General features: G+C 48.7%; 1 long non-coding RNA gene across 1 annotated transcript; it reads left to right on the plus strand.

Moving 5' to 3' along the window:
• Positions 1-21,457: 21,457 nt before the first annotated feature.
• Positions 21,458-110,561, plus strand: LOC138288420 (uncharacterized). The gene is made up of 3 exons (XR_011202392.1): positions 21,458-21,638; positions 107,472-107,528; positions 110,539-110,561. It is a non-coding gene; the product is annotated as an uncharacterized lncRNA (long non-coding RNA).
• The last annotated feature ends 33,618 nt before the right edge of the window (positions 110,562-144,179 follow it).

Here is a 144,179-nt window from a genome sequence, read left to right on the forward strand (position 1 = left end):
TCCCTCCCCTCCCTCCTCTTTCCTTGTTCTTATAGTTAGTGGGCTTAGGGGGCTTAGTGTTAGGTTAGTATAGGCTGTTAGTTTAGTTAGTGTTAGTGGGTGGGTGGTCCAGATTCTTTATATTTTTACTTATTAAATGTGTGGGTGGGTGGGTGGGGGCCTATGTTGGGGTACTTGTGTGTTTAAATAAAAAAATAAAAAAATAAAAAAAATATATATTTGTTTAGGATAGTATAGTATGTGTTTAGGTTAGTATGTGTTGTCCTCCATGTTTCCCGTCTCATAAGGGGGGAGGGGGGTAGATGTTTAGAACGTTTCTTTGCATGTGATAAGTAAGTGTAGCTTAGGTTAGTTAGGGACAGTTGTGGGTAATGAGTAGTCAGGGTAGATTAGGGTAGGTAAGATTTTTCCCTCAGTTTCCTCTATTGTGATTAGCATCACATAAATATTTGGTTAACCGTTGATAGGTTGTGTTGAATGGTACTTGATCGTGGGTTTGGATTCAGTGTACATACATTTTGTACTATCACATTTGTGTCCTATGCTACAAACAAATCCCAACTGAGCTGTACGAATGGCAGCTAGCCCAGAGCTACCTTGCAAAGTGTCGACCCTTCGTTGCAACCACCAATCACAGTTAATATGGATGACAATGTGTTTCTGTTGATAAGTGTGTTTTGAAAGTCACAAACAGTGCTTCCAGACTTGGTATTGGGGAAACAGTTTTAGGTCTGACTGCAGTGTGATGATCAAGGACACCCTTATAAGATGAGTTCTCATTGGCACTCTTGTGTTCTTGTCTTCATGACTCTCATACGTCAATGGTGACACAGGTCAGCATGATTACCTATTTGTATGTAAACTCAGACACCTTCATTTATGCAGTTTTTGTAGTGTTTGCTTAGATTAGTGTGCCATGTTATTTGTGTTATATTTGCATGATGACAACATTTTGTGGCCACTATTTGATGACTTAGTTATCCCCTGAGGAAGCATTCCTCTGTCCAACACAGCATGATGGTGTATGGTTTCTCACTTCATCCGATTTGTCCCTCAGGATGGGCAGAGTATGATGCAATCATGGGCACTGTGCAGATTTCTCTGACTACATAATATCAGGACAGTTGTATTGACAAGCTACGTAATTTGACAGTAGGCACATTTCAGTTATCTACTGCACAGTTGATATGTCACATTACCCAGAGACAGATTTGTTGTGTAAGTGCTATTTATTGAAAAGTGCTGTAGTGCTATCTGTACATTGTCCATGATTGTGAGTCCATTATAGTGACATCTTGTAGGAGGCTGGACTGGCTTGTAGTGAGTACCAGGGGATACTTACACCTTGTACCAGGCCCAGGTATCCCTTATTAGTGTATAGGATGTCTAGCAGCTTAGGCTGATAGATAATGGTAGCTTAGCAGAGCAGCTCAGGCTGAACTAGGAGACGAGTGAAGCTCCTACAGTACCACTAGTGTCACTTGCACACTATCATAAGAAAACACAATACACAGATATACTAAAAATAAAGGTAATTTATTTTTATGACAATATGCCAAAGTAACTCAGAGTGTACCCTCTGTATGAGGATAACAAATATACACAAGATATATGTACACAATACCAAATATATGCAGTATAGTCTTAGAAAACAGTGCAAACAATGTATAGTTACAATAGGATGCAATGGGGACACATAGGGATAGGGGCAACACAAACCATATACTCCAAAAGTGGAATGCGAACCATGAATGGACCCCAAACCTATGTGACCTTGTGGAGGGTCGCTGGGACTATTAGAAAATAGTAAGGGTTAGAAAAATAGCCCACCCCAAGACCCTGAAAAGTGAGTGCAAAGTGCACTAAAGTTCCCCAAAGGACATAGAAGTCGTGATAGGGGAATTCTGCAGGAAAGACAAAAACCAGCAATGCAACAATGATGGATTTCCAGTCGAGGGTACCTGTGGAACAAGGGGACCAAGTCCAAAAGTCACAAGCAAGTCGGAGATGGGCAGATGCCCAGGAAATGCCAGCTGTGGGTGCAAAGAAGCTGCTACTGGACAGTAGAAGCTGAGGATTCTTCAGGAATGACAAGGGCTAGAGACTTCCCCTTTGGAGGATGGATCCCCCACGCCGTGGAGAGTTGTGCAGAAGTGTTTTCCTGAAGAAAGACTGCCAACAAGCCTTGCTAGCTGCAAATCGTGCAGTTAAGATTTTTGGATGCTGCTGTGGCCCAGGAGGGACCAGGATGTCGCCAATTGCGTCTGGGGACAGAGGGGGCGTCGAGCAAGACACAGAGCTCTCTCAGAAGCAGGCAGCACCCGCAGAAGTGCTGGAACAGGCACTACAAAGAAGAGTGAAATGGTGCTCACCCTAAGTTGCACAAAGGAGTCCCACGCCGCCGGAGGACAACTTAGAAAGTCGTGCAATGCAGGTTAGAGTGCCGTGGAGCCAGGCTTGGCTGTGCACAAAGGATTTCCACCGGAAGTGCACAGAGGCCGGAGTAGCTGCAAAAGACGCTGTTCCCAGCAATGCAGTCTGGCATGGGGAGGCAAGGACTTACCTCCACCAAACTTGGACTGAAGAGTCACTGGACTGTGGGAGTCACTTGGACAGGGTTGCTGGATTCAAGGGACCTCGCTCGTCGTGCTGAGAGGAGACCCAGAGTACCGGTAATGCAGTTTTTTGGTGCCTGCGGTTGCAGGGGGAAGATTCCGTCGACCCACTGGAGATTTCTTCAGAGCTTCTAGTGCAGAGAGGAGGCAGACTACCCCCACAGCATGCACCACCAGGAAAACAGTCGAGAAGGCGGCAGGATCAGCGTTACAGAGTTGCAGTAGTCATCTTAGCTACTTTGTTGCAGTTTTGCAGGCTTCCAGCGCGGTCAGCAGTCGATTCCTTGGCAGAAGGTGAAGAGAGAGATGCAGAGGAACTCTGATGAGCTCTTGCATTCGTTATCCCAGGAATTCCCCAAAGCAGATACCCTAAATAGCCAGAAAAGAGGGTTTGGCTACTTAGGAGAGAGGATAGGCTAGCAACACCTGAAGGAGCCTATCAGAAGGAGTCTCTGACGTCACCTGCTGGCCCTGGCCACTCAGAGCAGTCCAGTGTGCCAGCAGCACCTCTGTTTCCAAGATGGCAGAGGTCTGGAGCACACTGGAGGAGCTCTGGGCACCTCCCAGGGGAGGTGCAGGTCAGGGGAGTGGTCACTCCCCTTCCCTTTGTCCAGTTTCGCGCCAGAGCAGGGCTGAGGGGTCCCTGAACCGGTGTAGACTGGCTTATGCAGAAATGGGCACCATCTGTGCCCATGAAAGAATTTCCAGAGGCTAGGGGAGGCTACTCCTCCCCTGCCTTAACACCTTTTTCCAAAGGGAGAGGGTGTAACACCCTCTCTCTGAGGAAGTCCTTTGTTCTGCCATCCTAGGCCAAGCCTGGCTGGACCCCAGGAGGGCAGAAACCTGTCTGAGGGGTTGGCAGCAGCTGCAGTGAAACCCCTGAAAAGGCAGTTTGGCAGTACCCGGGTCTGAGCTACAGACCCGTGGGATCATGGGATTGTGCCAACAATGCCAGGATGGCATAGAGGGGGCAATTCCATGATCTTAGACATGTTACATGGCCATATTCGGAGTTACCATTGTGAAGCTACACATAGGTATTGACCTATGTGTAGTGCACGCGTGTAATGGTGTCCCCCCACTCACAAAGTCCGGGGAATTTGCCCTGAACAATATGGTAGCACCTTGGCTAGTGCCAGGGTGCCCACACACTAAGGGGCATATTTATACTCCGTTTGCGCCGAATTTGCGTCGTTTTTTTCGACGCAAATTCGACGCAAAACTAACTCCATATTTATACTTTGGCGTTGGACGCATCTAGTGTCAAAGTTCATGGAGTTTGCGTCATTTTTTAGCGTGAACACCTTCCTTGCGTTAATGATATGCAAGGTAGGCGTTCCCGTCTATAAAAATGACTCTGATGCATATGCGTCGTATTTATACTCCCGGGCAAAAATGACGCCCGGGAGTGTGCGGGTCAAAAAAAATGACGTGTACCTGCGTTAGCGCCGTTTTTTAACGCCTGGGTCAGGGCAGGCGTTAAGGGACCTGTGGGCTCGGAATGAGCCCACAGGTGCCCTCCCATGCCCCCAGGGACACCCCCTGCCACCCTTGCCCACCCCAGGAGGACGCCCAAGGATGGAGGGACCCACCCCAGGGACATTAAGGTAAGTTCAGGTAAGTATATATATATTTTTTTTTTGTGGCATAGGGGGGCCTGATTTGTGCCCCCCTACATGCCACTATGCCCAATGACCATGCCCAGGGGACATAAGTCCCCTGGGCATGACCATTGGGCAAGGGGGCATGACTCCTGTCTTTGCTAAGACAGGAGTCATTTCAATGGGGGTTGGGAGTCGGAAAAAATGACGCAAATCGGGTTGAGGCGAAAAATTTGCCTCAGCCTGACTTGCCCCATTTTTTGATGCCCAATCTCCATATTCCCCTACGCCGGCGCTGCCTGGTGTACGTCGTTTTTTTTCACGCACACCAGGCAGCGCCGGCGGCTAACGCCGGCTAACGTCATTGAATAAATACGGCGCCCGCATGGCGCTTCAGAATGACGTTAGCCGGCGCTAATTTGTTTGACGCAAAACTGCGTTAGCGCCGTTTTCCGCCAAAAAGTATAAATACGGGCCTAAGTAACTTTCCACCTACCCTTTACTAAGTAAAGGTTAGACATATAGGTGACTTATAAGTTACTTAAGTGCAGTGAAAATGGCTGTGAAATAATGTGTGCATTATTTCACTCAGGCTGCGGTGGCAGGCCTGTGTAGTATTTGTCAGAGCTCCCTATGGGTGGAAAAAGAGATGCTGCAGCCCCTAGGGATCTCCTGGAACCCCAATACCCTGGGTACCTCAGTACCATATACTAGGGAATTATAAGGGTGTTCCAGTATGCCAATGTGAATTGGTGAAATTGGTCACTAGCCTGTTAGTGACAATTTGGAAAGAAATGAGAGAGCATAACCACTAAGGTTCTGGATAGCAGAGCCTCAGTGAGACAGTTAGTCATAACACAGGTAACACAGTCAGGCACACTTATGAGCACTGGGGCCCTGGCTGCCAGGGTCCCAGTGACACATACAACTAAAACAACATATATACAGTGAAAAATGGGGGTAACATGCCAGGCAAGATGGTACTTTCCTACACATCTTACATTGTGATCCAACACAAGGGGTTACCAAAATGCTTTTGACATGCTGGGGTTGCTGTTTCAGACAGTGCAGAGGGACAGAATTTGCCAATGAGTAGGAGAGAGACAATCACTGGGCTGGGTGACAAGATATACAGTGGATTGCAGAACAGTGCTTGAGTACAGTTGTTGCAAGACTGGCAAGTTACAAAGCGCAGGACTTTTGTAAATGTTGGCCATGTGGCAGGGACTAGTACTTCTGGGTAATTTTCCTTGTGAATGTGATCTGTTCCATGTCTTCTTCTTCTGATGTGTGTGTTGCCTCCTCTGTCCTTGTTGTTGTTGTTTGTGAAGGGGCAACACACACCTCAGTGTTAGAAGACGTGGAGTCAGACATCCAGGTCGCTGCTACCTGTGACGGTCTTAAGGGCAGTACTGCAGCAAGGAGGGCCTGCTGATTCTTAAGAATAGCAGCCACATCATGATGGTAGGCAGCCAGGTCGGCCCTGAGGGGTTCAATGTTGCATTCGTGCACGTGTTGACAGGATTGCTGTTGTAGGTGTTGGGTCAACTGTATCACAGCTGTGCTGATTTCCTTCTGGGTTTTCTGCAGTTCCTGCAAGTTAGATGTTAGGGCTTGTATAGCTGCTGCCTGATCTGCAGATGACATCATGCACGAACGCATCCCCTCAAGGCTGACTGCCATATTTTGCATCCCCACCCGCACCTCCTTGGCCAGCTCCCGCTGTACTCCAACTACAGTTCTCTCAAAGCTGGTGCCAGTGTCGTCTGAGTCCTCAGCTGTATTGGTGCTGGCAGGTCTTAACAATTGGGGTGGTGGGTGGATCCTCTGCGATGGCTACTTGTTCTGTGCTCCTCCTTGTGACTGAAGGTGGGGTCTGGAGGGTTTCAAGGACCTTTTGGATAGTCTCCTGGGGAATGTTTATCGGCTCGTCATCCATGTCATCGGGGAAATCTGGGACAGGCATATCCGCAGGAGATCCATCTTCCTCTGCAATGCAACAGGGTACAATTAGTGTGTCTGTGTTGTGGCAATTTCGATGTGACGTGCCTGCCTTTTGATGAATTCATTTTGTGATCTTGTTTTTTGTTAATTGCTCCAGTCCTTCAGGTGGGCATCATTCTTCCAAGCCTATGGCCCACCTGCATGTCACATGTATGTTATTGAGTTATTAGACTTGTCAGCATCATCGCCTCTAGGTATTGGTTTAGGCCAAATAGAGAATTGCCACCTTCTTGTCGTACTCAAGCCTCCGTCTACATCCATTCTCATGGTGAGACCTTTCACTGGCTGTGGGTGTTCTGTTGGCCCTGGCAGCACACTTAACAATCTGGACCTGCCTTAATCTCTGATCTGCCACATCCACTTATATGTATTTGACATGTGGCATATCCTATGCATGGCAATGTTATGATCTGATATGGATGTTGACATTGGTAATGTGTCCTGCTGATGATGGGGAAAGTGTGTTACATTGGATTGCCCTGATTTCCTCCTCTGACTGTGCAGGTGTATTTCAGTGACCAGTTACATGTGTCCCCCCTCAATGCTGTTTTCTGAGCAGTATGACATTTGGGATGTTGCATTGTTACCCAGGCACAGGATGGACCCTGACATATGCAGCATGGGTGTGTCCTTAGTGCTGTGTAGCTCCTATTGTTGTTTACATTGGCTGATGTCTGCGACAACTATGGGCATTGACATTTGAGAGTACTGGGGCCTTGTCTTGTTTCTGGGGATTGTTGAAGTTGTCATCCTCACCCCCTAATTTAGGTGTGTATGATCCATGGGGAGGTTACTGCCATTGGCTACTTGAGCTGCACACAGAGCGGGGGTGGTAGTGGCAACTGTTGTCGCAGTTACATTCCAGTTGTCGGTATGGCTGGAGGTTGTTGAGAGGGCCCTAGTTAATGTATAGGGGTATGGTGCTGACGTGTGCCGGGATGTTAGTTTGACATTGTGGCCTTCCCTCCTGGCGTGGCTTTCCCTTTGCTCCATCGTTGGCATGACAGCATGCCCCCATGGGATTATTGTTGGTGTTGTGTAATGGTGTGCCCCAGGTCTTCTCAGAACGGCCCCTGCCCCCCTGCCGTGCCCCTTTACCCATGCCACTCCATGTATAAGATGACTTGCATGCATTTTGTGGTCAGTATACCCCCCGGTTGTAGATGACATTATTGCATTTTAATTCCCCATGCGACTTACCCTGCATGTGTGTTGTCTCCTGGTATTCTGCGCTGTCCTGTCCTTGAATCCCTGTGACGATCTCCTCAGAGATGACGGCTGCGACCATCTCCTCCATGTGGTCCTGGGCCTCCTGGTGTGCTGGACTCCCCCCTCCAGTCTGCAGTGCTGTCTTCCTGTTCCTGCCCATCTTTTCCTTGGTCCTGCGCTTGCAGTCATGCCAGCGTTTCTTGCACTCGATGGCAGTTCTGCGTACTTCAGCCACACTGTTAATCTTGTCAACAATTTGTTGCCATATAGCCTCTCTCCTACTGATTGGCAACTTTGAGGTGACAAACAGTTGGTGCTGGTGTTCCGTCACCTCTTTAACCAGAATTTCCTGTTCCTCTGCACTAAAGCAACACTTTATTTTCTTCTTAAAAGTGTCCTGGTTCTTGTGTGGGTCCTCCTGGCTGGTTCCTGGTCTGCTGTCATCTTCCTGGGGTCTGTAGTGGCATCTGGGATCCATTTAGGCTCTCCTCTGGTGAAATGGCAGTGTTCGTGTTTTTTTTTTTACGCTATTACGTCAAAAAACGGAGCATATCCAGTCTGCAGGGTCGTAAATCGATCCACAGTCATTTCCTCCACGTTAATGTCGCTTTGCTTTACGACTTGACGCTGTGGTGTGCGTCAAATATAATGACTCCCACCTGTGGTTTGCGCCGCCGTGCGTCAAAGTATAAATATGACGCCCGCACGGCGCACCAAAATGGCGTTAGTATTTTTGACGCAAAACTGCGCTGGCGCAGTTTTGCGTCAAAAAGTATAAATATGGCCCTTAGTCTTTCTGTGCGTAATTACGCATCATAGGAATCAAGAGGCAGTCACTTTTAAAAATGCATTAAAAATGGCACATTTGAATTACCAGTCTCTTCTTTTGCAGGGTGGTTGTAGTGGTCGCTGGGCACCTCATGCCACCTGGAGAGCCTCGGGCAGCTCCCAGTTCCGGCGGGAGCAGCGTTGAAAAGGTTGTTGGCACAGGGCCACCTGGATGGGCCACTTGGAAAAGGAGCTGGTTTGCAGATTTAAAGTTGGTGCCTGGGGGTCCCCTTGGGATGTTGAGGCTGCAAAGGGTTGGGGACCAGGGGCACACAGCAGATCCCATGATGCAAGGCCCATGGCAGCCAGGTGCAGGGCGTTTTGAAGGTCTTGGATGCTTTGCGCAATGGAGTCCACTGGAGCTCGAGGTGAGTCTCTTTGAGGGTGGCTTACAGGACAACAAGGGCACTCTGGTCAGAGGTCCAGGATGTTCCTGAAGTCCCTTGAGTGGGGCTTCCTCCTGATCCTTTTTCAGCTCTTGGGGAACTAGTTTTCGTCTGGTCCGATGTCAGCTGACAGTACCCAGGGTATTGCTGTTTCTCAGCCACTAGGGAAGGCAGTGGCACCTAACTTGGCACAGATGTGGGGCACTTCTGGGTGGTCGTCAGTGTATCATCAGGTCTGGCTGTGACTTCTGGTCGCGGAGATATTGGTGACTCATTGAAGTGACCCTCGATGGTTTGCTGGTCCTTTGCAGGTTTCTTACTTTTCTTGAGCTGTGCCTCCACTCAGGAGGGAGATTTAGGGTTGTCCTTGAAGCTTGGAGGTCCCCTGGGTTTTTTGGGGTCGGTCCAGTGTCCAGCTCCTCCGCAGCAGCGGTTTTCAGGGCCTGGGTGCAGCAGGCAGGGTTTGGTGCCTTTTCTTGTGCAGCCGGTCCTCGGTTCTCTTGCTGTGGTCTTCTTTTGGTGCTGGTCTTCCTTTCTTCTTGGAATCCTTTTCCAATCCATTCAAATCCAATTTCCTTGTCTAGGGGAGCCCACTAAATACTGAATTTAGTGGGCTTTTTAGGGGGAACCTGGTAGTGTCCAGTGGGACACTTACCCTTGGGTGGCCGCACCCACTACAGTGACCACTTCCTGTGAGAAAGGTCACTTCCCTAAACGTCATTGGCTGTTTTCCTCCATTCCAAGATGGAGAAAACTGAGATAGAGAGTCCACTTCGCAGGAAAGCCCTCAGGGGTGGTGCATGCTCAGTGAGGCCACTCCTCCTATCCTTTGTCTGGTTTCCTGCCTTTTCTCCTGCCCAGAGTGGGGTTTGCAAAGGGGGAAGCCTTCTGCTGCTATCAGCAGGCCTGGGGGCTCGAGTTTCAAGGGCTGTAGCCCTTTGAAGGTCACCGCCAGGATGTGCCTATTCCTGAGGGAGGGGGAGTTAGCTCCTCCACCCAGGAAGGGCATTATCTTACAAACCAGAGAGCCATGGCTCTCCCCCAGGTTTGTATATTGGCCATCTGGAGTGGCAGCTGGCTGGAACCAATCAGCAACTCTGCCAGTTAGGGTTAGCTTTTGCAGGGAGCACCTCTAAGGCGACCCCTGGGTACATTTAGGGTTAAATCCAATACTGTTACCAGTTTTGATTTATTATTCTGAGCTGTTTGATACCAAACAACCCAGGGTTCAGAGTGGCCATTATGTAACTGGGGAACTCGTGTTTGACCAGTGCCTAGTACATGTATTTAAAATGGCTGCTCGGTTCACTCACCACGTCCCAGGTTTACCAAGGACACAGTGGGGACATCCTGCTCATGCAATCATGCCCTCACATACAGTATGGTGCACCCTGCCTTGGGACTGTAAGGCCTGCCAGAGGGGTGACTTACCCATGATATATGCAGTGCAGGGTGGACAGGGCGCACAGAGAGTGTGCCATGTCGAATTTGTCTTTTTAGGTTTGCCCCAGTACACTCAGCCTGCAATGGCATTGCTGGGTGCATCTGGGTTCAGGGCCCTTGAGGGTGGCACAATCAGTGTGGCTGCCCTCAGGGGTCTTCTCTTAATATTCCTTGCCTTGGGTACTGGGGTACCCATTTACTAGGGACCTATGGGGGTATTTAAGAGTGTATCCAATTGTGCCAAGCATCACAACAGATTTAGGGAAAGAACTCTGGCCCAGGGAACCTGTTTAGCAGGGGCCCAGGGCACTACCAATTTTTAGAACACATCAACATCAGGCAAAAAGTGGGGGGCTAACCATGCACAAAGATGCCTCCTCTTACACTTGGGCCCTGATTTATACTTTTTGGTGCAAAACTGCACTAATGCAGTTTTGCACCAAAAGGTTTAGCACGGCTTGCACCATTTCTGTGCACCAGCCGGGCACCATATTTATGGAATGGTGCAATCCGGTGCAAAGGGTAGGCTAATCGTAAAAAAAACATAACGTAAGTCTGGTGGGGCTGGCGGTATGGAAGAAGGGGGTTTTTGCACCAAAAAATGACGTTGGGCAGGTTAGAGTAACAAAAATGACTCTAACCAGCCTAGCGTCATTTCCTGACGCAAAACCATCCATACCACATGACTCTTGTTTTAGAAAAAACAGGAGTCATGCCCACTACCCCAGTGGCCAGCACAGGGGATAAGGGTGCCCTGGGCATGTCCATTGCACCCTGTGCCATGTATGGGGGCCCATTTCAGGGCCCCTGTGGCACTTTAAAAAATAAAATTAAGGGGCATATTTATACTCTGTTTGCGCCGAATGTGCGTTAAAAAATTTTGGCACACATTCGGCGCAAACCTTGCCCCATACTTATACTTTGACGCCCGACCCCACGGACGTCAAAATTCTTCTGTGTGCGTCATTTTTTAGATGCGGGAAACTGCCTTGCGTTAATGACATGCAAGGTAGGCGTTCCCACCCAAAAAATGATTTTAAGGCCTGTGGGCCTTATTTATACTCCTGCGTCATTTTGACGCACAGGAGGGGGTGGGCCTTAAAAAACGACACCCAGCCTGAAGTGCGATGTTTTTTAACATCTGGGTGAGGGCAGGCGTTTAGGGACCTGTGGGCTCACTTCCATGGTCTCTGACCATGGAAGCAGTCCAGAGGTCCCCTTCCCTGCCCCCAGGGACACCCCCTTGGGTGGGGGGACCCATCCTAGGTAAGTACAGGTAAGTTGAGGTAAGTATATATATTTTTTTAAGTGGCATAGGGGGAGCCTAATTTGGGCCCCCCTACATGCCACTGTGCCCAATGACCATACCCAGGGGACAGAAGTCCCCTGGGCATGGCCATTGGGCAAGGGGGCATGACTCCTGTCTTGGCTAAGACAGGAGTCATTTCAATGGGGGTTGTGCATCAAAAAATGGCGCAAGTCCGGTTTGAGGCATGATTTTTGCCTCAACCCTGACTTGCACCATCTTTTGACGCACAACCCCCATTTTCCCCCACGCCGGCGCTGCCTGGTTTGAGTAATTTTTTTTTACTCTGACCAGTCCGCAGCGCCAGCTAACGTCATTTCTTAAATAAGGCGCCTGCATGGCGCGTAGGAATGGCGTTAGCCGGTGGTAACGTTTTTGATGCAAACCAGCGCTGGCGCTGGTTTGCGTCAAAAAGTATAAATATGGGCCTAAATACCTACCTGTACTTACCTGGGATGAGGTCTCCCATCCTCCGCAGTCCCTCTGGTGTGGGTAGCAGTGTCCCTGGGGCCTGGGGAGGGCACCTGTGGGCTTATTCTGTTGTGTTTCACCATGAAAATAGGCCCACAAATCCCCTAACGCCTGCCCTGACCCAGGCATTAAAAAATGGGGCAAAGCAAGCTTTGCGCCATTTTTTGACCTATCCTCCCTCCCGTGCACCATTTTTGTACGGGAGTATAAATATGCCGTTAAGGCCAAAGTCATTTTTTGCACAGGAACGCCTACCTTGCATCTCATTAAGGCAATATAGGTTTCCACGTCCAAGAAATGACTTAACTCCATAAATGTGGCACTAGACCAAAGTATAAATATGGAGTTAGTTTTGCACTTAATTTGAGTAAAAAAATGACACCAATTCGGTGCAAACAGTGTATAAATCTGGCCCTGGGTCCAAAAGAAAGGGCACTCCTTTCATTACTTGGGCCCGAAACTATGAAATTCCCTAATAGAGTCACTGAGAAATTGTAACTCATTACTGGCTTTCCCTAAAGGCCTGAAGACCTGGCTTTTCTAAACCTACGCACCCGGACATCTTACCTCTTGCTGTTTGCCAGGAATTCTCTTGGGGTAGCGGTGCGTATTATAAGACTTCTTAATAATGAGGCAGAGATTTGCGTTGTGTTACTCCAGATTTATGAGGCCTCTCAGGGCCATTCAAAGTGGTCTTGCTTGGCTTCATAAATCACATTTGCATCGTGCTTTCACCACGTTGTGTGGTGCAAGCGTGACGCAACCGGGCTCATAAATATGCCCGCAAAGGTGCAGAGGGAGCAGATGTTACTAGAAGCCAGTCGAGCCCGAGTAATTGCGCACTGAGTAATCTGCTCACCACACCCTATAGCTGTCTATTTCTAATAATTTAAAATCTTAGGGCCATATTTATACTTTTTGACGCAAAACTGCGCTAACGCAGTTTTGCGTCAATAAAATTAGCGCCGGCTAACGCCATTCTGAAGCGCCATGCGGGCGCCGTATTTAATCAATGACGTTAGCCGGCGTTAGCCGCCGGCGCTGCCTGGTGTGCGTGGAAAAAAACGACGTACACCAGGCAGCGCCGGCGTAGGGGGATATGGGGCTTGGGCATCAAGAAATGGGGCAAGTCAGGTTGAGGCAAATTTTTCACCTCAACCCGATTTGCGCCATTTTTTTTCACTCCCAACCCCCATAGAAATGACTCCTGTCTTAGCAAAGACAGGAGTCATGCCCCCTTGCCCAATGGCCATGCCCAGGGGACTTATGTCCCCTGGGCATGGTCATTGGGCATAGTGGCATGTAGGGGGGCACAAATCAGGCCCCCCATGCCACAAAAAAAAAAAAAAAAAAAAACACTTACCTGAACTTACCTTAATGTCCCTGGTATGGGTCCCTCCAGCCTTGGGTGTCCTCCTGGGGTGGGCAAGGGTGACAGGGGGGGGGTCCCTGGGGGCATGGGAGGGCACCTCTGGGCTCCTTCAGAGGCCACAGGTCCCTTAACGCCTGTCTTTTGCAGGAGCTAAAAAACGGCGCAAAAGCGGCCGTACGTCATTTTTTTTGACCCGCCCACTCCCGGGCGGGAATTTTGCCCGGGAGTATAAATCCGACGCACATGCCTCGGAGTCGGTTTTTTAGACGTGAACGCCTACCTTGCATCTCATTAAGGCAAAGTAGGTGTCCACGCTAAAAAATGACGCAAACTCCATGGACTTTGGCGCTAGACGCGTCTAACGCCAAAGTATAAATATGGAGTTAGTTTTGCGTCGAAATTGCGTAAAAAAAAAACGACGCAATTCCGGCGCAAACGGAGTATAAATATGCCCCTCAGGGGCATATTTATACTCCGTTTGCGCCGAATTTGCGTCGTTTTTTTCGACGCAAATTCGACGCAAAACTAACTCCATATTTATACTTTGGCGTTAGACGCGTCTAGCGCCAAAGTTCATGGAGTTAGCGTCATTTTTTTGACAGGAGTCATTTTCCCCTACGCCGGCGCTGCCTGGTGTACGTCGTTTTTTTTCACGCACACCAGGCAGCGCCGGTCGGCTAACGCCATTCAATAAATACGGCGCCTGCATGGCGCTTCAGAATGGCGTTAGACGGCGCTAAATCTTTTGACGCAAAACTGCGTTAGCGCAGTTTTGCGTCGAAAAGTATAAATATGGCCCACAATATTTTAAAATGTCATAGGACTGTACTTACTATTAAGTTACAGAATCAGTGTGTGCGTGCACACAGGATTCTATCAGGACCGGAGGCTTTGGACAATGCAGTCTCCTCTTTATTTTACATCTCAGCAGCTACAAAAATAAAAGTAATTTAAACACAGGGCCCATATTTACAAGGCCCATGGTGCAGCACGGCACAGCAAGTGCCTTGCTGTGCTGCCCTGCAGCACCTGGAAAGGGCAGAAATGCACCGTATCTCCAAGATACGGTGCGTTTCTGTCCTTTCCCCTGGCGCTAGTGCACAAATTGCTGCCATGCACCAACGAAGGCACCCTTGCACCATGGTACAAGGGTGCCTTCATTGTGGGGATGATTGTTTTTCTGCAAGAAGGGACACCTTCCTGCATAAAAACAATCCATTGAGGCGATTTCCTCCTTCTATATGTGCTGCAGAATGTAGCGCACAAGGAAAAAGGAAAAAACATGGAGAAATAATGTTAATTCTCCCCATTGCGTCACTCTTACTCAACCACTGGGAGGCGTAGGCTTTTGACCCATTCCCAGGTTTACGAAATTTTTGAAATCTGGAAATGCATTAAAATCCTTGGGTGTTGCGTGGGAACACCCATGAAACACCCATGGAAACGCCTCCCTGGCACAAAGTAAGGCAACACAGAAACTTGTGCTGCGTTGCGTTACTGTATATCCACAAGTCCTGTAAAGCCACACAATGTGGCTTTGTGTGGCCTTGTAGATATGGATGTGCAGCCTGCTCTGTCAGTGCATCACAAAAACTACAATACCCATGAATACATAAAGCTACAAAACGCAGCAAACCAAAGTATGTGAGCCAGTCAGCAGCAAGACGGTGAAATAAAGCATCATTCCCACGTGTAAACTCCCTCTTCTTTGCTACTCAGTGGCTCAGGTAATGATTATAATTACTAACTTTTTACTTATAAACACACTGCAGAAATGCACATTTAAAAATGTTGGTTTTATTTCTCATTGATTTAAAATAATCAATCATTTTGTACGTGTTTTTAACATCGGTGGAAATACGTGAGCACATATTAACGAAGGGACGCACAGATGCGCTCTACATCGTCGTTAAGCTAGAATAACCTGAAAGTTTAATCACTTCTATCACAATTGAATGAGTTTATTAAATCAAAAACTCTTCAAAAATTCGGTCATATTCCTGCTTCTCATTGCCACTCGCTTTTTTTTTTTTTTTTCTTTTTTTTTTTAAGTTTCAAAAACCTTTATTAAGTGCTTTAAGTAGGCGATACATAGGTTTTTAAAGAGTGGTACCTCTTCCCTTAGGAAGGGCAGTCCACTTCAACTTTGTTTCAAATCACATTTTAACAACACAGTCAGTTTACATATGAAATAAGTAGTAAAGGGGGTTTGGTTTCTTGGGGCAGTGTGGGGAGTTCAGTGGGAAGGAGGGGTTAGGGTTTACAGTTCTTCCTCCTTCTCACCCTCCTTGTTGTCCTTGTCTGTGTAGTCTCTCAGCAGGTTGAGTACCATTCGGCGGCACGCTTCCCTGCTCACCACCTCCCCGTTGGTCACCAGTCGGGTCCTGGCATACAGGAGGATGTCCTTTACGCAGCAGAGGATTCTCCAGCATCCTTGGATGGCCTCCACTGAGTGTGTCTTTGGAAACAGCCCATACAGCACAGAGTGGTGAGTGATGTTTGGGTATGGGATGTGGGCTTCCATTTCTTGTTTTAAGGCTCCCCGCAGTCTCTGGGCAAAAGGGCAGGCCCAGAACAGATGGTATGTAGTTTCCTCTGCAGGGCATCCCCTTGGGCATTCTCTGTGTGGGCACAGGCCCCTGCTGTGCATGAATGACCGGACTGGCAGTCCCCCTTTCACGGCCATCCATGCAATGTCTTTGTGTCTGTTGGTTAGGGATGGGGAGGATACATTTTCCCACACCCTTGTTGCTGTAGCAGGTGGCAGGTCGCTCACTGGTTCTGTGGTGTCCCTGGACCTGATTAGTCTGTGGATTGTCCTGGGCTTCCATAGGCTTGGTGTGACACAGTTCAGCCCAAATTCCACCACAAACTTCTCAATCTCCTTGTAGTACCAGGGGAGGTCCCAGTTGAACATTGTTGCATTCTCCCACTTATCCCATCCCAGTCTTCTCCATACTGGGAGCAGGAAGAAGCGGAAGACCCTGTAAGCTGAGTGGTCCTTGTTCTCGTTCGTCAGGGTTATTCGGACGCAGCCACACACAAAGAAGGCTCTGAGGATTGTCGGGATGTCAGGGACTGCCTTCCCTCCCTTGCGATGCTCCTTGTGCATGACTGTCCTTTTCACCCTGTCCATCTTTGAGTGCCAAACAAAGTGGAAAACCATGCTGTTCACAGCCCGTGCTACGTTGGCCAGGAGTGGCCAGGCCTGTGTCACATACTGCAGCACGGGCAGTGCGTCGTTCCTGAGCACCAGAGCCTTTCCTTCAATGCTCAGGTGTCTCAAGCTCCAAAAGCCCAGTTTCTGCTTGACTTTGGCCAGGCGTTCGTTCCAGCTTTTCGCCGCCGCTCCTGGTCCCCCAAACCAGATACCGAGGATCTTTACCAGTCCTGCCTCAACGGGGAAAGGGAGAGGCTCGTTACATAGGTCCCAGCGGCCAAAAAGCTTTGCCTGTGATTTGTCCACGTTGATCTTTGCTCCTGATGCTTTGCCAAAGTCCTTGCATGCCTCCAGCAGGGACTGGACCGATTTCCCATCCGTGCAGAAGAGGGTGACGTCGTCCATGTACAGCGAACACTTGACTTCTTTCTTTGCGTCTCCTGGTGTCGGGATCCCTCTGATGTTCGGGTTCTTCCTGATGTACTCCGCGAGTAGCTCTATAACCAAAACAAACAAAGAGGGCGAGAGCGGGCAGCCTTGTCTTACCCCAGACCTGATAGGAAAGGGGTCTGTTTTCCAACCATTTACCATGACTGAACTGAAAATGTCTGTATACATTATTCTAACATAATTGCAGAAGCGCTCCCCCAGCCCAAAACCCTGCAGTACCCTCTCCATGAACTCATGGGAGACGCGGTCGAAGGCCTTTTCCTGATCGAGACAGACCAGCGCAGCGTGGATATTCCGGTCTGTGATGTATTGGATCGTGTCCCTGATCAGTGCTAGGCTGTCCGCCACTCTGCGTCCTGGAACCCCACAGGTCTGGTCTGGGTGAACTAACTCTCCCATAGCGCTCTTGAGTCTATTCACCATTGTCTTTGCCAGGATCTTGTAGTCCACATTCAGGAGAGAGATGGGACACCAGTTCTTGAGGTCACATCTCTCCCCCTTATGTTTATACAGGAGCGCGATCGTTCCTTCCCTTAATGTGTGGGGCATGACTCCCTCCTGCTCCATCTCCTCATACAGCTCCAGAAGGTCTGGTCCCAATAGGTCCCACAGTGAAGTGTAGAATTCAATTGGTAGACCATCACTGCCTGGTGTCTTTCCTGACTTGAAGGATTTAACTGCAATGTGCAGCTCCTCCAGAGTGAGGGGTGCGTTGAGGACTTCCCTTGCTGGTGTGGAAACCTTTCTCGGGATACCTGCCAAAAACCTTTCTGCCTGATCCCCATCTGACCTCTTCTCTGAGTAGAGGTCCCCATAGAAATCTGTCACAGCCTTCCTAATGTCTTCCTTGGTGTCACACAAAATTCCCTCCCTGTTGCGCAGTTGAACCAGTGGGGTGTGCGCAGAGTGGACTTTCTTAAAGAAGAAGGAGTTGCATTTCTCCCCCTTTTCCAGGTTCTCCACCTTAGAACGGAAGATGATCCTCCTGGATTCCTCATGAAAGTGCTCGCTCAGCTCTTTCTTGACTGCCTCCAGAGGGTTCATGACGTCCCATCCCCGGAGTTGGAGGTCGTGCAGTTCTTGCAGCTGTTGCTGCAGTCTACTGAACTCCCTCTTCCTCCCCCTTGCTGCTTTCCTGCCCACGTTCTTAAAGAAATCCTGAATCCTGCCTTTCACCCATTCCCACCATTCCCCTATGGACTGGAAGGTGTCTTTCATGTCTTGCCACTCACTGTAAGTCCTCCTCAGCTCCTCCTGTACATCCTCTCTCCCCAGCAGAGAGCTATTCAGTTTCCAGGTACCCGGACCTGTCAGGAACTTCCCTGTTAGTTCCCCCTGAAACCTGATAGCCCTGTGGTCAGAGAAATGCACTGTCACCATGGAGTGCTGCCTGATCCTCACTGATCTAGAGGTGAAAACAAAGTCTATCCTGGATCGCACAGATCCATCAGGGCGGCTCCAGGTGAAATTCCTGGCGTCCGCCCCCATGGATCCAATGACGTCCGTCAGGGAGGCCTCACCCACCATCTCCGCTAGGAGTTTCGCACCATCATCCATCCATCCTTCCTTAGCTCTGGTCCCACATCGACCACCACTCTCTAGTATACAGTTGAAATCCCCACCCATCATGATTGTTCTGGAGGTGACCAGCTGTGGTCTGAGGCGCTGGAACAGCTCCCGTCTCTCACCTACATCAGAAGGCGCATACACATTGATCAGTCTAACCGGTTCTCCTGCCCATGAGCCGTCAACGACAAGAGCCCTGCCGCCTTCCAGCTCGGTGACCGAGTCCACTGTGAAGCACCTCCCTCTGACTAAGGTAGCGACTCCTACAGACCTACTGCTGTTCCCCCCAGACCAAAAAGAAGGCCCAAATGCCCACTGCTGTTCTAGGTGGGTGTATGAAGCTGAAAAAGGGATGGAGCATTCCTGAATCATGTACACATCACATTCCTGGCTGGCAAGAAAGTTCAAGGTGCTAGCACATCTGCGCTTGTCTCTGATACTTCTCACATTTATGGAAAACAATGAAATAGCCATCTTAATTAGTGTTTAAGAGTTTAACTTAGGCTCAAATACTAACTATCAAGTCAGAGTAATTAGCTGTTATCACACAGTGACAAGTCTACTTACAGGGCTGGTCAGGCTCCTGGCGGGTCTCCGGCGCGGGGGCTGTTGTCTTGGCCACCGTTGCTTGGTGCTTCTCTGAGGCTGGCTTGCCCACGTGGCTGGTCTCTGGCTCTTCCTCCTCCATGGAGGCCTCTTCCTTCTCAGCTATTGCTGGCGATGGTGGTGGGGACGCTTCCATGACGCTGGCTAGCGCCCTCATCTCCTGCAGCACTCTGGTGACTTGCTCCAGTTGGTCATCTGGACCCTCATTCCCTGGTTGTTCTTCTTCTTCTGACTCCTCTGGATCGGAGTTGGGGTTGTGGTTGCTCAGGTGTTTCTTCCTGGTCTTCTTTGTTACTTGTGGGGGACTGTGCCTCCTTTTCCTGCGCTCCTGTTTTGTCCAGGGTTCTTCTTCCTGGTTCTCAGAGGCGAGTTGGTCGAGCGTTGTCTGTTGGCATACTCTCAGGGATGGCAGGCATTCCTTCTTCTGTGCTCTGTGGCTCCAGGACTGGCGTGGAGCCTTGGTCAGGTTTGACTTGCTCCTGCCTGGGGCCTTTCCTCCTCCCAGTTTCCTTGGTCTTTCTGGGTGCTGGGACTGGAAGGCTGGCCACGGCAGCCTCCTCCTGTGCCTCTCTCCCAGGAGGTTTGGCCGCCTGGGCGTAGGACTTGGCTCTTTGCGGGCAGTCTTTGAAACGGTGGCCCACGGCACCGCAGAGGTTGCAGGGGGCTTCCTCTTTGCATGCCCTGGCTGTGTGTCCTTCTCTTTTGCAGTTCTTGCACACTTGCACTGTGCAATCTTTAGCGGTGTGGCCCGGTTTACTACACTTGTTGCACAGTCTGGGCTGCCCGGGGTAGTAGAGGTAGCCCGAGTCGCGCCCTAGGGAGAAGCTTGAAGGAGGGTGATGGATTCCATCCGGGGCGGCCGGGTCCTCTTTCAGCTTCACCATGACTGTCCATTTACCATCCCATATTCCATCACTGTCCAGGTTGCGGGAGGGTTCTCTCGTCACTGTGCAGTGTCGGCGTAGGAAGGTGGTCAGGTCCTGGATGTTGACATGCGGGTTGTAGACGTGCACGGTCATCCTCTTCACCTCCAACACGAGTTGGCACTCCAGGTGGAAGTCGGCGAAGGGTTTCTCGTCCCGTCTTGACCAGCACATCTGCCAGTATCTCCTGCAGATTGATTCCGACATGAACGTCAGCAGGTAAGTGCCTTTGGGTGCATCTGACATTATGCACCAAATCTCAGCTGCTGTGAACCCCATCTTGGTCACCAGCAACTCTGTGAAAGTCTTTCTGCTCAGCTCTGGTGTGGAGCCATCCGATTCCACCTTCCTCTGCATCTTCACCGTGTTGTGGAACCAGGGGTTCAGCGGTCTGCTCATCCTGTCCTTGCTGTTGCGGCGTGCCTTGGGAAGGGTCCTTCAGGGAGCTGCAGCAGGTAGGTACTCCTCAGGCCTGCTCCTGGTGGCTGGCAGTGGTTCCCTTCAGGCAGGCAGGGAAGCTTGGCAGGCAGGGGTTCCCCTCAGCAGGCAGGCAGGCCTCAGTATCCAGGCAGCTCCAGCAGGCAAGGAAGGGTCTCCAGCAGGCAAGCAGCTCCAGCAGGCAGGTGAGAGTCCACAGCAGGCGGTTCCAGCAGGCAGGCGAAGTCCACAGCAGCCAGGCAGGTTTCAGCAGGCAGGTATCTTCAGCAGGATGCAGCTCCAGTAGTAGCACTTAAAAGTGCCCTTGTGTGCATATAGCACCAGGTAGTTCTTTGGCAGAACAGTGACCTCTAGTGGACACTAAAGGTACTGCAGGCACAGGGTGATCGTGGTGTCTCCCCTGCCACTCGCGGTGCACATGAACTGCAAAAACAGACACCTAAACCAAAGGATTATCTAAACGTCTGAAACTAGTGATGAAACATGAGACTCACCAATGCTAGGGCAACTTGAAACAGTTCGACTTAGTTCAATATTTTGTATGTTATTCGGTGTATAACTAGAGCTCCACCTTTTAGTTTAAACAAATGCCTGTTTTAACCGTGCTCATGAAAAGGGTGTTTGTCCCGGTGGTTTGTGGGTATGGATATATTTGGGTGTCGCGCCACGCCCCCACTGAACCAGTTGTAACGGCTCGTGGGGTTATCTGGAGGGAGGGGCTAATGACGTCCTCAAGCCGCACCCTCCTCCTGGGCTGCCGTACCATCGGCCGTCCCTAGGCGTCGCTAGCCCAGGATGGTGTCTTCAGTGAGCGCCGCCTGGAGCACGTCGTAGGCCCCGCCCCTAGCACTGCGCATACCCAGAAGGCACCGCGATAAACTTCCGTTTTATGACAACGGATAAAACAAACGTTGATTTAATACTGGAACGTGTAACTCTAATTACATATTCAAGAAAGTTTGTAATATTGCATAAAACTCCGACTTTTCAATGTTGCCCTAGTAAAAGTGAGTTTAGAGGTTGGTATTGAAGGCGCTCTGCTGCGCCTCTATAGTTTGAGAGACTCCAGGGGGCTGGGTGGTGTGTGAGAGGGCGGATGGGGTTGGTCCTGCTCTCAGAAGATGCTAGAGTAATCCCGCCCATCAGTGGGAGCTGCACTCGCAGCTCCGAAGTCGTGTTCTGGAGCTCGACCCGCAGGGACTCTGAGTGGGAGGAGATGACCCCAGCGGGTTTCGAATCCAATGATTGCAGATGAACAATGTAAGAAGGTTGTGATCAGCGAGAAGAACAGGCCGGGGATGGGGAGGTGAAGGGGGTGTTGGGAGGAAGAAGGCGGGGGTTGGGCAGGTGAAGGTGGTAGTTGGAAGATGAAGGCGCGGTTGGATGAATGCGGGGGTTGGGAAGATGAAGGTGGGGTGAAGGGGGGGTTGGGAAGATGAAGGCGGGGTTGGGAAGATGAAGGTGGGATTGACCATCACCAGTTGATCGCACTACCAAAAGAACTTACTACAAAAACCAAATAGACAGGGCACAAGGTACATCATATACAGAATTTGGCTTAGGGACGCCCCAAATGTTCATTGGCCTTCCAAATACTATTTCATAGGGGGAAAGGCCTGTTCGAGAGTGTGGCACTGACTTAATAGATAATAATACCAACGGTAATGCATCTGACCAAGTTAAAGATGTGGAAGCCTGTATCTTCGCTAACTTCAGCTTCAAAGTAGCATTATACCTTTCCACCAACCCTGCTGATTGTGGGTGGAAAACCGCATGGAACTTCTGTTTGATCCCTATTCCTTTCAGGACATACTTAGGCCCGTATTTATACTTTTTGACGCTAAACTGCGCTAACGCAGTTTAGCGTCAAAAACATTTCCGCCGGCTAACGCCATTCTGAAGCGCCATGCGGGCGCCGTATTTATTGAATGGCGTTAGCCGGCGCAAGCAGACCGGCGCTGCCTGGTGTGCGTGGAAAAAAACCACGTACACCAGGCAGCGCCGGCGTTGGGAAAAATGGCGCTAGGGCGTCTTAAAAATGGTGCAAGTCAGGTTGATGCAAAAAATCGCCTCCACCCGATTTGCGCCATTTTTAACGACGCCCAGACGCCATTTACATGACTCCTGTCTTAGTAAAGACAGGAGTCATGCCCCCTTGCCCAATGGCCATGCCCAGGGGACTTATGTCCCCTGGGCATGGTCATTGGGCATTGAGGCATGTAGGGGGGCACAAATCAGGCCCCCCTATGCCAAAAAAAAAAAATATATATATACTTACCTGAACTTACCTGAATGTCCCTGGGGTGGGTCCCTCCATCCTTGGGTGTCCTCCTGGGGTGGGCAAGGGTGGCAGGGGGGGTCCCTGGGGGCATGGGAGGGCAGCTGTGGGCTCATTTTGAGCCCACAGGTCCCTTAACGCCTGCCCTGACCCAGGCGCTAAAATCCGGCGCAAATGCAGGGTTTTTTGGCCCTCCCACTCCCGGGCGTGATTTTTGCCCGGGAGTATAAATACGACGCATTTGCGGCGCAGTAAATTTTTTAGACGGGAACGCCTACCTTGCATCTTATTAACGCAAGGAAGGCGTTCACGCAAAAAAATGACGCTCTTTCCTCATACTTTGGCGCTAGACGCATCTAACGCCAAAGTATAAATATGGCGTTAGTTTTGCGCCGAATTTGCGTCGAAAAAAACTACGCTAATTCGGCGCAAACGGAGTATAAATATATCCCTTAATAACTTCCCCAACAAAATGAGGTCCGTTATCATTCCATAAAAGTCTGCAAACACCAAACATAGGGAAAAATTCTTTCAAAAGCACCTTTGCTATGGTAATGGCAGTATTATCCTTTGTGGGGTATGCCTCTATCCATTTACTAAAGGCACATACCACCACCAAGACATACTTTAAATTGTTGCAGCGTTCAAGCTGAATATAATCCATTTGTAGAACTTCGAAAGGTGCAACTGGTGTAGCAAACCCTCCCGCAGGAGTTCGTGTCCCTCTCCAGGACTGTATTGTAAACAGATCAAACAAGACTGTACTACTCTCTTAGCTGTACTGGAAATTTCTGGATGCTCCCAAACTTGCTGTAGGAAAGTACCATCTTGCCTGGCATGTTACCCCCATTTTTCACTGTATTTATGTTGTTTTAGTTGTATGTGTCACTGGGACCCTGGTAACCCAGGGCCCCAGTGCTCATAAGTGTGCCTGAATGTGTTACCTGTGTAGTGACTAACTGTCTCACTGAGGCTCTGCTAATCAGAACCTCAGTGGTTATGCTCTCTCATTTCTTTCCAAATTGTCACTAACAGGCTAGTGACCATTTTTACCAATTTACATTGGCTTACTGGAACACCCTTATAATTCCCTAGTATATGGTACTGAGGTACCCAGGGTATTGGGGTTCCAGGAGATCCCTATGGGCTGCAGCATTTCTTTTGCCACCCATAGGGAGCTCTGACAATTCTTACACAGGCCTGCCACTGCAGCCTGAGTGAAATAACGTCCACGTTATTTCACAGCCATTTTACACTGCACTTAAGTAACTTATAAGTCACCTATATGTCTAACCTTTACCTGGTAAAGGTTAGGTGCAAAGTTACTTAGTGTGAGGGCACCCTGGCACTAGCCAAGGTGCCCCCACATTGTTCAGAGCCAATTCCCTGAACTTTGTGAGTGCGGGGACACCATTACACGCGTGCACTACATATAGGTCACTACCTATATGTAGCTTCACAATGGTAACTCCGAATATGGCCATGTAACATGTCTATGATCATGGAATTACCCCCTCTATGCCATCCTGGCATAGTTGGCACAATCCCATGATCCCAGTGGTCTGTAGCACAGACCCTGGTACTGCCAAACTGCCCTTCCTGGGGTTTCACTGCAGCTGCTGCTGCTGCCAACCCCTCAGACAGGCATCTGCCCTCCTGGGGTCCAGCCAGGCCTGGCCCAGGATGGCAGAACAAAGGACTTCCTCTGAGAGAGGGTGTTACACCCTCTCCCTTTGGAAAATGGTGTGAAGGCAGGGGAGGAGTAGCCTCCCCCAGCCTCTGGAAATGCTTTCTTGGGCACAGATGTGCCCAATTCTGCATAAGCCAGTCTACACCGGTTCAGGGGACCCCTTAGCCCTGCTCTGGCGCGAAACTGGACAAAGGACAGGGGAGTGACCACTCCCCTGACCTGCACCTCCCCTGGGAGGTGTCCAGAGCTCCTCCAGTGTGCTCCAGACCTCTGCCATCTTGGAAACAGAGGTGCTGCTGGCACACTGGACTGCTCTGAGTGGCCAGTGCCACCAGGTGACGTCAGAGACTCCTTGTGATAGGCTCCTCCGTGCACTTCCGGTGGAAATCCTTTGTGCACAGTCCAGCCTGGGTCCACGGCACTCTAACCTGCATTGCACGACCTCCTAAGTTGTTCTCCGGCGACGTGGGACTCCTTTGTGCGACTTCGGGTGAGCACTGTTTCACACATCCTCGTAGTGTCTGTTTCTGGCACTTCTCTGGGTGCTACCTGCTGCTGAGAGGACTCCTTGTCTTGCTCGACGTCCCCTCTCTCTCCTGGTCCAATTTGCGACCTCCTGGTCCCTCCAGGGCCACAGCAGCGTCCAAAAACACTAACCGCACGATTTGCAGCTAGCAAGGCTTGTTGGCGTTCTTTTGGCGGGAAAACACTTCTGCACAACTCTCCACGGCGAGAGGGATCCGTCCACCAAAGGGGAAGTCTCTAGCCCTTTTCGTTCCTGCAGAAACCTCAGCTTCTTCTGTCCAGTAGAAGCTTCTTTGCACCCGCAGCTGGCCTTTCCTGGGCATTTGCCCATCTCCGACTTGCTTGTGACTTTTGGACTTGGTCCCCTTGTTCCACAGGTACCCTAGATTGGAAATCTACAGTTGTTGCATTGTTGGTTTGTGTCTTTCCTGCATTATTCCTCTAACACAACTTCTTTGTCCTTAGGGGAACTTTAGTGCACTTTGCACTCACTTTTCAGGGTCTTGGGGAGGGTTATTTTTCTAACTCTCACTATTTTCTAATAGTCCCAGCGACCCTCTACAAGGTCACATAGGTTTGGGGTCCATTCGTGGTTCGCATTCCACTTTTGGAGTATATGGTTTGTGTTGCCCCTATCCCTATGTTTCCCCATTGCATCCTATTGTAACTATACATTGTTTGCACTGTTTTCTAAGACTATACTGCATATTTTTGCTATTGTGTATATATATCTTGTGTATATTTCCTATCCTCTCACTGAGGGTACACTCTAAGATACTTTGGCATATTGTCATAAAAATAAAGTACCTTTATTTTTAGTATAACTGTGTATTGTGTTTTCTTATGATATTGTGCATATGACACTAGGTGGTACTGTAGTAGCTTCACACGTCTCCTAGTTCAGCCTAAGCTGCTCTGCTAAGCTACCATTATCTATCAGCCTAAGCTGCTAGACACCCTATACACTAATAAGGGATAACTGGGCCTGGTGCAAGGTGCAAGTACCCCTTGGTACTCACTACAAGCCAGTCCAGCCTCCTACATTGGTTGTGCAGCGGTGGGATAAGTGCTTTGAGACTACTTACCACTCTTGTCATTGTACTTTTCATAAGAGAAAAATATACAAAACAAGGTCAGTGTATATACACATAGCCAAAAAGTTTTGCATTTCCTCTTTTCACTCTTTTCTAAGTGCTGAAAAGTACTTCTAAACTTTCAAAAAGTTCTTAAAAGTTTAAAAAGTTTTTTTTTCTGTCTTTCTAAAAAGTTCTGAAAACTTTTTTCTCTTTTTCTATCACTTTAACTCTCTCTAAAAATGTCTGGCACAGGCCAAAATGTTGATCTGTCCAAACTTGCATATGACCACCTTAGCTGGAAAGGAGCAAGGAGTCTCTGCATAGAGAGAGGTTTGAGTGTAGGGAAGAATCCTTCCTTGGAACTGTTAATTAACATGCTTAGAGAACAAGATAAGGCTATAGGTGCCCCATCTGTTGAAAAAGTACCTAATAGTTCCCAATCTGATTCAGGGACTCCCCCAGGAAAAGATTCAGGAAAGAAACTTCCTAGCCTGCCCATTACTAGACAGTCTAGCATAGTTGGTAATGATGATGAGCCACACCATACAAATAGTGTTGTCTCACATCATAGCAAAAGCATTTATTCTCACCATACTGGTAGTAATGTTTCTGTTAGCCAAGCTGTTAGGGTGGCTTCTGTAAGGGACAGGTCTCCTTCTGTTCATTCCCATCATACCTCTGTATCTAGGAATGTCCCTCCCACCAACCCTGATGACAGAATGTTAGAGAGGGAACTCAATAAGTTGAGGGTGGAACAAACCAGACTGAAGCTTAAAAAGCAACAGCTGGATTTGGATAGACAGTCTTTTGAACTAGAGAAGGAAAGACAGAAGTTGGGTTTAGAAACCCATGGTGGCAGCAGCAGTATTCCCCATAGTCATCCTGCAAAAGAGCATGATTCCAGGAATCTGCACAAGATAGTTCCCCCTTATAAGGAGGGGGATGACATTAACAAGTGGTTTGCTGCACTTGAGAGGGCCTGTGTTGTACAGGATGTCCCTCAAAGGCAGTGGGCTGCTATCCTATGGCTATCATTTAGTGGAAAAGGTAGGGATAGGCTCCTTACTGTGAAAGAAAATGATGCTAATAATTTCCAAGTTCTTAAGAATGGATAAAGTTCAGAGAGACCAAAAAGGAGTCTTCACAAGACTGGGTTGATTTCATTGACCATTCAGTGAAGGCCTTGGAGGGGTGGTTACATGGCAGTAAAGTTACTGATTATGACAGCCTGTATAACTTGATCCTGAGAGAGCATATTCTTAATAATTGTGTGTCTGATTTGTTGCACCAGTACTTGGTGGACTCTGATCTGACCTCTCCCCAAGAATTGGGAAAGAAGGCAGACAAATGGGTCAGAACAAGGGTGAACTGAAAAGTTCATACAGGGGGTGACAAAGATGGCAACAAAAAGAAGGATGGTAAGTCTTCTGACAAGGGTGGGGACAAATCTAAAAATGAGTCTTCATCAGGCCCACAAAAACACTCTGGTGGGGGTGGTGGGCCCAAATCCTCTTTTAATCAGAACAAGGAAAATAAACCATGGTGCTATTTATGTAAAATAAAAGGCCATTGGACAACAGATCCCAGTTGTCCAAAGAAAAGCACCAATGCTCCTACCACTACACCCCCTACTGCTACCCCTAGTGTCCCTACTAATAGCAGTGGTGGTGGGAGCAAACCTACTAATAGCCAATCCAAGGGAGTAGCTGGGATCACTATTGGTAACTTAGTTGGGGTTGGCCTTGTTAGGGAGGCCAAAGAGGCTGTGTTAGTCTCTGAGGGGGCTATTGATTTAGCCACCTTAGTTGCTTGTCCCCTTAATATGGATAAGTACAAGCAGCTACCCCTAATAAATGGTGTTGAGGTTCAGGCCTACAGGGACACTGGTGCCAGTGTGACTATGGTCATAGAGAAACTGGTCCACACTGAACAACACCTACTTGGTCACCAGTACCAAGTAACCGATGCTCACAACAACACACTTAGCCACCCCATGGCTGTTGTTAATCTCAACTGGGGGAGGGTTACTGGTCCAAAGAAAGTTGTGGTAGCCACAGATTTACCTGTAGACTGTCTACTAGGAAATGATTTGGAGACATCAGCTTGGTCAGATGTGGAGTTGGAGGCCCATGCAGCAATGCTGGGCATCCCAGGGCATATTTTTGCTTTGACAAGGGCTCAGGCCAAAAAGCAAAAAGGACAGGGAAGCTTCGATCCTGGAACAATGGACCAAGTACTCCCTAAAGCTAGGGCTAGTAGAAGCAAACCACTTCCTACTATCCATCCCTCTACAGTGGATTCTACTTCTGAGGAAGAATTCCCTCCCTGTGCAGAACCTACACCAGAGGAGCTGGAAGCAGACACTGCTGAGCCTTTGGGTGAAGGGGGGCCTGCCAGAGAGGAGCTGAGTGTGGCACAGCAAACCTGTCCCACATTAGAGGGTCTCAGACAGAAAGCTGTCAAACAGGCTAATGGGGATGTCAGTGACTCTCACAGAGTTTACTGGGAGGACAACCTCTTGTACACTGAGCATAGGGATCCTAAACCTGGAGCTGCCAGGAGATTAGTGATTCCTCAGGAGTACAGAAAGTTCCTCCTAACACTGGCACATGACATTCCCCTAGCTGGGCATCTAGGACAAATGAAAACTTGGGACAGTGTTGTTCCCTTATTTCATTGGCCTAGAATGTCTGAGGACACAAAGGAATTCTGTAAGTCCTGTGAAACCTGTCAAGCCAGTGGCAAGACAGGTGGCACCCCAAAGGCACCCCTTATCCCGCTGCCTGTGGTTGGGGTTCCCTTTGAAAGGGTAGGGGTTGACATAGTTGGCCCCCTTGACCCTCCTACTGCTTCAGGCAATAGGTTTATCTTGGTGGTAGTGGACCATGCCACAAGATATCCTGAAGCTATTCCTTTAAGGACCACTACAGCACCTGCAGTGGCAAAGGCCCTCCTGGGAATATTTTCCAGGGTGGGCTTCCCAAAGGAAGTGGTATCAGACAGGGGAAGCAATTTCATGTCTGCATACTTAAAGGCCATGTGGAAGGAGTGTGGTGTAACGTACAAGTTCACAACACCCTATCATCCACAAACAAATGGACTGGTGGAGAGATTTAATAAAACTCTCAAAGGCATGATTATGGGTCTCCCTGAAAAACTCCGCAGGAGATGGGATATCCTTCTACCATGCCTCCTTTTTGCCTACAGGGAGGTACCCCAGAAAGGAGTGGGCTTCAGCCCCTTTGAACTTCTTTTTGGACACCCTGTTAGGGGTCCACTCACACTTGTAAAGGAGGGTTGGGAACAACCTTTAAAAGCTCCTAAGCAGGATATTGTGGATTATGTACTTGGCCTCAGATCAAGAATGGCTGAGTACATGAAAAAGGCCAGTAAAAACCTTCAGGCCAGCCAAGAGCTCCAGAAGCAATGGCATGATCAGAAGGCTGTTTTGGTTCAGTACCAACCAGGGCAGAAAGTGTGGGTCTTGGAGCCTGTGGCCCCAAGAGCACTCCAAGATAAATGGAGTGGACCCCACACAATTGTTGAAAAGAAGGGAGAAGTCACCTATTTAGTTGACTTAGGCACTGCCAGGAGTCCCCTTAGGGTACTCCATGTAAACCGCCTGAAACCCTACTATGACAGGGCTGATCTCACCCTGCTCATGGCAACAGATGAGGGACAGAAAGAAGACAGTGATCCTCTACCTGATCTCTTCTCTTCCACAGAACAAGATGCTCTTGTGGAAGGTGTAGTTTTGGCTGATTGTCTTACTGCTGAGCAGAAAGACAATTGCATAAACCTCCTAGATCAATTCTCTGAACTCTTCTCTACTGTGCCAGGTACCACTTCTTGGTGTGAGCACACTATAGATACTGGAGACAGTTTACCTGTCAAAAGTAAAATCTATAGGCAGCCTGACCATGTCAGGGACTGCATAAAGCAAGAGGTCCAGAAAATGTTAGAGCCAGGAGTGGTTGAGCACTCTGACAGTCCATGGGCTTCTCCTGTGGTACTGGTACCAAAACCCCATTCCAAAGATGGAAAGAAGGAAATGCGGTTTTGTGTAGACTATAGAGGTCTCAACTTGGTAACCAAAACTGATGCTCACCCTATACCCAGGGCAGATGAGCTCATAGATACACTGGCATCTGCCAAGTATCTAAGCACTTTTGATTTGAGTGCAGGGTATTGGCAGATCAAATTGTCAGAAGATGCTAAACCTAAGACTGCATTTTCAACCATTGGAGGACATTACCAGTTTACTGTAATGCCTTTTGGTTTGAAAAATGCACCTGCCACTTTTCAGAGGTTGGTGAACACAGTCCTGCAAGGGCTGGAAGCTTTCAGTGCAGCATATTTGGACGATATAGCTGTCTTTAGCTCCAGCTGGGATGATCACCTGGTCCACCTATGGAAAGTTTTGGAGGCCCTGCAAAAGGCAGGCCTCACTATCAAGGCTTCAAAGTGCCAGATAGGGCAGGGTAAGGTGGTTTATCTGGGACACCTTGTTGGTGGGGAACAGATTGCACCACTACAGGGGAAAATCCAAACAATTATTGATTGGGTTCCCCCTACTACACAGACTCAGGTGAGAGCCTTCCTAGGCCTCACTGGGTATTACAGGAGGTTCATTAAGAACTATTGCTCCATTGCAGCCCCTCTTAATGACCTCACTTCCAAAAAAATGCCTAAAAAGGTATTATGGACAGCAAACTGTCAGAAAGCTTTTGAGGAGCTGAAGCAGGCCATGTGCTCTGCACCTGTCCTGAAAAGCCCTTGTTACTCTAAAAGATTCTATGTCCAAACTGATGCATCTGAATTAGGAGTAGGGGCAGTCCTATCACAACTTAATTCTGAGGGCCAGGATCAACCTGTTGCTTTTATTAGTAGGAGGTTGACCCCTAGAGAAAAGCGTTGGTCTGCCATTGAGAGGGAGGCCATTGCTGTGGTCTGGCCTCTGAAGAAGTTGAGGCCATACCTGTTTGGCACTCACTTCATTGTTCAGACAGACCACAAACCTCTACTTTGGCTAAAACAAATGAAAGGTGAAAATCCTAAATTGTTGAGGTGGTCCATATCCCTACAGGGAATGGACTATACAGTGGAACATAGACCTGGGAGTAGCCACTCCAATGCAGATGGACTCTCCAGATATTTCCACTTAGACAATGAAGACTCATCAGGTCATGGCTAGTCTTATTGTCCTTGGTTTGGGGGGGGGTTGTGTAGGAAAGTACCATCTTGCCTGGCATGTTACCCCCATTTTTCACTGTATATATGTTGTTTTAGTTGTATGTGTAGCTGGGACCCTGGTAACCCAGGGCCCCAGTGCTCATAAGTGTGCCTGAATGTGTTACCTGTGTAGTGACTAACTGTCTCACTGAGGCTCTGCTAATCAGAACCTCAGTGGTTATGCTCTCTCATTTCTTTCCAAATTGTCACTAACAGGCTAGTGACCATTTTTACCAATTTACATTGGCTTACTGGAACACCTTTATAATTCCCTAGTATATGGTACTGAGGTACCCAGGGTATTGGGGTTCCAGGAGATCCCTATGGGCTGCAGCATTTCTTTTGCCACCCATAGGGAGCTCTGACAATTCTTACACAGGCCTGCCACTGCAGCCTGAGTGAAATAACGTCCACGTTATTTCACAGCCATTTTACACTGCACTTAAGTAACTTATAAGTCACCTATATGTCTAACCTTTACCTGGTAAAGGTTAGGTGCAAAGTTACTTAGTGTGAGGGCACCCTGGCACTAGCCAAGGTGCCCCCACATTGTTCAGAGCCAATTCCCTGAACTTTGTGAGTGCGGGGACACCATTACACGCGTGCACTACATATAGGTCACTACCTATATGTAGCTTCACAATGGTAACTCCGAATATGGCCATGTAACATGTCTATGATCATGGAATTACCACCTCTATGCCATCCTGGCATAGTTGGCACAATCCCATGATCCCAGTGGTCTGTAGCACAGACCCTGGTACTGCCAAACTGCCCTTCCTGGGGTTTCACTGCAGCTGCTGCTGCTGCCAACCCCTCAGACAGGCATCTGCCCTCCTGGGGTCCAGCCAGGCCTGGCCCAGGATGGCAGAACAAAGGACTTCCTCTGAGAGAGGGTGTTACACCCTCTCCCTTTGGAAAATGGTGTGAAGGCAGGGGAGGAGTAGCCTCCCCCAGCCTCTGGAAATGCTTTCTTGGGCACAGATGTGCCCAATTCTGCATAAGCCAGTCTACACCGGTTCAGGGGACCCCTTAGCCCTGCTCTGGCGCGAAACTGGACAAAGGAAAGGGGAGTGACCACTCCCCTGACCTGCACCTCCCCTGGGAGGTGTCCAGAGCTCCTCCAGTGTGCTCCAGACCTCTGCCATCTTGGAAACAGAGGTGCTGCTGGCACACTGGACTGCTCTGAGTGGCCAGTGCCACCAGGTGACGTCAGAGACTCCTTGTGATAGGCTCCTTCAGGTGTTGCTAGCCTATCCTCTCTCCTAGGTAGCCAAACCCTCTTTTCTGGCTATTTAGGGTCTCTGTCTCTGGGGAAACTTTAGATAACGAATGCATGAGCTCAGCCGAGTTCCTCTGCATCTCTCTCTACACCTTCTGATAAGGAATCGACTGCTGACCGCGCTGGAAGCCTGCAAAAGTGCAACATAGTAGCAAAGACGACTACTGCAACTCTGTAACGCTGATCCTGCCGCCTTCTCGACTGTTTTCCTGCTTGTGCATGCTGTGGGGGTAGTCTGCCTCCTCTCTGCACCAGAAGCTCCGAAGAAATCTCCCGTGGGTCGGCGGAATCTTCCCCCTGCAACCGCAGGCACCAAAAAGCTGCATTACCGGTCCCTTGGGTCTCCTCTCAGCACGACGAGCGAGGTCCCTTGAATCCAGCGACTCTGTCCAAGTGACCCCCACAGTCCAGTGACTCTTCAGTCCAAGTTTGGTGGAGGAAAGTCCTTGCCTCACCTCGCTGGGCTGCATTGCTGGGAACCGCGACTTTTGCAGCTACTCCGGCCTCCGTGCACTTCCGGCGGAAATCCTTTGTGCACAGTCCAGCCTGGGTCCACGGCACTCTAACCTGCATTGCACGACCTCCTAAGTTGTTCTCCGGCGACGTGGGACTCCTTTGTGCGACTTCGGGTGAGCACCATTTCACGCATCCTTGTAGTGCCTGTTTCTGGCACTTCTCCGGGTGCTACCTGCTGCTGAGAGGGCTCCTTGTCTTGCTCGACGTCCCCTCTCTCTCCTGGTCCAATTTGCGACCTCCTGGTCCCTCCAGGGCCACAGCAGCGTCCAAAAACGCTAACTGCACGATTTGCAGCTATCAAGGCTTGTTGGCGTTCTTTCGGCGGGAAAACACTTCTGCACAACTCTCCACTGCGAGAGGGATCCGTCCACCAAAGGGGAAGTCTCTAGCCCTTTTCGTTCCTGCAGAAACCTCAGCTTCTTCTGTCCAGTAGAAGCTTCTTTGCACCCGCAGCTGGCATTTCCTGTGCATTTGCCCATCTCCGACTTGCTTGTGACTTTTGGACTTGGTCCCCTTGTTCCATAGGTACCCTAGATTGGAAATCCACAGTTGTTGCATTGTTGGTTTGTGTCTTTCCTGCATTATTCCTCTAACACGACTTCTTTGTCCTTAGGGGAACTTTAGTGCACTTTGCACTCACTTTTCAGGGTCTTGGGGAGGGTTATTTTTCTAACTCTCACTATTTTCTAATAGTCCCAGCGACCCTCTACAAGGTCACATAGGTTTGGGGTCCATTCGTGGTTCGCATTCCACTTTTGGAGTATATGGTTTGTGTTGCCCCTATCCCTATGTTTCCCCATTGCATCCTATTGTAACTATACATTGTTTGCACTGTTTTCTAAGACTATACTGCATATTTTTGCTATTGTGTATATATATCTTGTGTATATTTCCTATCCTCTCACTGAGGGTACACTCTAAGATACTTTGGCATATTGTCATAAAAATAAAGTACCTTTATTTTTAGTATAACTGTGTATTGTGTTTTCTTATGATATTGTGCATATGACACTAGGTGGTACTGTAGTAGCTTCACACGTCTCCTAGTTCAGCCTAAGCTGCTCTGCTAAGCTACCATTATCTATCAGCCTAAGCTGCTAGACACCCTATACACTAATAAGGGATAACTGGGCCTGGTGCAAGGTGCAAGTACCCCTTGGTACTCACTACAAGCCAGTCCAGCCTCCTACACTTGCGTAAGCAACTTTGTTATTGTTGAAGCTCCAACATGTGCCAGCCCATGTGCCATCTGAACCATAGGTTGTACAAAAGCTATAGGCAATTTCCATTTATCCATCTGCTTATTCCGGCAACAGCCCTCATCATCCAATTCTCCTTCTTCAGACCATTGCTCACGTTCTTTCACAGAAGCAGATTTCTGTAATCTAATACGTCTTGTCTAGCATTATGTCAACGTTCAGCTTGTGACTTCACTACATACATAAAAGTAGTACTTCGCTGCATCGCAGTCTCACGTGCTATGCGGTCCGCAAGGGCATTACTTTGCCCTATCTTATCGGTCACTCTCTTGTGTGCACTACATTTGACAATAGGTATTTTCTTTGGATATGTCAATGCAGTCAAGAAGTTATGCACTAATTCTCCGTGCATTATCTACATCCCGTGGGATGTGCGAAGGCCTCTCTCCTTCCAAAGCAAACCAAAATCATGAGCCACTCCAAAAGCATAGCGGCTGTCTGTATAAATGTTCACACATAAGTCAGTACTAAGCTCACATGCTCGTGTCAAAGCTATTAGTTCAGCTGCTTGAGCTGACTTCTGTGGTATACGAGCTGTCTCCACTACCGTGTGTATTGTGGTGATTGCATATGCAGCTGAGGTTGTACCGTCTGGCAACTTCAAACAAGACCCATCAACCCACAATTCCCCGTCTACATCTGGAAGGGGCGTATCTTGCAAATCAATACGACCCTTTGTCTGTTCTTCGGTAAGGAATATACAATCATGTGTTTCTTGTGACTGAGGCTGAGTCACCGGATATGGCAACAAAGTGGCTGGATTTAGGTGGTCATTACAACATTGACGGTAAAAGCCGCATACCGCTGTGCAGAAGACCGCCAACACACCGCTGCGGCTGCGGAAAACCGCCACAGCTATTATGACCCACAGCACGGAATCCGCCAATATTCAGACACCCACACAAGTCCGCCACACCAAAGGTCAGTGATAAACTGGCGAAAACAAATCATCCACCGTCAACAGAAATACGCCCACACTATCACGACACACGAATCCACGCGGCGGTCTTTCAACCGCGGTATTCCATTGGCGGTACACACCGCCGTGCTCAAAATACATATACAAAATACTACCACATTGGACAATTCGAAATACACACACCTGATACACATACACACACCACTCCCACCCCCCCAATACAATATAAAACACACACCCACATCACCCACAAACCCCTACGACCAAAAATCACGAACGAAGGCCGGAGAGAGACACCACCATCCACAATACTAGCATCCACAGGCATACAACACCATCACCCACATAACTTCCACGCATCTCACACTACACACCACTACATATCAGCACACTTATCACCCCACACACCACCCCACACATCACCTACACCACCCCATGGCACGGCAAAGACACCCCAGGTTCTCAGAGGAGGAGCTCAGGGTCATGGTGGAGGAAATCGTCCGGGTAAGCCACAGCTATTCGGATCACAGGTGCAGCACATCTCAATTGCAAGGAAGATGGAGCTATGTCGAAGAATAGTGGACAGGGTCAACGCAGTGGGACAGCACCCAAGAAATCGGGAGGACATCAGGAAGAGGTGGAACGACCTACGTGGGAAGGTGCGTTCCGTGGTCTCAAGACACCACCTTGCGGTTCAGCGGACTGGCGGCGGACCCCCACCTCCTCCCCCACAACTAACAACATAGGAGGAGCAGGTCTTGACGATTCTGCATCCTGAAGGCCTCGCAGGAGTAGGTGGAGGAATGGACTCTGGTAAGTCAAATCTTAACTATTACATCCCCCACCCTATCTGCATGCCAGCACATACCCCCACCCTCGCCCTCACCCCCATCACTCTAACTCCTCACAAATGTCCCAAAATGACAAACCACACATCCTAACCCCAAGCCCTGCATGCAACAACAAAGCATGGACACCCATAACTAAAGCATGGCCACTGCACATACCCATACACCCCCCTAAACCATCATCACACAAGGTCCCACACAGGAATGCAAGCACTGGGGTACACGGTCACCCACCCATTGCACACCATGGCACACACAGATGGAATAAATATCCTTTTATACCAATGCAGGACCCCTACCCAATGTCACCGGACAGGAGGGTCCACACATGTCCACACCACCAACAGAAGAGGCCCACAGTGATGACAGCACCTCTGTCCAACTGGATCTAGATGACCAGGCCGGCTCATCGGGGACCTCAGGACAGTCAGTTCCCCTCACCCAGTCTCAGGCCACCACAGAGCTTCCCCTCTCTGGAAACACCAGCACAGCACCCACCCAGTGGGCCCATACCTCCGTCCCCAGGACACGTCAATCAGCAGTGTGTCCACCACTACAGAGAACCCAGGCTAACCCACTGTAGGAAAGTACCATCTTGCCTGGCATGTTACCCCTATATTTCACTGTATATATGTTGTTTTAGTGTATGTGTCACTGGGACCCTGCCAGCCAGGGCCCCAGTGCTCATAAGTGTGCCCTTTATGTGTTACCTGTGTTATGACTAACTGTCTCACTGAGGCTCTGCTATCCAGAACCTCAGTGGTTATGCTCTCTCATTTCTTTCCAAATTGTCACTAACAGGCTAGTGACCAATTTCACCAATTTACATTGGCATACTGGAACACCCTTATAATTCCCTAGTATATGGTACTGAGGTACCCAGGGTATTGGGGTTCCAGGAGACCCCTATGGGCTGCAGCATTTCTTGTGCCACCCATAGGGAGATCTGACAATTCTTACACAGGCCTGCCAGTGCAGCCTGAGTGAAATAACGTCCACGTTATTTCACAGCCATTTACCACTGCACTTAAGTAACTTATAAGTCATCTATATGTCTAACCTTTACCTGGTAAAGGTTGGGTGCTAAGTTACTTAGTGTGTGGGCACCCTGGCACTAGCCAAGGTGCTCCCACATTGTTCAGGGCAAATTCCCCAGACTTTGTGAGTACGGGGACACCATTACACGCGTGCACTATACATATGTCACAACATATGTATAGCGTCACAATGGTAACTCCGAACATGGCCATGCAACATGTCTAAGATCATGGAATTGTCACCCCAATGCCATTCTGGCATTGGGGAGACAATTCCATGATCCCCCGAGTCTCTAGCTCAGACCCGGGTACTGCCAAACTACCTTTCCCGGGTTTCACTGCAGCTGCTGCTGCTGCCACCCCTCAGACAGGTTTCTGCCCTCCTGGGGTCCAGCCAGGCCTGGCCCAGGAAGGCAGAACAAAGGACTTCTTCAGAGAGAGGGTGTTACACCCTCTCCCTTTGGAAAAAGGTGTCAGGGCTGGGGAGGAGTAGCCTCCCCAGCCTCTGGAAATGCTTTGATGGGCACAGATGGTGCCCATCTCTGCATAAGCCAGTCTGCACCGGTTCAGGGATCCCTCAGCCCTGCTCTGGTGCGAAACTGGACAAAGGAAAGATGAGTGACCACTCCCCTGACCTGCACCTCCTCTGGGAGGTGCCCAGAGCTCCTCCAGTGTGCTCCAGACCTCTGCCATTTTGGAAACAGAGGTGCTGCTGGCACACTGGACTGCTCTGAGTGGCCAGTGCCAGCAGGTGACGTCAGAGACTCCTTCTGATAGGCTCCTTCAGGTGTTGCTAGCCTATCCTCTCTCCTAGGTAGCAAGACCTCCTTTTCTGGCTATTTAGGGTCTCTGCTTTGGGGAATTCCTTAGATAACGAATGCAAGAGCTCATCAGAGTTCCTCTGCATCTCTCTCTTCACCTTCTGCCAAGGAATCGACTGCTGACCGCGCTGGAAGCCTGCAAAACTGCAACAAAGTAGCAAAGATGACTACTGCGACCTTGTAATGCTGATCCTGCCACCTTCTCGACTGTTTTACTAGTGGTGCATGCTGTGGGGGTAGTCTGCCTCCTCTCTGCACTAGAAGCTCCGAAGAATTCTCCAGTGGGTCGACGGAATCTTCTCCCTGCAACCGCAGGCACCAAAGAACTGCATCACTGGTCCTCTGAATCTCCTCTCAGCACGACGAGCGAGGTCCCATGAACTCAGCAACTCTGTCCAAGTGACTCCCACAGTCCAGTGACTCTTCAGTCCAAGTTTGGTGGAGGTAAGTCCTTGCCTCCCCACGCCATACTGCATTGCTGGGAACCACGTGTTTTGCAGCTACTCCGGCTCCTGTGCACTCTTCCAGGATTTCCTTTGTGCACAGCCAAGCCTGGGTCCCCGGCACTCTAACCTGCATTGCACGACCTCCTAAGTTGTCCTCCGGCTTCGTGGGACCCTCTTGTGCAACTTCGGGTGAGCTCCGGTTCACTCCACTTTGTAGTGCCGGTTCTGGCACTTCTTCAGATGCTGCTTGCTTCTGAGTGGACTCTTTGTCTTGCTGGATGCCCCCTCTGTCTCCTCACGCAATTGGCGATATCCTGGTCCCTCCTGGGCCACAGCAGCATCCAAAAACCCTAAACGCGACCCTTGCAGCTAGCAAGGCTTGTTTGCGGTCTTTCTGCACGGAAACACCTCTGTACCACTCTTCACGATGTGGGACATCCATCCTCCAAAGGGGACATTTCTAGCCCTTGTCGTTCTTGCAGAATCCACAGCTTCTACCATCCAGTGGCAGCTTCTTTGCACCCACAGCTGGCATTTCCTGGGCATCTGCCCACTCCCGACTTGATCGTGACTTTTGGACTTGGTCCCCTTGTTCCACAGGTACTCTCGTGAGGAAATCCATTGTTGTTGCATTACTGGTGTTGGTCTTCCTTGCAGAATTCCCCTATCACGACTTCTGTGCTCTTTGGGGAACTTAGGTGCACTTTGCACCCACTTTTCAGGGTCTTGGGGTGAGCTATTTTTCTAACCCTCACTGTTTTCTTACAGTCCCAGCGACCCTCTACAAGGTCACATAGGTTTGGGGTCCATGCGTGGTTCGCATACCACTTCTAGAGTATATGGTTTGTGTTGCCCCTATCCCTATGTGCCCCCATTGCATACTATTGTGACTATACATTGTTTGCACTGTTTTTCTATTGCTCTTACTGCATATTTTGGTATTGTGTACATATATCTTGCGTATATTTGCTATCCTCATACTGAGGGTACTCACTGAGATACTTTTGGCATATTGTCATAAAAATAAAGTACCTTTATTTTTAGTATATCTGTGTATTGTGTTTTCTTATGATATTGTGCATATGACACTAGTGGTACTGTAGGAGCTTCACTCGTCTCCTAGTTCAGCCTAAGCTGATCTGCTAAGCTACCTTTTCTATCAGCCTAAGCTGCTAGACACCCCTCTACACTAATAAGGGATACCTGGGCCTGGTGCAAGGTGTAAGTACCCCTTGGTACCCACTACAAGCCAGTCCAGCCTCCTACATTGGTTGTGCAGCGGTGGGATAAGTACTTTGCAACTACTTACCACTTTGTCATATTGTACTTTTCATAAGAGAAAAATATACAAAACAAGTTCAGTGTATGTACACCTAACCAAAAAGTTTTGCTTTTCTTCTCTCACTTCTTTGCTAAGTGCTGAAAAGTACCTCTAAACTTTCAAAAAGTTCTTAAAAAGTTTTAAAAGTTTTTTTTTCTGTCCTTTAAAAAGTTCTAAAAACTTTTTCTCACTTTTTCTGTCCCTTAAACACTTTCTATAATGTCTGGCACAGGTCAAACTGTAGATCTGTCCAAACTTGCTTATGATCACCTTAGCTGGAAAGGAGCAAGGAGTCTCTGCATTGAAAGAGGTTTAGGGGTAGGGAAGAATCCCTCTAGAGAACTGTTACTTAATATGCTCATTGAACAAGATAAGATCTTAGTTGGCACTTCTGTTGAGAAATTAGCTGATGGTTCCCAATCTGACCCTGGGGCACCCCTAGCAAAAGATTTAGAAGGGAACCTTCCCAACCTGCCCATTAGCAGGCCACCTAGCAATGCTGGTACTAATGTGAGTTCTCATCACAGTAGGAGTGTTACTTTTGTTAGCCAGGTTGTTAGAGTGCCATCTGTTAGGGCCAGGTCTCCCTCTGTTAATTCTCACCATACTTCTGTGTCAAGGCATGCCCCACCCACCCACCCTGATGACAGAGTGTTAGAAAGGGAGCTCAATAGATTGAGAGTGGAAGAATCCAGGCTGAAGCTCAAGAAGCAACAGCTGGATTTAGATAGGCAGTCCTTTGATTTAGAAAAAGAAAGACAGAGGTTGGGGTTAGGGTTAGGACCCCATGGTGGCAGCAGCAATATTCCAAATAATCATCCTGTAAAAGAGCATGATTCCAGGAATCTGCACAAGATAGTTCCCCCTTACAAGGAGGGGGATGACATTAACAAGTGGTTTGCTGCACTTGAGAGGGCCTGTGTTGTACAGGAGGTCCCTCAAAGGCAGTGGGCTGCTATCCTATGGCTATCTTTCAGTGGAAAGGGTAGGGATAGGCTCCTTACTGTTAAAGAAAGTGATGCCAATAATTTTACAGTTCTTAAGAATGCACTCCTTGATGGTTATGGCTTAACCACTGAACAGTACAGGATCAAGTTCAGAGAAACCAAAAAGGAGTCTTCACAAGACTGGGTAGACTTTGTTGACCATTCAGTGAAGGCCTTGGAGGGGTGGTTACATGGCAGTAAAGTTTCTGACTATGAAAGCCTGTATAACTTAATCCTGAGAGAGCATATTCTTAATAATTGTGTGTCTGATTTGTTACACCAGTACCTGGTAGACTCTGATCTGACCTCTCCCCAAGAATTGGGAAAGAAGGCAGACAAATGGGTCAGAACAAGGGTAAACAGAAAAGTTCATACAGGGGGTGACAAGGATGGCAAGAAGAAGGATGGTAAGTCTTCTGACAAGGGTGGGGACAAATCTAAAAATGAGTCTTCATCAGGCCCACAAAAACACTCTGGTGGGGGAGGTGGGCCCAAATCCTCTTCAAATCAAAACAAAGAAAATAAACCATGGTGCTATTTATGTAAAATAAAAGGCCATTGGACAACTGATCCCAGTTGCCCAAAGAAAAGCACCAAGCCTCCTACCACTACAACCCTTGCTGCTACACCTAGTGCCCCTAGTAATAGCAGTGGTGGTGGGAGCAAACCTACTAATAGCCAATCCAAGGGAGTAGCTGGGCTCACTTTTGGTAATTTAGTTGGGGTTGGTCTTGTTAGGGAGACCACAGAGGCTGTGTTAGTCTCTGAGGGGGATATTGATTTATCCACCTTGGTTGCTTGTCCCCTTAATATGGATAAGTACAAGCAACTACCCCTAATAAATGGTGTTGAGGTTCAGGCCTACAGGGACACAGGTGCCAGTGTTACAATGGTAATAGAGAAACTGGTCCACCCTGAACAACACCTACTTGGTCACCAGTACCAAGTAACTGATGCTCATAACAACACTCTTAGCCACCCCATGGCTGTTGTGAATCTCAACTGGGTGGGGGTTACTGGTCTAAAGAAAGTTGTGGTTGCCTCAGATTTACCTGTAGACTGCCTACTAGGGAACGATTTAGAGACATCAGCTTGGGCAGAAGTGGAGTTGGAGGCTCATGCAGCAATGCTGGGCATTCCAGGGCATATTTTTGCTTTAACCAGGGCTCAGGCCAAAAAGCAAAAAGGACAGGGTGACTTGGATCCTGGAAGAATGGACCAAGTGTTCCCTAATGCTAGGGTTAGTAAAGGTAAAACACTACCTACTATCCCTCCCTCTACAGTGGATTCAACTTCTGAGGAAGAAGAATTTCCACCCTGTGCAGAACCTACACCAGAGGAGCTGGAAGCAGACACTGCTGAGCTTTTGGGTGAAGGGTGGCTTGCCAAGGAGGAGCTGAGTGTGGCACAGCATACCTGTCCCACACTAGAGGGTCTAAGGCAGCAAGCTGTCAAACAAGCAAATGGGGATGTCAGTGACTCTCACAGAGTTTACTGGGAGGACAACCTTTTGTATACTGAAGCAAGGGATCCAAAACCTGGAGCTGCCAGGAGATTGGTGATTCCTCAGGAATACAGAAAGTTCCTCCTAACTCTAGCCCACCACATTCCCTTAGCTGGACATTTGGGGCAAATGAAAACTTGGGACAGGCTTGTCCCCTTGTTTCATTGGCCTAGAATGTCAGAGGACACAAAGGCATTTTGTAAGTCCTGTGAAACCTGTCAAGCCAGTGGCAAAACAGGTGGCACTCCAAAGGCACCCCTTATTCCACTGCCTGTGGTTGGAGTTCCCTTTGAAAAGGTAGGGGTTGACATAGTTGGCCCCCTTGACCCTCCTACTGCTTCAGGCAATAGGTTTATCTTGGTGGTAGTGGACCATGCCACCAGATATCCTGAAGCAATTCCTCTAAGGACCACTACAGCTCCTGCAGTGGCAAAAGCCCTCCTGGGAATCTTTTCCAGGGTGGGCTTCCCAAAAGAGGTGGTATCAGACAGGGGAAGCAATTTCATGTCTGCTTACTTAAAGGCCATGTGGAAGGAATGTGGTGTGATATACAAGTTCACCACACCCTATCATCCACAAACAAATGGACTGGTTGAGAGGTTTAATAAAACTCTCAAAGGAATGATAATAGGACTCCCTGACAAACTCCGCAGGAGATGGGATGTCCTATTACCTTGCCTCCTTTTTGCTTACAGGGAGGTACCCCAGAAAGGAGTGGGCTTCAGCCCCTTTGAACTCCTATTTGGACACCCTGTAAGAGGTCCTCTAACACTTGTGAAGGAGGGTTGGGAACAACCTTTAAAAGCTCCAAAGCAAGACATAGTGGACTATGTACTTGTCCTAAGATCTAGAATGGCTGAGTACATGAAAAGGGCCAGTAAAAACCTTCAGGCCAGCCAAGAGCTCCAAAAGCAATGGCATGACCAGAAGGCTGTTTTGGTTCAGTACCAACCAGGGCAGAAAGTGTGGGTCTTGGAGCCTGTAGCCCCAAGAGCACTCCAAGACAAATGGAGTGGACCCCACATTATTGTTGAGAAAAAGGGTGAAGTCACCTACTTAGTTGACTTAGGCACTGCCAGGAGTCCCCTTAGGGTGCTCCATGTCAATCACCTGAAACCCTACTATGACAGGGCTGATCTCACCCTGCTCATGGCCACAGATGATGGACAGGAAGAAGAGAGTGACCCTCTCCCTGATCTCTTCTCTTCCACAGAACAAGATGCTCTAGTGGAAGGTGTAGTTTTGGCAGATTGTCTTATTGCTGAGCAGAAAGACCACTGCATAAATCTGCTGGGTTAGTTTTTTGAACTCTTCTCTACTGTGCCAGGCGCCACTTCTTGGTGTGAGCACACTATACAGTAGATACTGGAGACAGCTTGCCTGTCAAAAGTAAGATCTATAGGCAGTCTGACCATGTCAGAGACTGCATAAAGCAAGAAGTGCAGACAATGCTTGAACTGGGAGTGGTTGAACACTCTGAAAGTCCATGGGCCTCCCCTGTGGTACTTGTACCAAAACCTCATTCCAAAGATGGTAAAAGGGAAATGAGATTTTGTGTTGACTACAGAGGTCTCAACCAGGTAACCAAAACTGATGCTCACCCTATACCCAGGGCAGATGAGCTAATAGATACACTGGCATCTGCCAAGTATCTAAGCAACTTTGATTTGACTGCAGGGTATTGGCAGATCAAGTTATCAGAGGATGCAAAAGCAAAAACTGCATTTTCAACCATTGGAGGCCATTACCAATTCACAGTAATGCCTTTTGGATGGGAAAATGCACCTGCTACTTTTCAAAGGTTGGTGAACACAGTCCTGCAAGGGCTGGAAGCTTTTAGTGCAGCATATCTAGATGATATAGCTGTCTTTAGCTCCAGCTGGGATGATCACCTGGTCCACCTATGGAAAGTTTTGGAGGCCCTGCAAAAGGCAGGCCTCACTATCAAGGCTTCAAAGTGCCAGATAGGGCAGGTGAAAGTGGTTTATCTGGGACACCTGGTAGGTGGAGAACAGATTGCACCACTTCAGGGGGAAATCCAAACTATTATAGATTGGGTTCCCCCTACAACTCAGACTCAAGTGTGAGCCTTCTTAGGCCTCACTGGGTACTACAGGAGGTTCATAAAGAACCATGGCTCCATTGCAGCCCCTCTTAATGACCTCACATCTAAGAAAATGCCTAAAAAGGTATTATGGACAGCAAACTGTCAGAAAGCTTTTGAGGAGCTGAAGCAGGCCATGTGCTCTGCGCCTGTCCTGAAAAGCCACTGTTACTCCAAAAAATTCAGGCCCGTATTTATACTTTTTGACGCTAAACTGCGTTCGCGCAGTTTAGCGTCAAAAAGTTTTGCGCCGGCTAACGCCATTCTGAAGCGCCATGCGGGCGCCGTATTTATTGAATGGCGTTAGCCGGCGCAAGCAGACCGGCACTGCCTGGTGTGCGTGGAAAAAACCACGTACTCCAGGCAGCGCCGGCGTTGGGAAAAATGGCGCTAGGGCGTCTTAAAAATGGTGCAAGTCAGGTTGACGCAAAAAATCGCCTCCACCCGATTTGCGCCATTTTTAATGACGCCCAGACGCCATTTACATGACTCCTGTCTTAGTAAAAACAGGAGTCATGCCCCCTTGCCCAATGGCCATGCCCAGGGGACTTATGTCCCCTGGGCATGGTCATTGGGCATTGAGGCATGTAGGGGGGCACAAATCAGGCCCCCCTATGCCAAAAAAAATTATAAAAAAAAAAAAATTATACTTACCTGAACTTACCTGAATGTCCCTGGGGTGGGTCCCTCCAGCCTTGGGTGTCCTCCTGGGGTGGGCAAGGGTGGCAGGGGGGGTCCCTGGGGGCATGGGAGGGCAGCTGTGGGCTCATTTTGAGCCCACAGGACCCTTAACGCCTGCCCTGACCCAGGCGCTAAAATCCGGCGCAAATGCGGGGTTTTTTGGCCCTCCCACTCCCGGGTGTGATTTTTGCCCGGGAGTATAAATACGACGCATTTGCGGCGCAGTCATTTTTTTAGACGGGAACGCCTACCTTGCATGTCATTAACGCAAAGAAGGCGTTCACGCAAAAAAATGACGCTCTTTCCTCATACTTTGGCGCTAGACGCGTGTAACGCCAAAGTATAAATATGGCGTTAGTTTTGCGCCGAATTTGCGTCAAAAAAACGACGCTAATTCGGCGCAAACGGAGTATAAATATGCCCCTCATTGTCCAAACTGATGCATCTGAATTAGGGGTAGGGGCAGTCTTATCACAACTTAATTCTGAGGGCCAGGATCAACCTGTTGCTTCTATCAGCAGGAGGTTGACCCCTAGAGAAAAGCGTTGGTCTGCCATAGAGAGGGAGGCCTTTGCTGTGGTCTGGGCACTGAAGAAGTTGAGGCCATACCTGTCTGGCACTCACTTCATTGTTCAGACAGACCACAAACCTCTACTTTGGCTAAAACAAATGAAAGGTGAAAATCCTAAATTGTTGAGGTGGTCCATATCCCTACAGGGAATGGACTATACAGTGGAACATAGACCTGGGAGTACCCACTCCAATGCAGATGGACTCTCCAGATATTTCCACTTAGACAATGAAGACTCATCAGGTCATGGCTAGTCTTATTGTCCTTCGTTTGGGGGGGGGCGGGTTGTGTAGGAAAGTACCATCTTGCCTGGGATGTTACCCCCATATTTCACTGTATGTATGATTTTTTAGTGTATGTGTCACTGGGACCCTGCCAGCCAGGGCCCCAGTGCTCATAAGTGTGCCCTGTATGTGTTACCTGTGTTATGACTAACTGTCTCACTGAGGCTCTGCTATCCAGAACCTCAGTGGTTATGCTCTCTCATTTCTTTCCAAATTGTCACTAACAGGCTAGTGACCAATTTCACCAATTTACATTGGCATACTGGAACACCCTTATAATTCCCTAGTATATGGTACTGAGGTACCCAGGGTATTGGGGTTCCAGGAGACCTCTATGGGCTGCAGCCTTTCTTGTGCCACCCATAGGGAGATCTGACAATTCTTACACAGGCCTGCCAGTGCAGCCTGAGTGAAATAACGTCCACGTTATTTCACAGCCATTTACCACTGCACTTAAGTAACTTATAAGTCACCTATATGTCTAACCTTTACCTGGTAAAGGTTGGGTGCTAAGTTACTTAGTGTGTGGGCACCCTGGCACTAGCCAAGGTGCTCCCACATTGTTCAGGGCAAATTCCCCAGACTTTGTGAGTGCGGGGACACCATTACACACGTGTACTATACATATGTCACGACATATGTATAGCGTCACAATGGTAACTCCGAACATGGCCATGTAACATGTCTAAGATCATGGAATTGTCGGCATTGGGGAGACAATTCCATGATCCCCTGAGTCTCTAGCTCAGACCCGGGTACTGCCAAACTACCTTTCCCGGGGTTTCACTGCAGCTGCTGCTGCTGCCAACCCCTCAGACAGGTTTCTGCCCTCCTGGGGTCCAGCCAGGCCTGGCCCAGGAAGGCAGAACAAAGGACTTCCTCAGAGAGAGGTGTTACACCCTCTCCCTTTGGGAAAAGGTGTCAGGGCTGGGGAGGAGTAGCCTCCCCCATCCTCTGGAAATGCTTTGATGGGCACAGATGGTGCCCATCTCTGCATAAGCCAGTCTGCACTGGTTCAGGGATCCCTCAGCCCTGCTCTGGTGCGAAACTGGACAAAGGAAAGGGGAGTGACCACTCCCCTGACCTGCACCTCCCCTGGGAGGTGCCCAGAGCTCCTCTACTGTTCTCCAGACCTCTGCCATCTTGGAAACAGAGGTGCTGCTGGCACACTGGACTGCTCTGAGTGGCCAGTGCCAGCAGGTGACGTCAGAGACTCCTTCTGATAGGCTCCTTCAGGTGTTGCTAGCCGATACTCTCTCCTAGGTAGCCAAACCTCCTTTTCTGGCTATTTAGGGTCTCTGCTTTGGGGAATTCCTTAGATAACGAATGCAAGAGCTCTTCAGAGTGTCTCTGCATCTCTCTCTTCACCTTCTGCCAAGGAATTGACTGCTGACCGCGCTGGAAGCCTGCAAAACTGCAACAAATTAGCAAAGACGACTACTGCGACCTTGTAACGCTGATCCTGCCACCTTCTCTACTGTTTTCCTAGTGGTGCATGCTGTGGGGGTAGTCTGCCTCCTCTCTGCACTAGAAGCTCTGAAGAAATCTCCCGTGGGTCGACGGAATCTTCCCCCTGCAACCGCAGGCACCAATGAACTGCATCACCGGTCCTCTGGGTCTCCTCTCAGCACGACGAGCGAGGTCCCTTGAACTCAGCAACTCTGTCCAAGTTACTCCCACAGTCCAGTGACTCTTCAGTCCAAGTTTGGTGGAGGTAAGTCCTTGCCTCCCCACGCTAGACTGCATTGCTGGGAACCGCATGTTTTGCAGCTACTCCGGCTCCTGTGCACTCTTCCAGGATTTCCTTTGTGCACAGCCAAGCCTGGGTCCCAGCACTCTAACCTGCATTGCACGACCTCCTGAGTTGTCCTCCGGCTTCGTGGGACCCTCTTGTGCAACTTCGGGTGAGCTCCGGTTCACTCCAATTTGTAGTGCCTTTTCCGGCACTTCTGCGGGTGCTGATTGCTTCTGAGTGGGCTCGTTGTCTTGCTGGACGCCCCCTCTGTCTCCTCACTCAATTGGCGACATCCTGGTCCCTCCTGGGCCACAGCAGCATCCAAAAACCCTAACTGCGACCCTTGCAGCTAGCAAGGCTTGTTTGCGGTCTTTCTGCACGGAAACACATCTGCACCACTCTTCATGCCGTGGGACATCCATCCTCCAAAGGGGAAGTTTCTAGCCCTTGTCGTTCTTGCAGAATCCACAGCTTCTACCATCCGGTGGCAGCTTCTTTGCACCCACAGCTGGCATTTCCTGGGCATCTGCCCACTCCCGACTTGATCGTGACTTTTGGAATTGGTCCCCTTGTTCCACAGGTACTCTCGTCAGGAAATCCATTGTTGTTGCATTACTGGTGTTGGTCTTCCTTGCAGAATTCTCCTATCACGACTTCTGTGCTCTTTGGGGAACTTAGGTGCACTTTGCACCCACTTTTCAGGGTCTTGGGGTGGGCTTTTTTTCTAACCCTCACTGTTTTCTTACAGTCCCAGCGACCCTCTACAAGGTCACATAGGTTTGGGGTCCATTCGTGGTTCGCATTCCACTTCTAGAGTATATGGTTTGTGTTGCCCCTATCCCTATGTGCCCCCATTGCATACTATTATGACTATACATAGTTTGCACTGTTTTTCTATTGCTATTACTGCATATTTTGGTATTGTGTACATATATCTTGTGTATATTTGCTATCCTCATACTGAGGGTACTCACTGAGATACTTTTGGCATATTGTCATAAAAATAAAGTACCTTTATTTTTAGTATATCTGTGTATTGTGTTTTCTTATGATATTGTGCATATGATACTAGTGGTACTGTAGGAGCTTCACTCGTCTCCTAGTTCAGCCTAAGCTGCTCTGCTAAGCTACCTTTTCTATCAGCCTAAGCTGCTAGACACCCCTCTACACTAATAAGGGATACCTGGGCCTGGTGCAAGGTGTAAGTACCCCTTGGTACCCACTACAAGCCAGTCCAGCCTCCTCCACCCACCACCCCAACAACAACAGGGACCTGGGGGCAGTGGTAGTGGGCACACGGTCGAGGGGACGGAGGCCCAGGAACACAGGGGAACTGGGAGGGCTGCTGTGCGACAGGGGGCGGACAGGCCCAGGGAACCCACTCTCCACGAGGCCCTCTCCAACATCATGGGAGCATACCACCACTCCCAGGAGACGATGACAGCGGTACTGGCCAAGTTTCAGGAGACCCAGCGGCTGCAGGAGTAACAGTATTTGGGCTTCAGGGAGGAACTCAGAACCATCAATTCCACCCTGGGCACCATCGTAGGGGTACTGAAGGAAGTACTCAACACCAGGAGGGACACTGTGACACTACAAGGGGCCCCTGACACTAGCCTGGACGATGAACTGCCCACCACCTCCGCCGGCGCTAGTGGACAGGAGGCACCGCCACAGGACCACCACACCAGCACCCCAACCCCTGCAGAGGGAGAACCACCTTGCAAACAGTCCCTGAGATCCAGGACAAAGACAGAGAACGATGCCAAGACCCCCGCCAAGAAATGAGACCACCCTGATTGTCATCCTACTGTCCCACTTTGTCACCCTGTCCATCCTTAAACTGCCCCAGCTCCACTTCCTATGCCCATTTGGGCAATGCACCTGTGAGACTAATAGACTGGACTCTGCTATGGACATTCCTCCGCCATCACCCCTCACCATTTTGCTACCCCCTCCAATGCTGAGCACTAAAATAAACACCCTTAAAGCACAAAACAATCTGGAGTCAGTCTGTGATCGGAATACTCTATTAGCAATTACTGTGGCAAAAAGCTCTTTCATTTGTAATGTCAACATACCTATGTCACACAGCTCTAGTCCATGAGGAATCAAAGCAGATGTCACACTGTGGGACCCACATCTATGAAATCGTAAGGGAAAGTGACAACTCAGTGACCATACACTGGGTGAAAACGACAGACAGTAGAGAGGTAATAGTGTTTAAGTACATGTAGTAGGCCGGTTAGTATTCTTACCTGTGTTTCACTGGAAATATTGCTGGATCACTGAGTCCCTGTTGTCCATGTCTTCTTCTTCTGCTTCATCGTCTTCACTGTCCACAGTCTCCACAGCTGCAACAACACCGCCACCTGGACCATCCTCCTGCAGAAAAGGCACCTGTCGTCACAAAGCCAAGTTGTGAAGCATACAGCAGGCCACGATGATCTGGCACACCTTCTTTGGTGAGTAGAATAGGGATCCACCTGTCATATGGAGGCACCTGAACCTGGCCTGACTGAAGGTCCGCTCGATCACCCTCCTAGTTCGCCCATGGGCCTCATTGTAGCATTCCTCTACCCTGGTCCTGGGATTCCTCACTGGGGTCAGTAGCCATGACAGTTTGGGGTAACCAGAGTCCCCTGCAAATGGCGAGGGACAACTGTTAGACACACACTAACCTGGAGGGATATCCCCAGACCCAGACAACCATTCCCACTCACTAGCTTCCAGGTTCTCACCTAATAGCCACACACGGTGCCTCTGGAGTAGACCCATCACATAAGGGATGCTGCTATTCCGCAGGATGTAGGCGTTATGCACTGAGCCAGGGAACTTGGCATTCACATGGGAGATGTACTGGTCGGCCAACCATTCCATCTGCACATTCATTGAATAATAACTCTTCCGGTTTCTGTACACCTGTTCACTCCTGTGGGGGGTACCAAAGCCACATGTGTCCCATCAAAGGCACCTATGAGGATGGGGATATGTCCCAGGGCATAGAAATCACCTTTCACTGTAGGCAAATCCTCCACCTGAGGGAAAACGATGTAGCTCTGCATGTGTTTCAGCAGGGCTGACAACACTCTGGACAACACGTTGGAAAACATAGGCTGGGACATCCCTGATGCTATGGCCACTGTTGTTTGAAATGACCCACTTGCAAGGAGATGGAGCACTGACAGCACCTGCACTTGAGGGGGGATTCCTGTGGGATGGCGGATAGCTGACATCAGGTCTGGCTCCAACTGGGTACACAGTTCCTGGATTGTGGCACGGTCAAGCCTGTATGTGATGATCACATGTCTTTCCTCCATTGTTGACAGGTCCACCAACGGTCGGTACACCGCAAGATGCCGCCATCTCCTCACATGTCCCAGCGGACGGTGCCTATGAAGGACAACAGCGAGCACAGAGTCAAAGAACTCAGAGGTACTGTAGGAAAGTACCATCTTGCCTGGCATGTTACCCCCATTTTTCACTGTATATATGTTGTTTTAGTTGTATGTGTCACTGGGACCCTGCCAGCCAGGGCCCCAGTGCTCATAAGTGTGCCCTGTATGTGTTACCTGTGTTATGACTAACTGTCTCACTGAGGCTCTGCTATTCAGAACCTCAGTGGTTATGCTTTCTCATTTCTTTCCAAATTGTCACTAACAGGCTAGTGACCAATTTCCCCAATTCACATTGGCATACTGGAACACCCTTATAATTCCCTAGTATATGGTACTGAGGTATCCAGGGTATTGGGGTTCCAGGAGATCCCTATGGGCTGCAGCATTTCTTTTGCCACCCATAGGAAGCTCTGACAATTCTTACACAGGCCTGCCACTGCAGCCTGAGTGAAATAATGCACACATTATTTCACAGCCATTTTCACTGCACTTAAGTAACTTATAAGTCACCTATATGTCTAACCTTTACCTGGTAAAGGTTAGGTGCTAAGTTACTTAGTGTGTGGGCACCCTGGCACTAGCCACGGTGCTCCCACATTGTTCAGGGCAAATTCCCCGGACTTTGTGAGTGCGGGGACACCATTACAGGCGTGCACTATACATAGGTCAATACCTATGTATAGCTTCACAATGGTAACTCCGAATATGGCCATGTAACATGTCTAAAATCATGGAATTGCCCCCTCTATGCCATCCTGGCATTGTTGGGACAATCCCATGATCCCACGGGTCTCTAGCACAGACCCGGGAACTGCCAAACTGCCTTTTCAGGGGTTTCACTGCAGCTGCTGCTGCTGCCAACCCCTCAGACAGGTTTCTTTCCTCCTGGGGTCCAGCCAGGCTTGGCCCAGGAAGGCAGAACAAAGGACTTCCTCAGAGAGAGGGTGTTACACCCTCTCCCTTTGGAAAAAGGTGTTAAGGCAGGGGAGGAGTAGCCTCCCCCAGCCTCTGGAAATGCTTTCATGGGCACAGATGGTGCCCATTTCTGCATAAGCCAGTCTATGCCAGTTCAGGGACCCCTCAGCCCTGCTCTGGTGCGAAACTGGACAAAGGAAAGGGGAGTGACCACTCCCCTGACCTGCACCTCCCCTGGGAGGTGCCCAGAGCTCCTCCAGTGTGCTCCAGACCTCTGCCATCTTGGAAACAGAGGTGCTGCTGGTATACTGGACTGCTCTGAGTGGTCAGGGCCAGCAGGTGACGTCAGAGCCTCCTTCTGATAGGCTCCTTCAGGTGTTGCTAGCCTATCCTCTCTCCTAAGTAGCCAAACCCTCTTTTCTGGCTATTTAGGGTCTCTGCTTTGGGGAATTCCTTAGATAACGAATGCAAGAGCTCATCAGAGTTCCTCTGCATCTCTCTCTTCACCTTCTGCCAAGGAATCGACTGCTGACCGCACTGGAAGCCTGCAAAACTGCAACAAAGTAGCAAAGACGACTACTGCGACACTGTAACGCTGATCCTGCCGCCTTCTCGACTGTTTTCCTGGTGGTGCATGCTGTGGGGGTAGTCTGCCTCCTCTCTGCACTAGAAGCTCCGAAGAAATCTCCCATGGGTCGACGGAATCGTCCCCCTGCAACCGCAGGCACCAAAGAACTGCATCACTGGTCCCCTGGGTCTCCTCTCAGCACAACGAGCGAGGTCCCTTGAATCCAGCAACTCTGTCCAAGTGACTCCCACAGTCCAGTGACTCTTCAGTCCAAGTTTGGTGGAGGTAAGTCCTTGCCTCCCCACGCCAGACTGCATTGCTGGGAACCGTGTGTTTTGCAGCTACTCCGGCTCCTGTGCACTTTTCCAGGATTTCCTTTGTGCACAGCCAAGCCTGGGTCCACAGCACTCTAACCTGCATTGCACGACCTCCTGAGTTGTCCTCCGGTGGTGTGGGACTCTCTTGTGCAACTTTGGGTGAGCACCGTTTCACGCCACTTTGTAGTGCCTGTTCTGGCACTTCTCCAGGTGCTGCTTGCTTCTGAGAGGGCTCCTTGTTTTGCTGGACGCCCCCTCTGTCTCCTCACGCAATTGGCGACATCCTGGTCCCTCCTGGGCCACAACAGCATCCAAAAACCCTAAACCGCAAGTTTGCAGCTATCAAGGCTTGTTTGCAGTCTTTCGGCAGGAAAACACTTCTGCACAACTCTTCACGACGTGGGACATCCATTCTACAAAGGGGAAGTTTCTAGCCCTTGTCGTTCCTGCAGAATCCTCAGCTTCTACTGCCTAGTAGCAGCTTCTTTGCACCCACAGCTGGCATTTCCTGGGCATCTGCCCACTCTCGACTTGATCGTGACTTTTGGACTTGGTCCCCTTGTTCCACAGCTACTCTAGTCTGGAAATCCATCGTTGTTGCATTGCTGGTGTTGGTCTTTCCTGCAGAATTCCCCTATCACGACTTCTGTGCTCTTTGGGGAACTTTAGTGCACTTATCACTCACTTTTCAGGGTCTTGGGGTAGGCTATTTTTCTAACCCTCGCTGTTTTCTTACAGTCCCAGCGACCCTCTACAAGGTCACATAGGTTTGGGGTCCATTCGTGGTTCGCATTCCACTTTTGGAGTATATGGTTTGTGTTGCCCCTATCCCTATGTGCTCCCATTGCATCCTATTGTAACTATACATTGTTTGCACTGTTTTCTACTACTATACTGCATATTTTTGGTATTGTGTACATATATCTTGTGTATATTTGCTATCCTCATACTGAGGGTACTCACTGAGATACTTTGGCATATTGTCATAAAAATAAAGTACCTTTATTTTTAGTATATCTGTGTATTGTGTTTTCTTATGATATTGTGCAAGTGACACTAGTGGTACTGTAGGAACTTCACTCGTCTCCTAGTTCAGCCTAAGCTGCTCTGCTAAGCTACCATTATCTATCAGCCTAAGCTGCTAGACACCCTATACACTAATAAGGGATACCTGGGCCTGGTGCAAGGTGTAAGTACCCCTTGGTACTCACTACAAGCCAGTCCAGCTTCCTACAGGTACGTACCCCCAGCTTACACAGAACACCAATCATAATCTAAAAAGTGGCCGTATGTGTGTTGAGTCTAGGCCTAGGTATGTGTGACGCAGTTGAAAACGAAGCCATGTGGGCCCCTGAAATGGCGGCAGCCTGACCTGTAAAGTGGGACAATGGGATGTGAGGTAACTGCGCTGGCGTTGTACACCGTCGCGGTAGGCGGTAGAAGACTGCGGCGCAATGCTGCATTGGTTAACATTGGACCCTATGGGTCCCAGGAGCCAATGACGATGTACGCCGACAGTGACGGTACGCACCGCCGCTGATGTGACCGCCATTTTCTATCACTTCAATCACTCAATACCTGATCTTCGACAGGAGAGGCCCTACACTGCAAGTGCTGCTGTGACCTCGGTCTGGAAGAGACAATGGCTCGAGTGTCTGGGGAAAGGGCCCCTGCCTTCACATCGTAGGAGTTGGAGAAACTCGTGGATGGAGTCCTCCCCCAGTACACGCTACTCTACTGTCCTCCAGACAAACAGGTAAGTACACTGGGAGCATGCTGTATGGGGTATGCCTTTGTGGAGAGGGGTGGATGTAGGAAGGAAGGGGTGAGAGTGCGGCGTGCATGAAACCAGGGTGAGTGCATGTGCCACATGCCAAGGGTAGGGATGGGGGCCAATGACTGTGACGGTGCAGTTGGTAATAAGTTTCTCTTCCCCCTGTACAAATCATGTAGGTCAGCGCCCAACAGAAAAAATATATTTGGCGTGCCATTGCCAAGGACGTCCGGACCCTGGGGGTCTACCACAGACGGAGCACCCACTGCCGGAAAAGATGGGAGGACATTCGCCGCTGGAGCAAGAAGACGGCGGAGGCTCAGCTGGGGATGGCCTCCCAATGTGGGAGGGGTGCCTGTTGCACCATGACCCCCCTGATGTTCAGGATCCTGGCGGTGGCGTACCCGGAGTTGGATGGGCGCTTGAGGGCATCACAGCAGCCACAAGGGGGTGAGTACACTCTCATTCCATGTGGCACCCCACCGCACCTCTGTAGAGTGCCAACTACACCTAGTCATGCCCCTGTGTCATCCATGTGTGCAGATGTGGTCCATAGCCTAGTAGGCCATTTCCCAGGAATTGAACAGTGGAGCCCAAGAGCGCGGCGTAGTGCAGGGGGCTTCTGTGTCTGTCGTGTCCGCCAACGGTAGCGGTAATGCATGCACTCAACATGTCTTTCTTCTGTCGTTTCCCCCTTTTTGTGGTCTCCCTGTTCTTGTGTGCATTAGCATCATCAGGCGGAGGAGCAGTGGCACCGGAGCACGAGGAAGCTGCATCCTACATGGCCATGGAGGGCCACACTACGGAATCGGACTTCACCAGTGGGACGGAGGGCGAGGGGAGCTCCACGGCGGGGACAGGAGCTGAGACCAGTGACACGGACTCGTCCTCTGATGGGAGCTCCCTTGTGGTGGCGGCAACATCTGTGCTTCCCCCATCTACAGGTACAGCTGCCACCCCCCTTCCAGCACCGCCCTTGCAGCAGCCCCTCAGCCTTTGCCCCGTGCCTGCTCACCCGGGAGGGTGGGCATCACCTTCGCCCCAGGCACCTCAGGCCCTGCCCCAGTCACCGATGCGGTCCTCAGTGAGGAGGCCATTGACCTCCTGAGGTCCCTCACTGTTGGACATTCTACCATTTTGAATGCCATCCAGGGTGTAGAAAGGCAGTTGCAACAAACAAATGCATTCCTGGAGGGCATTCATTCTGGCCAGGAGGCCCTTCAGCAAGCTTTTCAGACTCTGGCCTCAGCACTGATGGCAGCCATTGTCCCTGTCTCTAGCCTCCCCCTCCAACTTCCTCCACCCAGACCCAATCCCCTTTACCCCAGCCTATCCCTAGCACACCTCTAGACCAGCATGCACACACGTCAACACACAAGGGAAGCTCAGGCAAACATAAGCACCACACATCCCACAGGCACTCACGCAAGCATCACACACATGCAGACACACCAACATCCACTGCCTCCACTGTGTCCCCCTCCTCATCGTCTCCCTTCTCCCTCCCAGTCTCGTCTACACTCACACCTGCATGCACTACCTCTACAGCCACTACTACCATCACCAGCACACCCACCATCACACCCCGCTCACGTGCCATAGTAAGTGGCTTTTGTCCACACTGTGTATGTGTCGGAGTGCATTGCACAGCCAGAGCGTCACAAGTGTGGCTTCAGTGGTAATGGGACATTTTAATTCAGGGCCTATGTGTCCTGATGCAACCCTTTAGTATGCATTTAGTGTGTCCTATGTGCCTCCCCCTTCTGCCATTTGTGAAATTCCAGATAGTCCCCCCGCAACTTACCCTGCATTTGTGGTAGTTCTTGGTAGACTGCGTTGTGCTGTCCTGCAATTTCAGTGACCAGCTCCTCCGGGATGACTGCTGCGACCATATCCTCCGGCTCATCCAGGTCCTCCTGCGGTGCGGGACTTCCACCTCCAGTCTGCAGTGCTGCCTTTCAGTTCCTGGTCAGTTTCTCATTAGTCCTGCGCTTGCACTCATGCCAGCACTTCTTGCACTCAGTGACAGTCCTCCTCACCTCTGCCACACTGTTGACTTTATCTATTATTGCCTGCCATATTGCCTCTCTCCTAATGATTGGCAAATTAGAGGTGACGAAGAGCTGGTGTTGGTTCTCTGTCACCTCTCAGACCAGGATGTCATTCTCCTCCTCTCTAAAGTGACACTTCCCCTTCCTCTTCTCCTTCTGCTGGGACTTTACTGGTCCCTCCTGGCTTGTATTGGGCTCATTGGGATCTCTCTGGGGTCTCTCCTGGCCTGCATCCTCCAAACTGTCTTCCCAAATGTTTATTTCTTGCTTGTGTGTTTTTTTACGACAATGCTGTTAAATATGGAGCTAACCCGTTTTGCGTCAAACATGCCACAAAACGGTCCAGTGCCACTTTTGCAGCATTAGCTTAATTATTTTTTTTACGGCATGTTGCAATGGTTGGCGCCATTTATTTTTACACTAACCACTCCTTAGCACCACTGTGCAGCATTTTTGAAATATGGCACACTGATGGCGCTAGGGAATGACAGTAGCTTGTGTTAAAAGTTTTGACAAACAACACAGTTGTGCGTCATTTTTCATAAATGTGGCCCTCTGTTTGTGACAGAGAACAGTTTGTGTCTATGAAAGAGAAAACCATCATAAGATAATGAGCACATTTTCTCAGTTTTTCTAACATGTTTTTGCAGCACAACATAAAATATTTGGCGAAAAGGAAATCCTCCAGATTAAGCACATTCTAACCCACTCTGTCTTGAGTTTTGCATAACCCATCTCTTTTTAGCTTTCCTGCTGTTGAGTTCCAGAAGAAAGTGAAAAGTGGTCCATTCAGATGGTTAAGGTTGTTCCTTGTGGGAGGGTAAACTACTGCAAGATACAGAAGGATGGGTAATATTACTGCTTTTATTCCCAGGATTTTCCCTTCCATAGTGAGTTTTCTGGTTTTCCATAGTTCTGGTTTGTTCAGGACTTTGCAGTTCGGATTTGGCCTCGTTGGGCCACATTAGCGTAAAATGAAATGACACAAATGTGGCGCAAGGAGGCGCTCGGGCTCGCCCCAATATTTTGTATTTCTAACCCTGAAAATGAATGTGATGCTGGCCAATAAATACAAATAATAATATGGTCTCTTTTTTCCCTTCTGCCCTATCTCGGGATTTACCGTAAGGGCACGCTTTCATTTGTGCTTTCATTAATTGCTGTCACTCTCTGCCAGGGACAGTAATGTCGCCCAAAATTTATTTGCTTTGAGTCTGTAGAAAAGTAAATGAAAGTGTACTGAGGGCCAACCTCACTGGTGGTCGTGCCATCAGCATAGTTGAGGAAAGCCACAACCCCGATGACAGGGCAATGCATGGAGCATGGCAGAAGCAAATTACTGCAGAAAAAAGTAACGAGCTGCAGTTTCCTAGCAACCAGAGAACATGAGCAGAAAAGCATGTTTATCCGGTTGCGTCGGAACTGGAGCACTTTTATGATTGAAGCTGCGCTGGAAGAAATAAACAGCTGCTGCCATGATTGATGCGCATTTATAGTTTAGCAGTGACGCTCCATCATTCTTATTGTAACTTTTCTGTTTCACTACTACGAAGCCTCTCTGTACATGTCGGTGCAGGGATTGGAGGGGGGGCGAGAAGTAATTCTAACAAAAGTACCATCAGAAGCATCCAGCTGCGGTGAGAGGAAGGAGACTGGCCACGGAAGCAGTACTTGATCCAGGCTCCAAAGCCCCAATACGGAGGACTGGAGGAGGAGGCGATGACCAGCAAGGAGCCGCGTGGGAGCCAGCCAATGGTAAGTCGAACGATGTGGAACCACGTGGGGGCCAGCCAATGGTTAGTAATATGACATAGGAGCCACGTGGGAGCCAGTCAATGGTAAGTAATATGAACATGGAGCCACGTGGGAGCCAGCCAATGGTTAGTAATATGACATAGGAGCCACGTGGGAGCCAGCCAATGGTTAGTAATATGACATAGGAGCCACGTGGGAGCCAGCCAATGGTTAGTAATATGACATAGGAGCCACGTGGGAGCCAGTCAATGGTAAGTAATGTGATCATGGAGCCACGTGGGAGCCAGCCAATGGTGAGTCAAGGGAAGTAAACAGGCAGACTCTAAGCCCCATTTAAGATTATTTTTTTATTTTTTAAACACAAAACAAGCACAGCACAAGCACAGTGCAGGTGAAACCTAAAAACTGGAAAATTTCACAAAAATAAAAGGACTACCATTCTGCATCAACTAAGCAGCGTAGAATGACAGCCCTCATCAACCTAGAATCACACAAGAGCCATTAGGAAAATAAATAAAATGCCTTTTTTCAAACCCTGTAAGATACATTTTAAATAAATTGCTTATCAAAGCTGCTACCTAGCTCTGCTTTATAACACAGAAAAACATGCTCCCTGTTTTCATTATACTCTCTCCAAAAACCGGGACAGGAGACAAATTTGCCTAAATCTGCTGGGACAGCTGGTGAAAAAAAACGGGACTGTCTCAGCCAATCAGGGACGTGTGGTCACCCTAACCAGGGGGCATATTTAAGAGGTTGTGGCACAGCGCAGCGTAGAGGCAGGAATATGCCACATTTAAAAGAATATGGCACATTTCTCTCATTTTCCCTGCGCTGGTGCCCCTTTGGCTGCCTTGTGCCACCACGGGCACACTCGCACTATGGTGCAAGGGTACCTGTGTTGCATTAAGGATTGTTTTTGTGCATGACAGGGAAAGAAAACAATCCAGAGAGGCATATCCCTCTATCTATGTGTGCTGCATTCTGCAGCACACATGCAAAGAGGAAGTAACAAGGGGATGAAGATATTAGAAATAAAGGTATAAAGGTATTTCTCCTCGTTACGCCTCTCCTGGGAAGGCATTTCTTTTTGGCACATTCCCAGGTTTACCAGTTCTGGTAAATCAGCGAATTTATAAAAAATCATGGGAGTTGCGCGAGAACACCCACGAAACACCCATGGAACGCCTTCTAAGGGCAAAGTAACGCAATAGGACCTCGCTATTTAAGAAGCTTCTGGTGCCTTATCAGCCCACTGGCTCATTGAGATCTCTGAGTCGAGCCTTGTTCACTGTGCTGAGGTTCCGATTGGTGTCGGAGGCTGGCCCTCTATGCAGTGTGCAAAACCAAGCACACTATGCAGAGGGTTCAGGCAACCACACATTGGTTTCCAGAGGTAAAAATTAGACCACCTAATGCTCCAATTTCTAAGGTAGCTGGTCCAGCAGTTAGGCTGATCCAGGAGATGTGCTAAGTATTTGCTGTACTCACAAATCCAGTCATACACCACAAACACTCAATGAATAACTCGAGACCAGAATTTATAATCATACTTCAGACTTTTATATAAATGTTAAGACCAAAATCTTAGAATGCGTTAAGTACTTATTAAGTTACGACTTTTTGAAGTTCTAATAAAATTAGGGGCACATTTATACTCAGTCCGCGCCGAATGTGCGTCAAAAATGTTAACGCACATTCAGCGCAAACTTTGCCCCATATTTAAACTTTGACGCCCGAGCCCGCGGACGACAAAATTCCACCGTGTGCATCATGTTTTGGATGCGGCAACCCGCCTTGCATTAATGATATGCAAAGTAGGCATTCCCGTCCAAAAAATGACTTAAACGACCGTGAGTCGAATTTATGCTTTCGAGCAAAAATGACGCAATGGCCCGGGAGGCGGAGCCGGAAAATAACACACAGCCCGATTTGCGTCAAAATTTAACGCCTGGGTCAGGGCAGGCGTTAAAAGGGGGCTAATACACCTGTATTTAATCAGAACACACAGAGCAAACAGCAGAGCAGCAGAGCAGCAACAGGGAGCCATGGAAGTGATTATAATCCAGCGTGCACGCAGACGCAGAGCCCAGCAAGAACAACAGCAGCTACAACAACACCAGCAGGGACCCCAAAGGCAGCGCAGAAGGCAGGAGAGGATATTCCGCCCCAGAACCACCCTTCAGGGCCTCAGGGAACACAACATCATCCAGAGGTACCGGTTGAACTGGCAGGCCATTCAGCAGCTGCTGCGCAACATTGAACCGCAGTTGGCCCCAACTTTGCTGACACCCCGCACCATCTCAACAGAAACCAAACTGCTTGCCGTACTTCATATGCTGGCAAGTGGCTCTTTTCAAACAACTGGTGCCCTGGTTGTAGGAATATCACAACCATCATTCTCCGCCTTTTTGCCCAAAGTACTGGATGCCATCATTGGGCTGACACCCCGCCACACCTGCTTCCCTAACACACTGCAGAAGCAGCAGGAAACAAAACAGGGGTTCTACCTCATCAGTGGTTTCCAACACGTCCTTGGTGCAATCGACTGCACACATGTACGCCTTGTGCCACCTGCTGCAACTGAACATCTCTACCGCAACAGGAAGCACACACATTCCATCAAGTGCAGGCCATAGTCGATCACCAGGGATTGATCACCAACATCGTGGCTAAATATCCTGGGAGTGGACATGACTCCTTCATCTTCCATCACTGCACCATCAATGAACACTTCCAGGATGGACGGTATGGCAATGGACTACTTGTTGGTAAGTACAAAAACCTACTTCTATACACACTGCACAGCAACCCTCTAGGACACACAACACATACACTACAACAGCAACATGTGAACAGGAACACACTGAGGTCGTGACATCACTAGCCATGTTTCTTAGGTCACCATTGAACCTGTCACACATCGGAAATTAGTGTACAGCCTAATGTTAAGACGTCAAAGATCACAACGTGTGGAGTGGGTTGCACAAATGTCACCTTGCAAAATGTGAGTGTCCCAATGACCTTTACATAAATCCATTGCATAAGTCTAAAGGTATGGGATGTCCAGGGTACATTGATATGAACGTGTTGACAACACTGTCAATTTTAACCTGTGTATGGAACTATCATCTCACCCCCAGTGAAGACACACGGACACCTGTATCACAAGTCACAATGCTAGGGAGGGCACACTGTACTGCAAATCCCAAAACATACTGCTGACAGCCGGTTAGCAGACACTCGTTCAGCCAAGGAAACAACACAATGCAGATGGTACATGCTACAAGCCTAGGATGCTACATTATAACACAAAAGAGTCACAGACAACACAAGACAACTACTGCCATGAAAGGTCATTTCAATAGGGCCAGCTACATCAATATGATCTCAATCATTTTCTCTTGCAGCTGATCAGGGGTATGGCATCCAGCCATGGATTATGACACCATTTGACAACCCGAGTACTGCTGCAGAGCGTGCCTACAATGACGCACATAGGAGGACACGCAGCATTGTCCAGAGGACCTTTGGCATCCTCAAGTCAAGGTTCCGGTGCCTCGACATCACTGGTGGTAGCCTCCTATATTCGCCGGAGATGGTCTGTAGGATCATCCTAACATGTGCAATATTGCACAACATTTGCATCAAAAGGAACATTCCCCTCCTGGAACCAGATCCACACATGGCTGAAGAGGAGGAAGAGGAGGATGCTGGCCTGCAACATGAGGGGGAACTACAGAACACGGCCGCTGGCATATGCAGGCGGCAACAGATCGTCAACAATTTATTTTAATATAATCACCTTCACCACTGTAGTTAACTAATTTAAATAAACACCTATAATATTCACCATATCATGGTCTGGCTATTCATTTTTGCACACCTTCATCTCTACTTGCCTCATGGAGCATTGCTGAGATACTGATTAGGACACTGAATATCCCAGAGCTAATGTGATGCCTAACATACAATGGTCACATACACACACACTCTTAATGACATATATCATGTACATTTCTCCTTTGAAGGCCAATTGCAGAGGACCACAACTATTTCACACATACATGTTGAAATCAAGGTTCAACACAGCATACGGCACACAGCTAAGACACCATCACTCAAAAAGAGGAAAACAAGCCTCATACATGAGGCAGTCAGTGTGCTTTTGCATCAGTAACAGGAATGTCTGACCAGACCCTTGACAGCAGTAAGTCCAACTGCATCCAATATTTGCAAGGACTATCTGTGACCAGAGTTCCATAGAAGCAGAACATAGACAGCGCAAGTGCCACACATATGAGCAGCATTGCACACATGACATTCCATGTACATGTCAGCCCATTTCATAACTCCTGACACATCCATGCACCTGGTCACAACCTGTAGGAGGCTGGCCTGGCTTGTAGTGGGTACCAAGGGGTACTTACACTCTGTACCAGGTCCAGTTATCCCTTATTAGTGTAGAAGAGGTGTTTCTAGCAGCTTAAGCTGATAGAAGGTAGCTGTAGGAAAGTACCATCTTGCCTGGCATGTTACCCCCATTTTTCACTGTATATATGTTGTTTTAGTTGTATGTGTCACTGGGACCCTGGTAACCCAGGGCCCCAGTGCTCATAAGTGTGCCTGAATGTGTTACCTGTGTAGTGACTAACTGTCTCACCGAGGCTCTGCTAATCAGAACCTCAGTGGTTATGCTCTCTCATTTCTTTCCAAATTGTCACTAACAGGCTAGTGACCATTTTTACCAATTTACATTGGCTTACTGGAACACCCTTATAATTCCCTAGTATATGGTACTGAGGTACCCAGGGTATTGGGGTTCCAGGAGATCCCTATGGGCTGCAGCATTTCTTTTGCCACCCATAGGGAGCTCTGACAATTCTTACACAGGCCTGCCACTGCAGCCTGAGTGAAATAACGTCCACGTTATTTCACAGCCATTTTACACTGCACTTAAGTAACTTATAAGTCACCTATATGTCTAACCTTTACCTGGTAAAGGTTAGGTGCAAAGTTACTTAGTGTGAGGGCACCCTGGCACTAGCCAAGGTGCCCCCACATTGTTCAGAGCCAATTCCCTGAACTTTGTGAGTGCGGGGACACCATTACACGCGTGCACTACATATAGGTCACTACCTATATGTAGCTTCACAATGGTAACTCCGAATATGGCCATGTAACATGTCTATGATCATGGAATTGCCCCCTCTATGCCATCCTGGCATAGTTGGCACAATCCCATGATCCCAGTGGTCTTTAGCACAGACCCTGGTACTGCCAAACTGCCCTTCCTGGGGTTTCACTGCAGCTGCTGCTGCTGCCAACCCCTCAGACAGGCATCTGCCCTCCTGGGGTCCAGCCAGGCCTGGCCCAGGATGGCAGAACAAAGAACTTCCTCTGAGAGAGGGTGTGACACCCTCTCCCTTTGGAAAATGGTGTGAAGGCAGGGGAGGAGTAGCCTCCCCCAGCCTCTGGAAATGCTTTGTTGGGCACAGATGTGCCCAATTCTGCATAAGCCAGTCTACACCGGTTCAGGGGACCCCTTAGCCCTGCTCTGGCGCGAAACTGGACAAAGGAAAGGGGAGTGACCACTCCCCTGACCTGCACCTCCCCTGGGAGGTGTCCAGAGCTCCTCCAGTGTGCTCCAGACCTCTGCCATCTTGGAAACAGAGGTGCTGCTTGCACACTGGACTGCTCTGAGTGGCCAGTGCCACCAGGTGACATCAGAGACTCCTTCTGATAGGCTCCTTCAGGTGTTAGTAGCCTATCCTCTCTCCTAAGTAGCCAAACCCTCTTTTCTGGCTATTTAGGGTCTCTGTCTCTGGGGAAACTTTAGATAACGAATGCAAGAGCTCATCTGAGTTCCTCTGCATCTCTCTCTTCACCTTCTGCCAAGGAATCGACTGCTGACCGCGCTGGAAGCCTGCAAACCTGCAACATAGTAGCAAAGACGACTACTGCAACTCTGTAACGCTGATCCTGCCGCCTTCTCGACTGTTTTCCTGCTTGTGCATGCTGTGGGGGTAGTCTGCCTCCTCTCTGCACAAGAAGCTCCGAAGAAATCTCCTGTGGGTCGACGGAATCTTCCCCCTGCAAACGCAGGCACCAAAAAGCTGCATTACCAGTCCCTTGGGTCTCCTCTCAGCACGACGAGCGAGGTCCCTCGAATCCAGCGACTCTGTCCAAGTGACCCCCACAGTCCAGTGACTCTTCAGTCCAAGTTTGGCGGAGGTAAGTCCTTGCCTCACCTCACTGGGCTGCATTGCTGGGAAACGCGACTTTTGCAGCTACTCCGGCCCCTGTGCACTTCCGGCGGAAATCCTTTGTGCACAGCCAAGCCTGGGTCCACGGCACTCTAACCTGCATTGCACGACTTTCTAAGTTGGTCTCCGGCGACGTGGGACTCCTTTGTGCGACTTCGGGTGAGCACCGTTTCACGCATCCTCATAGTGCCTGTTTCTGGCACTTCTCCGGGTGCTACCTGCTTCAGAGAGGGCTCTTTGTCTTGCTTGACATCCCCTCTCTCTGCTGGTCCAATTTGCGACCTCCTGGTCCGTCCTGGGCCTCAGCAACGTCCAAAAACGCTAACCACACGATTTGCAGCTAGCAAGGCTTGTTGGCGTTCTTTCGGCGGGAAAACACTTCTGCACAACTCTCCACGGCGAGAGGGATCCGTCCACCAAAGGGGAAGTCTCTAGCCCTTTTCGTTCCTGCAGAAACCTCAGCTTCTTCTGTCCAGTAGAAGCTTCTTTGCACCCGCAGCTGGCATTTCCTGGGCATTTGCCCATCTCCGACTTGCTTGTGACTTTTGGACTTGGTCCCCTTGTTCCACAGGTACCCTAGATTGGAAATCCACAGTTGTTGCATTGTTGGTTTGTGTCTTTCCTGCATTATTCCTCTAACACGACTTCTTTGTCCTTAGGGGAACTTTAGTGCACTTTGCACTCACTTTTCAGGGTCTTGGGGAGGGTTATTTTTCTAACTCTCACTATTTTCTAATAGTCCCAGCGACCCTCTACAAGGTCACATAGGTTTGGGGTCCATTCGTGGTTCGCATTCCACTTTTGGAGTATATGGTTTGTGTTGCCCCTATCCCTATGTTTCCCCATTGCATCCTATTGTAACTATACATTGTTTGCACTGTTTTCTAAGACTATACTGCATATTTTTGCTATTGTGTATATATATCTTGTGTATATTTCCTATCCTCTCACTGAGGGTACACTCTAAGATACTTTGGCATATTGTCATAAAAATAAAGTACCTTTATTTTTAGTATAACTGTGTATTGTGTTTTCTTATGATATTGTGCATATGACACTAAGGGGCATATTTATACTCCGTTTGCGCCGAATTAGCGTCGTTTTTTTTTACGCAAATTCGGCGCAAAACTAACGCCATATTTATACTTTGGCGTTAGACGCGTCTAGCGCCAAAGTATGGGCAAATAGCGTCATTTTTTTGCGTGAACGCCTTCCTTGCGTTAATGAGATGCAAGGAAGGCGTTCCCGTCTAAAAAAATGACGGCGACGCAAATGCGTCGTATTTATACTCCCGGGCAAAAATCACACCCGGGAGTGGTCGGGTCAAAAAACCCCGCATTTGCGCCACTTTTTAACGCCTGGGTCAGGGTAGGCGTTAAGGGGCCTGTGGGCTCAAAATGAGCCCACAGGTGCCCTCCCCTGCCCCCAGGGACCCCCCCGCCACCCTTGCCCACCCCAGGAGGACACCCAAGGATGGAGGGACCCATCCCAGGGACATTCAGGTAAGTTCAGGTAAGTATAAATGTCTTTTTTTTTTTTTTTTTTTGGGTGGCATAGGGGGGCCTTATTTGTGCCCCCCTACATGCCACTATGCCCAATGACCATGCCCAGGGGACATAAGTCCCCTGGGCATGGCCATTGGGCAAGGGGGCATGACTCCTGTCTTTACTAAGACAGGAGTCATGTAAATGGCGTCTGGGCGTCGTTAAAAATGGCGCAAATCGGGTGGAGGCGATTTTTTGCGTCAACCTGACTTGCACCATTTTTAAGACGCCCTAGCGCCACTTTTCCCAACGCCGGCGCTGCCTGGTGTACGTGGTTTTTTTCCACGCACACCAGGCAGCGCCGGTCTGCTTGCGCCGGCTAACGCCATTCAATAAATACGGCGCCCGCATGGCGCTTCAGAATGACGTTAGCCGGCGCAAAATTTTTTGACGCTAAACTGCGTTAGCGCAGTTTAGCGTCAAAAAGTATAAATACGGGCCTAAGTGGTACTGTAGTAGCTTCACACGTCTCCTAGTTCAGCCTAAGCTGCTCTGCTAAGCTACCATTATCTATCAGCCTAAGCTGCTAGACACCCTATACACTAATAAGGGATAACTGGGCCTGGTGCAAGGTGCAAGTACCCCTTGGTACTCACTACAAGCCAGTCCAGCCTCCTACATTGGTTGTGCAGCGGTGGGATAAGTGCTTTGAGACTACTTACCTCTCTTGTCATTGTACTTTTCATAAGAGAAAAATATACAAAACAAGGTCAGTGTATATACACATAGCCAAAAAGTTTTGCATTTCCTCTTTTCACTCTTTTCTAAGTGCTGAAAAGTACTTCTAACTTTCTAAAAAGTTGTAAAAGTTTTTTTCTCTGTCTTTCTAAAAGCTCTGACAAACTTTTTATCTTTTACTATCACTTTAACTCTCTCTAAAAATGTCTGGCACAGGCCAAAATGTTGATCTGTCCAAACTTGCATATGATCACCTTAGCTGGAAAGGAGCGAGGAGTCTCTGCATAGAGAGAGGTTTGAGTGTAGGGAAGAATCCTTCCTTAGAACTGTTAATTAACATGCTTAGAGTACAGGATAAGGCCATAAGTGCCCCATCTGTTGAAAAAGTAGCTAATGGTTCTCAATCTGATCCAGGGACTCCCCCAGGAAAAGATTCAGGAAAGAAACTTCCTAGCCTGCCCATTACTAGACAGTCTAGCATAGTTGGTTATGATAATGAGCCACACCATATAAATAGTGTTGTCTCACATCATAGCAAAAACATTTATTCTCACCATACTGGTAGTGATGTTTCTGTTAGCCAAGCTGTTAGGGTGGCTTCTGTAAGGGACAGGTCTCCTTCTGTCCATTCTCACCATACTTCTGTTTCAAGGCATGTCCCTCCCACCCACCCTGATGACAGATTGTTAGAAAGGGAGCTCAATAGATTGAGAGTGGAACAAACCAGACTGAAGCTCAAGAAGCAACAGCTGGATTTGGATAGACAGACTTTAGAAGTAGAGAAGGAGAGACAGAAACTGGGTTTAGAAACCCATGGTGGCAGCAGCAGTATTCCCCATAGTCATCCTGTAAAAGAGCATGATTCCAGGAATCTGCACAAGATAGTTCCCCCTTACAAGGATGGGGATGACATTAACAAGTGGTTCGCTGCACTTGAGAGGGCCTGTGTTGTACAGGATGTCGCTCAAAGGCAGTGGGCTGCTATCCTATGGCTATCATTTAGTGGAAAAGGTAGGGATAGGCTCCTTACTGTGAAAGAAAATGATGCTAATAATTTCCAAGTTCTTAAGAATGCACTCCTGGATGGTTATGGCTTAACCACTGAACAATACAGGATAAAGTTCAGAGAGACCAAAAAGGAGTCTTCACAAGACTGGGTTGATTTCATTGACCATTCAGTGAAGGCCTTGGAGGGGTGGTTACATGGCAGTAAAGTTACTGATTATGACAGCCTGTATAACTTGATCCTGAGAGAGCATATTCTTAATAATTGTGTGTCTGATTTGTTGCACCAGTACTTGGTGGACTCTGATCTGACCTCTCCCCAAGAATTGGGAAAGAAGGCAGACAAATGGGTCAGAACAAGGGTGAACACAAAAGTTCATACAGGGGGTGACAAAGATGGCAACAAAAAGAAGGATGGTAAGTCTTCTGACAAGGGTGGGGACAAATCTAAAAATGAGTCTTCATCAGGCCCACAAAAACACTCTGGTGGGGGTGGTGGGCCCAAATCCTCTTTTAATCAGAACAAGGAAAAGAAACCATGGTGCTATTTATGTAAAATAAAAGGCCATTGGACAACAGATCCCAGTTGTCCAAAGAAAGGCACCAAGCCTCCTACCACTACAACCCCTACTGCTACACCTAGTGTCCCTACTAATAGCAGTGGTGGTGGGAGCAAACCTACTAATAGCCAATCCAAGGGAGTAGCTGGGCTCACTATTGGTAACTTAGTTGGGGTTGGCCTTGTTAGGGAGGCCACAGAGGCTGTGTTAGTCTCTGAGGGGGCTATTGATTTAGCCACCTTAGTTGCTTGTCCCCTTAATATGGATAAGTACAAGCAGCTACCCCTAATAAATGGTGTTGAGGTTCAGGCCTACAGGGACACTGGTGCCAGTGTGACTATGGTCATAGAGAAACTGGTCCACCCTGAACAACACCTACTTGGTCACCAGTACCAAGTAACCGATGCTCACAACAACACACTTAGCCACCCCATGGCTGTTGTAAATCTCAACTGGGGGGGGGGTTTACTGGTCCAAAGAAAGTTGTGGTAGCTTCAGATTTACCTGTAGACTGTCTATTAGGGAATGATTTGGAGACATCAGCTTGGTCAGATGTGGAGTTGGAGGCCCATGCAGCAATGCTGGGCATCCCAGGGCATATTTTTGCTTTGACAAGGGCTCAGGCCAAAAAGCAAAAAGGACAGGGAAGCTTGGATCCTGGAACAATGGACCAAGTGCTCCCTAAAGCTAGGGCTAGTAGAAGCAAACCACTTCCTACTATCCCTCCCTCTACAGTGGATTCTACTTCTGAGGAAGAAGAATTCCCTCCCTGTGCAGAACCTACACCAGAGGAGCTGGAAGCGGACACTGCTGAGCTTTTGGGTGAAGGGGGGCCTGCCAGAGAGGAGCTGAGTGTGGCACAGCAAACCTGTCCCACATTAGAGGGTCTCCGACAGCAAGCTGTCAAACAGGCTAATGGGGATGTCAGTGACTCTCACAGAGTTTACTGGGAGGACAACTGTAGGAGGCTGGACTGGCTTGTAGTGAGTACCAAGGGGTACTTGCACCTTGCACCAGGCCCAGTTATCCCTTATTAGTGTATAGGGTGTCTAGCAGCTTAGGCTGATAGATAATGGTAGCTTAGCAGAGCAGCTTAGGCTGAACTAGGAGACGTGTGAAGCTACTACAGTACCACCTAGTGTCATATGCACAATATCATAAGAAAACACAATACACAGTTATACTAAAAATAAAGGTACTTTATTTTTATGACAATATGCCAAAGTATCTTAGAGTGTACCCTCAGTGAGAGGATAGGAAATATACACAAGATATATATACACAATAGCAAAAATATGCAGTATAGTCTTAGAAAACAGTGCAAACAATGTATAGTTACAATAGGATGCAATGGGGAAACATAGGGATAGGGGCAACACAAACCATATACTCCAAAAGTGGAATGCGAACCACGAATGGACCCCAAACCTATGTGACCTTGTAGAGGGTCGCTGGGACTATTAGAAAATAGTGAGAGTTAGAAAATAACCCTCCCAAGACCCTGAAAAGTGAGTGCAAAGTGCACTAAAGTTCCCCTAAGGACAAAAGAGTAGTGTTAGAGGAATAATGCAGGAAAGACACAAACCAGCAATGCAACAACTGTGGATTTCCAATCTAGGATACCTGTGGAACAAGGGGACCAAGTCCAAAAGTCACAAGCAAGTCGGAGATGGGCAGATGCCCAGGAAATGCCAGCTGCGGGTGCAAAGAAGCTTCGTCTGGACAGAAGAAGCTGAGGTTTCTGCAGGAACGAAAAGGGCTAGAGACTTCCCCTTTGGTGGACGGATCCCTCTCGCCTTGGAGAGTCGTGCAGAAGTGTTTTCCCGCCGGAAGGACGCCAACAAGCCTTGCTACACGCAAATCGTGCGTTTTGCGTTTTTGGACGCTGCTGGGGCCCAGGAGGGACCAGGAGGTCGCAAATTGGACCTGCAGAGAGAGGGGACGTCGAGCAAGACAAAGAGCCCTCACTGAAGCAGGTAGCACCCGGAGAAGTGCCAGAAATAGGCACTACGAGGATGCGTGAAACGGTGCTCGCCGAAGTTGCACAAAGGAGTCCCACGTCGCCGGAGACCAACTTAGAAAGTCGTGCAATGCAGGTTAGAGTGCCGTGGACCCAGGCTTGGCTGTGCACGAAGGATTTCCGCCGGAAGTGCACAGGGGCCGGAGTAGCTGCAAAGTCGCGGTTCCCAGCAATGCAGCCCAGCGAGGTGAGGCAAGGACTTACCTCCACCAAACTTGGGCTGAAGAGTCACTGGACTGTGGGGGTCACTTGGACAGCGTCGCTGGATTCGAGGGACCTCGCTCGTCGTGCTGAGAGGAGACCCAAGGGACCGGTGATGCAGCTTTTTGGTGCCTGCGGTTGCAGGGGGAAGATTCCGTCGACCCACGGGAGATTTCTTCGGAGCTTCTGGTGCAGAGAGGAGGCAGGCTACCCCCACAGCATGCACAAGCAGGAAAACAGTCGAGAAGGCGGCAGGATCAGCGTTACAGAGTTGCAGTAGTCGTCTTTGCTACTATGTTGCAGGTTTGCAGGCTTCCAGCGCGGTCAGCGGTCGTTTCCTTATCAGAAGGTGAAGAGAGAGATGCAGAGGAACTCGGCTGAGCTCATGCATTCGTTATCTAAAGTTTCCCCAGAGACAGAGACCCTAAATAGCCAGAAAAGAGGGTTTGGCTACCTAGGAGAGAGGAAAGGCTACTAACACCTGAAGGAGCCTATCAGCAGGAGTCTCTGACGTCACCTGGTGGCACTGGCCACTCAGAGCAGTCCAGTGTGCCAGCAGCACCTCTGTTTCCAAGATGGCAGAGGTCTGGAGCACACTGGAGGAGCTCTGGACACCTCCCAGGGGAGGTGCAGGTCAGGGGAGTGGTCACTCCCCTTTCCTTTGTCCAGTTTCGCGCCAGAGCAGGGGCTAAGGGGTCCCTGAACCAGTGTAGACTGGCTTATGCAGAATTGGGCACATCTGTGCCCAACAAAGCATTTCCAGAGGCTGGGGGAGGCTACTCCTCCCCTGCCTTCACACCATTTTCTAAAGGGAGAGGGGGTCACACCCTCTCTCAGAGGAAGTTCTTTGTTCTGCCATCCTGGGCCAGGCCTGGCTGGACCCCAGGAGGGCAGCTGCCTGTCTGAGGGGTTGGCAGCAGCAGCAGCTGCAGTGAAACCCCAGGAAGGGCAGTCTGGCAGTACCAGGGTCTGTGCTACAGACCACTGGGATCATGGAATTGTACCAACAATGCCAGGATGGCATAGAGGGGGCAATTCCATGATCATAGACATGTTACATGGCCATATTCGGAGTTACCATGGTGAAGCTACATATAGGTAGTGACCTATATGTAGTGCACGCGTGTAATGGTGTCCCCGCACTCACAAAGTTCAGGGAATTGGCTCTGAACAATGTGGGGGCACCTTGGCTAGTGCCAGGGTGCCCTCACACTAAGTAACTTTGCACCTAACCTTTACCAGGCAAAGGTTAGACATATAGGTGACTTATAAGTTACTTAAGTGCAGTGAAAAATGGCTGTGAAATAACGTGGACGTTATTTCACTCAGGCTGCAGTGGCAGGCCTGTGTAAGATTTGTCAGAGTTCCCTATGGGTGGCAAAAGAAATGCTGCAGCCCATAGGGATCTCCTGGAACCCCAATACCCTGGGTACCTCAGTACCATATACTAGGGAATTATAAGGGTGTTCCAGTAAGCCAATGTAAATTGGTAAAAATGGTCACTAGCCTGTTAGTGACAATTTAAAAGTAATGAGAGAGCATAACCACTGAGGTTCTGGTTAGCAGAGCCTCAGTGAGACAGTTAGGCACCACACAGGGAACATATACATGCACACCTATGAGCACTGGGGCCCTGTGTGACAGGGTCCCAGTGACACATACATATAGGCCACAAACCTATGAGCACTGGGGTCCTGACCAGCAGGATCCCAGTGACACATAACAAACATACTGAAAACATAGGGCCTGATTCTAACTTTGGAGGACGGTGTTAAACCGTCCCAAAAGTGGCGGATATACCACCTACCGTATTACGAGTTCCATAGGATATAATGGACTCGTAATACGGTAGGTGGTATATCCGCCACTTTTGGGACGGTTTAACACCGTCCTCCAAAGTTAGAATCAGGCCCATAGTGTTTTCACTATGAGCACTGAGGCCTGGCTATCAGGATCTCAGTGAGACAGTGAAAACAGTGACAAACACCCTGACATACACTCACAAACAGGCCAAAAGTGGGGGTAACAAGGCTAGAAAGAGGCTACCTTCTCACAACAACCTCTTGTACACTGAGCATAGGGATCCTAAACCTGGAGCTGCCAGGAGATTAGTGATTCCTCAGGAGTACAGAAAGTTCCTCCTAACCCTGGCACATGACATTCCCCTAGCTGGGCACCTGGGTCAAATGAAAACTTGGGACAGACTGGTTCCATTGTTTCATTGGCCTAGGATGTCTGAGGACACAAAGGAATTTTGTAAGTCCTGTGAAACCTGTCAAGCCAGTGGCAAGACAGGTGGCACCCCAAAGGCACCCCTTATTCCACTGCCTGTGGTTGGGGTTCCCTTTGAAAGGGTAGGGGTTGACATAGTTGGCCCCCTTGACCCTCCTACTGCTTCAGGCCATAGATTTATCTTGGTGGTAGTGGACCATGCCACAAGATATCCTGAAGCTATTCCTTTAAGGACCACTACAGCACCTGCAGTGGCAAAGGCCCTCCTGGGAATATTTTCCAGGGTGGGCTTCCCAAAGGAAGTAGTATCAGACAGAGGAAGCAATTTCATGTCTGCATACTTAAAGGCCATGTGGAAGGAGTGTGGTGTAACGTACAAGTTCACAACACCCTATCATCCACAAACAAATGGACTGGTGGAGAGATTTAATAAAACTCTCAAAGGCATGATTATGGGTCTCCCTGAAAAACTCCGCAGGAGATGGGATATCCTTCTACCATGCCTCCTTTTTGCCTACAGGGAGGTACCCCAGAAAGGAGTGGGCTTCAGCCCCTTTGAACTTCTTTTTGGACACCCTGTTAGGGGTCCACTCACACTTGTAAAGGAGGGTTGGGAACAACCTTTAAAAGCTCCTAAGCAGGATATTGTGGATTATGTACTTGGCCTCAGATCAAGGATGGCTGAGTACATGAAAAAGGCCAGTAAAAACCTTCAGGCCAGCCAAGAGCTCCAGAAGCAATGGCATGATCAGAAGGCTGTTTTGGTTCAGTACCAACCAGGTCAGAAAGTGTGGGTCTTTGAGCCTGTGGCCCCAAGAGCACTCCAAGATAAATGGAGTGGTCCCCACACAATTGTTGAAAAGAAGGGAGAAGTCACCTATTTAGTTGACTTAGGCACTGCCAGGAGTCCCCTTAGGGTGCTCCATGTCAACCGCCTGAAACCCTACTATGACAGGGCTGATCTCACCCTGCTCATGGCAACTGATGAGGGACAGGAAGAAGACAGTGATCCTCTACCTGATCTCTTCTCTTCCATAGAACAAGATGCTCTTGTGGAAGGTGTAGTTTTGGCTGATTGTCTTACTGCTGAGCAGAAAGATAATTGCATAAATCTCCTAGATCAATTCTCTGAACTCTTCTCTACTGTGCCAGGTACCACTTCTTGGTGTGAGCACACTATAGATACTGGAGTCAGTTTACCTGTCAAAAGTAAGATCTATAGGCAGCCTGACCATGTCAGGGACTGCATAAAGCAAGAGGTCCAGAAAATGTTAGAACTAGGTGTGGTTGAGCACTCTGACAGTCCATGGGCTTCTCCTGTGGTACTGGTACCAAAACCCCATTCCAAAGATGGAAAGAAGGAAATGCGGTTTTGTGTAGACTATAGAGGTCTCAACTTGGTAACCAAAACTGATGCTCACCCTATACCCAGGGCAGATGAGCTCATAGATACACTGGCATCTGCCAAGTATCTAAGCACTTTTGATTTGCCTGCAGGGTATTGGCAGATCAAATTGTCAGAAGATGCTAAACCTAAGACTGCATTTTCTACCATTGGAGGACATTACCAGTTTACTGTAATGCCTTTTGGTTTGAAAAATGCACCTGCCACTTTTCAGAGGTTGGTGAACACAGTCCTGCAAGGGCTGGAAGCTTTCAGTGCAGCATATTTGGACGATATAGCTGTCTTTAGCTCCAGCTGGGATGATCACCTGGTCCACCTATGGAAAGTTTTGGAGGCCCTGCAAAAAGCAGGCCTCACTATCAAGGCTTCAAAGTGCCAGATAGGGCAGGGTAAGGTGGTTTATCTGGGACACCTTGTTGGTGGGGAACAGATTGCACCACTTCAGGGGAAAATCCAAACAATTATTGATTGGGTTCCCCCTACCACTCAGACTCAGGTGAGAGCCTTCCTAGGCCTCACTGGGTATTACAGGAGGTTCATTAAGAACTATGGCTCCATTGCAGCCCCTCTTAATGACCTCACATCCAAGAAAATGCCTAAAAAGGTATTATGGACAGCAAACTGTCAGAAAGCTTTTGAGGAGCTGAAGCAGGCCATGTGCTCTGCACATGTCCTGAAAAGCCCTTGTTACTCTAAAAAATTCTATGTCCAAACTGATGCATCTGAATTAGGAGTAGGGGCAGTCCTATCACAACTTAATTCTGAGGGCCAGGATCAACCTGTTGCTTTTATTAGTAGGAGGTTGACCCCTAGAGAAAAGCGTTGGTCTGCCATTGAGAGGGAGGCCTTTGCTGTGGTCTGGGCACTGAAGAAGTTGAGGCCATACCTGTTTGGCACTCACTTCATTGTTCAGACAGACCACAAACCTCTACTTTGGCTAAAACAAATGAAAGGTGAAAATCCTAAATTGTTGAGGTGGTCCATATCCCTACAGGGAATGGACTATACAGTGGAACATAGACCTGGGAGTAGCCACTCCAATGCAGATGGACTCTCCAGATATTTCCACTTAGACAATGAAGACTCATCAGGTCATGGCTAGTCTTATTGTCCTTCGTTTGGGGGGGGTTGTGTAGGAAAGTACCATCTTGCCTGGCATGTTACCCCCATTTTTCACTGTATATATGTTGTTTTAGTTGTATGTGTCACTGGGACCCTGGTAACCCAGGGCCCCAGTGCTCATAAGTGTGCCTGAATGTGTTACCTGTGTAGTGACTAACTGTCTCACTGAGGCTCTGCTAATCAGAACCTCAGTGGTTATGCTCTCTCATTTCTTTCCAAATTGTCACTAACAGGCTAGTGACCATTTTTACCAATTTACATTGGCTTACTGGAACACCCTTATAATTCCCTAGTATATGGTACTGAGGTACCCAGGGTATTGGGGTTCCAGGAGATCCCTATGGGCTGCAGCATTTCTTTTGCCACCCATAGGGAGCTCTGACAATTCTTACACAGGCCTGCCACTGCAGCCTGAGTGAAATAACGTCCACGTTATTTCACAGCCATTTTACACTGCACTTAAGTAACTTATAAGTCACCTATATGTCTAACCTTTACCTGGTAAAGGTTAGGTGCAAAGTTACTTAGTGTGAGGGCACCCTGGCACTAGCCAAGGTGCCCCCACATTGTTCAGAGCCAATTCCCTGAACTTTGTGAGTGCGGGGACACCATTACACGCGTGCACTACATATAGGTCACTACCTATATGTAGCTTCACAATGGTAACTCCGAATATGGCCATGTAACATGTCTATGATCATGGAATTGCCCCCTCTATGCCATCCTGGCATAGTTGGCACAATCCCATGATCCCAGTGGTCTGTAGCACAGACCCTGGTACTGCCAAACTGCCCTTCCTGGGGTTTCACTGCAGCTGCTGCTGCTGCCAACCCCTCAGACAGGCATCTGCCCTCCTGGGGTCCAGCCAGGCCTGGCCCAGGATGGCAGAACAAAGAACTTCCTCTGAGAGAGGGTGTGACACCCTCTCCCTTTGGAAAATGGTGTGAAGGCAGGGGAGGAGTAGCCTCCCCCAGCCTCTGGAAAGGCTTTGTTCGGCACAGATGTGCCCAATTCTGCATAAGTCAGTCTACACCGGTTCAGGGGACCCCTTAGCCCTGCTCTGGCGCGAAACTGGACAAAGGAAAGGGGAGTGACCACTCCCCTGACCTGCACCTCCCCTGGGAGGTGTCCAGAGCTCCTCCAGTTGCTCCAGACCTCTGCCATCTTGGAAACAGAGGTGCTGCTGGCACACTGGACTGCTCTGAGTGGCCAGTGCCACCAGGTGACGTCAGAGACTCCTTCTGATAGGCTCCTTCAGGTGTTAGTAGCCTATCCTCTCTCCTAAGTAGCCAAACCCTCTTTTCTGGCTATTTAGGGTCTCTGTCTCTGGGGAAACTTTAGATAACGAATGCAAGAGCTCATCCGAGTTCCTCTGCATCTCTCTCTTCACCTTCTGCCAAGGAATCGACTGCTGACCGCGCTGGAAGCCTGCAAACCTGCAACATAGTAGCAAAGACGACTACTGCAACTCTGTAACGCTGATCCTGCTGCCTTCTCGACTGTTTTCCTGCTTGTGCATGCTGTGGGGGTAGTCTGCCTCCTCTCTGCACCAGAAGCTCCGAAGAAATCTCCCGTGGGTCGACGGAATCTTCCCCCTGCAACCGCAGGCACCAAAAAGCTGCATTACCGGTCCCTTGGGTCTCCTCTCAGCACGACGAGCGAGGTCCCTCGAATCCAGCGACTCTGTCCAAGTGACCCCCACAGTCCAGTGACTCTTCAGTCCAAGTTTGGTGGAGGTAAGTCCTTGCCTCACCTCACTGGGCTGCATTGCTGGGAACCGCGACTTTTGCAGCTACTCCGGCCCCTGTGCACTTCCGGCGGAAATCCTTTGTGCACAGCCAAGCCTGGGTCCACGGCACTCTAACCTGCATTGCACAACTTTCTAAGTTGGTCTCCGGTGACGTGGGACTCCTTTGTGCGACTTCAGGTGAGCACCGTTTCACGCATCCTCATAGTGCCTGTTTCTGGCACTTCTCCGGGTGCTACCTGCTTCAGAGAGGGCTCCTTGTCTTGCTCGACGTCCCCTCTCTCTGCTGGTCCAATTTGCGACCTCCTGGTCCCTCCTGGGCCTCAGCAGCGTCCAAAAACGCTAACCGCACGATTTGCAGCTAGCAAGGCTTGCTGGCGTGCTTTCGGCGGGGAAAACACTTCTGCACGACTCTCCACGGCGAGAGGGATCCGTCCACCAAAGGAGAAGTCTCTAGCCCTTTTCGTTCCTGCAGAAACCTCAGCTTCTTCTGTCCAGTAGAAGCTTCTTTGCACCCGCAGCTGGCATTTCCTGGGCATTTGCCCATCTCCGACTTGCTTGTGACTTTTGGACTTGGTCCCCTTGTTCCACAGGTACCCTAGATTGGAAATCCACAGTTGTTGCATTGTTGGTTTGTGTCTTTCCTGCATTATTCCTCTAACACGACTTCTTTGTCCTTAGGGGAACTTTAGTGCACTTTGCACTCACTTTTCAGGGCCTTGGGGAGGGTTATTTTTCTAACTCTTACTATTTTCTAATAGTCCCAGCGATCCTCTACAAGGTCACATAGGTTTGGGGTCCATTCGTGGTTCGCATTCCACTTTTGGAGTATATGGTTTGTGTTGCCCCTATCCCTATGTTTCCCCATTGCATCCTATTGTAACTATACATTGTTTGCACTGTTTTCTAAGACTATACTGCATATTTTTGCTATTGTGTATATATATCTTGTGTATATTTCCTATCCTCTCACTGAGGGTACACTCTAAGATACTTTGGCATATTGTCATAAAAATAAAGTACCTTTATTTTTAGTATAACTGTGTATTGTGTTTTCTTATGATATTGTGCATATGACACTAAGTGGTACTGTAGTAGCTTCACACGTCTCCTAGTTCAGCCTAAGCTGCTCTGCTAAGCTACCATTATCTATCAGCCTAAGCTGCTAGACACCCTATACACTAATAAGGGATAACTGGGCCTGGTGCAAGGTGCAAGTACCCCTTGGTACTCACTACAAGCCAGTCCAGCCTCCTACAGTAGCAATAGCAGAGCAGCTTAGGCTGAACTAGGAGACATGCAAAGCTTCTACTATACCACTGGTGTCATATACACAATATCATAAGAAAACACAATACACAGATATTCTAAAAATAAAGGTACTTTATTTTTATGACAATATGCCAAAATTATCTCAGTGAGTACCCTCAGTATGAGGATGCCAAATATACACAAGATATATGTACACAATACCAAAAATATGCAGTAATAGCAAAAGGAAGTAATGCAAGCAGTGTAAAGTTACAATAGATTGCAATAGGAGCACATGGGTATAGGGGCAACACAAACCATATACTCCAAAAGTGGAATGCGAACCACGATTGGACCCCAAACCTATGTGAGCTTGTAGAGGGTCGCTGGGACTGTAAGAAAACAGTGAGGGTTAGAAAAATAGCCCACCCCAAGACCCTGTAAGGTAGGTGTAAAGTGCACCTACAACCCCCAGAGAGCACAGAAGTCGTGATAGGGGGTTTCTGCAAGGAAGACCAACACCAGCTATGCAACAACAGTGGATTTCCAGACCTGAGTACCTGTAAGACAAGAGGACCAAGTCCAAGAGTCGCGACAGTGTCGAGAGTGGGCAGATGCCCAGGAAATGCCAGCTGAGGGTACAAGGAAGCTGCCACTGGATGGAAGAAGCTTGGTGTTTTGCAAGAACGAAGAGGACTAGGAACTTCCCCTTTGGAGGATGGATGTCCCACGTCGTGAAGAAGCTTGCAGAGGTGTTCCCACACAGAAAGACCACAAACAAGCCTTGCTAGCTGCAAGGGTTGAGGTTAGGGTTTTTGGATGCTGCTGTGGCCCAGGAGGTACCAGGATGTCACCACTTGGATGAGGAGACAGAGGCGGTGCCCAGCAAGTCAGGGAGCCCTCACAGAAGCAGGCAGCACCCGCAGAAGTGCCTGATCAGGCACTTAGAAGGGGAGTGAACTAGAGTCCACCCGAAGTCAGAAAAGGGAGTCCCACGACACTGGAGGACAACTCAGAAGGTTGTGCACTGCAGGTGAGAGTGTCGGGGATGCAGGCATGGGTGTGCATGAAGGAAATCCTGGAAGAGTGCACAGGAGCCGGAGCAGCTGCAAATCACACAGTACCCAGCAATGCAGTCTAGCGTGGGGAGGCAAGGACTTACCTCCACCAAACTTGGACTGAAGAGTCACTGGACGGTGGGAGTCACTTGGACAGAGTTGCTGAGGTCCAGGGACCACGCTCGTTGTACTGAGAGGGGACCCAGAGGACCGGTGATGCAGTCTTTTGTCGCCTGCGGTTGCAGGGGGAAGATTCCGTCGACCCACGGGAGATTTCTTCAGAGCTCCTGGTGCAAGAAGGAGGCAGGCTACCCCCAGAGCATGCACCACCTGGAAACAGTCGAGAAAGCCGGCAGGATGAAGCGATACAAGGTTGCTAGTAGTCGTCAGCTACTTTGTTGCAGTTTTGCAGGCATCCTGAGCAGTCAGCGGTCGATCCTTTGGCAGAAGGTGAAGACGGAGATGCAGAGGAACTCTGATGAGCTCTTGCATTCGGTATCTGAAGAATTCCCCAAAGCAGAGACCCTAAAAAGCCAGAAAAGGAGGTTTGGCTACCTAGGAAGTAGGATAGGCTAGTAACACAGGTAAGAGCCTATCAGAAGGAGTCTCTGACGTCACCTGCTGGCACTGGCCACTCAGAGCAGTCCAGTGTGCCAGCAACACCTCTGTTTCCAAAATGGTAGCGGTCTGGAGCACACTGGAGGAGCTCTGGGCACCTCCCCTGGGAGGTGCAGGTCAGGGGAGTGGTCACTCCCCTTTCCTTTGTCCAGTTTCGCGCCAGAGCAGGGCTGGGGGATCCCTGAACCGGTGTAGACTGGCTTATGCAGAGATGGGCACCATCTGTGCCCATCAAAGCATTTCCAGAGGCTGGGGGAGGCTACTCCTCCCCAGCCCTAACACCTTTTTCCAAAGGGAGAGAGTGTAACACCCTCTCTCTGAGGAAGTCCTTTGTTCTGCCTTCCTGGGCCAGGCCTGGCTGGAACCCAGGAGGGCAGAAACCTGTCTGAGGGGTTGGCAGCAGCAGCAGCTGCAGTGAAACCTCGGGAAAGGCAGTTTGGCAGTACCCGGGTCTGTGCTAGAGACTCGGGGGATCAATTCCATGATCTTAGACATGTTACATGGCCATGTTCGGAGTTACCTTTGTGACGCTATACATAGGTAGTGACCTATGTATAGAGCACGCGTGAAATGGTGTCCCCGCACTCACAAAGTCCGGGGAATTTGCCCTGAACAATGTGGGAGCACCTTGGCTAGTGCCAGGGTGCCCACACACTAAGTAACGTAGCACCCAACCTTCACCAGGTGAAGGTTAGACATATAGGTGACTTATAAGTTACTTCTGTGCAGTGCAAAATGGCTGTGAAATAATGTGGGCATTATTTCACTCAGGCTGCAGTGGCAGGCCTGTGAAAGAATTGTCAGCGCTCCCTATGGGTGGCTAAAGAAATGCTGCAGCCCATGGGGATCTCCTGGAACCCCAATACCCTGGGCACCTCAGAACCTTATACTAGGGAATTATAAGGGTGTTCCAGTATGCCAATGTGAATTGGTAAAGCCTGTTAGTGACAATTTGTAAAGCAGAGAGAGCATAACCACTGAGGTTCTGGTTAGCAGAGCCTCAGTGAGACAGTTAGGCATCACACAGGGAACACATACATATAGGCCACAAACTTATGAGCACTGGGGTCCTGGCTAGCAGGGTCCCAGTGACACATAACAAACATACTGACAACATAGGGTTTTCACTATGAGCACTGGGCCCTGGCTAGCAGGATCCCAGTGAGACAGTGAAAACACCCTGACATATACTCACAAACAGGCCAAAAGTGGTGGTAACAAGGCTAGAAAGATGCTACTTTCTCACACAACCCACCTGTCTGAAGAGGCCCCTGGAATACTAAGATGTGTACCCTGATATTCCCTCCTCTACACACACAGACCAACATTAGCAATCCAGTGTGCTACACCCTTTCCTATGGTATTCCATTGTCATAGAACATCTGACTGCATGGACGTCAGGTTAATTTATTCACTGTCTTCTAGTTTCAAAGCCCTGTTAGCACCTGTAGATTGCTTCCCGTGTGAAAATGTCTGTTGGCCCTTAGAATGCAAGTCTCACCTACAGAACTGGTGAGAAACAGATGCAGCCCACACCTGTGATCACCTCTATGCACACCACCCATTTCAAAAGTACTGCCCCTGCTGATGCCTGGAACAGCATAGGAGTTGCTATTTAGTCAATTACACCGTTAAGCATTGATACTAATTAAGCTGTGTAACACAGCCCTTCGGTTCATTTGTCACCTTCAAAAACACAAGACATACGCAGTTTGACACGTCAACTCTCTAGTTTGTCCTCCAAACAGTGTGAGTCAGACCACTGATTATGTAACTTGTCAATTGCTGGATCCTGAATCACCCTGCATTTTGTCAGCCTAACTGGCATCTGTCTGTGCGTCACACTAAATTATCCCTGTGTCTACAGATGTACCACACTTGTGTTAGCAAACCTCCCATTCATCAGGGGGTATTGGGCATGGGCTTCTTCAATGCATACACAAATAAATTGGATAGCATCATCTGCCTTTTAACTGTACCATTTGAGTTAAATCCTCTAGGAAAAGCAAAATTAATGCCCATCCCTTGTCTGGGTCGCATTTATGCATGAATGACAAAGTGTGACAGTGTCCCAGGGCCCTAGGCAGGGATTGGGTACGGGGCTTTCAGCACAACCAGCAACCTCTGATAATGTCCATGAAAAATACACACGTCAGGACCATGACAGTTCACACACAGAATCACAGTGCTCAAAACATAGTGATGGGCCATGTGTGGTGAATAGCTGCAAGAATAATCAGCACAGGGGCTATGATGTTCCCAGATGCAGTGGGAATTGCAGAGGCTAACCTGTGTACAAATGTTGTAATGACACCTGCCGGAACATGACACCTGAGACATTATCTCATTCAGTCCACCAAGTTTGCCCTGTTGACTGTCTCATTACACGTCTTTAGTGACAGGGTGGGACCATCCCCATGTAGGTTCACATGTCCAAATCCACTTTACTCACATTGATCAACCAAGGATACTCAGTAGATACAGGAATAGCTGCCACAGACTCATGATGAGTCCTGGATCGAACTGTGACAAATGACACCCCAAAAAATATACAGGATCATCATTGGACCACACACATGAACAAGACACCTTTGTGCAATTGATCACTGGAAATATGTGGACACTTGCTGTCTTGTATGCTGGTCCACCACAGCCACTTGATAGTTGGGGCTCACTTCTATGGCCTCAACTGTGGTGTCATACATTTGAGATTCACCCTTGTCTGTCTGTGCAAACAACATGGTACCCACTTCCTCAATGCATGTGTATGACTCACTGTGGGATTCACCAACTAGTGCCTAGGAAGCTGTTACCAATACTCTAGGACATAGGATGTAGAAAATGTGGACCATTGACATGAGCAAGCGTCTGACATCTATCTGGTGCATGCTATGTCACATGTAGTGTCTGCCTGACCCTAAATCTTGGAAGTCCACTTTACGAATGTTGCTACATGTATGACTAACACATGCCCTCTCTAATTTCCACAATGACTTGCATCTAAGGATTGGACACATGGACGTCACATTCATACAAGCATATGTACAAATATGCTTTATGTGATACACACACACTTGGTCAACAAATACATTAGTTGCCAAAGAACACACTTTGAGCCAAAGGCATTCAGGTATTGTACATATGTGTGTCACATTGCTATCCTCTCCTTATGCCAAACATGCCCAATTTGTGCAACACATATATATAGGCCACACTTATGACCAACTATTGCGTCAGCCAACTGTAAAAATACTGTGAAGGGAATAGCGGATTATGGTCCGCTGCAGTATGATGTCACACATGTGAACATATACCATCAACACCATAGTGTCTTCAATCAGCCTATCTCTGATGTGTCCCAAATGTAACCTAACAAAAAAACAAGAAAAATTGCCCCAAACCAGTTAATGCACTGAAATGTTGATGTTCCTAGCGTTATGCGTCATTTTTTGTCTACCAAAACTGTATTTGTGTCATTTTTTTGACGCACAGGAGTGAAAATTAGCCCGCATCCAGACATTTGTACAGGCCATGTACTATTATGTGGATGCGGGCTAATTTTCACTCCTGTGCGTCAAAAAAATTACACAGTTTTGGTAGACAAAAAATGATGCATAGCGCGAAAAAGGCGGGACTTTTCATACAGGAAGTGATGTAATAGGATATCCTGTTTACAGATCATTTACAGTGGGTGTAATTTCACTTTCACTTTGCAGTCTATGATCCTTCTAGACTGTGTGGCTGTGTAGAGAGTGGTGTCCTGAGATTTTGTGCTTTTTTGTCCTGTGTGCTATCTGTAAAGTCCATTTGTGAAATAAATATTGTTGCTGTATACTGTACTACTGTGTTTTGTCTACATTTGTCCAATTATCTTGTGTTTTTGTTGTTTGTGGGAGTCTGTTGTGGGTAGTGTTAGTTTGGGGATAGTTGGGCTGTTTTTGGGCCATATTTATACTTTTTGACGCAAAGCTGCGCCGGCGCAGTTTTGCGTAAAGATTTTTACCTCCAGCTAACGCCATTTTGATGCGCCGTGCGGGCGTCAAATTTATACTTTGACGCACGGCGGCGCAACCAACAGGTGGGAGTCATTTTTTTTACGCACATCGCGGCGTCAAGTCGTAAAGGAAAACAACGTTAACACGACGTAAATGACTGTGGGTCGATTTACGACAGCGCAACCCGGAAAGCGCCGTTTTTTTTTACGCGATAGCGTCAAAAATACCCACAAACACTGCCCTTTCAGCAGAGGAGAGCCAAAATGGATCCCAGATGCCACTACAGACCCCAGGAAGATGACAGCAGACCAGGAACCAGCCAGGATGATCCATACAGGAACCAGGACATATATAGAAAAAAAAGAAAGTGTTGCTTCAGTGCAGAGGAGCAGGAAATTCTGGTTAAAGAGGTGACGGAACACCAGCACCAACTGTTCATCACCTCTAAGTTGCCAATCAGTAGGAGAGATGCCATATGGCAACAAGTTGTTGACAAGATCCACAGTGTGGCTGAAGTACGCAGAACAGTCACAGAGTGTATGACTGCAAACGTAGGACAAAGGAAAAAATGGCCAGGAACAGGAAGGCAGCACTGCAGACTGGAGGTGGGAGTCCAGCACACCAGGAGGCCCTGGACCACATGGAGGAGATGGTCGCAGCCGTCATCCTGAGGAGATCGTCACAGGGATTCAAGGACAGGACAGCGCAGACTACCACGAGACAATGCACATGCAGGGTAAGTCGCATGGGGAATTGAAATGCAATAATGTGGACTGTAAGTAGGGGGGAAATACCACTACACATTGCATGTAAGTCAGCATATATATGGAGTGGCATGGGTAAAGGGGCACGGCAGGGGGGCATGCCCTGCACAGACAGAAGCTGGGGCACGACATTACACAACAGCAACAACAGTCCTTTGGGGGCATGCTGTCATGCCAACAATGGAGCTAAGGGAAAGCCTCGACAGGTGGGAAGGCCACTACGTCAAACTTACATCCTGGAACTCGTCAGCCAAAATATCTCCTACATCAACTAGGGCCCTATCAGTAATCCAGTAGCCAAAACACCAACTGCAATGTAACTGCAACAACAGTTGACACTAACACCTCTGATCTCTGTGCAGCTATAGTAGCTAATGGCAGGAACCTCCCCATGGAACATACATACCTAAATTAGGGGGTGAGGATGACATCTGCAACAATCTCCAGAAATAAGACAAAGGCACCAGTACACTCAAATGTCAATGCCCATAGTTGTCACATACATCAGCCAAAGTAAACACCAATAGGAGCCACACAGCACTAAGGACACACACATGCTGCATATGTCAGGGTCCTTCACGTGCCTGGCTAACAAGGCAACATCACAAATTTCATACTGCTCAGACAACAATATTGAGGAGGGGACACATGCAACTGGTCACTGAAATACACCTGCACAGTCAGAGGTCCAAATAGGACATTGATACTATAAACAGGGCAATCCAATTAAACACACATTACCCAACATCAGCTGGACACATGACAATGTCTACATCCATATCACATCGTAACATTGCCATGCATAGGATATGCCACATGTCAATTACAATTAGGTCAATGTGAACAATCAGAGATTGGGGCAGGTCCTGAGAGGCAAGTGTGCTGCCAGGGCAATCACAACACCCACAGCCAGTGAAAGGTCTCACCATAAGAATAGATATACACAGAGGGTCGAGTAGGACAAAAAGATGGCTATTCCCTAATTGGTACAAAGCAACACCTAGAGGCGATTAGGCAGACAAGTCTGATAACTCTATATCATACATGTGACACACAGGTGGGCCATAGGCCTATAACAATGCCCATATGAAGGACAGCAGATACCAATACCAAACAAGATCACAAAGTGAATTCATCAAAAGGCTGGCATGTTACGGCAAAATTGTCACAACACAGACACACTAATTGTACCCTGTTTCATTGCAGAGGAACATGGATCTCCTGCCGATATGCCTGTCCCTGATTTCCCTGATGACATGGATGACGAGCCCATAAACATTCCCCAGGAGACCATCCAAAAGGTCCTTGAAACCCTCCAGACCCCACCTTCAGTCACAAGGAGGAGCACAGAACAAGCAGCCATCACAGAAGAACCACCCACCACCCCAATTGCAAGACCTGCCAGCTCCTACACAGCTGAGGACTCTGACGACACTGGCACCAGCTTTGAAAGAACTGTAGTTGGAGTACAGCAGGAGCTGGCCAAGGAGGCGCGGGTGGGGATGCAAAATATGGCAGCCAACCTTGAGGGGGTGCGCTCGTGCATGATGTCATCTGCAGATCAGGCAGCAGCTATGCAAGCCCTAACATCCATACTGCAAGGACTACAAGAAACTACAAAGGAATTCACCACTGCAGTTAGGGAGTTGCACGAATGCAATCATGACTCCCTCAGGGCCGACCTGGCTGCCTACCATCGTGATGTAGCTGCTATTCTCAAAAACCAGCAGGCCTTCCTTGCTGCAGTACTGCCCTTAAGAACTTCACACGGAGCAGCCACCGGGATGTCTGACTCCACGTCTTCTAACACTGAGGTCTGTGTTGCCCCTTCACAACCAACAACAACAAGGACAAAGCAGGCAACACACACATCAGAAGAAGAAGACATGGAACAGATCACATTCACACGGAAGAGTACCCGGAAGCACTAGTCCCTGCACCATGGCCTACTTTGACCAAAGTCCTACGTTTTGTCAATTGCCAGTCTCACTACAACTATACTCAATGACTGTTCTGCTAACCACTGTATGACTTGTCAGCATTGCCAGTGAATGTCTCTCTCCTACTATTCGGCAAATCCTGTCCCTCTGCACTGTCTGTTACATCACCCCAGCATGTCAGGAGCATCATCCACACCCCTTCTGTAGGATCACCATGTAAGAATGCACCAGAATGGACTCAGCAAACATGGACAATGTACATTTTGCACTACAGCACCTATCAATAAATAGCACTTGCACACCTAATACGTCTCTGTGTTATTTCACACATCAACTGTGCAGTAGACAACTCTAAAGTGCCTGTGTGACAACCATGTAGCTTGTCAATACAACTGTCCAGACATCATGTAGTCTGATACATCTGTGCAGTGTCCAGGATTGCATCATAGCCTGATCATCCTGAGGAGAATAACTGATGAAGGGACAAACCACACACAATCATGCTGTGTTGGACAGAATAATGCTCCATCAATAGCAATCAAAGTCTACTAATGGTGGCTGATAAATGTAGGCACAATGCAATACTAAAACATGAACTTATGCAGTAGAATCTAAGCAAACACAACTAAACACAGCATCAATCACCCTTTCTGAGTATACTTCCGTGAAGGGAAGTCATGCTGAATTTTTGCACACATGATCTATGTCAGCAATGAAGACAACAAGACAAGAGTGTTAACAACACCTCATCTACAAAGATGTCCCTGAACATCACACTGCAGTCCGACCTAATAAATTACCCACAATACCAAGTCTGGAAGCACACTTTGTGATGTAGAATACCTACTCATCAACACAAATCCTTGGTGATCCATATAAACTACTAATGGTGGGTCTATCAAATGGTGGATACTTACCAAGTTAGCACAGGGGTAGCTGCCATTTTAAACCTCTATTTTCTTCGGTGTGTAGCATAGGACCCAAATGTCATAGAAAAACAATCACCTACACTAATGTCAAGGCCATGATCAAGTAGCAGTTAACACATAATGCAAAGGGTTAACTATATGTTTATTCATATGTATTCACACCAGAGGCAACTAAGGGAAAAGTCATGCCTACACTAATCTAACCTGACTACTCCTAACCCACAACTGTCCCTAACTAACCTAAGCTAAACTTACTCTACACATATAACGAATCGATCTAAACATCAACCCCCCCACCCACCATTATGAGACAGGACACATGCAGGACAACACATACTAACCTACACACATACTATACTATACTAAACAATCATATATTTTCTTGTTTATTTTATTTATTTATTTTGTTTGTTTTTTCTAAACAGGCAGGAATCCCAACATTGACCCCCACCCACCCACACAAAAATGAAAAATAGAAAGAATAAGGACCCCCCACCCTCCTCCCTAACACTAACTAAGCTAACAACCTATACTAACTTAACACTAATCCCCAAAACCCAACTATCATGACAAAAAGGAAAGAGGAGAGAGGGGAGGGATAGATTTAAAAGAATCAATTAAGTCCTAGAGGTTGGCCCTCCGTAGGGTCCGCCTGATGGACCTAACCCGCTTTTTAATGTACGCCACATCCTGGCTCAGCTTGTCCACCTTACAAATAAACTTGTCCATTTTCCTGTCTAAAGCCTGGAATGCCGCAGGGTCAATAGGAGGGGCTGCTGCTGTCTGTGTGCTGGCAGAGGTGCTCGGTGTGGGAGTGGTTGGTAGCCCACTGGACTGTCCTGCAGCTCTGAAATTGCTGGGTCCAGGTCGTGCTGCAGAGGCAGGGTCAACTGTCCCCGCCGTTGCTGGGGCCACTTGGGGAGAACTGGTGGATGTGTTGGTGGTGGCTGTAGAGGGCAACGTTGGGCCACCCTGTGGTGAGGCCCACCATGCTCCGGAGGCCCGATCCGCTTGGTATTTTCGGGCCATGCGTCGGAACCCCGACTGCACCTGCAGGATGTGCCAGTATCTCATTGCCGCCTTTCAAACTCATGTCTCTGTGCGGCACTCATGTTTGCAGCTGTGAAGAGAAAGGGCAACTATTTACCATAGGAAATGCATTGGGTGGAATAGCACAATGGGTCAATTGCACATTACTTTTACTGTAGTTGTAACAGCTATTTTCACCACATAGTCCATTGAAAGTCTCAGAGGAAGTACATGGGAAGCCTGCATACAAAAGGGCATCTCACACCTAGCATATACAAGTCTCTACATGATGGGTGACATCAGCCTAAACTTCTCATCCAAATAATTGGTAATGCAGCTGACATTATGGCTGCACCTCCTCCGCCTACTGACTTCACTACATATGTCAGTCTATGTGATAACAATCACAACCCTCAATATCTGCCATTTGCAATTGTTTTTGCTAGTATAGAACTAACCAATTGTGTTCACTAGGTTCAAAACAAAGTTGCAAATGGTCACAAGTATGTGTAACATACTGGTTGCTACAGTCCTAGGTACCCTATTCCCAAACACATGGCAGTCTTTGAGGGTGGGGTGGGAAGAACAACCAACAATCCCATATTCAATTCACACCCAGGAGTGTCTAGAAAGGTCAACAAGTATTTGCCTCCACACACAACACCAGTGAAGGGCTAGCAACAAATTGGAGTCAGCTAAACCTTGTCCTATCCAAGGCCCACACATGTCAAAATGTACTGACTTAGGCCAACATCACATACTACCAGTGAGGCATATTTTACCACACACACAGAGGAGCAAGAACACCCATGATCATGAGTAGAATGTACACCTAGGCCATTGCACTCTAGTCCCACACACTTCTATTTCAACTTGTGGAAGTACATGCCCCCGGAAGATCCAACCTACAGTGTACTCAGTACATCCTTAACTAGGGAAGCAGCATATTTCAGACAAGCGTTTTGCAGAAGCTATCTGGGAGAATGTCAGTCTGAAATGCAGACTCAGTCTGAGACAAGTCCCAGAGCAACTCTTACATTAACCAGTGTATTCCACATGACTCATCCCATTCCCCATAGCGGGCCCTACTGGAATGGCCTACAGACCCAAAATCTGAGAAATGGATAAGCATAGGTCTACTCAAACTGAAGTGATATTTGAAATCCCACTAATGGAACAATACTAATGAATGGGCAGCGCATCAAACCTTGAATTCTGTTGAACACACAGTAGTCCATCATGTATCACCAGCAAACAATAAAAATAGCACACATGCAACACTCACTGTAGGTGTCGGGGTCCGCAAAATGAGCCACCTCTCCCACTGTTTACGGTGCAGGTCCACCTGTAAAGCATGGAAGGAAGAATATACTCAGAATCCGTGCACTGACAAACAATTGCAATTACAAAGACAATGTGAGAATATGACATGCGTAATGAAACACTTTCACACATGCTCATACTGCATAGAATTATTCTTGAGCAACATTTACATTGGATGAGTCTCCTGCTACAGATACACACCCTACTACACACATGCAGTGGCCTGGACAGTCATGTGGTGTCAAAGATGCACCTCCATGAGTATGCCCCAACAATATAGGGGTGATTCATCTCATCATGTGCATCCAAGAGAGACATCCAAAAGCTGGTTACTTGAGGACTGCATGACCCCTCAAACTCAAACAGCCTATGTGGTCATTTTCTCCACACACCAACCAGACACACATGTGACATATGTGTGGACAACATAGCTAACTTCAATTGACGTGAAGGCAGCACTCATTTATAGCATCATATTGGGTTTACAAATGTCAGTCTAGCTATGGCGTCTACACATGTAGGTATGATGTTTCAACATCCATTTTTCACTGGCTGTTGTGACCTGTAGAGTTCTAATTGAGTCATTAACGTGTTGCTTGTCTGACACAAAGGCAGCAGTACATTACATACTGCTACAGGCAACCGGTATGTGTAGAAAACATGAGCTACCTGACTGCTAGCATTTGTCTTCCTTCACATTGTGCAACAATTACCCAGTAGGTTTCCCTAGCATTACACACAGTCAGCTACTTATCTAGCAGATTGGGTAACAATCATCACATGTCCCCACACAGCCTTCAATTGTGCACATGTAATTGATGTGTACTCACCAACATGGCCACCAATCCTGATTCCCAGGTGGTCCAGCAGATCTTGCTCCCTGGATATCAGATCAACCCAGCGGTGCTTAAGTTGATGGTCATTCCCCAGGCTACCATAGACACGGAGCAAGTGATGGCGCACCTTCCCCCACCGGACTTTACGGGCCTCCGTGTGATACCCCTGTATCACACGACCCCCAGCCTCCAGCATGAGTGGGAGGAAATGGCAAACAAGCCATATAAATCCCCCCAATTCCTCCTCACCCATCCTGGCAAGCCGTGGCCTACCTGACATATCAGTACTGACAAAGTGGAAAAAGTTGGAGAAAAAGGAAAAGGGGGAAATGGGGAAAGGTAGAGTAGTGAAAAAGAAAGAAAACTTAAGAATAAGAGCCCAACTAACCCCTAAATTACACTACCCACAACAGACTCCCACAGACAATAAAAGAAACACTGGACTTGACAAAATAATACAATACAGACTCTGACAGTATTCAACAACAAGACAATGATGACAAAAGCACTATAGAGAAGGTACACTGGACACAAAAGCACTAAAACACAGGACAACACTTTCCACACAGCCACACAGGCTAGAATAATCTGAGACTGCAAAGTCATATTTTTTGACGCATAAGAGTGCACATAATGCAGAGTCAAATTTTTTTTCAACTTTGTTCCCTTATATTTGTTTGAGGCTTATTTTACAGTTCTAGAGTTGAAAATTAAGCTGCTGGCAAATATGATATCCAAATATGAAAATTAATTTTTACTCTGCATTATCTGAACTCCTGTGCGTCAAAAATTATGACGCACAAGCTGTATGCGTGGAAATATGACGCATTATGGATAAAAAATGGAGGACATATAATGCTGGATAGTAATATATTTATTTTTATTAGATTTTCTTGACTCAGCATTATGTGCACTTCTGTACGTCAAAAATTATGACGCACAAGCTGTATGCGTGGAAATATGACGCATTATGGATAAAAATGGAGGACATGTAATGCTGGATAGTATATCTATTTTTCATTTTTTTTTTACTCAGCATTATGTGCACTCCTATGCGTCAAAAATTATGACGCACAAGCTGTATGCGTGGAAATATGACGCATTATGGCAAATATGTCATTAATTTCTCAAATTTTGAAAATAATTTTGTCATGACCAAACGGTGCTAAGTGATACACATTTGGGGTTAGCTATGGCAAATGTCCCTTATAGGATGTATAGAAGGTATTCACAGTGCAATAGTAATGATTGCTCAGAATGGTTATTACTCATATTTGTACATGTGGGTAATTAATGATGTAATAGCTCACATTCAAACATGTATGCAGTAGGAGGCATCAGCAGGGACGGGGCATGTACATTTGGGTGGTGTGCAAGGAGGGGATCACTGGTGTGGCCTCCATCTGTGTCTCACTAGTCCTGTCAGATGGGATTAGCTGATAAATAGCCTACAGTACCTTTCACAGAAGAATCAATCTACAGGTGATACCAGGCCTTATAAACTCCAAGGCAGTGTATTATATGAGCTGAGTTCCACGCAGTGAGATGGTAGTATGACAATGGTAGGCATAGTAAAGGGTGTGGCACACTGGATGACTCTTGTGAGTGTGTGTGTGTAGATGAGGGAATCTGAGTGTACACAAATCAGCATTCCAGGGACCTCTTCAGACAGGTGGGGTGTAAGCAGCTGCAAGTGTGTGTAATGTTTTTAGAAAAGGGCTGACATTTAGATGGGATATGATGTGCTGGATGCTTGTCATAGGTGTAGCACTTGTGCTGTGTATGTTCTGCTTATGTGTAACTCTAGTGACAGATAGTCATTGCAATGATAGTAAGTAGTTGGAATTACTGTTGGCAAGAGTCTATTCCTACATTCCTGTTCCTGAACCATTAGCATGTGAACTGCCTGATGTATGAGGCCTGTTTTCCCCTAGTTGAGTGATGGTGTTTTAGTTGTGTGCCATCTGCTGCGATGATCCATGTTTCCTACCGCTACCGCCAGTGATGTCAAGGCAGCGAAACCTTGACTTGAGGATCCCAAAGGTGCACTCAACAATGCTGTGTGTCCTCTTATGGGCATCGTTGTATGCCCGCTCTGCAGCAGTAGTCGGGTTCCCAAATGGTGTCATTAGCCATGGCTGGATGCCATACCCCTGATCAGCTGAAAGAAAAACACAGAATGGGATCATGTAGATGTAGCTGGCACTATTGAAAAGACCTTTAATGGCAGTAGTTGTCTTGTGTTGTCTGTGACTCTTTTGTGTACTAATGTGACAACCTATACTTGTAGGCTATACCATCTGCATTGTGTTTTTTCCTTGGCTGAGCAAGTGTTTGTCTGCTAACCGTTTGTCAGCAGTATGTTTTGGGATTTGCAATAGAGTGTGCCCTCCCTAGCATTGTGACTTGTGATACAGGTGTCCGTGTGTCTTCACTGAGGGTGAGATGATAGTTCCATGCACATTTAAAATTGAAAGTGTTGTTAACACGTTCATATCAAAGTACCCTGTACATCCCATCACTTGAAACTTATGCAATGTATTAATGTAAAGGTTATTGTGACACTTACAATTTGCAAGGTGACATTTAGGCAACCACACTCATTAATGTCTTAACATTAGGCTGTACAGTACATTCCAATGTGTGACAGGTTCAATGGTGACTTAAGAAACATGGCTAGTGATGTGAGGAGCTCAGTGTGTTCCTATCTAGATGTTGCTGTTGTGGTGTATTGGTTGTGTGTCCTAGAGGGTTGCTGTGCAGTGTGTATATAAGTAGGTTTCTGTACTTACCAACAAGTAGTCCATTGCCATACCGTCCATCCTGGAAGTGTTGGTTGATGGTGCAGTGACGGAAAATGAATGAGTCATGTACACTCCCAGGATATTTAGCCACGATGTTGCTGATCAATCCCTGGTGATCGACTATGGCCTGCACGTTGATTGAATGTGTGTGCTTCCTGTTGCGGTAGAGGTGTTCTGTTGCAGCAGGTGGCTCAAGGCGTACGTGTGTGCAGTCGATTGCACCAAGGACGTGTGGGAAGCCACTGATGGGGTAGAACCCCTGTTTAGTTTCCTGCTGCTTCTGCAGTGTGTTAGGGAAGCAGATGTGGAGGGGTGTCAGGCGAATGATGGCATCCAGTACTTTTGGCAGAAATGCGGAGAATGATGGTTGTGATATTCCGCCAACCAGGGCACCAGTTGTTTGAAATGAGCCACTTGCCAGCAGGTGAAGTACGGCAAGCAGCTTTGTTTCTGTTGGGATAGTGCGGGGTGTCACTAAAGTGGGGGCCAACTGCTGATCAATGTTTCGCAGCAGCTGCTGAATGGCCTGCCAGTTCAACCGGTACCTCTGTATCATGTCGTGTTCCCTGAGGCCATGCAGGGTTGTTCTTGTGCGGAATATCATCTCCTGCCTTCTGCGCTGCCTTTGGGGTCCCTGCTGGTGTTGTTGTAGCTGCTGTTGTTGCTGCAGGGCTCTGCGTCTATGTGCACGCTGGATAAAGATCACCTCCATGTCTCCCTGTTGCTGCTCTGCTGCTCTGCTGCTCTGCTGTTCTGTGTGTTCTGATTAAATACAGGTGTGTTTGCCCCATTTTAACGCCTGCCCTGACCCAGGCGTTAAATTTTGACGCACATCGGGCTTTGCGTAACTTTTTTGCTCCGCCTCCCGGCGAGAGTCATTTTTGCCCGGAAGCATAAATACGACGCACAGCCGTGTGCGTCGTTTTTTGGACGGGAACGCCTACCCTGCATATCATTAACGCAGGGCGGGTTGCCGCATCCAAAAAATGACGCACACGGCGGATTTTTGTCGTCTGTGGGCTCGGCATCCGAGTTTAAATATGGGGCAACGTTTGCGCTGATTGTGCGTCAATTTTTTTGACGCACAATCGGCGCAAACGGAGTATAAATATGGCCCTTAGTGGTTAAGTTTACTTTTCATCTGTATTTGTACCCCTACTTTCCCCTTTTTCCCCTTTCTAGTTCTTTTACCACCTATTCCCTTTCACTTTTCAAGTATGTCTGGTAGGCCACGTCTTGGCAGGATGGGTGAAGAGGAGTTGGGGGGCTTCATCTGGCTTGTGTGCCATTTCTTGCCACTCATGATCCAGGCAGGGTGATACAGGGGTATCTAACAGAGGCACGCAGAATCCGGTGGGGAAAGGTGCTGCATCACCTGCAGCGTGTGTATGCCAGCCAGAGGAGTGACCACCAGCTGAAACACCGGTGGGCTGACCTCATCACCAGGGAGCAGGAGCTCTTGGACCACCTGGGAATCATGATTGGTGGCACTGTTGGTGACTACTAATCATGTAAATGTGCATGATTGAATGCTCTGTAGTGACATAAGAGGATTTGTACAATGTCTGCCAGCTAACTTGCTGACTGTGTGTAATGCTGGGGAAACATAAAGGGATAATTGATGCACTATGGCAATTATCACATTTGCTAGCTGTCAGGTAGCACGTGCTCAGCAAACTTACAGGATACCTTTCCATGAAGTAAATTGGTGCGGCCTTTTTGTCAGAAAAACAAACAAAATAGCAGCCAATCATGTCTATATAGGGTACTATTGACATAGAAGTAAAGATGTACCAACATATTGGCTAACTGTGTTGAGGCAATAGCTAGACTGACTTTAAAATCACTACATGATGCTGAAAATTAGTGCTGCCTTCACGTCAATTGATAATAGCAAAGTGGCTCAGACATATGTCTCATGTGAGTCTGGTGAGTGTGGAAGGAAAGCGTTCACGGAAGTACTAGGAATGTTTGGGATTATTGTGCTCCTTGATCTTTTTGGATACATGTCAGATCTGGATTTGAAAACATAGTGAAAATGTGTAAGGTGCCCTCAGCTAACATCTTAGAATGTTTTTTGGAGTTAGTTGTGCCACATTCCAAATATGGATGGCAGTCCAAGTGTATGCACATGGCTTCACATCTCCATGGTTGGTGCAAATCACCATAGCTGGGCCACATCAGTTGAATCAAAAGTAACAACAGGGGGGCTTAGAAAAGTCCCTGCCCCTTCCTCTGTACATTGTACCTATGTGTCATTAATGTGTCATGGCCACAAGGCATGTTTAACTGGTAATGCAGTCCTCAAGTAACCAGGATTTGGATGTCTCTCTTGGATGCACATGATGAGACGATTACACTCCATAATTGTAGGAGGCTGGACTGGCTTGTAGTGAGTACCAAGGGGTACTTGCACCTTGCACCAGGCCCAGTTATCCCTTATTAGTGTATAGGGTGTCTAGCAGCATAGGCTAATAGATAATGGTAGCTTAGCAGAGCAGCTTAGGCTGAACTAGGAGACGAGTGAAGTTCCTACAGTACCACTAGTGTCACTTGCACAATATCATAAGAAAACACAATACACAGATATACTAAAAATAAAGGTACTTTATTTTTATGACAATATGCGAAAGTATCTCAGAGTGTACCCTCAATATGAGGATAGCAAATATACACAAGATATATGTACACAATACCAAAAATATGCAGTATAGTCTTAGAAAGCAGTGCAAACAATGTATAGTTACAATAGGATGCAATTTGGACACATAGGGATAGGGGCAACACAAACCATATACTCCAAAAGTGGAATGCGAACCACAAATGAACCCCAAACCTATGTGACCTTGTAGAGGGTCGCTGGGACTATTAGAAAATAGTAAGGGTTAGAAAAATAGCCCACCCCAAGACCCTGAAAAGTGAGTGCAAAGTGCACTAAAGTTCCCCAAAGGACATAGAAGTCGTGATAGGGGAATTCTGCAGGAAAGACACAAACCAGCAATGCAACAACGATGGATTTCCAGTTGAGGGTACCTGTGGAACAAGGGGACCAAGTCCAAAAGTCACAAGCAAGTCGGAGATGGGCAGATGCCCAGGAAATGCCAGCTGTGGGTGCAAAGAAGCTGCTACTGGACAGTAGAAGCTGAGGATTCTGCAGGAACGACATGGGCTAGACACTTCCCTTTTGGAGGATGAATCCCGCACGCTGTGGAGAGTTGTGCAGAAGTGTTTTCCCGCCGAAAGTCCGCCAACAAGCCTTGCTAGCTGCAATTCATGCGGTTAGCGTTTTTTGGATGCTGCTGTGGCCCAGGAGGGACCAGGATGTCGCCAATTGCGTCTGGGGACAGAGGGGGTACCGAGCAAGACAAGGAGCCCTCTCAGAAGCAGGCAGCACCCGCAGAAGTGCCGGAACAGGCACTTCGAAGAAGAGTGAAACTGTGCTCACCCGAAGTTGCACAAAGGAGTCCCACGTCGCCGGAGACCAACTTAGAAAGTCGTACAATGCAGGTTAGAGTGCCGTGGACCCAGGCTTGGCTGTGCACAAAGGATTTCCGCCGGAAGTGCACAGAGGCCGGAGTAGCTGCAAAAGTTGCGGTTCCCAGCAATGCAGTCTGGCGTGGGGAGGCAAGGACTTACCTCCACCAAACTTGGACTGAAGAGTCACTGGACTGTGGGAGTCACTTGGATAGAGTTGCTGGATTCAAGAGACCTCGCTCGTTGTGCTGAGAGGAGACCCAGGGGACCGGTGATGCAGTTCTTTGGTGCCTGCGGTAGCAGGGGGAAGATTCCGTCGACCCACGGGAGATTTCTTCGGAGCTTCTAGTGCAGAGAGGAGGCAGACTACCCCCACAGCATGCACCACCAGGAAAACAGTCGAGAAGGCGGCAGGATCAGCGTTACAGAGTTGCAGTAGTCGTCTTTGCTACTTTGTTGCAGTTTTGCAGGCTTCCAGCGCGGTCAGCAGTTGATTCCTTAGCAGAAAGTGAAGAGAGAGATGCAGAGGAACTCTGATGAGCTCTTGCATTCGTTATCTAAGGAATCCTCAGAGACAGAGACCCTAAATAGCCAGAAAAGAGGGTTTGGCTACTTAGGAGAGAGGATAGGCTAGCAACACCTGAAGGAGCCTATCAGAAGGAGTCTCTGACGTCACCTGGTGGCACTGGCCACTCAGAGCAGTCCAGTGTGCCAGCAGCACCTCTGTTTCCAAGATGGCAGAGGTCTGGAGCACACTGGAGGAGCTCTGGACACCTCCCAGGGGAGGTGCAGGTCAGGGGAGTGGTCACTCCCCTTTCCTTTGTCCAGTTTCGCGCCAGAGCAGGGTAAGGGGTCCCTGAACCGGTGTAGACTGGCTTATGCAGAAATGGGCACCATCTGTGCCCATGAAAGCATTTCCAGAGGCTGGGGGAGGCTACTCCTCCCCTGCCTTCACACCATTTTCCAAAGGGAGGGGGTGTAACACCCTCTCTCAGAGGAAGTCCTTTGTTCTGCCACCCTGGGCCAGGCCTGGCTGGACCCCAGGAGGGCAGAAACCTGTCTGAGGGGTTGTCAGCAGCAGCAGCTGCAGTGAAACCCCAGGAAAGGCAGTTTGGCAGTACCAGGGTCTCTGCTACAGACCACTGGGATCATGGGATTGTGCCAACTATGCCAGGATGGCATAGAGGGGGCAATTCCATGATCATAGACATGTTACATGGCCATATTCGGAGTTACCATTGTGAAGCTACACATAGGTAGTGACCTATGTGTAGTGCACGCGGGTAATGGTGTCCCCGCACTCACGAAGTCCAGGGAATTTGCCCTGAACAATGTGGGGGCACCTTGGCTAGTGCCAGGGTGCCCTCACACTAAGTAACTTTGCACCTAACCTTTACCAGGTAAAGGTTAGACATATAGGTGACTTATAAGTTACTTAAGTGCAGTGGTAAATGGCTGTGAAATAACGTGGACGTTATTTCACTCAGGCTGCAGTGGCAGGCCTGTGTAAGAATTGTCAGAGCTCCCTATGGGTGGCAAAAGAAATGCTGCAGCCCATAGGGATCTCCTGGAACCCCAATACCCTGGGTACCTCAGTACCATATACTAGGGAATTATAAGGGCGTTCCAGTAAGCCAATGTAAATTGGTAAAATTGGTCACTAGCCTGTTAGTGACAATTTGAAAGAAATGAGAGAGCATAACCACTGAGGTTCTGGATAGCAGAGCCTCAGTGAGACAGTTAGTCATTACACAGGTAACACATTCAGGCACACTTATGAGCACTGGGGCCCTGGCTGGCAGGGTCCCAGTGACACATACAACTAAAACAACATATATACAGTGAAAAATGGGGGTAACTTGCCAGGCAAGATGGTACTTTCCTACACAACCCCCCCCAAACGAAGGACAATAAGACTAGTCATTCCCTGATGGGTCTTCATTGTCTAAGTGGAAATATCTGGAGAGTCCATCTGCATTGGAGTGGCTACTCCCAGGTCTATGTTCCACTGTATAGTCCATTCCCTGTAGGGATATGGACCACCTCAACAATTTAGGATTTTCACCTTTCATTTGTTTTAGCCAAAGTAGAGGTTTGTGGTCTGTCTGAACAATGAAGTGAGTGCCAAACAGGTATGGCCTCAACTTCTTCAGTGCCCAGACCACAGCAAAGGCCTCCCTCTCAATGGCAGACCAACGCTTTTCTCTAGGGGTCAACCTCCTACTAATAAAAGCAACAGGTCGATCCTGGCCCTCAGAATTAAGTTGTGATAGGACTGCCCCTACTCCTAATTCAGATGCATCAGTCTGGACATAGAATTTTTTAGAGTAACAAGGGCTTTTCAGGACAGGTGCAGAGCACATGGCCTGCTTCAGCTCCTCAAAAGCTTTCTGACAGTTTGCTGTCCATAATACCTTTTTAGGCATTTTCTTGGATGTGAGGTCATTAAGAGGGGCTGCAATGGAGCCATAGTTCTTAATGAACCTCCTGTAATACCCAGTGAGGCCTAGGAAGGCTCTCACCTGAGTCTGAGTAGTAGGGGGAACCCAATCAATAATTGTTTGGATTTTCCCCTGTAGTGGTGCAATCTGTTCCCCACCAACAAGGTGTCCCAGATAAACCACCTTGCCCTGCCCTATCTGGCACTTTGAAGCCTTGATAGTGAGGCCTGCCTTTTGCAGGGCCTCCAAAACTTTCCATAGGTGGACCAGGTGATCATCCCAGCTGGAGCTAAAGACAGCTATATCGTCCAAATATGCTGCACTGAAAGCTTCCAGCCCTTGCAGGACTGTGTTCACCAACCTCTGAAAAGTGGCAGGTGCATTTTTCAATCCAAAAGGCATTACTGTGAACTGGTAATGGCCTCCAATGGTTGAAAATGCAGTTTTAGGTTTAGCATCTTCTGATAATTTGATCTGCCAATACCCTGCAGTCAAATCAAAAGTGCTTAGATACTTGGCAGATGCCAGGGTATCTATGAGCTCATCTGCCCTGGGTATAGGGTGAGCATCAGTTTTGGTTACCTGGTTGAGACCTCTGTAGTCTACACAAAACCGCATTTCCTTCTTTACATCTTTGGAATGGGGTTTTGGTACAAGTACCACAGGAGAAGCCCATGGACTTTCAGAGTGCTCAACCACTCCTAGCTCTAACATTTTCTGCACCTCTTGCTTTATGCAGTCTCTGACATGGTCAGGCTGCCTATAGATCTTACTTTTGACAGGCAAGCTGTCTCCAGTATCTATAGTGTGCTCACACCAAGAAGTGGTACCTGGCACAGTAGAGAAGAGTTCAGAAAACTGACCCAGGCGATTTATGCAATGGTCTTTCTGCTCAGCAGTAAGACAATCAGCCAAAACTACCCCTTCCACCAGAGCATCTTGTTCTGCGGAAGAGAAGAGATCAGGAAGAGGATCACTGTCTTCTTCCTGTCCCTCATCAGTTGCCATGAGCAGGGTGAGAACAGCCCTGTCATAGTAGGTTTTCAGGCGATTGACATGGAGCACCCTAAGGGGACTCCTGGCAGTGCCTAAGTCAACTAAATAGGTGACTTCACCCTTTTTCTCAACAATTGTGTGGGGTCCACTCCATTTATCTTGGAGTGCTCTTGGGGCCACAGGCTCCAAGACCCACACTTTCTGCCCTGGTTGGTACTGAACCAAAACAGCCTTCTGGTCATGCCATTGCTTCTGGAGCTCTTGGCTGGCCTGAAGGTTTTTACTGGCCTTTTTCATGTACTCAGCCATCCTTGATCTGAGGCCAAGTACATAGTTCACAATATCGTGCTTTAGAGCTTTTAAAGGTTGTTCCCAACCCTCCTTGACAAGTGTTAGTGGACCCCTAACAGGGTGTCCAAAGAGGAGTTCAAAGGGGCTGAAGCCCACTCCTTTCTGGGGTACCTCCCTGTAGTCAAAAAGGAGGCATGGTAAAAGGATATCCCATCTAGTGCGGAGTTTTTCAGGGAGTCCCATAATCATGCCTTTGAGAGTTTTGTTAAATCTCTCTACCAGTCCATTTGTTTGTGGATGATAGGGTGTGGTGAACTTGTATGTCACCCCACACTCCTTCCACATGGCCTTCAAGTAAGCAAACATGAAATTGCTTCCTCTGTCTGAAACTACCTCTTTTGGGAAGCCCACCCTGGAAAAGATTCCCAGGAGGGCCTTTGCCACTGCAGGAGCTGTGGTGGTCCTTAGAGGGATTGCTTCAGGATATCTGGTGGCATGGTCCACTACCACCAAGATAAACCTATTGCCTGAAGCAGTAGGAGGGTCAAGGGGGCCAACTATGTCAACCCCTACCCTTTCAAAGGGAACCCCAACCACAGGCAGTGGAATAAGGGGTGCCTTTGGTGTGCCACCTGTCTTGCCACTGGCTTGACAGGTTTCACAGGACTTACAAAATTCCTTAGTGTCCTCAGACATTCTAGGCCAATGAAACAAGGGAACAAGCCTGTCCCAAGTTTTTATTTGCCCCAAATGTCCAGCCAGGGGAATGTCGTGAGCAAGAGTTAGGAGAAACTTTCTGTACTCCTGAGGAATCACTAATCTCCTGGCAGCTCCAGGTTTAGGATCCCTTGCCTCAGTGTACAAGAGGTTGTCCTCCCAGTAAACTCTGTGAGAGTCACTGACATCCCCATTAGCCTGTTTGACAGCTTGCTGTCTTAGACCCTCTAGTGTGGGACAGGTTTGCTGTGCCACACTCAGCTCCTCCCTGGCAGGCCCCCCTTCACCCAAAAGCTCAGCAGTGTCTGCTTCCAGCTCCTCTGGTGTAGGTTCTGCACAGGGTGGAAATTCTTCTTCCTCAGAAGTAGAATCCACTGTAGAGGGAGGGATAGTAGGTAGTGCTTTACTTCTACTAGCCCTAGCTTTAGGGAGCACTTGGTCCATTGTTCCAGGATCCAAGTTTCCCTGTCCTTTTTGCTTTTTGGCCTGAGCCCTGGTTAAAGCAAAAATATGCCCTCGGATGCCCAGCATTGCTGCATGGGCCTCCAACTCCACATCTGACCAAGCTGATGTCTCCAAATCATTTCCTAGTAGACAGTCTACAGGTAAATCTGAGGCTACCACAACTTTCTTTGGACCAGTAAACCCCCCCCCCCCCCAGTTGAGATTTACAACAGCCATGGGGTGGCTAAGTGTGTTGTTGTGAGCATCGGTTACTTGGTACTGGTGACCAAGTAGGTGTTGTTCAGGGTGGACCAGTTTCTCTATCACCATTGTGACACTGGCACCTGTGTCCCTGTAGGCCTGAACCTCAACACCATTTATTAGGGGTAGTTGCTTGTACTTATCCATGTTAAGGGGACAAGCAACCAAGGTGGCTAAATCAATAGCCCCCTCAGAGACTAACACAGCCTCTGTGGTATCCCTAATCAGACCAACCCCAACTAAGTTACCAAAGGTGAGCCCAGCTACTCCCTTAGATTGGCTATTAGTAGGTTTGCTCCCACCACCACTGCTATTAGTAGGGACACTAGGTGTAGCAGTAGGGGTTGTAGTGGTAGGAGGCTTGGTGCTTTTCTTTGGACAACTGGGATCTGTTGTCCAATGGCCTTTTATTTTACATAAATAGCACCATGGTTTCTTTTCTTTGTTTTGATTTGAAGAGGATTTGGACCCACCACCCCCACCAGAGTGTTTTTGTGGGCCTGATGAAGACTCATTTTTAGATTTGTCCCCACCCTTGTCAGAAGAATTACCATCCTTCTTCTTATTGCCATCTTTGTCACCCCCTGTATGAACTTTTCTGTTCACCCTTGTTCTGACCCATTTGTCTGCCTTCTTTCCCAATTCTTGGGGAGAGGTCAGATCAGAGTCCACCAAGTACTGGTGCAACAAATCAGACACACAATTATTAAGAATATGCTCTCTCAGGATCAAGTTATACAGGCTTTCAAAATAAGTAACTTTACTGCCATGTAACCACCCCTCCAAGGCCTTCACTGAATGGTCAATGAAATCAACCCAGTCTTGTGAAGACTCCTTTTTGGTCTCTCTGAACTTTATCCTGTATTGTTCAGTGGTAAAGCCATAACCATCCAGGAGTGCATTCTTCAGAACTTTGTAATCATTGGCTTCATTTTCTTTCACAGTAAGGAGCCTATCCCTACCTTTTCCACTAAATGATAGCCATAGGATAGCAGCCCACTGCCTTTGAGGGACATCCTGTACAGCACAGGCCCTCTCAAGTGCAGCAAACCACTTGTTAATGTCATCCCCCTCCTTATAAGGGGGAACTATCTTGTGCAGATTCCTGGAATCATGCTTTTTTGCAGGATGACTATGGGGAATACTGCTGCTGCCACCATGGGTTTCAAAACCCAGTTTCTGTTTCTCCTTCTCTACTTCTGAGGTCTGTCTATCCAAATCCAGCTGTTGCTTCTTGAGCTTCAGTCTGGTTTGTTCCACTCTCAGAGCTCCCTTTCTAACATTCTGTCATCAGGGTGGGTGGGAGGGACATGCCTTGAAACAGAAGTGTGGTGAGAATGGACAGAAGGAGACCTGTCCCTTACAGAAGGCACCCTAACAGCTTGGTTAACAGAAACATCACTTCTACTGTGGTGAGAAGGAATACTCTTGCTATGATGTGAGACACCACCATCTGTATGGTGTGACTCCACATCAGTACCAACTATGCTAGACTGTCTAGTAATGGGCAGGCTAGGAAGTTTCTTTCCTGAATCTTTTCCTAGGGGAGCCCCTGGATCAGATTGGGAACCATTAGCTACTTTTTCAACAGATGGGGCCCTTTTGGCCTTATCCTGTTCTCTAAGCATGTTAAGTAACAATTCCAAGGAAGGATTCTTCCCTACACTCAAACCTCTTTCTATACAGAGACTCCTTGCTCCTTTCCAGCTAAGGTGGTCATATGCAAGTTTGGACAGATCAACATTTTGGCCTGTGCCAGACATTTTAGAAAGAGTTTAAGTGATAGAAAAAGTGAAGAAAAAGTTTTTCAGAACTTTTAGAAAGACAGAAAAAAAACTTTAAAAACTTTTTAGAACTTTTTAGCAAGTTCAGAAGTACTTTTCAGCACTTAGAAAAGAGTGAAAAGAGGAAATGCAAAACTTTTTAGTTATGTGTACACACACTGAACTTGTTTTGTATATTTTTCTCTTATGAAAGGTACAATGACAAGAGTGGTAAGTAGTCTCAAAGCACTTATCCCACCGCTGCACAACCAATGTAGGAGGCTGGACTGGCTTGTAGTGAGTACCAAGGGGTACTTGCACCTTGCACCAGGCCCAGTTATCCCTTATTAGTGTATAGGGTGTCTAGCAGCATAGGCTGATAGATAATGGTAGCTTAGCAGAGCAGCTTAGGCTGAACTAGGAGACGAGTGAAGCTCCTACAGTACCACTAGTGTCACTTGCACAATATCATAAGAAAACACAATACACAGATATACTAAAAATAAAGGTACTTTATTTTTATGACAATATGCCAAAGTATCTCAGAGTGTACCCTCAGTATGAGGATAGCAAATATGCACAAGATATATGTACACAATACCAAAAATATGCAGTATAGTCTTAGAAAACAGTGCAAACAATGTATAGGTTCAATAGGATGCAATGGGGACACATAGGGATAGGGGCAACACAAACCATATACTCCAAAACTGGAATGCGAACCAAAAATGGACCCCAAACCTATGTGACCTTGTAGAGGGTCGCTGGGACTATTAGAAAATAGTAAGAGTTAGAAAAATAGCCCACCCCAAGACCCTGAAAAGTGAGTGCAAAGTGCACTAAAGTTCCCCAAAGGACATAGAAGTCGTGATAGGGGAATTCTGCAGGAAAGACACAAACCAGCAATGCAACAACGATGGATTTCCAGTCGAGGGTACCTGTGGAACAAGGGGACCAAGTCCAAAAGTCACAAGCAAGTCGGAGATGGGCAGATGCCCAGGAAATGCCAGCTGTGGGTGCAAAGAAGCTGCTACTGGACAGTAGAAGCTGAGGATTCTGCAGGAACGACAAGGGCTAGAGACATTCCTTTTGGAGGATGGATCCCCCACGCTGTGGAGAGTCGTGCAGAAGTGTTTTCCCGCCGAAAGACCGCCAACAAGCCTTGCTAGCTGCAAGTCGTGTGGTTAGCATTTTTGGATGCTGCTGTGGCCCAGGAGGGACCAGGATGTCGCCAATTGCGTCTGGGGACAGAGGGGGCGTCGAGCAAGACAAGGAGCCCTCTCAGAAGCAGGCAGTACCCGCAGAAGTGCTGGAGCAGGCACTTCGAAGAAGAGTGAAATGGTGCTCACCCAAAGTTACACAAAGGAGTCCCACGTCGCCGGAGACCAACTTAGAAAGTCGTACAATGCAGGTTAGAATGCTGTGGACCCAGGCTTGGCTGTGCACAAAGGATTTCTGCCGGAAGTGCACAGAGGCCGAAGTAGCTGCAAAAGTCGCGGTTCCCAGCAATGCAGTCTGGCGTGGGGAGGCAAGGACTTACCTCCACCAAACTTGGGCTGAAGAGTCACTGGACTGTGGGAGTCACTTGGACACAGTTGCTGGATTCAAGGGACCTCGCTCATCGTGCTGAGAGGAGACCCAGGGGACCGGTGATGCAGTTCTTTGGTGCCTGCGGTAGCAGGGGGAAGATTCCATCGACCCACGGGAGATTTCTTCGGAGCTTCTAGTGCAGAGAGGAGGCAGACTACCCCCACAGCATGGACCACCAGGAAAACAGTCGAGAAGGCGGCAGGATCAGCGTTACAGAGTTGCAGTAGTCGTCTTTGCTACTTTGTTGCAGTTTTGCAGGCTTCCAGCGTGGTCAGCAGTCGATTCCTTGGCAGAAGGTGAAGAGAGAGATGCAGAGGAACTCTGATGAGCTCTTGCATTCGTTATCTAAGGAATCCCCAGAGACAGAGACCCTAAATAGCCATAAAAGAGGGTTTGGCTACTTAGGAGAGAGAATAGGCTAGCAACACCTGAAGGAGCCTATCAGAAGGAGTCTCTGACGTCACCTGGTGGCACTGGCCACTCAGAGCAGTCCAGTGTGCCAGCAGCACCTCTGTTTCCAAGATGGCAGAGGTCTGGAGCACACTGGAGGAGCTCTGGACACCTCCCAGGGGAGGTGCAGGTCAGGGGAGTGGTCACTCCCCTTTCCTTTGTCCAGTTTCGCGCCAGAGCAGGGCTAAGGGGTCCCTGAACCGGTGTAGACTGGCTTATGGAGAAATTGGCACCATCTGTGCCCATAAAAGCATTTCCAGAGGCTGGGGGAGGCTACTCCTCCCCTGCCTTCACTCTCTCAGAGGAAGTCCTTTGTTCTGCCATCCTGGGCCAGGCCTGGCTGGACCCCAGGAGGGCAGAAACCTGTCTGAGGGGTTGTCAGCAGCAGCAGCTGCAGTGAAACCCCTGAAACGGCAGTTTGGCAGTACCAGGGTCTGTGCTACAGACCACTGGGATCATGGGATTGTGCCAACTATGCCAGGATGGCATAGAGGGGGCAATTCCATGATCATAGACATGTTACATGGCCATATTCGGAGTTACCATTGTGAAGCTACACATAGGTAGTGACCTATGTGTAGTGCACGCGGGTAATGGTGTCCCCGCACTCACGAAGTCCGGGGAATTTGCCCTGAACAATGTGGGGGCACCTTGGCTAGTGCCAGGGGGCCCTCACACTAAGTAACTTTGCACCTAACCTTTACCAGGTAAAGGTTAGACATATAGGTGACTTATAAGTTACTTAAGTGCAGTGGTAAATGGCTGTGAAATAACGTGGACGTTATTTCACTCAGGCTGCAGTGGCAGGCCTGTGTAAGAATTGTCAGAGCTCCCTATGGGTGGCAAAAGAAATGCTGCAGCCCATAGGGATCTCCTGGAACCCCAATACCCTGGGTACCTCAGTACCATATACTAGGGAATTATAAGGGTGTTCCAGTAAGCCAATGTAAATTGGTAAAATTGGTCACTAGCCTGTTAGTGACAATTTGAAAGAAATGAGAGAGCATAACCACTGAGGTTCTGGATAGCAGAGCCTCAGTGAGACAGTTAGTCATTACAGAGGTAACACATTCAGGCACACTTATGAGCACTGGGGCCCTGGCTGGCAGGGTCCCAGTGACACATACAACTAAAACAACATATATACAGTGAAAAATGGGGGTAACATGCCAGGCAAGATGGTACTTTCCTACAATAATGTTTTCTGCTCACCAATTACGGGGCATGTTTGCAACCACATGATAGTTAGGGCCTATGTATGTGTGCAGATATGTGTGTAACTGTCACAGGAGACCCATGCTATGTACAAGTTGGCCGTGATATATTAGATGCAGTACTATCATGTCTGAATGGCTGCCATTTCCTTATTCAGCCTACATATTGTATATGTTTATGAAATGGTTGTGCTGTGCACAGATTTTGAATACATTTCTTCCTTCCATACAGGTGGACCGGCACCCTACACTGTGGGAGAGGTGGCATTTGAGGACCCCGACCACTCCAGTAAGTGTTGATATGTCTCTTATGTGTTGTATTTGCTGGTTATGGACTCGTGTGTGTTGAACGCATAGCAAGGTGTGATGCGCTGGGCAAGCTTTTCTCTTGTTCCATGAGTGGGAATTCAGGCCCATATTTATACTTTTTGACGCAAAACTGCGCTAACGCAGTTTTGCGGCAAAAAAATTAGCGCCGGCTAACGCCATTCTGAAGCGCCATGCGGGCGCAGTATTTATTGAATGGCGTTAGCCGGCGTTAGCCGACCGTCGCTGCCAGGTGTGCGTGAAAAAAAACGACGTACACCAGGCAGCGCCGGCGTAGGGAAAAATGGCATTTGGGCGTCCCAAAATGGGGCAAGTCAGGCTGAGGCAAAAAAATCGTCTTAACCCGATTTGCGCCATTTTTTTTGGGCGCCCAGACGCCATTAACATGACTCCTGTCTTAGCAAAGACAGGAGTCATGCCCCCTTGCCCAATGGCCATGCCCAGGTGACTTCTGTCCCCTGGGCATGGTCATTGGGCATAGTGGCATGTAGGGGGGCACAAATCAGGCCCCCCTATGCCACAAAAAAAAAAAAAAAAAAATACTTACCACAACTTACCTTTTCTTCCCTGGGATGGGTCCCTCCATCCTTGGGTGTCCTCCTGGGGTGGGCAAGGGTGGCAGGGGGTGTCCCTGGGGGCAGAGGAGGGCACCTCTGGGCTCATTCTGAGCCCACAGGTCCCTTAACGCCTGCCGTAACCCAGGCGTTAAAAAGAGGCGCAAATGCAGGGTTTTTTGCCCCGCCCACTCCCGGGCGGGATTTTTGCCCGGTAGTATAAACACCACGCACATGCCTGGGAGTCATTTTTTAAGACGGGAACGCCTACCTTGCATCTCATTAACGCAAGGAAGGTGTTCACGCAAAAAAATGACGCTAACTCCATGAACTTTGGCGCTAGACGCGTCTAACGCCAAAGTATAAATATGGAGTTAGTTTTGCGTCGAAAAAAACGACGCAAATTCGGCGCAAACGGAGTATAAATATGCCCCTCAGTTTCTCACATGTTTTGAGTTGGCCAATGCGTATCCAATGCTATGATGTAGGGATTGTAGGCCATTCCTGTAGGCCCCAGTGTGAGTACAGGGGTTAGTCATGTGGATGACACTTGTATCAACAAGAGTCACACTGGAAGTCAGCTCCGATTTGGTCAGCCTGTCATACCCACATTCTCCAAGATTGGTACAGCAAATTGCTTTCCAATAGACATCTGCTTCCCTATTTACCTACGTAATTATGAAACAGTAGGTAGAACCTCCTAGCAGCATGTACTTCCACATGTAATGCTACAAGTATGGGGAACTTGAGTGCAATGGCCTAGGTGTGCATGCAATTCATGATCATGGGTGTTCTTGCAACTCTGTGTCTGATGTAAGTCAGGCCTTACTGGAAGTATATGTTGTGTACCAAGTTCTGCATTTCCTGACATGTGTGGCCCTATGATTGCTCTAGGGTTTGCTGACTCCTAATTGTTGATAGACCTTACCTGTGGTGTGTCTGTAGAGCCAAACAAGTGTGGAGTTTTCTATACACTCCTCGGTGTACATGTTGTTGGAAATTGATAGTTGTTTATCCACCCCCCCACTCTCAAACACGGGCATGGGTTTGTGAATGGGGTACCTAGTACTGATGCTACCAGTATGTTACACATACATGTGAATAAGTGAAGGTTTGGTTGCAACCTAGTATACACACTCAGGTTTGGCACTTGGGGGCATATTTATACTCTGTTTGCGCCGGAATTGCGTCGTGTTTTTTTTAATGCAAAGCTAACTCCATATTTATACTTTGGCGTTAGACGCGTCTAGCACCAAAGTTTTTGGAGTTTGCGTCATTTTTTAGCGTGGACACCTACCTTGCGTTAGATATATGCAAGGTAGGCGTTCCCGTCTAAAAAATGACTCCCAGGCCTGTGCGCCTTATTTAAACTCCCGTGCAAAAATGACGCACAGGAGTGGACGAGTAAAAAAAAATGACGTCCAGCCGCGTTTGCGTCATTTTTTAACGCCTGCTCAGGGCAGGCGTTAAGGGACCTGTGGGCTCAGAAGGAGCCCAGAGGTGCCCTCCCATACCCCCACGGACACCCCCTGCCACCCTTGCCCACCCCAGGAGGACACCCAAGGATGGAGGGACCCACCCCAGGGACATTAAGGTAAGTGCAGGTAAGGATTTTTTTTTTAATTGTTTTGTGGCATGGGGGTCCTGATTTGTGCCCCCCTACATGCCACTATGCCCAATGACCATGCCCAGGGGACTTAAGTCCCCTGGGCATGGCCATTGGGCAAGGGGGCATGACTCCTGTCTTTCCTAAGACAGGAGTCATTTCAATGGGGGTTGGGAGTCAAAAAATGGCGCAAATCGGGTTGAGGCAGATTTTTTGCCTCAGACCGACTTGCCCCACTTTTTGACGCCCAAGCTCCACTTACCCCTACGCCGGCGCTGCCTGGTGTGGGTCATTTTTTTTTACGCACACCAGTCAGCTCCGCCAGCTAACGTCATTCCATAAATAAGGCACCCGCATGGCACTTTGGAATGGCGTTAGTCTGCGTTACATTTTTTTATGCACAACTGCGTTGGCGCAGTTGTGCGTCAAAAAGTATAAATATGGCCCTTGGTACTATACTGGCAAGTCCAGTTACAACTTGCAGACCATGTGGCTTTAGTTTTGCTTTCCATACACTGACATTTGCAGCCCAGGTCTTGGCGGAGGATATGCAGCATGATTCTTAGCTGATAACTGGCAGAACTCAGATTGCAAGTCAAAGCAAGTTGTTACCCATCTTGTAGGTTATGGGTGTGCTATGTGTGATGTGACCTTTGTAGGCTGGCCTGCCATGTACTTCCTCAGGGACATTCAATGATCTGTCTTGTGATATGAGCTGTTACAAGTACAGTAGATGTATTGTCTGATTAACTTCTTGTGCCATTTCACACAATGCAGTTACTAATGTAGAATATCTGCATTTGACTTCACAGCTGCAAACATGACTCCAGACCAGGTCTGTAAATTCCAGCGCCGGGCCATGAGATACCAGCACATCCTGCTGATGGAGTCAGGGTTCAGGAGGATGGCCCTGCGATATCGCCATGAACGGGCCTCCGGGGCATGGAGAGCCTTCCCACAGGGTGGCCCTACTTTGCCCACCACAGCCACCACCAGCATAACCACCAATCCAAGCCAGGTGGCCCCACCCACAGCTGGGACTGTTGGTCCTACATCTGCTGGACTTCCAGGCCCCAGCCTTGACACTGGTGCAGGACAACCCACTAAGCCTGGCACCACACACACACAGACCTCCTCCACCGGTACCCAGACTGCCACAGCTCCATCTATTGACCCTGCAGCCTTCCACAACATGGACCGTAAGATGGACCATGTGCTGCACAAGTTGAGCCACCTGAGCCAGGATGTGCGCCACATTAACCCGCGTGTTAAGTCTATTAAAAGGACCCTCCGGAGGGCCAACCTCTAGACATTTTTTGATGGACATGATTCCCTCTCCTCCCTCCTCTTTCCTTGTTCTTATAGTTAGTGGGCTTAGGGGGCTTAGTGTTAGGTTAGTATAGGCTGTTAGTTTAGTTAGTGTTAGTGGGTGGGTGGTGGGCGGTCCAGATTCTTTATATTTTTACTTATTAAGTGTGTGGGTGGGTGGGTGTTTGCCTATGTTGGGGTACTTGTGTGTTTAAATAAAAAAAAATAAAAAAACATTAAAAAAATAATTTAAAAAAAAATATATATATATATATATATTTGTTTAGGATAGTATAGTATGTGTTTAGGTTAGTATGTGCTGTCTTCCATGTGTCCCGTCTCATAAGGGGGGTGGGGGGTAGATGTTTAGAACGTTTCTTTGCATGTGATAAGTAAGTGTAGCTTAGGTTAGTTATGGACAGTTGTGGGTAATGAGTAGTCAGGGTAGATTAGGGTAGGTAAGATTTTTCCCTCAGTTTCCTCTATTGTGATTAGCATCACATAAATATTTGGTTAACCGTTAATAGGTTGTGTTGAATGATACTTGATCGTGGGTTTGGATTCAGTGTACATACATTTTGTACTATCACATTTGTGTCCTATGCTACAAACAAATCCCAACTGAGCTGTACGAATGGCAGCTAGCCCAGAGCTACCTTGCAAAGTGTCGACCCTTCGTTGCAACCACCAATCACAGTTAATATGGATGACAATGTGTTTCTGTTGATAAGTGTGTTTTGAAAGTCACAAACAGTGCTTCCAGACTTGGTATTGGGGAAACAGTTTTAGGTCTGACTGCAGTGTGATGATCAAGGACACCCTTATAAGATGAGTTCTCATTGGCACTCTTGTATTCTTGTCTTCATGACTCTCATACATCAATTGTGACACAGGTCAGCATGATTACCTATTTGTATGTAAACTCAGACACCTTCATTTATGCAGTTTTTGTAGTGTTTGCTTAGATTAGTGTGCCATGTTATTTGTGTTATATTTGCATGATGACAACATTTTGTGGCCACTATTTGATGACTTAGTTATCCCCTGAGGAAGCATTCATCTGTCCAACACAGCATGATGGTGTATGGTTTCTCACTTCATCCGATTTGTCCCTCAGGATGGGCAGAGTATGATGCAATCATGGGCACTGTGCAGATTTCTCTGACTACATAATATCAGGACAGTTGTATTGACAAGCTACGTAATTTGATAGTAGGCACATTTCAGTTATCTACTGCACAGTTGATATGTCACATTACCCAGAGACAGATTTGTTGTGTAAGTGCTATTTATTGAAAAGTGCTGTATTGCTATCTGTACATTGTCCATGATTGTGAGTCCATTATAGTGACATCTTACATTGTGATCCAACACAAGGGGTTACCAAAATGCTTTTGACATGCTGGGGTTGCTGTTTCAGACAGTGCAGAGGGACAGAATTTGCCAATGAGTAGGAGAGAGACAATCACTGGGCTGGGTGACAAGATATACAGTGGTTTGCAGAACAGTGCTTGAGTACAGTTGTTGCAAGACTGGCAAGTTACAAAGCGCAGGACCTTGGTAAATGTTGGCCATGTGGCAGGGACTAGTACTTCTGGGTCATTTTCCTTGTGAATGTGATCTGTTCCATGTCTTCTTCCTCTGATGTGTGTGTTGCCTCCTCTGTCCTTGTTGTTGTTGGTTGTGAAGGGGCAACACACACCTCAGTGTTAGAAGACGTGGAGTCAGACATCCCGGTCGCTGCTACCTGTGAAGGTCTTAAGGGCAGTACTGCAGCAAGGAGGGCCTGCTGATTCTTAAGAATAGCAGCCACATCATGATGGTAGGCAGCCAGGTTGGCCCTGAGGGGTTCAATGTTGCATTCGTGCACGTGTTGACAGGATTGCTGTTGTAGGTGTTGGGTCAACTGTATCACAGCTGTGCTGATTTCCTTCTGGGTTTTCTGCAGTTCCTGCAAGTTAGATGTTAGGGCTTGCATAGCTGCTGCCTGATCTGCAGATGACATCATCCACGAACGCATCCCCTCAAGGCTGACTGCCATATTTTGCATCCCCACCCGCACCTCCTTGGCCATCTCCCGCTGTACTCCAACTACAGTTCTCTCAAAGCTGGTGCCAGTGTCGTCTGAGTCCTCAGCTGTATTGGAGCTGGCAGGTCTTACAATTGGGGTGGTAGGTGGATCCTCTGCGATGGCTGCTTGTTCTGTGCTCCTCCTTGTGACTGAAGGTGGGGTCTGGAGGGTTTCAAGGACCTTTTGGATAGTCTCCTGGGGAATGTTTATCGGCTCGTCATCCATGTCATCGGGGAAATCTGGGACAGGCATATCCGCAGGAGATCCGTCTTCCTCTACAATGCAACAGGGTACAATTAGTGTGTCTGTGTTGTGGCAATTTTGATGTGACGTGCCTGCCTTTTGATGAATTCCTTTTGTGATCTTGTTTTGTGTTAATTGCTCCAGTCCTTCAGATGGGCATCATTCTTCCAAGCCTATGGCCCACCTGCATGTCACATGTATGTTATTGAGTTATTAGACTTGTCAGCATCATCGCCTCTAGGTATTGGTTTAGGCCAAATAGAGAATTGCCACCTTCTTGTCCTACTCAAGCCTCCGTCTACATCCATTCTCATGGTGAGACCTTTCACTGGCTGTGGGTGTTCTGTTGGCCCTGGCAGCACACTTAACAATCTGGACCTGCCTTAATCTCTGATCTGCCACATCCACTTATATGTATTTGACATGTGGCATATCCTATGCATGGCAATGTTATGATCTGATATAGATGGTGACATTGGTAATGTGTACTGCTGATGTTGGGGAAAGTGTGTTACATTGGATTGCCCTGATTTCCTCCTCTGACTGTGCAGGTGTATTTCAGTGACCAGTTACATGTGTCCCCCCTCAATGCTGTTTTCTGAGCAGTAGGACATTTGGGATGTTGCACTGTTACCCAGGCGCAGGATGGACCCTGACATATGCAGCATGGGTGTGTCCTTAGTGCTGTGTAGCTCCTATTGTTGTTTACATTGGCTGATGTCTGCAACAACTATGGGCATTGACATTTGAGAGTACTGGGGCCTTGTCTTGTTTCTGGGGATTGTTGAAGTTGTCATCCTCACCCCCTAATTTAGGTGTGTATGATCCATGGGGAGGTTACTGCCATTGGCTACTTGAGCTGCACACAGAGCGGGGGTGGTAGTGGCAACTGTTGTCGCAGTTACATTCCAGTTGTCGGTATGGCTGGAGGTTGTTAAGACGGCCTAGTTAATGTATAGGGGTATGGTACTGACGTGTGCCGGGATGTCAGTTTGACGTTGTGGCCTTCCCTCCTGGCGTGGCTTTCCCTTTGCTCCATCGTTGGCATGACAGCATGCCCCCATGGGATTGTTGTTGGTGTTGTGTAATGGCGTGCCCCAGGTCTTCTCAGAACGGCCCCTGCCCCCCTGCCGTGCCCCTTTACCCATGCCACTCCATGTATAAGATGACTTCCATGCATTTTGTGGTCGGTATCCCCCCTGGTTGTAGATGACATTATTGCATTTTAATTCCCCATGCGACTTACCCTGCATGTGCGTTGTCTCCTGGTAGTCTGCGCTGTCCTGTCCTTGAATCCCTGTGACGATCTCCTCAGGGATGACGGCTGCGACCATCTCCTCCATGTGGTCCTGGGCCTCCTAGTGTGCTGGACTCCCCCCTCCAGTCTGCAGTGCTGTCTTCCTGTTCCTGGCCATCTTTTCCTTGGTCCTGCGCTTGCAGTCATGCCAGCGTTTCTTGCACTCGATGACAGTTCTGCGTACTTCAGCCACACTGTTAATCTTGTCAACAATTTGTTGCCATATAGCCTCTCTCCTACTGATTGGCAACTTTGAGGTGACAAACAGTTGGTGCTGGTGTTCCATCACCTCTTTAACCAGAATTTCCTTTTCCTCTGCACTAAAGCGACATTTTCTTTTCTTCTTAAAAGTGTCCTGGTTCTTGTGTGGGTCCTCCTGGCTGGTTCCTGGTCTGCTGTCATCTTCCTGGGGTCTGTAGTGGCATCTAGGATCCATTTTGGCTCTCCTCCTCTCCAGTTTGCAGGGTCATAAATCGATCCACAGTCATTTCCTCCACGTTAACGATGTTTTTCTTTACGTCTTGACGCTGTGGTGTGCGTCAAATATAATGACTCCCACCTGTGGTTTGCACCGCCGTGCGTCAAAGTATAAATATGACGCCCGCACGGCGCACCAAAATGGCGTTAGCCGGCGGTAGTATTTTTGTCGCTAAACTGCGCCGGCGCAGTTTTGCGTCAAAAAGTATAAATATGGCCCTTAGTCTTTCTGTGCGTAATTACGCATCATAGGAATCAAGAGGCAGTCACTTTTAAAAATGCATTAAAAATGGCACATTTGAATTACCAGTCTCTTCTTTTGCAGGGTGGTTGTAGTGGTCGCTGGGCACCTCATGCCACCTGGAGAGCCTCGGGCAGCTCCCAGTTCCGGCGGGAGCAGCGTTGAAAAGGTTGTTGGCACAGGGCCACCTGGATGGGCCACTTGGAAAAGGAGCTGGTTTACAGATTTAAAGTTGGTGCCTGGGGGTCCTCTTGGGATGTTGAGGCTGCAAAGGGTTGGGGACCAGGGGCACACAGCAGATCCCATGATGCAAGACCCAGGGCAGCCAGGTTCAGGGCATTTTGAAGGTCTTGGATGCTTTGTGCAATGGAGTCCACTGGAGCTCGAGGTGAGTCTCTTTGAGGGTGGCTTACAGGACAACAAAGGCACTCTGGTCGGAGGTCCAGGGTGTTACTGAAGTCCCTTGACTGGGGCTTCCTCCTGACCCCTTTTCAGCTCTTGGGGAACTAGTTTTCGTCTGGTCCGATGTCAGCTGACAGTACCCAGGGTATTGCTGTTTCTCAGCCACTAGGGAAGGCAGTGGCACCAAACTTGGCACAGTTGTGGGGCACTTCTGGGCGGTCGTCAGTGTATCATCAGGTCTGGCTGTGACTTCTGGTCGCGGAGATATTGGTGACTCATTGAAGTGACCCTCGATGGTTTGCTGGTCCTTTGCAGGTTTCTTACTTTTCTTGAGCTGTGCCTCCACTCAGGAGGGAGATTTAGGGTGGTCCTTGAAGCTTGGAGGTCCCCTGGGTTTTTTGGGGTTGGTCCAGTGTCCAGCTCCTCCGCAGCAGCGGTTTTCAGGGCCTGGGTGCAGCAGGCAGGGTTTGGTGCCTTTTCTTGTGCAGCCGGTCCTCGGTTCTCTTGCTGTGGTCTTCTTTTGGTGCTGGTCTTCCTTTCTTGTTCGAATCCTTTTCGAATCCATTCAAATCCAACTTCCTTGTCTAGGGGAGCCCACTAAATACTGAATTTAGTGGGCTTTTTAGGGGGAACCTGGTAGTGTCCAGTGGGACACTTACCCTTGGGTGGCCGCACCCACTACAGTGACCACTTCCTGTGAGAAAGGTAACTTCCCTAAACGTCATTGGCTGTTTTCCTCCATTCCAAGATGGAGAAAACTGAGATAGAGAGTCCACTTCGCAGGAAAGCCCTCAGGGGTGGTGCATGCTCAGTGAGGCCACTCCTCCTATCCTTTGTCTGGTTTCCTGCCTTTGCTCCTGCCCAGAGTGGGGTTTGCAAAGGGGGAAGCCTTCTGCTGCTAGCAGCAGGCCTGGGGGCTCGAGTTTCAAGGGCTGTAGCCCTTTGAAGGTCACCGCCAGGGTGTGCCTATTCCTGAGGGAGGGGGAGTTAGCTCCTCCACCCAGGAAGGGCATTATCTTACAAACCAGAGAGCCATGGCTCTTCCCATGGTTTGTATATTGGGCATCTGGAGTGGCAGCTGGCTGGAACCAGTCAGCAACTCTGCCAGTTAGGGTTAGCTTTTGCAGGGAGCACCTCTAAGGCGACCCCTGGGTACATTTAGGGTTAAATCCAATAATGTTACCAGTTTTGATTTATTATTCTGAGCTGTTTGATACCAAACAACCCAGGGTTCAGAGTGGCCATTATGTAACTGGGGAACTCGTGTTTGACCAGTGCCTAGTACATGTATTTAAAATGGCTGCTCGGTTCACTCACCACGTCCCAGGTTTACCAAGGACACAGTGGGGTCATCCTGCTCATGCAATCATGCCCTCACATACAGTATGGTGCACCCTGCCTTGGGACTGTAAGGCCTGCCAGAGGGGTGACTTACCCATGATATATGCAGTGCAGGGTGGACAGGGCGCACAGAGAGTGTGCCATGTCGAATTTGTCTTTTTAGGTTTGCCCCAGTACACTCAGCCTGCAATGGCATTGCTGGGTGCATCTGGGTTCAGGGCCCTTGAGGGTGGCACAATCAGTGTGGCTGCCCTCAGGGGTCTTCTCTTAATATTCCTTGCCCTGGGTACTGGGGTACCCATTTACTAGGGACCTATAGGGGTATTTAAGAGTGTATCCAATTGTGCCAAGCATCACAACAGATTTAGGGAAAGAGCTCTGGCCCAGGGAACCTGTTTAGCAGGGGCCCAGGGCACTACCAATTTTTAGAACACATCAACATCAGGCAAAAAGTGGGGGGCTAACCATGCACAAAGAGGCCTCCTCTTACACTTGGGCCCTGATTTATACTTTTTGGTGCAAAACTGCACTAACGCAGTTTTGCACCAAAAGGTTTAGCACGGCTTGCACCATTTCTGTGCACCAGCCGGGCACCATATTTATGGAATGGTGCAATCCGGTGCAAAGGGTAGGCTAATCGTAAAAAAAAACATAACGTAAGTCTGGTGGGGCTGGCGGTATGGAAGAAGGGGGTTTTTGCACCAAAATATGACGTTAGGCAGGTTAGAGTAAAAAAAAATGACTCTAACCAGCCTAGCGTCATTTCCTGACGCAAAACCATCCATACCACATGACTCTTGTTTTAGAAAAAACAGTAGTCATGCCCACTACCCCAGTGGCCAGCACAGTGGATAAGGGTCCCCTGGGCATGTCCATTGCACCCTGTGGCATGTATGGGGGCCCATTTCAGGGCCCCTGTGGCACTTTAAAAAATAAAATTAAGGGGCATATTTATACTCTGTTTGCGCCGAACGTGCGTTAAAAATTTTTGACACACATTCGGCGCAAACCTTGCCCCATACTTATACTTTGACGCCCGAACCCACGGACGTCAAAATTCTTCCGTGTGCGTCATTTTTTAGATGCGGGAAACTGCCTTGCGTTAATGACATGCAAGGTAGGCGTTCCCACCCAAAAAATGATTTTAAGGCCTGTGGGCCTTATTTATACTCCTGCGTCATTTTGACGCACAGGAGTTGGGTGGGCCATAAAAAACGGCACCCAGCCTGATGTGCGATGTTTTTTAACGTCAGGGTGAGGGCAGGCGTTTAGGGACCTGTGGGCTCACTTCCATTGTCTCTGACCATGGAAGCAGTCCAGAGGTCCCTTTCCCTGACCCCAGGGACACCCCCTTGGTTGGGGGGACCCATCCTAGGTAAGTACAGGTAAGTTGAGGTAAGTATATATTTTTTTTAAGTGGTATGGGGGGGCCTAATTTGGGCCCCCCTACATGCCACTGTGCCCAATGACCATACCCAGGGGACAGAAGTCCCCTGGGCATGGCCATTGGGCAAGGGGGCATGACTCCTGTCTTGGCTAAGACAGGAGTCATTTCAATGGGGGTTGTGCATCAAAAAATGGCGCAAGTCCGGTTTGAGGCATGATTTTTGCCTCAAACCTGACTTGCACCATTTTTTGCCGCACAACCCCCATTTTCCCCCACGCCGGCGCTGCCTGGTTTGAGTCATTTTTTTTTACTATGACCATTCCGCAGCGCCAGCTAACGTCATTTCTTAAATAAGGCACCTGCATGGCGCGTAGGAATGGTGTTAGCCGGCGGTAACGTTTTTGATGCAAACCAGCGCTGGCGCTGGTTTGCATCAAAAAGTATAAATATGGGCCTAAATACCTACCTGTACTTACCTGGGATGAGCTCTCCCATCCTCCACAGTCCCTCTGGTGTGGGTGGCGGTGTCCCTGGGCCTGGGGAGGGCACCTGTGGGCTTATTCTGTGGTGTTTCACCATGAAAATAGGCCCACAAATCCCCTAACGCCTGCCCTGACCCAGGCATTAAAAAATGGGGCAAAGCAAGCTTTGCGCCATTTTTTGACCTATCCTCCCTCCCGTGCACCATTTTTGTACGGGAGTATAAATATGGCATTAAGGCCATAGTCATTTTTTGCACAGGAACGCCTACCTTGCATCTCATTAAGGCAATGTAGGGCCCGTATTTATACTTTTTTTAGCGCCGCATTTGCGCCGCTTTGTGACGCAAAACGGTGCAAACCTACAAAATACAATGGTATTTTGCAAGTTTGCGCCGCTTTAGCGTCAAAAAACAACGCAAATGCGGCGCAAAAAAAGTATAAATACGGGCCTAGGTTTCCACGTCCAAGAAATGACTTAACTCCATAAATTTGGCGCTAGACCAAAGTATAAATATGGAGTTAGTTTTGCACTTAATTTGAGTAAAAAAATGACACCAATTCGGTGCAAACAGACTATAAATCTGGCCCTGGGTCCAAAAGAAAGGGCAGTCCTTTCATTACTTGGGCCCGAAACTATGAAATTCCCTAATAGAGTCACTGAGAAATTGTAACTCATTACTGGCTTTCCCTAAGGGCCTGAAGACCTGGCTTTTCTAAACCTACGCACCCGGACATCTTACCTCTTGCTGTTTGCCAGGAATTCTCTTGGGGTAGCGGTGCGTATTATAAGACTTCTTAATAATAAGGCAGAGATTTGCGTTGTGTTACTCCAGATTTATGAGGCCACTCAGGGCCACTCAAAGTGGTCTTGCTTGGCTTCATAAATCACATTTGCATCGTGCTTTCACCACGTTAGTGGTGCAAGCGTGACGCAACCGGGCTCATAAATATGCCCCCAAAGGTGCAGAGAGAGCAGATGTTACTAGAAGCCAGTCGAGCACCGAGTAATTGCGCACTGAGTAATCTGCCCACCACACCCTATAACTGTCTATTTCTAATAATTTAAAATCTTAGGGGCATATTTATACTCCGTTTGCGCCGGAATTGCGTCGTTTTTTTTTACGCAATTTCGACGCAAAACTAACTCCATATTTATACTTTGGCGTTAGACGCGTCTAGCGCCAAAGTCCATGGAGTTTGCGTCATTTTTTAGCGTGGACACCTACTTTGCGTTAATGAGATGCAAGGTAGGCGTTCACGTCTAAAAAATCGACTCCGAGGCATGTGCGTCGGATTATACTCCCGGGCAAAATTCACGCCCGGGAGTGGGCGGGTCAAAAAAAATGACGTACGGCTGTTTTTGCGCCGTTTTTTTAGCGCCTGCAAAAGGCAGGCGTTAAGGGACCTGTGGGCTCTGAAGGAGCCCAGAGGTGCCCTCCCATGCCCCCAGGGACCCCCCCCCTGTCACCCTTGCCCACCCCAGGAGGACACCCAAGGCTGGAGGGACCCATCCCAGGGACATTAAGGTAAGTTCAGGTAAGTTTTTTTTTTTTTTTTTTGTGGCATAGGGGGGCCTGATTTGTGACCCCCTACATGGCACTATGCCCAATGACCATGCCCAGGGGACAGAAGTCCCCTGGGCATGGCCATTGGGCAAGGGGGCATGACTCCTGTCTTTGCTAAGACAGGAGTCATTTCTATGGGGGTTGGGAGTGAAAATAAATGGCGCAAATCGGGTTGAGGCGAAAAAATTGCCTCAACCTGACTTGCCCCATTTCTTGACGCCCAAGCCCCATATCCCCCTACGCCGGCGCTGCCTGGTGTACGTCGTATTTTTCCACGCACACCAGGCAGCGCCGGCGGCTAACGCCGGCTAATGTCATTGATTAAATACGGCGCCTGTAGGAGGCTGGACTGGCTTGTAGTGAGTACCAAGGGGTACTTGCACCTTGCACCAGGCCCAGTTATCCCTTATTAGTGTATAGGGTGTCTAGCAGCTTAGGCTGATAGATAATGGTAGCTTAGCAGAGCAGCTTAGGCTGAACTAGGAGACGTGTGAAGCTACTACAGTACCACTTAGTGTCATATGCACAATATCATAAGAAAACACAATACACAGTTATACTAAAAATAAAGGTACTTTATTTTTATGACAATATGCCAAAGTATCTTAGAGTGTACCCTCAGTGAGAGGATAGGAAATATACACAAGATATATATACACAATAGCAAAAATATGCAGTATAGTCTTAGAAAACAGTGCAAACAATGTATAGTTACAATAGGATGCAATGGGGAAACATAGGGATAGGGGCAACACAAACCATATACTCCAAAAGTGGAATGCGAACCACGAATGGACCCCAAACCTATGTGACCTTGTAGAGGGTCGCTGGGACTATTAGAAAATAGTGAGAGTTAGAAAAATAACCCTCCCCAAGACCCTGAAAAGTGAGTGCAAAGTGCACTAAAGTTCCCCTAAGGACAAAGAAGTCGTGTTAGAGGAATAATGCAGGAAAGACACAAACCAACAATGCAACAACTGTGGATTTCCAATCTAGGGTACCTGTGGAACAAGGGGACCAAGTCCAAAAGTCACAAGCAAGTCGGAGATGGGCAAATGCCCAGGAAATGCCAGCTGCGGGTGCAAAGAAGCTTCTACTGGACAGAAGGAGCTGAGGTTTCTGCAGGAACGAAAAGGGCTAGAGACTTCCCCTTTGGAGAGTCGTGCAGAAGTGTTTTCCCGCCGAAAGAACGCCAACAAGCCTTGCTAGCTGCAAATCGTGCGGTTAGCGTTTTTGGATGCTGCTGAGGCCCAGGAGGGACCAGGAGGTCGCAAATTGGACCAGCAGAGAGAGGGGACGTCGAGCAAGACAAGGAGCCCTCTCTAAAGCAGGTAGCACCCGGAGAAGTGCCAGAAACAGGCACTACGAGGATGCGTGAAACGGTGCTCACCCGAAGTCGCACAAAGGAGTCCCACGTCGCCGGAGAGCAACTTAGAAAGTCGTGCAATGCAGGTTAGAGTGCCGTGGACCCAGGCTTGGCTGTGCACAAAGGATTTCCGCCGGAAGTGCACAGGGGCCGGAGTAGCTGCAAAAGTCGCGGTTCCCAGCAATGCAGCCCAGCGAGGTGAGGCAAGGACTTACCTCCACCAAACTTGGACTGAGGAGTCACTGGACTGTGGGGGTCACTTGGACAGAGTCGCTGGATTCGAGGGACCTCGCTCGTCGTGCTGAGAGGAGACCCAAGGGACCGGTAATGCAGCTTTTTGGTGCCTGCGGTTGCAGGGGGAAGATTCCGTCGACCCACGGGAGATTTCTTCGGAGCTTCTGGTGCAGAAAGGAGGCAGACTACCCCCACAGCATGCACAAGCAGGAAAACAGTCGAGAAGGCGGCAGGATCAGCGTTACAGAGTTGCAGTAGTCGTCTTTGCTACTATGTTGCAGGTTTGCAGGCTTCCAGCGCGGTCAGCAGTCGATTCCTTGGCAGAAGGTGAAGAGAGAGATGCAGAGGAACTCGGATGAGCTCTTGCATTCGTTATCTAAAGTTTCCCCAGAGACAGAGACCCTAAATAGCCAGAAAAGAGGGTTTGGCTACCTAGGAGAGAGGATAGGCTAGTAACACCTGAAGGAGCCTATCACAAGGAGTCTCTGACGTCACCTGGTGGCACTGGCCACTCAGAGCAGTCCAGTGTGCCAGCAGCACCTCTGTTTCCAAGATGGCAGAGGTCTGGAGCACACTGGAGGAGCTCTGGACACCTCCCAGGGGAGGTGCAGGTCAGGGGAGTGGTCACTCCCCTTTCCTTTGTCCAGTTTCGCGCCAGAGCAGGGCTAAGGGGTCCCCTGAACCGGTGTAGACTGGCTTATGCAGAATTGGGCACATCTGTGCCCAACAAAGCATTTCCAGGGGCTGGGGGAGGCTACTCCTCCCCTGCCTTCACACCATTTTCCAAAGGGAGAGGGTGTAACACCCTCTCTCAGAGGAAGTCCTTTGTTCTGCCATCCTGGGCCAGGCCTGGCTGGACCCCAGGAGGGCAGATGCCTGTCTGAGGGGTTGGCAGCAGCAGCAGCTGCAGTGAAACCCCAGAAAGGGCAGTTTGGCAGTACCAGGGTCTGTGCTACAGACCACTGGGATCATGGGATTGTGCCAACTATGCTAGGATGGCATAGAGGGGGCAATTCCATGATCATAGACATGTTACATGGCCATATTCGGAGTTACCATTGTGAAGCTACATATAGGTAGTGACCTATATGTAGTGCACGCGTGTAATGATGTCCCCGCACTCACAAAGTTCAGGGAATTGGCTCTGAACAATGTGGGGGCACCTTGGCTAGTGCCAGGGTGCCCTCACACTAAGTAACTTTGCACCTAACCTTTACCAGGTAAAGGTTAGACATATAGGTGACTTATAAGTTACTTAAGTGCAGTGTAAAATGGCTGTGAAATAACATGGACGTTATTTCACTCAGGCTGCAGTGGCAGGCCTGTGTAAGAATTGTCAGAGCTCCCTATGGGTGGCAAAAGAAATGCTGCAGCCCATAGGGATCTCCTGGAACCCCAATACCCTGGGTACCTCAGTACCATATACTAGGGAATTATAAGGGTGTTCCAGTAAGCCAATATAAATTGGTAAAAATGGTCACTAGCCTGTTAGTGACAATTTGGAAAGAAATGAGAGAGCATAACCACTGAGGTTCTGATATGTTATGTTATGTTATGTTATTAGCAGAGCCTCAGTGAGACAGTTAGGCCCGTATTTATACTCCGTTTGCGCCGAATTAGCGTCGTTTTTTTCGACGCAAATTCGGCGCAAAACTAACGCCATATTTATACTTTGGCATTAGACGCATCTAGCGCCAAAGTATGGGCAAATAGCGTCATTTTTTTGCGTGAACGCCTTCCTTGCGTTAATGAGATGCAAGGAAGGCGTTCCCGTCTAAAAAAATGACGGCGACGCAAATGCGTCGTATTTATACTCCCGGGCAAAAATCACGCCCAGGAGTTGGCGGGTCAAAAAACCCCGCATTTGCGCCACTATTTAACGCCTGGGTCAGGGTAGGCGTTAAGGGGCCTGTGGGCTCAAAATGAGCCCGCAGGTGCCCTCCCCTGCCCCCAGGGACCCCCCCTGCCACCCCTGCCCACCCCAGGAGGACACCCAAGGATGGAGGGACCCACCCCAGGGACATTCAGGTAAGTTCAGGTAAGTATAATTTTTTATATTTTTTAATTTTTTTTGGTGGCATAGGGGGGCCTTATTTGTGCCCCCCTACATGCCACTATGCCCAATGACCATGCCCAGGGGACATAAGTCCCCTGGGCATGGCCATTGGCCAAGGGGGCATGACTCCTGTCTTTACTAAGACAGTAGTCATTTAAATGGCGTCTGGGCGTCGAAAAAAATGGCGCAAATCGGGTTGAGGCGATTTCTTTTGCCTCAACCTGACTTGCCCCATTTTAAGACGCCCTAACGCCATTTTCCCCCTACACCGGCGCTGCCTGGTCTACGTGGTTTTTTTCCACGCACACCAGGCAGCGCTGGTCTGCTAGCGCCGGCTAACGCCATTCCATAAATACGGCGCCCGCATGACGCTTCAGAATGGCGTTAGACGGCGCTAAATTTTTTGACGCTAAACTGCGTTAGCGCAGTTTAGCGTCAAAAAGTATAAATATGGGCCTTAGTCTCTACACAGGTAACACATTCAGGCACACTTATGAGCACTGGGGCCCTGGGTTACCAGGGTCCCAGTGACACATACAACTAAAACAACATATATACAGTGAAAAATGGGGGTAACATGCCAGGCAAGATGGTACTTTCCTACACAACCCCCCCCCCCAAACGAAGGACAATAAGACTAGCCATGACCTGATGAGTCTTCATTGTCTAAGTGGAAATATCTGGAGAGTCCATCTGCATTGGAGTGGCTACTCCCAGGTCTATGTTCCACTGTATAGTCCATTCCCTGTAGGGATATGGACCACCTCAACAATTTAGGAATTTCACCTTTCATTTGTTTTAGCCAAAGTAGAGGTTTGTGGTCTGTCTGAACAATGAAGTGAGTGCCAAACAGGTATGGCCTCAACTTCTTCAGAGCCCAGACCACAGCAAAGGCCTCCCTCTCAATGGCAGACCAACGCTTTTCTCTAGGGGTCAACCTCCTACTAATAAAAGCAACAGGTTGATCCTGGCCCTCAGAATTAAGTTGTGATAGGACTGCCCCTACTCCTAATTCAGATGCATCAGTTTGGACATAGAATTTTTTAGAGTAACAAGGGCTTTTCAGGACAGGTGCAGAGCACATGGCCTGCTTCAGCTCCTCAAAAGCTTTCTGACAGTTTGCTGTCCATAATACCTTTTTAGGCATTTTCTTGGATGTGAGGTCATTAAGAGGGGCTGCAATGGAGCCATAGTTCTTAATGAACCTCCTGTAATACCCAGTGAGGCCTAGGAAGGCTCTCACCTGAGTCTGAGTGGTAGGGGGAACCCAATCAATAATTGTTTGGATTTTCCCCTGAAGTGGTGCAATCTGTTCCCCACCAACAAGGTGTCCCAGATAAACCACCTTACCCTGCCCTATCTGGCACTTTGAAGCCTTGATAGTGAGGCCTGCCTTTTGCAGGGCCTCCAAAACTTTCCATAGGTGGACCAGGTGATCATCCCAGCTGGAGCTAAAGACAGCTATATCGTCCAAATATGCTGCACTGAAAGCTTCCAGCCCTTGCAGGACTGTGTTCACCAACCTCTGAAAAGTGGCAGGTGCATTTTTCAATCCAAAAGGCATTACTGTGAACTGGTAATGGCCTCCAATGGTTGAAAATGCAGTTTTAGGTTTAGCATCTTCTGACAATTTGATCTGCCAATACCCTGCAGTCAAATCAAAAGTGCTTAGATACTTGGCAGATGCCAGTGTATCTATGAGCTCATCTGCCCTGGGTATAGGGTGAGCATCAGTTTTGGTTACAAGGTTGAGACCTCTATAGTCTACACAAAACCGCATTTCCTTCTTTCCATCTTTGGAATGGGGTTTTGGTACAAGTACCACAGGAGAAGCCCATGGACTTTCAGAGTGCTCAACCACTCCCAGCTCTAACATTTTCTGCACTTCTTGCTTTATGCAGTCCCTGACATGGTCAGGCTGCCTATAGATCTTACTTTTGACAGGTAAACTGTCTCCAGTATCTATAGTGTGCTCACACCAAGAAGTGGTACCTGGCACAGTAGAGAAGAGTTCAGAGAATTGATCTAGGAGGTTTATGCAATGGTCTTTCTGCTCAGCAGTAAGACAATCAGCCAAAACTACCCCTTCCAAAAGAGCATCTTGTTCTGTGGAAGAGAAGAGATCAGGTAGAGGATCACTGTCTTCTTCCTGTCCCTCATCAGTTGCCATGAGCAGGGTGAGATCAGCCCTGTCATAGTAGGGTTTCAGGCGATTGACATGGAGCACCCTAAGGGGACTCCTGGCAGTGCCTAAGTCAACTAAGTAGGTGACTTCACCCTTCTTTTCAACAATTATGTGGGGTCCACTCCATTTATCTTGGAGTGCTCTTGGGGCCACAGGCTCCAAGACCCACACTTTCTGCCCTGGTTGGTACTGAACCAAAACAGCCTTCTGATCATGCCATTGCTTCTGGAGCTCTTGGCTGGCCTGAAGGTTTTTACTGGCCTTTTTCATGTACTCAGCCATCCTTGATCTGAGGCCAAGTACATAATCCACAATATCCTGCTTAGGAGCTTTTAAAGGTTGTTCCCAACCATCCTTTACAAGTGTGAGTGGACCCCTAACAGGGTGTCCAAAAAGAAGTTCAAAGGGGCTGAAGCCCACTCCTTTCTGAGGTACCTCCCTGTAGGCAAAAAGGAGGCATGGTAGAAGGATATCCCATCTCCTGCGGAGTTTTTCAGGGAGACCCATAATCATGCCTTTGAGAGTTTTATTAAATCTCTCTACCAGTCCATTTGTTTGTGGATGATAGGGTGTTGTGAACTTGTACGTTACACCACACTCCTTCCACATGGCCTTTAAGTATGCAGACATGAAATTGCTTCCCCTGTCTGATACCACTTCCTTTGGGAAGCCCACCCTAGAAAATATTCCCAGGAGGGCCTTTGCCACTGCAGGTGCTGTAGTGGTCCTTAAAGGAATTGCTTCAGGATATCTTGTGGCATGGTCCACTACCACCAAGATAAACCTATTGCCTGAAGCAGTAGGAGGGTCAAGGGGGCCAACTATGTCAACCCCTACCCTTTCAAAGGGAACCCCAACCACAGGCAGTGGGATAAGGGGTGCCTTTGGGGTGCCACCTGTCTTGCCACTGGCTTGACAGGTTTCACAGGACTTACAAAATTCCTTTGTGTCCTCAGACATCCTAGGCCAATGAAACAATGGAACCAGTCTGTCCCAAGTTTTCATTTGACCCAGGTGCCCAGCTAGGGGAATGTCATGAGCCAGTGTTAGGAGGAACTTTCTGTACTCCTGAGGAATCACTAATCTCCTGGCAGCTCCAGGTTTAGGATCCCTATGCTCAGTGTACAAGAGGTTGTCCTCCCAGTAAACTCTGTGAGAGTCACTGACATCCCCATTAGCCTGTTTGACAGCTTGCTGTCTGAGACCCTCTAATGTGGGACAGGTTTGCTGTGCCACACTCAGCTCCTCTCTGGCAGGCCCCCCTTCACCCAAAAGCTCAGCAGTGTCTGCTTCCAGCTCCTCTGGTGTAGGTTCTGCACAGGGAGGGAATTCTTCTTCCTCAGAAGTAGAATCCACTGTAGAGGGAGGGATAGTAGGAAGTGGTTTGCTTCTACTAGCCCTAGCTTTAGGGAGCACTTGGTCCATTGTTCCAGGATCCAAGCTTCCCTGTCCTTTTTGCTTTTTGGCCTGAGCCCTTGTCAAAGCAAAAATATGCCCTGGGATGCCCAGCATTGCTGCATGGGCCTCCAACTCCACATCTGACCAAGCTGATGTCTCCAAATCATTCCCTAATAGACAGTCTACAGGTAAATCTGAAGCTACCACAACTTTCTTTGGACCAGTAACCCCCCCCCAGTTGAGATTTACAACAGCCATGGGGTGGCTAAGTGTGTTGTTGTGAGCATCGGTTACTTGGTACTGGTGACCAAGTAGGTGTTGTTCAGGGTGGACCAGTTTCTCTATGACCATAGTCACACTGGCACCAGTGTCCCTTTAGGCCTGAACCTCAACACCATTTATTAGGGGTAGCTGCTTGTACTTATCCATATTAAGGGGACAAGCAACTAAGGTGGCTAAATCAATAGCCCCCTCAGAGACTAACACAGCCTCTGTGGCCTCCCTAACAAGGCCAACCCCAACTAAGTTACCAATAGTGAGCCCAGCTACTCCCTTGGATTGGCTATTAGTAGGTTTGCTCCCACCACCACTGCTATTAGTAGGGACACTAGGTGTAGCAGTAGGGGTTGTAGTGGTAGGAGGCTTGGTGCCTTTCTTTGGACAACTGGGATCTGTTGTCCAATGGCCTTTTATTTTACATAAATAGCACCATGGTTTCTTTTCCTTGTTCTGATTAAAAGAGGATTTGGGCCCACCACCCCCACCAGAGTGTTTTTGTGGGCCTGATGAAGACTCATTTTTAGATTTGTCCCCACCCTTGTCAGAAGACTTACCATCCTTCTTTTTGTTGCCATCTTTGTCACCCCCTGTATGAACTTTTCTGTTCACCCTTGTTCTGACCCATTTGTCTGCCTTCTTTCCCAATTCTTGGGGAGAGGTCAGATCAGAGTCCACCAAGTACTAGTGCAACAAATCAGACACACAATTATTAAGAATATGCTCTCTCAGGATCAAGTTATACAGGCTGTCATAATCAGTAACTTTACTGCCATGTAACCACCCCTCCAAGGCCTTCACTGAATGGTCAATGAAATCAACCCAGTCTTGTGAAGACTCCTTTTTGGTCTCTCTGAACTTTATCCTGTATTGTTCAGTGGTTAAGCCATAACCATCCAGGAGTGCATTCTTAAGAACTTGGAAATTATTAGCATCATTTTCTTTCACAGTAAGGAGCCTATCCCTACCTTTTCCACTAAATGATAGCCATAGGATAGCAGCCCACTGCCTTTGAGGGACATCCTGTACAACACAGGCCCTCTCAAGTGCAGCAAACCACTTGTTAATGTCATCCCCCTCCTTGTAAGGGGGAACTATCTTGTGCAGATTCCTGGAATCATGCTCTTTTACAGGATGACTATGGGGAATACTGCTGCTGCCACCATGGGTTTCTAAACCCAGTTTCTGTCTCTCCTTCTCTACTTCTAAAGTCTGTCTATCCAAATCCAGCTGTTGCTTCTTGAGCTTCAGTCTGGTTTGTTCCACTCTCAATCTATTGAGCTCCCTTTCTAACAATCTGTCATCAGGGTGGGTGGGAGGGACATGCCTTGAAACAGAAGTATGGTGAGAATGGACAGAAGGAGACCTGTCCCTTACAGAAGCCACCCTAACAGCTTGGCTAACAGAAACATCACTACCAGTATGGTGAGAATAAATGCTTTTGCTATGATGTGAGACAACACTATTTATATGGTGTGGCTCATCATCATTACCAACTATGCTAGACTGTCTAGTAATGGGCAGGCTAGGAAGTTTCTTTCCTGAATCTTTTCCTGGGGGAGTCCCTTGATCAGATTGAGAACCATTAGCTACTTTTTCAACAGATGGGGCACTTATGGCCTTATCCTGTACTCTAAGCATGTTAATTAACAGTTCTAAGGAAGGATTCTTCCCTACACTCAAACCTCTCTCTATGCAGAGACTCCTTGCTCCTTTCCAGCTAAGGTGATCATATGCAAGTTTGGACAGATCAACATTTTGGCCTGTGCCAGACATTTTTAGAGAGAGTTAAAGTGATAGTAAAAGATAAAAACTTTGTCAGAGCTTTTAGAAAGACAGAGAAAAAAACTTTTTTTACTTTTTAGAACTTTTTAGAAAGTTAGAAGTACTTTTCAGCACTTAGAAAAGAGTGAAAAGAGGAAATGCAAAACTTTTTGGCTATGTGTATATACACTGACCTTTTGTATATTTTTCTCTTATGAAAAGTACAATGACAAGAGTGGTAAGTAGTCTCAAAGCACTTATCCCACCGCTGCACAACCAATGTAGGAGGCTGGACTGGCTTGTAGTGAGTACCAAGGGGTACTTGCACCTTGCACCAGGCCCAGTTATCCCTTATTAGTGTATAGGGTGTCTAGCAGCTTAGGCTGATAGATAATGGTAGCTTAGCAGAGCAGCTTAGGCTGAACTAGGAGACGTGTGAAGCTACTACAGTACCACTTAGTGTCATATGCACAATATCATAAGAAAACACAATACACAGTTATACTAAAAATAAAGGTACTTTATTTTTATGACAATATGCCAAAGTATCTTAGAGTGTACCCTCAGTGAGAGGATAGGAAATATACACAAGATATATATACACAATAGCAAAAATATGCAGTATAGTCTTAGAAAACAGTGCAAACAATGTATAGTTACAATAGGATGCAATGGGGAAACATAGGGATAGGGGCAACACAAACCATATACTCCAAAAGTGGAATGCGAACCACGAATGGACCCCAAACCTATGTGACCTTGTAGAGGGTCGCTGGGACTATTAGAAAATAGTGAGAGTTAGAAAAATAACCCTCCCCAAGACCCTGAAAAGTGAGTGCAAAGTGCACTAAAGTTCCCCTAAGGACAAAGAAGTCGTGTTAGAGGAATAATGCAGGAAAGACACAAACCAACAATGCAACAACTGTGGATTTCCAATCTAGGGTACCTGTGGAACAAGGGGACCAAGTCCAAAAGTCACAAGCAAGTCGGAGATGGGCAAATGCCCAGGAAATGCCAGCTGCGGGTGCAAAGAAGCTTCTACTGGACAGAAGAAGCTGAGGTTTCTCCAGGAACGAAAAGGGCTAGAGACTTCCCCTTTGGTGGACTGATCCCTCTCGCCGTGGAGAGTCGTGCAGAAGTGTTTTCCCGCCGAAAGAACGCCAACAAGCCTTACTAGCTGCAAATCGTGCGGTTAGCGTTTTTGGACGCTGCTGAGGCCCAGGAGGGACCAGGAGGTCGCAAATTGGACCAGCAGAGAGAGGGGACGTCGAGCAAGACAAGGAGCCCTCTCTGAAGCAGGTAACACCCGGAGAAGTGCCAGAAACAGGCACTACGAGGATGCGTGAAACGGTGCTCACCCGTAGTCGCACAAAGGAGTCCCACGTCGCCGGAGACCAACTTAGAAAGTCGTGCAATGCAGGTTAGAGTGCCGTAGACCCAGGCTTGGCTGTGCACAAAGGATTTCCGCCGGAAGTGCACAGGGGCCGGAGTAGCTGCAAAAGTCGCGGTTCCCAGCAATGCAGCCCAGCGAGGTGAGGCAAGGACTTACCTCCACCAAACTTGAACTGAAGAGTCACTGGACTGTGGGGGTCACTTGGACAGAGTTGCTGGATTCGAGGGACCTCGCTCGTCGTGCTGACCGGTAATGCAGCTTTTTGGTGCCTGCGGTTGCAGGGGGAAGATTCCGTCGACCCACGGGAGATTTCTTCGGAGCTTCTGGTGCAGAGAGGAGGCAGACTACCCCCACAGCATGCACAAGCAGGAAAACAGTCGAGAAGGCGGCAGGATCAGCGTTACAGAGTTGCAGTAGTCGTCTTTGCTACTATGTTGCAGGTTTGCAGGCTTCCAGCGCGGTCAGCAGTCGATTCCTTGGCAGAAGGTGAAGAGAGAGATGCAGAGGAACTCGGATGAGCTCTTGCATTCGTTATCTAAAGTTTCCCCAGAGACAGAGACCCTAAATAGCCAGAAAAGAGGGTTTGGCTACCTAGGAGAGAGGATAGGCTAGTAACACCTGAAGGAGCCTATCACAAGGAGTCTCTGACGTCACCTGGTGGCACTGGCCACTCAGAGCAGTCCAGTGTGCCAGCAGCACCTCTGTTTCCAAGATGGCAGAGGTCTGGAGCACACTGGAGGAGCTCTGGACACCTCCCAGGGGAGGTGCAGGTCAGGGGAGTGGTCACTCCCCTTTCCTTTGTCCAGTTTCGCGCCAGAGCAGGGCTAAGGGGTCCCCTGAACCGGTGTAGACTGGCTTATGCAGAATTGGGCACATCTGTGCCCAACAAAGCATTTCCAGAGGCTGGGGGAGGCTACTCCTCCCCTGCCTTCACACCATTTTCCAAAGGGAGAGGGTGTAACACCCTCTCTCAGAGGAAGTCCTTTGTTCTGCCATCCTGGGCCAGGCCTGGCTGGACCCCAGGAGGGCAGATGCCTGTCTGAGGGGTTGGCAGCAGCAGCAGCTGCAGTGAAACCCCAGAAAGGGCAGTTTGGCAGTACCAGGGTCTGTGCTACAGACCACTGGGATCATGGGATTGTGCCAACTATGCTAGGATGGCATAGAGGGGGCAATTCCATGATCATAGACATGTTACATGGCCATATTCGGAGTTACCATTGTGAAGCTACATATAGGTAGTGACCTATATGTAGTGCACGCGTGTAATGGTGTCCCCGCACTCACAAAGTTCAGGGAATTGGCTCTGAACAATGTGGGGGCACCTTGGCTAGTGCCAGGGTGCCCTCACACTAAGTAACTTTGCACCTAACCTTTACCAGGTAAAGGTTAGACATATAGGTGACTTATAAGTTACTTAAGTGCAGTGTAAAATGGCTGTGAAATAACGTGGACGTTATTTCACTCAGGCTGCAGTGGCAGGCCTGTGTAAGAATTGTCAGAGCTCCCTATGGGTGGCAAAAGAAATGCTGCAGCCCATAGGGATCTCCTGGAACCCCAATACCCTGGGTACCTCAGTACCATATACTAGGGAATTATAAGGGTGTTCCAGTAAGCCAATGTAAATTGGTAAAAATGGTCACTAGCCTGTTAGTGACAATTTGGAAAGAAATGAGAGAGCATAACCACTGAGGTTCTGATTAGCAGAGCCTCAGTGAGACAGTTAGTCACTACACAGGTAACACATTCAGGCACACTTATGAGCACTGGGGCCCTGGGTTACCAGGGTCCCAGTGACACATACAACTAAAACAACATATATACAGTGAAAAATGGGGGTAACATGCCAGGCAAGATGGTACTTTCCTACAGCGCCCGCATGGTGCTTCAGAATGGCGTTAGCCGGCGCTAATTTTTTTTTGGCATAGGGGGGCCTGATTTGTGCCCCCCTACATGCCACAATGCCCAATGACCATGCCCAGGGGACAGAAGTCCCCTGGGCATGGCCATTGGGCAAGGGGGCATGACTCCTGTCTTTACTAAGACAGGAGTCATGTAAATGGCGTCTGGGCGTCGTTAAAAATGGCGCAAATCGGGTGGAGGCGATTTTTTTGCCTCAACCTGACTTGCCCCATTTTAAGACGCCCTAACGCCATTTTCCCCAACGCCGGCGCTGCCTGGTGTACGTGGTTTTTTTCCACGCACACCAGGCAGCGCCGGTCTGCTAGCGCCGGCTAACGCCATTCAATAAATACGGCGCCCGCATGGCGCTTCAGAATGGCGTTAGCCGGCGCTAATCTTTTTGGCGCAAAACTGCGTTAGCGCAGTTTTGCGTCAAAAAGTATAAATATGGCCCCAAAGGTCAGTGATAAACTGGCGAAAACAAATCATCCACCGTCACGCCAACAGAAATACGCCCACACTATCACGACACACGAATGCTCGTGGCGGTCTTTCAACCGCGGTATTCCATTGGCGGTACACACTGCCGTGCTCAAAATACACACACATATACAAAACACTACCACATTGGACAATTCGAAATACACACACCTGATACACAGCGCAGTTTTGCGTCAAAAAGTATAAATATGGCCCTTAATATTTTAAAATGCCATAGGTCTGTACTTAGTATTAAGTTACAGAATCAGCGTATGCGTGCGCACAGGATTCTATCAGGACCGGAGGCTTTGGATAATGCAGTCTCCTCTTTATTTTACATCTCAGCAGCCACAAAAATAAAAGTAATTTAAACACAGGGCCCATATTTACAAGGCCCATGGTGCAGCACGGCACAACAAGGCCTGTATTTATACTTTTTTTGCGCCGCATTTGCGTCACTTTTTGATGCAAAAGCGGTGCAAACTTGCAAAATACAATTGTATTTTGTAAGTTTGCGCCGTTTTTGCGTCAAAAAGCAGCGCAAATGCGGCGCTAAAAAAGTATAAATACGGGCCCAAGTGCCTTGCTGTGCTGCCCTGCAGCACCTGGAAAGGGCAGAAATGCACTGTATCTCCAAGATACGGTGCATTTCTGTCCTCTCGCCTGGCGCTAGTGCACAAATTGCTGCCATGCACCAACGAAGGCACCCTTGCACCATGGTACAAGGGTGCCTTCATTGTGGGGATGATTGTTTTTCTGCAAGAAGGGACACCTTCCTGCATAAAAACAATCCATTGAGGCGATTTCCTCCTTCTATATGTGCTGCAGAATGTAGCACACAAGGAAAGAGGAAAAAACATGGAGAAATAATGTTAATTCTCCCCGTTGCGTCACTCTTACTCAACCACTGGGAGGCGTAGGCTTTTGACCCATTCTCAGGTTTACGAATTTTTTAAAATCTGGAAATGCATTAAAATCCTTGGGTGTTGCGTGGGAACACCCATGCAACACCCATGGAACCGCCTCCCTGGCGCAAAGTAAGGCAACACAGCAACTTGTGCTGCGTTGTCTTACTGTATATCCACAAGTCCTGTAAAGCCACACAATGTGGCTTTGTGTGGCCTTGTAGATATGGATGTGCAGCCTGCTCTGTCAGTGCATCACAAAAACTACAATACCCATGAATACATACAGTAAAGCTACTAAACGCAGCAAACCAAAGTATGTGAACAAATCAGCAGCAAGACGGTGAAATAAAGCATCATTCCCACGAGTAAACTCCCTCTTCTTTGCTACTCAGTGGCTCAGATAATGATTATAATTACTAACTTTTTATTCATAAACACACTGCAAAAATACACATTTAAAAATGATGATTTTATTTCTCATTGATTTTTAATAATATATCATTTTGTACGTGTTTTTAACATCGGTGGAAATACGTGAACCCACATTTACGAAGGGACGCGCAGATGCGCTCCACAGCATCGTTAAACTAGAATCTCCTGAAAATTAAGGGGCATATTTATACTCCGTTTGCGCCGAATTTGCGTCGTTTTTTTCGACGCAAATTCGACGCAAAACTAACTCCATATTTATACTTTGGCGTTAGACGCGTCTAGCGCCAAAGTTCATGGAGTTAGCGTCATTTTTTGGCGTGAACACCTTCCTTGCGTTAATGATATGCAAGGTAGGCGTTCCCGTCTTAAAAAATGACTGTGGTGCATATGCGTCGTATTTATACTCCCGGGCAAAAATGACGCACGGGAGTGGGCGGACTAAAAAACCCGCATTTGCACCGGATTTTAGCGCCTGGGTCAGGGCAGGCGTTAAGGGACCTGTGGGCTCAGAATGAGCCCAGAGGTGCCCTCCCAAGGCCCCAGGGACACCCCCTGCCACCCTTGCCCACCCCAGGAGGACACCCAAGGATGGAGGGACCCATCCCAGGGAAGAAAAGGTAAGTTGTGGTAAGTATTTTTTTTAAAAAAAAATTGTGGCATAGGGGGGCCTGATTTGTGCCCCCCTACATGCCACTATGCCCAATGACCATGCCCAGGGGACAGAAGTCCCCTGGGCATGGCCATTGGGCAAGGGGGCATGACTCCTGTCTTTGCTAAGACAGGAGTCATGGTAATGGCGTCTGGGCGCCAAAAAAAATGGCAGAAATCGGGTTAAGACGATTTTTTTGCCTCAGCCTGACTTGCCCCATTTTTGGACGCCCAAACGCCATTTTTCCCTACGCCGGCGCTACCTGGTGTACGTGTTTTTTTTTCTCGCACACCAGGCAGCGCCGGTCGGCTAACGCCGGCTAACGCCATTCAATAAATACGGCGCCCGCATGGAGCTTCAGAATGGCGTTAGCCGGCGCTAATTTTTTTGGCGCAAAACTGCGTTAGCGCAGTTTTGCGTCAAAAAGTATAAATATGGCCCCAAAGGTCAGTGATAAACTGGCGAAAACAAATCATCCACCGTCACGCCAACAGAAATACGCCCACACTATCACGACACACGAATGCTCGTGGCGGTCTTTCAACCGCGGTATTCCATTGGCGGTACACACTGCCGTGCTCAAAATACACACACATGTACAAAACACTACCACATTGGACAATTCGAAATACACACACCTGATACACATACACACACCACTCCCACCCCCCCAATACAATATAAAACACACACCCACATCACCCACAAACCCCTACGACCAAAAATCACGAACGAAGGCCGGAGAGAGACACCACCATCCACAATACTAGCATCCACAGGCATACAACACCATCACCCACATAACTTCCACGCACCTCACACTACACACCACTACATATCAGCACACTTATCACCCCACACACCACCCCACACATCACCTACACCACCCCATGGCACGGCAAAGACACCCCAGGTTCTCGGAGGAGGAGCTCAGGGTCATGGTGGAGGAAATCGTCCGGGTAGAGCCACAGCTATTCGGATCACAGGTGCAGCACACCTCAATTGCAAGGAAGATGGAGCTATGTCAAAGAATAGTGGACAGGGTCAACGCAGTGGGACAGCACCCAAGAAATCGGGAGGACATCAGGAAGAGGTGGAACGACCTACAGGGGAAGGTGCGTTCCGTGGTCTCAAGACACCACCTTGCAGTTCAGCGGACTGGCGGCGGACCCCCACCTTCTCCCCCACAACTAACAACATGGGAGGAGCAGGTCTTGACGATTCTGCATCCTGAAGGCCTCGCAGGAGAAGTTGGAGGAATGGACTCTGGTAAGTCAAATCATAACTATTACATCCCCCGCCCTATCTGCATGCCAGCACATACCCCCACCCTCGACCTCACCCCATCACTCTAACTCTTCCCAAATGTCCCAAAATGACAAACCACACATCCTAACCCCAAGCCCTGCATGCAACAACAAAGCATGGACACCCATAACTAAAGCATGGCCACTGCACATACCCATACACCCCCCTAAACCATCATCACACAAGGTCCCACACAGGAATGCAAGCACTGGGGTACACGGTCACCCACCCATTGCACACCATGGCACACACAGATGGAATAAACATCCTTTTATACCACTGCAGGACCCCTACCCAACGTCACCGGACAGGAGGGTCCACACATGTCCACACCACCAACAGAAGAGGCCCACAGTGATGACAGCACCTCTGTCCAACTGGATCTAGATGACCAGGCCGGCTCATCTGGGACCTCAGGACAGTCAGTTCCCCTCACCCAGTCTCAGGCCACCACAGAGCTTCCCCCCTCTGGAAACACCAGCACAGCACCCACCCAGCGGGCCCATACCTCCGTCCCCAGGACACGTCAATCAGCAGTGTGCCCACCACTACAGAGAACCCAGGCTAACCCACTGTAGGAAAGTACCATCTTGCCTGGCATGTTACCCCCACATTTCATTGTATATATGTTGTTTTAGTGTATGTGTCACTGGGACCCTGCCAGCCAGGGCCCCAGTGCTCATAAGTGTGCCCTGTATGTGTTACCTGTGTTATGACTAACTGTCTCACTGAGGCTCTGCTATCCAGAACCTCAGTGGTTATGCTCTCTCATTTCTTTCCAAATTGTCACTAACAGGCTAGTGACCAATTTCACCAATTTACATTGGCATACTGGAACACCCTTATAATTCCCTAGTATATGGTATTGAGGTACCCAGGGTATTGGGGTTCCAGGAGACCCCTATGGGCTGCAGCATTTCTTGTGCCACCCATAGGGAGATCTGACAATTCTTACACAGGCCTGCCAGTGCAGCCTGAGTGAAATAACGTCCACGTTATTTCACAGCCATTTACCACTGCACTTAAGTAACTTATAAGTCACCTATATGTCTAACCTTTACCTGGTAAAGGTTGGGTGCTAAGTTACTTAGTGTGTGGGCACCCTGGCACTAGCCAAGGTGCTCCCACATTGTTCAGGGCAAATTCCCCGGACTTTGTGAGTGCGGGGACACCATTATACGCGTGCACTATACATATGTCACGACATATGTATAGCGTCACAATGGTAACTCCGAACATGGCCATGTAACATGTCTAAGATCATGGAATTGTCACCCCAATGCCATTCTGGCATTGGGGAGACAATTCCATGATCCCCGAGTCTCTAGCCCAGACCAGGGTACTGCCAAACTACCTTTCCCGGGGTTTCACTGCAGCTGCTGCTGCTGCCAACCCCTCAGACAGGTTTCTGCCCTCCTGGGGTCCAGCCAGGCCTGGCCCAGGAAGGCAGAACAAAGGACTTCCTCAGAGAGAGGGTGTTACACCCTCTCCCTTTGGAAAAAGGTGTCAGGGCTGGGGAGGAGTAGCCTCCCCCAGCCTCTGGAAATGCTTTGATGGGCACAGATGGTGCCCATCTCTGCATAAGCCAGTCTGCACCGGTTCAGGGATCCCTCAGCCCTGCTCTGGCACGAAACTGGACAAAGGAAAGGGGAGTGACCACTCCCCTGACCTGCACCTCCCCTGGGAGGTGCCCAGAGCTCCTCCAGTGTGCTCCAGACCTCTGCCATCTTGGAAACAAAGGTGCTGCTGGCACACTGGACTGCTCTGAGTGGCCAGTGCCAGCAGGTGACGTCAGAGACTCCTTCTGATAGGCTCCTTCAGGTGTTGCTAGCCTATCCTCTCTCCTAGGTAGCCAAACCTCCTTTTCTGGCTATTTAGGGTCTCTGCTTTGGTGAATTCCTTAGATAACGAATGCAAGAGCTCATCAGAGTTCCTCTGCATCTCTCTCTTCACCTTCTGCCAAGGAATCGACTGCTGACCGCGCTGGAAGCCTGCAAAACTGCAACAAAGTAGCAAAGACGACTACTGCGACCTTGTAACGCTGATCCTGCCGCCTTCTCGACTGTTTTCCTAGTGGTGCATGCTGTGGGGGTAGTCTGCCTCCTCTCTGCACTAGAAGCTCTGAAGAAATCTCCCTTGGGTCGACGGAATCTTCCCCCTGCAACCGCAGGCACCAAAGAACTGCATCACCGGTCCTCTGGGTCTCCTCTCAGCACGACGAGCGAGGTCCCTTGAACTCAGCAACTCTGTCCAAGTGACTCCCACAGTCCAGTGACTCTTCACTCCAAGTTTGTTGGAGGTAAGTCCTTGCCTCCCCACGCTAGACTGCATTGCTGGGAACCACGTGTTTTGCAGCTACTCCGGCTCCTGTGCACTCTTCCAGGATTTCCTTTGTGCACAGCCAAGCCTGGGTCCCCGGCACTCTAACCTGCATTGCACGACCTCCTGAGTTGTCCTCCGGCTTCGTGGGACCCTCTTGTGCAACTTCAGGTGAGCTCCAGTTCACTCCACTTTGTAGTGCCTATTCCGGCACTTCTGCGGGTACTGCTTGCTTCTGAGTGGGCTCTTTGTCTTGCTGGAAGCCCCCTCTGTCTCCTCACGCAATTGGCGACATCCTGGTCCCTCCTGGGCCACAGCAGAATCCAAAAACCTTAACCTTGACCCTTGCAGCTAGCAAGGCTTGTTTGCAGTCTTTCTGCACGGAAACACCTCTGCACGACTCTTCACGACGTGGGACATCCATCCTCCAAAGGGGAAGTTTCTAGCCCTTGTCGTTCTTGCAGAATCCACAGCTTCTACCATCCGGTGGCAGCTTCTTTGCACCCACAGCTGGCCTTTCCTGGGCATCTGCCCACTCCCGACTTGATCGTGACTTTTCGACTTGGTCCCCTTGTTCCACAGGTACTCTCGTCAGGAAATCCATCATTGTTGCATTACTGGTGTTGGTCTTCCTTGCAGAATTCCCCTATCACGACTTCTGTGCTCTTTGGGGAACTTAGGTGCACTTTGCACCCACTTTTCAGGGTCTTGGGGTGGGCTATTTTTCTAACCCTCCCTGTATTCTTACAGTCCCAGCGACCCTCTACAAGGTCACATAGGTTTGGGGTCCATTCGTGGTTCGCATTCCACTTCTAGAGTATATGGTTTCTGTTGCCCCTATCCCTATGTGCCCCCATTGCATACTATTGTGACTATACATTGTTTGCACAGTTTTTCTATTGCTATTACTGCATATTTTGGTATTGTGTACATATATCTTGTGTATATTTGCTATCCTCATACTGAGGGTACTCACTGAGATACTTTTGGCATATTGTCATAAAAATAAAGTACCTTTATTTTTAGTATATCTGTGTATTGTGTTTTCTTATGATATTGTGCATATGACACTAGTGGTACTGTAGGAGCTTCACTCGTCTCCTAGTTCAGCCTAAGCTGCTCTGCTAAGCTACCTTTTCTATCAGCCTAAGCTGCTAGACACCCCTCTACACTAATAAGGGATACCTGGGCCTGGTGCAAGGTGTAAGTACCCCTTGGTACCAACTTCAAGCCAGTCCAGCCTCCTACACCCACCACCCCAACAACAACAGGGACCTGGGGCAGTGGTAGTGGGCACACGGTTGAGGGCACGGAGGCCCAGGAACACAGGGGAACTGGGAGGGCTGCTGTGCGACAGGGGGCGGACAGGCCCAGGGAACCCACTCTCCACGAGGCCCTCTCCAACATCATGGGAGCATACCACCACTCCCAGGAGACGATGGCAGCGGTACTGGCCAAGTTTCAGGAGACCCAGCGGCTGCAGGAGGAACAGTATTTGGGCTTCAGGGAGGAACTCAGAACCATCAATTCCACCCTGGGCACCATCGTAGGGGTACTGAAGGAAGTACTCAACACCAGGAGGGACACTGTGACACTACAAGGGGCCCCTGACACTAGCCTGGACGATGAACTGCCCACCACCTCCGCCGGCGCTAGTGGACAGGAGGCACCGCCACAGGACCACCACACCAGCACCCCAACCCCTGCAGAGGGAGAACCACCTTGCAAACAGTCCCTGAGATCCAGGACAAAGACAGAGAACGATGCCAAGACCCCCGCCAAGAAATTAGACCACCCTGATTGTCATCCTACTGTCCCACTTTGTCACCCTGTCCATCCTTAAACTGCCCCAGCTCCACTTCCTATGCCCATTTGGGCAATGCACCTGTGAGACTAATAGACTGGACTCTGCTATGGACATTCCTCCGCCATCACCCCTCACCATTTTGCTACCCCCTCCAATGCTGAACACTAAAATAAACACCCTTAAAGCACAAAACAATCTGGAGTCAGTCTGTGATCGGAATACTCTATTAGCAATTACTGTGGCAAAAAGCTCTTTCATTTGTAATGTCAACATACCTATGTCACACAGCTCTAGTCCATGAGGAATCAAAGCAGATGTCACACTGTGGGACCCACATCTGTGAAATCGTAAGGGAAAGTGACAACTCAGTGACCATACACTGGGTGAAAACGACAGACAGTAGAGAGGTAATAGTGTTTAAGTACATGTAGTAGGCCGGTTAGTATTCCTACCTGTGTTTCACTGGAAATATTGCTGGATCACTGAGTCCCTGTTGTCCATGCCTTCTTCTTCTGCTTCATCGTCTTCACTGTCCACAGTCTCCACAGCTGCAACAACACCGCCACCTGGACCATCCTCCTGCAGAAAAGGCACCTGTCGTCGCAAAGCCAAGTTGTGAAGCATACAGCAGGCCACGATGATCTGGCACACTTTCTTTGGTGAGTAGAATAGGGATCCACCTGTCATATGGAAGCACCTGAACCTGGCCTGACTGAAGGTCAGCTCAATCACCCTCCTAGTTCGCCCATGGGCCTCATTGTAGCGTTCCTCTGCCCTGGTCCTGGGATTCCTCACTGGGGTCAGTAGCCATGACAGTTTGGGGTAACCAGAGTGCCCTGCAAATGGCGAGGGACAACTGTTAGACACACACCAACCTGGAGGGATATCCCCAACCCAGACAACCATTCCCACTCACTAGCTTCCAGGTTCTCACCTAATAGCCACACACGGTGCCTCTGGAGTAGACCCATCACATAAGGGATGCTGCTATTCCGCAGGATGTAGGCGTTATGCACTGAGCCAGGGAACTTGGCATTCACATGGGAGATGTACTGGTCGGCCAAACATACCATCTGTACATTCATTGAATGATAACTCTTCTGGTTTCTGTACACCTGTTCACTCCTGTGGGGGTACCAAAGCCACATGTGTCCCATCAAAGGCACCTATGATGATGGGGATATGTCCCAGGGCATAGAAATCACCTTTCACTGTAGGCAAATCCTCCACCTGAGGGAAAACGATGTAGCTCCGCATGTGTTTCAGCAGGGCTGACAACACTCTGGACAACACGTTGGAAAACATAGGCTGGGACATCCCTGATGCTATGGCCACTGTTGTTTGAAATGACCCACTTGCAAGGAGATGGAGCACTGACAGCACCTGCACTTGAGGGGGGATTCCTGTGGGATGGCGGATAGCTGACATCAGGTCTGCCTCCAACTGGGTACACAGTTCCTGGATTGTGGCACGGTCAAGCCTGTATGTGATGATCACATGTCTTTCCTCCATTGTTGACAGGTCCACCAATGGTCGGTACACCGGAAGATGCCGCCATCTCCTCACATGTCCCAGCGGACGGTGCCTATGAAGGACAACAGCGAGCACAGAGTCAAACAACTCAGAGGTACGTACCCCCAGCTTACACAGAACACCAATCATAATCTAAAAAGTGGCCTGTATGTGTGTTGAGTCTAGGCCTAGGTATGTGTGACGCAGTTGAAAATGAAGCCATGTGGGCCCCTGAAATGGCGGCTACCTGACCTGTAAAGTGGGACAATGGGATGTGAGGTAACTGCGCTGGCGTTGTACACCGTCGCAGTAGGGGGTAGAAGACCGCGGCGCAATGCTGCATTGGTTAACATTGGACCCTATGGGTCCCAGGAGCCAATGACGATGTACGCCGGCAGTGACGGTACGCACCGCCGCGGATGTGACCGCCATTTTCTTTCACTTCAATCACTCGATACCTGATCTTCAACTGGAGAGGACCTACACTGCAAGTGCTGCTGTGACCTCGGTCTGGAAGAGACAATGGCTCGAGTGTCTGGGGAAAGGGCCCCTGCCTTCACATCGTAGGAGTTGGAGTAACTCGTGGATGGGGTCCTCCCCCAGTACACGCTACTCTACGGTCCTCCAGACAAACAGGTAAGTACACTGGGAGCATGCTGTATGGCCTATGCCTTTGTGGAGAGGGGTGGATGTAGGAAGGAAGGGGGGAGAGTGCGGCGTGCATGAAACCAGGGTGAGTGCATGTGCCACATGCCAAGGGTAGGGATGGGGGCCAATGACTGTGACGGTGCAGTTGGTAATAAGTTTCTCTTCCCCCTGTAGAAATCATGTAGGTCAGCGCTCACCAGAAAAAAAATATTTGGCATGCCATCGCCAAGGACGTCCGGACCCTGGGGGTCTACCACAGACGGAGCACCCACTGCTGGAAAAGATGGGAGGACATTCGCCGAAGGAGCAAGAAGACTTCGGAGGCTCAGCTGGGGATGGCCTCCCAATGTGGGAGGGATGCCCGTTGCACCATGACCCCCCTGATGTTCAGGATCCTGGCGGTGGCGTACCCGGAGTTGGATGGGCGCTTGAGGGCATCACAGCAGCCACAAGGGGGTGAGTACACTCTCATTCTGCTGATTTTGCACGCAGTGGAGGGTTCTGGGTGGGGGAGGTGGGCTGTGGGTTTCCCTAGGCAAGGGCGAGTTCCGTAGTCAAGGTCCCTCCGTAAGGCAGGCCATGTGGCACCCCACCGCACCTCTGTAGAGTGCCAACTACACCTAGTCATGCCCCTGTGTCATCCATGTGTGCAGATGTGGTCCATAGCCTAGTAGGCCATTTCACAGGAATTGAACAGTGGAGCCCAAGAGCGCGGCGTAGTGCTGGGGGCTTCTGTGTCTGTCGTGTCCGCCAACGGTAGCGGTAATGCATGCACTCAACATGTCTTTCTTCTGTCGTTTCCCCCTTTTTGTGGTCTCCCTGTTCTTGTGTGCATTAGCATCATCAGGCGGAGGAGCAGTGGCACTGGAGCACGAGGGGGCTGCATCCTACATGGCCATGGAGGGCCACACTACGGAATCGGACTTCACCAGTGGGACGGAGGGCGAGGGGAGCTCCACGGCGGGGACAGGAGCTGAGACCAGTGACACGGACTCGTCCTCTGAT

The sequence above is a fragment of the Pleurodeles waltl genome, chromosome 4_1 (genome assembly GCF_031143425.1).
Source record: "Pleurodeles waltl isolate 20211129_DDA chromosome 4_1, aPleWal1.hap1.20221129, whole genome shotgun sequence".
Classification (NCBI taxonomy): Eukaryota; Metazoa; Chordata; class Amphibia; order Caudata; family Salamandridae; genus Pleurodeles; species Pleurodeles waltl.